The sequence below is a fragment of the Dasypus novemcinctus genome, chromosome 24 (genome assembly GCF_030445035.2).
Source record: "Dasypus novemcinctus isolate mDasNov1 chromosome 24, mDasNov1.1.hap2, whole genome shotgun sequence".
In the NCBI taxonomy this organism is placed as follows: domain Eukaryota; kingdom Metazoa; phylum Chordata; class Mammalia; order Cingulata; family Dasypodidae; genus Dasypus; species Dasypus novemcinctus.
Window position 1 is genome coordinate 47834578 of NC_080696.1, and position 142317 is coordinate 47976894.

The following is a 142317-nucleotide window of genomic DNA, read 5'->3' on the forward strand; positions in this document are numbered from 1 at the left end:
CACACTCAGTGCTGATGTGTGCAAGGAATGCCATGCCACGCAGGGGTGTCCTCCATGTAGGGAGTGCGCCGCGTAAGGAGAGTCGCCATACACGAAAAAAGCACAGCCTCCAGGAGTGGCACGGCACACACAGAGAGCTGACGCAGCAAGATGATGCAACAAAAAGAAAGACAGATTCCCGGTGCTACTGACAAGAATCCAGGCAGACACAGAAGAACACCCACAGCAAATGGACACAGAAAGTAGACAATGGGGGGGGGGGGAGGGAAGGGGAGAGAAATAAATAAAAAGAAATCTTAAAAAAAAAAACTAATTGAGGGAGTAGCAGATGTGGCTCAAGCAATTGGGCTCCCGTCTACCATATAGGAGGTCCAGGGTTTGACTCCCAGGGCCTCCTGGTGAGGGCAAGCTGGACATGCAGTGAGCTGGCCCAGCCGGAGAGCTGGGCTGCATGGAGTGCTGGTCCCTGTGGCATGCTGGCCCATGCAGGAATGCTGGTCCTCACAGACAGCTGGAACAGCAAGATGATTCAACAAAAACAGACACAGAGGAAAGACAATAAGAGATGCAGCAGACCATGGAGCTGAGATGGCACAAGGGATTGAATGTCTTTCTCCCACTGCAGAAGGTCCCAGGATTCATTCCCAGTGCCGCCTAAAGAGAAGACAAGCAGACAAAGAAGACACACAGGGAAAGGACACAGAAATCAGACAGTGAGTGTGAAAACAAGGGGGAGAAGGGAATGAATAAATAAATCTTAAAAAACAAAAACTAATGGGGGGAAGCGGACTTGGCTCAATGGATAGAGCATCTGCCTACCACATGGGAGGTCCACGGTTCAAACTCAGGGCCTCCTTGACCCGTGTGGAGCTGGTCCACGGGCAGTGCTGATGTACACAAGGAGTGCCATGGCATGCAGGGGTGTCCCCTGTGTAGGGGAGCCCCACACTCAGGGAGTGCACCCTGTAAGGAGAGCCGCCCAGGGCGAAAGTTCAGCCTGCCCAGGAGTGGTGGCTGCACACATGGAGAGCTGACATATCAAGATGACACAACAAAGAGAGACAGATTCCCGGTGCTGCTGACAAGAATAGAAGTGGACACAGAAGAACATACAGCAAATAGACACAGAGAACAGGAGGGTGGGAGGGGAGGGGAGAGAAATAATAATAAAATAATAACAAAAATAAATCTTAAAAAAAAAAACTAATGGGGGGAGTGGATGTGGCTCAAGTAGTTGGGTGACGGCCTACCACACAGGAGGTCCCAGGTTTGGTTCCTGGTGCCTCCTAAAAAGAAGATGAGCACACAAGACAGTGAGCACAAACAATGAGGGGCAGGAAGGAGGAGATAAATAAATAAATCTTTAAAACATAAAACTAATTGGGGAATGGATATAGCTCAAGTAGTTGAGCACCTGCTTCCCATGTACAAGGTCTTGGGTTCAATCCCCAGTACCTCCTTCAAACAAAACACCAAAAAACACTAATTGGCTACCTTTGGAGGAACCCATCAATTATTTGAAAACTGGTAAATAAAGGGGAAGAATCAAACTTTTTTCCTGCTTTTCCTATGTGAAATGAACCACTGAGTAATCAAAGGATAGATTAATTTCTTATAATGTAAATATTTCGCTAATAAGTGAATAAGAAATGGTAAAAGGATATCACAAAATGTAACATGGAAGTAAAAACGTGGGTTTAAAATATTGGTGAGTCATACTCATTAAAGAAAACAGTTTGTAGATATTCATAAAGAGAAATGTTTAATAAAATAAATACTCAACATCACTTTAAATTAAATCTCTAAGAATCCATCTCATAGGGTTTAAATGTTTAAAATTAGATTATCTTAATGCTGACCTTTGCTCAGAATTTTAGTCTTAGGTTTCTTAATAGTCATATTTTACAGGAACATATGGCTTCTTATTTACTACAGAAATTGAGAACAATAACAAAAAATATTGTCTGCTACAAAAAGTTAAAACATTTTCTTATTTAATTACATGTGTAATTTCATAAGCAAACTCCAAATACATGTCACTTATGTTGCAAGAATTTGGAGATTATAGCATTTATCTTAAAGTCTGAGTCGGTTTGAGACAAATAATAAGCACCCTGCTTTTCAAATTTTTTGAAAATCACTTTTATTTATCTTCTTATTTTGAGGTGGCTTGAGTTTTTTGAAAAATATAAAATCACTAACTTTGTGGAATGGTTGCTTGGAAATCATCTGAGGTTATGACTGTGCTTTGGCCAGGCTGGAGATGAACATACATAAACTAAAGATCAAAGTACAAGGAGATTTAAGCTTATGCTACCTTCTCATAAAGAAATTTTGTTCTCAGTGGCATATAATGTCATTGATTCAAAAGGAGATTAGGGAAGTGGATTTGGCTCAACTGATAGAGTGGCCACCTACCATATGGGAGGTCCAGGGTTCAAACCCAGGGCCTCCTGACTTGTGTGGTGAGCTGGCCCACGTGCAGTGCTGATGCGTGCAAGGAGTGCTGTGCCACACAGGGGTGTCCCCCACATAGGGGAGCCCCACACACAAGGATTGTACCCCGTAAGGAGAGCCACCCCATGTGAAAAAAAGTGTAGCTTGCCCAGGAGTGGTGCCGCACACACGGAGATCTGATGCAGCAAGATGACACAACAAAAGAGACACAGATTAACGGTGCTGCTGACAAGAATACAAGTGGACACAGAACACATAGCGAATGGACATAGAAAGCAGACAATGGGGGGGGGGGGAGAAGGGGAGAAAAATAAAATAAAAAATAAATCTTTAAAAAAAAAGACTAATTCTGTCATGGTAGAATACCAAAAAACCTGAGTGTTTGCTTGACAGAGATCATGGTCTGTTTTAAAATTATTTAAATTGTATTTGGCCTATATCACTTGATCAAAGGGCAAAAGGTGGGAGGTCTTCATGTATTAGGAGTATCATCAAAAACTCTGTTTTAAATGTGCTTTGTCATTTACTTCGTTTTTGTCTTCCCTTTTTGAATATCAGGAACATAGCTTGTTTTGTTCTCTGATGAATCCCGTGTCTAGAAAAGCGTCTGACGCCTACTAAGCACTCAAAAAAACGTTTTGTTGTTGAATAAAATTAAAGAATAATTACTAATAAAATGATCTAAAGGGTCTTATTTTTATATTTAGATTGCATCTTTATAAACTACAGAAAAGATATGACCAAAAATAGTAATATTGAAATTATTATTATTTTCATCTTAAGGGGTTCTCAGCATAATAAATTGCTGTGAAAGGGATTTTCTGGTCCATTAAGTCTGAAAGATGCTGCCACATGATGATAACGGGTTAAGCAGAGGATGCTTGGAGGCCACTGAGAAGAGGCCCCATCTGGCCAAGGAGGAACGGGGAAGAGTCCTTGGAAGAGATGGCTGTTTCCAAGGCTGAGGTCTGAGGACTGGCCCGGTGGTGGTCAGAGGAGCAGTGGGAAGCTCTCCATCCTGGGGGAGCCCGTGTCCGTGAAATAATTCACTCCCTCCCGCGGGTGGGGAGTAGAGGAGGAGGCAACCCAGTAATTCCCCCTTTGTCCAAGGCTCTCGGCCAGAGAGCCGGAGGATTTACCCCAACGCCAATTCCTTCCTTCTGAGTTCTCCTCTGCAATGTCTCTCCCAGGATTATCCTCTCCTCTGGCCACAGCTCTTTTTGGCCAGAGGGGACGACTAGCCACTCCCTGGGGTGAAGCAGCTGAGCAAAGCCAGTGTCTGCCAGAGGCCAGGCTGTGCCCCCACCCCCACACCACCCCAGGCTGCCCACCATCTGGGCCCCTCCGGACACGCGGCCAGCAGGGCGGGCACAGCAGGGCAGGGGTCATGCTTTGCTCATTTGCAGGCTGCAGTGAGAGCAGCAGGAGGGGCTGCCGGGGCCCAAGGCACCCCTAGCAGCCGTGAGCTCCCTCCCGCTGCCTCCTCTGCCTCTGTGTCCTGCAGACCTCAGACGGCAGCCACAGGCCCAAGGAGGAGGGAGCTTTCTTTGCCTTGAAAGAGCCTTGGTAAAACTAGAAAGAAAAGCCAGGCGGCCATTATCCCAAGGTCAGGATAACTGTTCCCTCTAGGATGGAAGGAGGACGTTGGGATCAGGCAGTTTTCGGGGTGCAGACGATCTTCCGGTTCTTGACATGGGGATAGTTACAGAGGTGTTTGCTTTACAAACATTCATTAAACCACACATTTATATTTTACAAATCTCTCCGAATGTACATTATATTTCACAATAAAAATGGGATTAAAAACAAAATCTAGGGGCTGAATAATACAGTGAATCTAGAGGTGGGTAAGAACTGTTAATAGCACAAATACAAGAACGCCCTTCTGTGAAGTAGGATGGATGGATGTCACTATTGCAGGATGGTGGGAATATGGAGAAGTACGGGGAAAATACAATTAATGTAACCTATGGACAATCAACAGCAATACTGTAATATTCTCGCATCAATGCCAAAGATGTACTGTATTAATAATAGGGGAGGGGGGGTAAAAAAATATGCCAGGGAAACGGACTTTGGCCCAGTGGTTAGGGCGTCCATCTACCACATGGGAGGTCCGTGGTTCAAACCCCGGGCCTCCTTGACCCGTGGGGAGCTGGCCCATGCGCAGTGCTGATGCGCGCAAGGAGTGCCCTGCCATATAGGGGTGTCCCCTGCGCAGGGGAGCCCCACGCGCAAGGAGTGCGCCTGTAAGGAGAGCCACCCAGCGCGAAAGAAAGTGCAGCCTGCCCAGGAATGGCGCCACACACACTTCCCGTGCAGCTGATGACAACAGAAGCGGACAAAGAAACAAGACGCAGCAAATAGACACAGAGAACAGACAACCGGGGGAGGGGAGGGGAATTAAATAAATAAATTAAAAAAATATATATATATATATAAAATATATATGCCAAATGTACGCTATGGACCATAGATAGCGGTAGCAGTCTGATGATATTACCTCATACTCTGTAACAAATGTTCCACGACGGTGTGGCGTGTTGGTGAAGGGTTGGTGTATGGGAATTCCACACATGTGCATGATTGTTTTGTAAGTTCACAACTTCTGTAATAAAAATATATTTTAAAGAACTGAAAGGAAAAAAAGCAAAGAATACTGACCAGACTGGGAATAAAATGCCTGGTTCGGAAAAGAATTACTGCTTTACTGGGCCTCAACTAAGTGTTTTAGTGTATTTGACTCTTTTCCTTCTCAAAACAGGCCCACAGGTAGGCCTGCAATTGCTCTGTTCTACAAATGGAAATACTGAGGCACAGAGAGGCTATACAATTTAGCCAGGTCACACGGCTAGCAACCAAGCAGAGCTAGGATTCAAACTAGGGCGGGGCTGCCTCACCGGGCAAAGCCCTTACCCACCGCCCCTTCCTGCCTCCAGGGCCTGGGGAGCGCCACTCTGCGTCCCCTAGCGTCCACCTTAGGCCCATAGAGTCACAGTACTTCGCAGGGTTTTCCAATTTACTATTGACAGAGTTGAGCCCTATAGTATGTAGATTACGGACACAGACACACACGGGTTCAAGTCTAGTCTCACTATTAATTCCCGTGTTACTTTGGGCAAGTTACCTAACCTCTCTTTCCTCACCACAAAAACGAGGACAGTACTGTATGTGGAACGGTGGTTTGGCCGGATGTCCGGCACAGAGTGGGCGCACAAGAGGCTGCCCTTACGATAAAGATGCTCATCTTTCTTCAGGGGCTCCTGACACCTCGTGCGCCAGGGCTTCGTAAGTCACAAAGAGCGAGGAGGCCCAGAGGTCCCCACAGGTCCCTTCCCCGTTCGCCCTGATGAGTCTCGGGAGGGCGGGGGCCCGGAGGTGGCCTCAGGGCGCAGGAATGCGGGAGCGGCGGCCGCGGCCGCGCGGGGGGCGCCGACGCCGAGGCTTTTCCGCTCCAGCTGCGCGGGCCCGCCACGCAGCACATTCCGCGGCCACACTTGGCGCTGCCGCTCCCGCGCGGCCCCGGCCACGCTGCCCAGCCCCCGCCGCCGGCCCGAGGGCACGGCCTGGCTCCCCGCGCGGCGCAGGGACGCGGGGCGCCCCCTCGGGGTGGAGCGTTGCCCGCCACCCCAGCCCTCTGGGAAGGGCTCCCCGACCCTGGGGGGGGGGGCGCGTCCTCTCGGACACGCGCGAGGCTGAGGGCGCCCTGGCTGCGCCAGCACCCTGCTCGGAACCTCCGGGGAAGGGGTGGGGGTGCTTTGGAAATCAGCGCCTAGGAGGTCGGACTGGGATACGGTGACCCCCCCCCGCCCCCTCCCCTCCCTAGGTCTGTTCTCCCGCCGCCCCCTCGTCCGGTTCGGCCACCCGGCCTGGACACAGGCGAAAGCGCCAGGGACAGCCTCCCCGGCCCCGCAGCCCGCACGGCCTTCGCGCCCCCACCCTGCCTAGCTCTGAGCCCACCTCTCACCCCCCCACACCCCCTCTTTCGCCTCTCACCGCGCCCCGGGCGCCTCCCGGCTGGTGGGGGGCTTCCCCTTCCAGCCCGCCCCCTCCCCTCAAGTTCCTGGTTTCTGCTTAGTCATCACAGATGACTAGTGTGATGACTAAATATGGCTTGAAAATTCTTGGGCTGTAGGGCTTCTCCATAAAGTTTAGAATCCGCTTGCCAATTTCCACCCAAAACCTTGCTAAAATTTTCACTGGACTTGAATCTATAGCTCACTCTAGAGAGACGTGGCAGCACACCTCGGCACTCACCGTGATAACCGGGCGACGGGAGCCGCTGAGGGTGTGAGGACAAGACGCAGCCCTCCCCCTCCCCGAGCTCAGCTGCTCGTGGTCATCCTTTTTACTTTGTTTCATTTCGTGAGAGAACGTCTTTTGGGGGCACATTTTGCAGAGAGGAAACAAGCCGAGAGAGCTGCTGTGACTTGTGAGGTCGTACAGGGAGGAAGGGGTGGGGCTGACACCCTCACCCACATCTGTCTGTCTCCAGAATCTTCCCACCAGGAGATCACCTAGCCCAGCTGGTCTGTGTGTTTGCTTTGTGTGTGTGTGTATTTGTGTATTTGTGTTTTCATGTGCCCAGAATGGAAAAGCATGTGTATTTGAAGAGGGGAGGGGCTGCGGGTTTGAGCAGGAGTTCTGGACATCCGCGCTGGTGGAGCGGGACTTCTGTTTGTGCTGGTGTCAGGTGTCCTGCTAGGTGTGGCTGGGTGGGTGCGTCGGGGAGGGTGGCAGTGTGCATTGGGTGGGAAGTATGCTTTGGAGGGACGAGAATGGGATATTCCTGTTGGTGTGTCTGTTTTTCTGCTTGTGTAGGATTTCAATGTATTTGTCAAAGAACTCTTTTAAGTTACAAGGATTTTTAAAGTCACATGTAAACCTATTTTTTAACTGAGGTGTAACTTAAGTGCCCAAATCTTGAGTGTACAACGAAATGAATTTTTACCTCTGTGCCCCCAGATCAAAGATATAGAAGGTTTACAGCACCCCAGTAGGCTCCCCCATGCCCCCTCTCCATGCCACTGTTCTGACTTCCATCACCTTAATTAGTTTTGCCAATTCTCGAGCATCTCGCCAATTAATCACACAGTGTTTCTGTTTGGGGAGGTTAATAGCCCACACTTAACAAGCTTTACCTTGTGTCCTGAGCACTTTCCATATCTCACTGAATTTCTCATACCAGTGGGATAAGGTTGTGTCGATTTATTGTCCCTGTTTCACAGATAAGGAAGCTGAGGCACAGTTAGCCAGAGTTATCCTACTGTACAGCCACACCATCCTGCTTCCCTCTGAGTCATCTGCCAAAGAGGTACCCCTGGGCGAACTTTCTTTCCTGTGGAGTCAGCCTCTGAATCTGGAGCCTTCCCATGCCCTCGTGCCCGGGCAGGGACGGCACTGCAGCCGGAGGACGCTGTGCCGTGGACACCCACCAAGCCGCGGGGCTTGAGTCCTGCTCCCAGACCTCTTGCTGTGTGACTTGGGGCCACTTACCTCCCTTTTTGAACCCTTGTGTCCCCAACTGTTAAACAAGAATTAAACTGTCGTACATGGTTAAGGCAGTGACAGAAGGTGACACTATGTTAACTACTCCAGTACTGTGTTGTTTTTTTTAAATGACAGAAAGTAAAAGTTTTTTACGTGACAGAGTCATATAAAATAAATGTGGAACTTAGTGAGCTTTTTTTGAGGGGCCCCCGTGGAAGCCCCTCTCATGTCCCAGTCCAATCACAACCTGACTTTTATAGTATTTCTTTAGAGTTTCAATGTCCAAGTGCACATGCCTAGACGGTAATGTTTAGTCTTGTCCATTTAAAAAAATTATATCTTTTAATTCTTTACTGGCTTACCCGTCATCCTTTTTGTTTCCTTATACTTTCTCTTTGGAAGAACCCAGGCATTTGGCTTGAGTTTCCCAGAGCCTGGATCACCGCAGTTATTTTTCACATATGCCTCCCACTCCAAGCTCTTTCCCTCCTTCTGCTTGGATTTGGACTGACATGGATCTGGGTTCCAGTCCTGAGTCTGCCACTTCCTGGCTGTGTGATCTTGGACAACTCACTTAACCTCCCTGAACCTGTTTCTTCAAGAGGCAAATGAGGGGGTGATTTAGATGACCTCTAAGGGCCTTCCAGCTTTCTCAGTCTCTTCTCTCAAGCACCACAGTCTCTTCTCAAGTCTCTGGCTAAGAACCCTCGCCTGAGTTCAGGGAAGCTGCTCCCGGTGGGAAGGTATGTGCTTTGGCAGCTGGAACTGTCTGGGCCACAGTGGCTGGAATTCCATGTGTCTGGGGAGGACCTGGCTCGGGCAGCCCAGTCCCAGCCCCCAGCCCTGCACCACCACCTGGACTGGGGGTCTTGGCACTCCAAAACTGGGCTCCATCTGGAGCTTGTCGGAGGATGACAAAAGAGGCGGCCAGAGGGTTGCAAATGCTTTGACTTTTTCTTTTTCTTTAGTAACCTCTCTTGTTGTAAACCCCACCCCATTACAAAATTAATGTGATGGTTTGTTCGTTTTGTTTTGTTTTGTTTTTACTGATGGAGAATAGGACAGGTAGCCCAAGAGGAGAAAGTTAAACTCTTCCTTAACCTAGAAGTACAGAGACTCAGAGACCAAGGGAATTTTAACAATACACATGCACACACTCATGTATACATGTACAGGAACATGAGTCCATGCATACACGTACGTTCTCCACATGTAACACACACAAACACACTCATACACATACACGTGTGTACACAAGCACGCACATGTTCACACACACAAACTTACAGAGCACATGCTGGGTGCCTGGCAGTTCTGGGAGCTCCACAAATGTTGACTTGGTGAATACTCTCAATGGTGCTAGGAGGTAACCACCATCATCGCTTCTGTGTCCAGATGATGCACAAAATGGCTGAAAAACTTGCCCAAGAAAACCCAGTTAATGAGTGGAATAATGGAAATTTGTACCCAGGTTCATGGGCTTAACTAATTGTGTTACACGATGCCATGTTTTAGTGGCATCTTAGTGAATAACCTTCAAGACTTTTTTCCTCTCTGCATCTATATTTGGTTTGGTTACAAAAATGGGCTCCTGGGAAGTGGATGTGATTCAAACGATTGAGCTCCTACCTACCACATGGGAGGTTCTGGGTTCGGTTCCTAGTGCCTCCTAAAGAGGACAATCAAGACAATGAGCTGATGAGACGGGCTGGTATGGCAAGCTGATACAACAAGACGATGCAACAAGAGACACAAGGAGGAAAAACATAATGAGATACAACAGGGAGCAGAGGTGGCTCAAGAGATTAGGTGTGGGCGGCGGACTTGGCCCAGTGGTTAGGGCGTCCGTCTACCACATGGGAGGTCAGCGGTTCAAACCCCAGGCCTCCTTGACCCATGTGGAGCTGGCCCATGTGCAGTGCTGATGCACGCAAGGAGTGCTGTGCCACGCAGGGGTGTCCCCGCGAAGGGGGCCCCATGCGCCCCGTAAGGAGAGCTGCCCAGTGCCAAAGAAAGTGCAGCCTGTCCAGGAATGGTGCTGCACACACGGAGAACTGACACAATAAGATGACGTAGCAAAAAGAAACACAGATTCCTGTGCCGCAACAGAAGCGGACAAAGAAGACACAGCAAATAGACACAGAGAACAACAACCAGGTTGGGGAGGGGGAAGGGGAGATAAATAAATAAATAAATAAATCTTAAAAAAAAGAGAGAGAGAGATTAGGTGCCTCCCTCCCACGTGGAGGCTCTGGTTTCGGTTCCTGAGCACACAATGAACAAGAACACAATGTACACACAGCACAAACAACAAGGGGATGGGGAGAAATAAATAAAAATAAATAAATCTTAAGACAAATAAAAACCCAGGCTCCTTCTTTATACTGACGAGGTCCCGAGGTTGGACAGACTTGGATTTGAGTCCTGGCCCTATCATGGACTAGCTGGTTGGCTTGGCTTTGGGTTTTTTCTTTCACCTCTCTGGGTCTCGGTTTCTGTATCTGTAAAATGGAGAGCGATAAATACTTGCTTCCGAGGGTTGGCTGAGCTGGCGGGTGTAAGGCACTCAGCCCTGGACCTGGAACACAGAAGGTGTGAATAGATGGGGCCATATTAGTCATCTACTCTGAGGTCGGAGTGCTTTGTAGGGAAAATAGTCAGAAAATACTCTCTGGATGCAAAGTGGCCTTAGTATGTCAGAGTCTAGAAGGCAGAGGGGGAGCCTCTGGATCTGGGGTCTCCAGAATGGCTGGGTGTTTCCTCTGGGATCTCTGCCCTCTGGCCACATCCCTGCCCTGACCAGGACTCAGCCCCCTCTCTGCACATTCCAGGTGAAAGTGGGAGCAGCAGAGCGATGAGAGGGCGGGAGAGAGAAGCCCATAACTCGGCAGGCGGAGCTTCCCTGTCCAAGTCTGGCTTGGCTGGAAGGGGAGGGGGCTGTGGGATCGGGGACGTCAGATGCCATCAGCTCCCAGGGGATGGTTAAAAGTTGAGCGCTACCAGGCGGGCAGGGTGTCTGCAGAGGTCCCCTGCTCCTCGGCTGCCTCCTGCCGCCCACCTGGGCTGCCCGACTTGGGTACGCACCCCTGGGGAGCCCGCCGTCCGGCCTCCCCCCACCTCCCTCGGTCTCTCTTCTCTTCCCCTAACTCGATTTCTCTCTCCTTCCTCTCTGTTATTTTTTTGTCTTTGTCCTCTCTCTCTACCTCTCTTTCTGTCTCTTTCCTTCCTCTGATATTTTCTCTCTCCCATTCCTTTTCTCTGCACCTTTTTTTCTGGCTCCGTCGTCTTTCTCTCTCTTATTTTCCTTTCTCTTGCTCTCTATCTCAATCCCGAAGTTGCTACAGTTTAGGGACCAGGGGACCCTGCGGTCTGTCTTGGGGAAGGTTGGGCCCCGTCCCTCCGAGGACATCAACTGAGCCCACGCCCAGCAGGACCGCTGAAGAGGGCGCCCATGCGAGAGAGGACGGGTGTCCATCTCTTGGGCAGCTGGGTGGGGACCGTGGCTTTGACGTGGTGGCTGCCGCCTCACCCCAGGACCCGGTCTGGATTAGCCACTGTCTGGGCATTTCTTCCCTTTGCCCATTCACTCTTAAGTCCTCCGGGGCTATTGGGCACCTGGACCCGAGGTCTTTGCCAAACCCCCAGGGAGTGGCATCCTCGGGTTTGGCAGTGCTGGAGGAGAGCACTCAGGGTTTTGCGCCCTCACGCCCGCCCCTTCCAGGCAGCCGGCTCTGACTGCACAAGGCAGACGCGTGCCCCGCCGTGAGCCAGCTATGCCCCTGCTGCCCTGCACCTTGGGCCTGGCGGGCCTGCTCCTCTGGGCCGGCCAGACAGTGAATGCTTTGGTGATGCCCAATGCCACCCTGGCACTGGCCCGGCCCAAGGTCCCAGCTGTGGGGCGCCTTACCAGCCTGGGGGTGCCCAGGTACCGCCGGAAGCGCCACATCTCTGCCCAGGACATGAGTGCCATATTGGATTATCACAACCACATCAGGGCCAGCGTGTACCCACCTGCCGCCAACATGGAGTACATGGTGAGTCCTGTGCCACTCCCTCCCCAGGGCCCCTCCTTCAAGCCCCAGACCACTCACCTTGGCCTGGAACGAGGGCTTGGAACGCGGGGGCCAGGTGGCCCCCTGAGTCAGGTGCAAGGGGGCCTGGATGCGTGGAGAGGGGCAGGAATCGGGCTGCCCATCTTACAGATGAGGAAACATACGCCAGTGAGTCAGGGGCAGAGGACCAGCATCTACATGGCACCTACTGTGTGCCAGGCACTCCACATATGTCACTTCAGGTGCTCCTCTTCCTTCAAGGTGGCTGTTGTCCTCTCCATTTTCCAAAACAAGAAATGGAGACTCAGGGTTAATCTCCCCAAGGACACCCAGCTGGGATTCCAAGCCAGGTCTGTCTGAGTCTAAAGCCTGAGGTCTTAACCAACACAATTCCTGCCCAACAATCTGGGCTCCCCACTGGGGGCCTGTAGGGGGTGGGTGTCTGGAGCTTTCCATGCTATTGTCTGTGCCCCCAGGGGTTTGTCTAACACACAAGACCATCCTCTTAGGGAGCCTCTGGAGTGGCAGAGACAGGTACCTGGGCAATCAGGCTGCGGAGAACCAGCAGTCGATCACCTGGGGAGCCTGGATGTCTTCCCTCAAAGAAGGGTTCTCTCCCCAGGCCCCAGAAGCCAGACTCTGCGGTGGAGTCTGCTTGATCACAGCCCCGCCCCTAGGACTATCGTCCCAAACCAGCCTGGAGAGAGAGATAGGCTTCCAGCGCTCCCAGCTTTCTTTAGGGAGAGATTGCCAGTCCACCCTCTCTAAGACAAATATGTGCTACTGAACGGTCCCCAAATTCTTGTGCTGCTGCAGATTGTCCTTTCACTGATGCATTAGCCCCTGCTCAAAGCCAGGCCCCCGGCTAAACCTTGTGGATACTGCCCAGAACAGGGTGGACATGTTAGCTGGGGAGATAGAAAACAAACACCCATAAACTCCCCAAGGCCAGTGGTAATAAAGTGGTTGGGGGGGTGGGGATCTGAGATGGGATAGCCGGTAGTTAACAGGAGGCGAGTCATTCACTCATTCATTAACTGACTCCTTCATTTATTAACACAGGGGCCGGCACATTTACCGAGCACCAGTTGCATACATGGCACTCCCCCTGTAGGTCTTTAACCAAAGCATGTAGTGTGGAGCCAGAAAAGTCATCCTGGGAGGAGCTTGGGAGGGCGGGGGTGTGGGTTGCATGTTTAGCAGGCCCCTTCCCTCAGTCCATGCCTTCGTAGCAGGAGGGAAACATTCCTCAACTTTTCCCTGGCCAGATGTCTAGACTCCTCTTTGGGCACCCCCATTTCTTCTCCACTGGCTGGCCTCTGCCCCGCGCATGTCTGATTAAATCTCCCTTCTCCCAGCCTCGGGAAAGGCTGAGTCCTCTTTGCACATGCTCCCACCACTCTGCTCTCCCCACTGCCGCGGGCCCCTGCTGGGATGTAATGATTAATTATTTGTGTAACATCTTATTGCCTTGCACCATACCATGTCCCAAACACCTAGAAATTGTGCAGCATTTGATGAATGAATGAATAAACAAACGAATTCTCAGAGACTCCCAGGAAGTTAGAACTGGAAGGGAACTTGCTTTATAAAAAAAAAAAAAATTTTTTTAAATGCCTCTCTTTCAGCTTATAAAACCTTGGGGGCATTCATACATTGGAGAAATATATAGCTATTAAGAAGGATAAGGGAGAGCAGATGTGGCTTAAGTGGTTGAGCACTTGGGAGGTCCCAGGTTCGGTTCCTGATGCCTCCTAAACAACAACAAAAACAAACAGAAAAACAACTCAGGCGAGCCGATGAGGCTCAGTGGTTGAGTGCCAGCTTGCCATATATGAGGTCCAGGGCTCAATCCCTCTGGTACCTCAAAAAAAAAAAAAAAAAGGATAATGAAGGTATTCTCTGTGTACTGATGTGGAATATTCACCATGATAAACTGTCTTGTCACATGAAAAGAACGAGGTGCAGAATGGAATGTCTGGCCTGTTGCCATTTGTCAGAAAGTATGTATGTGTGGGGGGAAAAGTATATATGTATCTCCTAGTGTTGTAGAAGTTGAGAGAGGTTCAATTATTTGAGTATAGAAAGGCCAGGACTCAGGAATGATTTTGAATAGGAAAAATGATTTATTGACAGCCCACTGGACTCAGGAGCTTTCTGTTTCAAACCCGTTTCAAACCCGAGCCCTGAACAAGAATTTTGAGTTCCTTTTATACAGAGAGGAAGGGTTAAATTGTTCTTTGTTTCAGTGCTTAATAGGCTTGAATTTGCATATATCATCCACATCCTAGGTAAGCTTTTAGCATAGACCTTATACATTCTAGATAAGCTTTTAGCACATTTGGTTTGCATTTTCCCTGAATATTTAAAGTTTATAGAGTTTGCATTGCTGAACTGTTTCCTGGGACTGGAGTCATTGCCACAGTCACTAAGGGCAGGACTGCAGCCTCTTACCATCCCACACCCACAAGTCAGGACAGACAGCTTAGGTTATCTATGAAGAGACAAAGAGCCTCCCACCCACAGCCCACATCACTAGTAAGGTGTAGACTATGTCTGGAAGAAAATGTTAGAAAATCATAGTGATGATTGTCTTGGGGTTGAGGGGGGAAGGGCAACAGGGTGGCTGGGGGAGCAGATGTGGGAGAGAATGAGAGCTTTACTTTCTAGTTTTTCTCTTGTACATTTTATATATTAAATTTCAGTGTGTTTTCACTATTTCACTAAAAAAAAAGGCTTTTTATTGAAAAGATATAAATGATAAAATGAATACCTTTAAAAATCAATTTTTAAAAGTGAATACCTTTAAAAAAGACAATAAATGAAATAAAACCCATGAACTTGCTGTGTGACCTTGAAGTCTTGGGCCTTCTCTGAGCCTCATTTTCTACTCTGTCAAGAGGGTTTGGGGGGAAGCGGACTTGGCCCAGTGGTTAGGGCATCCGTCTACCACATGGGAGGTCCACAGTCAAACCCCGGGCCTCCTTGACTCATATGGAGCTGGCCCATGTGCAGTGCTAATGTTTGCAAGGAGTGCCGTGCCACGCAGGGGTGCCCCCTGCGTAGGGGAGCCCCACGCACAAGGAGTGCACCCCCTAAGGAGAGATGCCCAGTATGAAAGAAAGTGCAGCATGCCCAGGAATGGTGCCACACACACGGAGAGCTGACACAACAAGATGACGCAACAAAAAGAAACACAGATTCCCATGTGGCTGACAACAACAGAAGCGGACAAAGAAGAACACGCAGCAAATAAACACAGAAAACAGACAACTGGGGTGGGGGGGGGGTAGGGGGGGAAGGGGAAAGAAATAAAAAAACAAATCTTAAAAAAAAAAAGAGGGTTTGGGGAAGCAGATGAGGCTCAACAGATAGAGTGTCTGCCTACCATATAGGAGGTCCAAGGGTTCCACACCCAAGGCCTCCTGGCTCTTGTGGTGAGCTGGCCCACGTGCAGTGCTGCTGCATGCAAGGAGTCTGGCCCACACAGGGATGCCCCCAGGTCAGTGTGCCCCATGTGCAAGGAGTGGCCCCTGCTCAAGGAGAGCTGCCCCATGTGAACCCGCAGCCCGCCCAGGAGTGGTGCCATACACATGGAGAGCTGATGCAGCAGGATGATGTTACAAAGAGATGCAGATACCTAGTGCCACGTGATAAGAATACAAACGGACACAGAAGAACACACAGCAAATGGACACAGAGAGCAGACAAAGGGGGTGGGGGAAGGGAAATAAATATATCTAAAAAAAAAAAATAGGGTTTGTTATGGGGTCCCAGTGGTATTGGGCAAATGTGTGTCCTGGGGCATGTGAGAAGCTGCTGTGGCAGCCACAGTGGTTCGCCCCAGAGAATTGAATGGCCTTTCTTTCCCCAGGTCTGGGATGAGTGGCTGGCCATGTCTGCTGAGGCCTGGGCCACCCAGTGCATCTGGGCCCACGGACCCCCACAGCTGATGAGATACATGGGCCAGAACCTCTCCATCCATTCTGGCCGGTGAGTGACCCTCTGCCCCTCCTTCCCTCAGCCATTCAACAAACATGTGTACCAGGCATTGCACTTGGCACTGGGATACAGAGGTGAACAAGACAGATAAGGAACCTGCCTGCGTGGAGCATACATTCTAGTTAGGGGAGACAAGTGCTCAGCAGGCAAGCAAGTAAGTATACTCAGATGGCTCCAGAGAGTGAGGAGCTATTGATTGGAAGACACATAAGCAAGGTATGGACTTGGAGGGTCCTGGGGATCAGAGTTGGGGGGTGGGCGCTGTTCAATGGGTGCATCAGGCCCAAGGGGGCCCTGCCAAAGTCTGGGAATGGTAAGACCCTTCCTCCCAACATGACCTTCTTGCTACCATTCTAAGTCGAGATGAAATCTGGGGACTTGAGCTCCAACCTTGTGGCCTTGGGAAGTTATTTCCTCTTTCTGAACTGTGGTGTCCTCATGTACTAAATGAAGGGGTTGGGAAGCGGACTTGGCCCAGTGGTTAGGGCGTCCGCCTACCACATGGGAGGTCCGCGGTTCAAACCCTGGGCCTCCTTGACCCGTGTGGAGCTGGCCCATGCGCAGTGCTGATGCACGCAAGGAGTGCTGTGCTTCGCAGGAGTGTCCCCCGTGTAGGGGAGCCCCACGCACAAGGAGTGCGCTCCGTAAGGAGAGCCACCCAGCGTGAAAAAAGTGCAGCCTGCCCAGGAGTGGCGCTGCACACATGGAGAGCTGACACAACAAGATGACGTAGCAAAAAGAAACACAGATTCCTGGTGCCACTGCTAAGGATAAAAACGGTTACAGAAGAACACACAGAGAGCAGACAACTTGGTGGGGGGGTGGGTTTAAATAAATAAATAAATCTTTAAAAAAAAATAAAATAAATGAAGGGGCTGGCCAGGCTTGGTTCTTTCCAGACTTGTGGATTTCATAGGCCAAGAGAATTTTTAAAAGACACTTACTGGACTGCCACAAGATTGCTGTGTATTTATTTTGCAAAATTAGGATATTAGAGAAACAACAACTCTTCCCTTTCCACCATCCTGCCATAGACCCACAAAAGTGAAAAGGACACAGTCTCAGAATCAACGCCTTTAAATTGAACTCGGTGGAGACTCTGGGCCCTGTCTGCTTTTTTCATGTTTTTGGCTGGCCGGGGCCAGTGCTGGCCTTTGGGAGCTGTGAATGGTCCCTGAGGGTCCTCCAAGCAGACAGGGACGAGTGAGTCTTTCCTGGCTCTCTTTCCCACCCACCCCCATCCGCACCCTGCCAATTAACTCTTCTTGCCAGACTTCATCCTTATCCCATGGCCTTCACTGGAAAGGTTCGCAGTGAAATGAAAACCGTGTCAAGGGTGAAGAGGTGCTGTTGTAAATTCTTTTTTTTTTTAAAGATTTATTTTTTATTATTTCTCACCTCCCCCCCCCATTGTCTGGTCCTTGTGTCCATTCACTGTGTGCTCTTCTGTGTCCACTTGCATTCTTGTCAGTAGCACTGGGAATCTGTGTCTCTTTTTTGTTGTGTCATCTTGCTGCATCAACTCTCTGTGTGCGCAATGCCACTCCTGGGGAGGCTGTGCTTTTTTCACGCCGGGCAGCTCTCCTTGCAGGGGCACACTCCTTGCGCATGGGGCTCCCCTATGCGGGGGACACCCCTGTGTGGCAGGGCACTCCTTGCGCGCATCAGCACTGCATACAAGCCAGCTCACCACATGGGTCAGGAGGCCCCGGGGTGTGAACCATGGCCCTCCCATATGGTAGGTGGATGCTCTATCAGTTGAGCCAAATCTGCTTCGAGTATAAATTCTGAGTGTAAATTCCTGCAGATTTGTTTTTCCTTAGTTGTCCTTTTCTCTTATGTGTGTCTCTCTGTTCCCTGACATGTGAATAACACAAAGTCCTTGAGTCCCACCAGATGGCCTTTCAGCCGCAAAGAAGTTTCTCAGGTCGAGACAACACACGTGCCTGCCTTCTCCCCATCTCACATCTCAGAGGCTTAGAAGATGTCCAGAGATCTTTCCCCCAATCTGAAGTGCCTGCCTTGTGCCTGGCCCTTTGCATGACAATGGCAACTATGTTTTATTGACCACTTACTATGTGCCAGGTCCTGGCAAGCATTTTACATGGATGATCTCAAATGTTCTTCTGAACATACTTATGAGGCAGGTCCGACTGTCATTATTCTCATTCTATCAAGAAACTGAGAGAAGGAGGCAAAGTGACTCACCCAAGGCTACCAGGCAAGTTGGTAGCAGAGCATCTTTTCCATCCTTCCACCCAGCTTCTATCTTCTCTGCCTCCCCAGGTACCGCTCAGTGGTGGAACTCGTGAAGCCTTGGTCGGAGGAGAAGCAGTATTACTCGTTTCCGGCCCCGAGGGACTGTAACCCCCACTGCCCCCGGCACTGCAGTGGCCCTGTCTGCTCCCACTATACCCAGGTACTCATTTACCAGGGCTAAGGGCTGACAGGAGAGCAAACCCTGTGCCTTAGAAGAAAAAGAAGGTGGTGGAACAGAAATCAGACTCCCTTTTACATTCCTGGAAGGTTGTGTGTAGTTTGAGCTGAGGTGAACTGGATCCTGTTTTGAGCATCTGGACCATATTTTCTGACCCCAAAATGGAGATGTGTGGGCTGACAAGTGCAAGAGTGCTTTTTAATTCCATAGGTTCGGACATTTTCTAGGATTTTCTGTTTTCAAACTCTTCCGCTATCTAAAAAAGCCAAAATAAGATTACAACTGTTGTAGTATAATTTTGAGTGCTGATATCGACTATGTGTATGACTATTATATACCCAAAAATAAAATGCAATATAATGTTCTAAGTAACAGGACAGAAGCTTCCAAATGTATGACAAATAGCTTCTTTCAGTCCTGTCAGTGATTCTGAGATGTCAAAAATCTAAATTTGGGGTCCTCTGTGAAGTGTTAAGTCTGAACCAACTGTCCTTCCTGAATTACATGAGCCATTACTACCTCGTTTTACAACTGAACAAACTGAGGCACAGAGAGGTTAAGGAACTTGGTCAAAGTCATACATCCAGTGATATTTTGTTTTGACTCCAAAGTTTCTATTTTAACTTCCAACACAATGATTTTCAAACTGCGTGTTGAGATCCATTAGTGTCATGAAATCAATTTTCTGCTTAGTCACTAGGAAAGGAAGAAAGGGAGAGAAGAAGGGAGAGAGGGAAAGAGAGAGAAGAAAGAAAATGAATAGAAGTATTTAGGTTAGAGTACATCACAAATGATAAAATTAAATTTTGTTTCATTAAAGTTTTTTTCCAATTTTGTGTGATATATGCACACACAGTGTGTAACAATATAAAATGTCTTCCCGATTGTTGTTTGCAATAAAAAAAAGTTAGAGAGCCGTTCTATTACAATATAAATGCCTCCACCCTCTTACCTTGGGGCAGGAAAACGGCCTCTCCCAGTAAGACCACACCCAGTGAACCCAGGAACCCCCAGCCCCAAAGCCCCGGAGCCCCACTGAGTCCTTCGCATGCCTTCCCCACTTCTTTGCCCTTCCTCAGATGGTGTGGGCATCTTCCAATCGGCTGGGCTGTGCCATCCACACCTGTGGCAGCATCAGCGTCTGGGGCAGCACCTGGCATGGGGCAGTGTACCTGGTCTGCAACTACGCCATCAAGTAAGTGCCACCAAAGGCAGCCCTCCTGGCAGGGGCTTGGGTCCTGAGGTGGATTCAAAGCAAAGAAAGGCACACTTACCCATCGTAAGTAATTGCTTTCCATAGAATTCCCCACTGTGTTTCAGAGACACCCCTCCTTCCTCCGTTCTAAGCAGACTCTCAATACCGCACCACCTGTTAGTTTTAGGGAGTCAGTAACCCAAATTCTTTATCCAAGTTTCAGGGAGACGGAGGACTGTGGCAGATGGAAGGGCAGTCTCCCTGACGACATCAAGAGTGGGGAGTGTGGTGGCAGTCGGCCAGCCACGTGTGTGTGCACATATTGCACTACTGAATTAGACCTACTTCTTAAAAGAGTAGTGCCAAGTTCCTTCAAGCTAACTGCAAGAAATAGAGCAACTGAGAACGCTTGCCCCCTGCAGGCAGGCAGATCCCCAAGAGGAGAAAGGAAGGAGGGGGCAGACCCGGTTCAGCTCCTTCTATCCGACTCTCCAACCAGGAAACTGCGAGGTGGGAGAGAGGCCGCAAGTGCATCACATATACAAATCCCTTGGAAACATGACAAAAGGGGAATAGAAGTTCCTATCCGATGTACTGTGTGCAAACTTGCAAGTGTTACTGACTATAAATTCTAGGTAAATGTGATATTCAGAATTTCAAAATTATATAATAACCACCCTTTACTCTCACATAGCCCTTGATCACATCTAAAGTACTTTCATTTTATTACTTCACTGCAGAAATGACAGACAGAAGGAAGGAACGAGGAAAGGTAGGGACGCTGGGAAAATATCGTCCCTTTTTACAGATTAAGAAATTGAAGTTCAGAAGTTAGGTAATTTACTAAACGTTACACAGCCAATAAGTATCAGAGCTGTTTCAAACCCAAGTCTTTTGACTCTAAGCCCCATGCTTGTCTACTATACTATCCTGATATTCTCGAAGTCATTGGTTCACAGTAGCCTGAACGCACTAGGGTATTTGTTATTAGTTAGATGGTGGCATCTATTGACCAAGTGTCCTATTGCAGCCCAGCTTTCTCAACACAGAAGAATACAAACCAAATTGCACACAACCAACTTAAAGGACTGTTCAAATTTGTTTATTGATATTTTAAATTTTTGAAGCATTGAGTACTAAAAATATCATTGTTAAGATCTTAAGACTCTGGAGTCAAGACTGCCTGAGTTCTAATCTGGGATTTAAATTAACTTCTCTATGCCTATTTTGTTTCTTCATCAACAAAATGGGAATAAAATAGTACCTGCTCATGGGGTTGTTGAGAGAGTCAAGTGAGATAAGCCAGGTGGTGCCTCAGGCTCACAGTAAGCACAGAATCCACCTTGGTTCTTACTGTTGTGACCTGACCTGAGTTTGAATCTCTACCACGTGCATGCCAAGAAGCCTGGAGAAGTCATGTGATCTCTACAAGCCTCAGTTCACTAAACAGTTCATTATTCCTGGCTCACACAGTAGATTAAAATATTATAATTTGGCTGTGTGATGCCTTGCTAAATAAATGCACATGCTAAATAAATGTTGGCTGTGATTATAACTAGGTTATAAACTCTTTAAGCGTGGGAAATAGGTCTTATTCATCTCAGTATCCTTTTTTTAAGCAGTATCCCCTCAAGTGACTAAATTAAACAAAAAAGAGCTACTTTGATTCCATCACCCAAATGCCTCCATTTGAGAAGACTCAAGCTTCTGGGAAGACCCTTTGAAAACTGTTAACCCATAGCATCTGGCACAGGTCCTGACGCCCAATAGACACTGCGGAAGGTTTGCTGAATGAATGAATGAATGAATGAATGAATGAATGAATGAATGAATCAATCCATTATGAAACCAGAAGGGCTTACATTTACAAGTACTTTGACTGACTTTGCTCAGTCATTCAACAAACCTTTCGGAGGAGAAAAAAAAAATTCTTTCACTTCCCACAAGGAGTATCCATTTAAGGTGTGAAAAAATAAAGCATTGGGATTTGCAAAGGTATCTGGCACTGCTAGCCAGTGGTGAGATTACTAGTCAGTCATGAGAAAGACCTGAGAGGATGGCTTAAAATTTCAGACGGGAACGAGGGGCTGGGATGGAGAAGCTAGCTGTGGGACGTGAGCTGTGTAAGCTGCCTCCACACACTGCTAGGCTCCTCTGGAATGCCTGATTCTCTAAGCCAGGGGCCAGCAGACTACAGCCTCAGGCCCAATCGGGGCCCCTGCCTGTTTTTGTGAATAAAATTTTGCACTACAGCAGCAGAATTGAATAGTTACAACAGACTCTGGGCTGCAAAGCCTGAAATATTTACTCGCTGGCCCTTTACAGAGAAAATTGGCTGCCCTCTGCATGGGCAATGGGGAGTCACTAAACATCCTTGAGCAGGAGAGGTATGTGGTGAAGTCTTTGGGGGGAACTAATTCAGCCACAGGTAGGATGGATGTGGGATAAGGCCCTTCAAGGAGTGGACAGCTGCGGCCAGGACCCCCTGAGATTCGATTCTGCTCGCCACCTAATGATTCTAGCTCTCACCTGCACAGCCCTCTTGTAAGTTAAAGGGTTTTGTCATAAGTCATTTCACATAATTTTCACAGACACCGTTTCCTTTATTTATTTTATTCAGAGGATAAAAGCAAGTCTCAAAGAAATGTGGTGGGGGAAGGGGGGGGGGGCCGCGAGGAAAAGAAATGCCCTGGGAGGGAGGGGTCTGCTCTTGGTTCGCCAGAGGAAGATATCGCAGTTCAGTTCGCAGAAGTGACTTGTCCAAGGACACGGCGCCAGTCGCTGGCAGAAGCTGAGGACACCAGCCTGAGTGGAGGTGGCTCGCCTCTCTTCTGTCCCCTCATCCTGGCTTCCTGGGACCTTTTCTCTTCCAGGGGCAACTGGATCGGGGAGGCGCCGTACAGGATGGGGCGACCGTGTTCTGCCTGCCCCCCCAGTTACCAAGGCAGCTGCAACAACAACCTGTGCTTCTCTGGGCTCCAAGCCAACAGGCTCCGGGGGATCTGATTTTTCCCGGGGCTCTGGCGGGCCTCCACCTGGCCCTGACCCTCCCCTCCGCAAAGGCAGGGTCAGGGATTGTTTTTTAAGAAGGATATGAGTTTTCATAACCAAGGAAATTTTACTGGAATAGTTTCTATTTGCTTTTAAGCATTGTATGAACAATATATGTTAATTTTCCCATTCAAGAATTGAACAGTCTCGCTTTGGAATAACTTTTTGCTCAATGAAAACAAAATGATGTGCGTGACACTCGCCCCGCCCATCTGAATTGTCCCTCCTAGATTCCATTTCCTAAATGTCCAGCATGTGCCGGAAGAAAACGACCTCCCTGGCCTTTCCCCAGCGCCGTCTCTTCTTCCTCTGCTTCCGGAAAGCAACCTGCATCTTCAGTTGTCCTCATTCCCAGAATGCTGGGGCTGGGTGGCATAGGGTGGGGCCCCTCAGTGTCGTGATGCTCAGGCTTAAACCCCCAAACCCTGTGCCCACCCAATAGAAGGCATTTATGGAACAGTCTTTAGCCTGAAAGCCACTTTCGTTAATCCAGTACCAGCCCCCGCTTTGGGGCCGCCTTTCAGGAGCTGGGGCTCCCTCCTTGAGTTGGGCACATTTCAGCTGCAGACCTTTTCAAAATCTTGAAATGAATTTGGGGACCCTCTCTGCCCCTTACATGTTACTGGAACCACCACAGACTCCAGGCTCCCCCTTTTATGGATGGACACTCCAAGGCGCAGCGAAGGGGTGAGACTCGCTCTGGGAGGGAGCCCCTGGGAGCTCAGGCCGACGTTCCCCCCCAGCCCTCAGGACTGAGGCTGTCTCCGCCTGTCCCTGGCTCCCGGGGCCTCTTCTCCTCGCCTCCCTCTTCACCCGCTGCTCTGCTCTACCTCCTGCTCTCTGTCTCCGTCACTGGTTCTTTGGCTCCCTCAGTTTCTGCTATAAAATCTCTTTCTCCTTCCTCTAGGCCATTTCCCCTTTCCCCACCCCGCCTCACCCCACCCTGAGATCGTAGCACACAGAGTCCTTTTGTCTCCTGAGATAGTAAAACCTCCTCCCTCAGACCTTGCCCTCCAGCCGGGCCCCCTCCCTGCCTGGCCCGACCGAGCGGTCCTTCAAAGACCTGGGATGGGACCCCAACAGCCTTCGCCCAGAGGCCCCGAGGCTGTCCTGCCGGGGGCGACTTCGCGCGTCTCTCGGCTGTTCCCAGCCAGGCTGTGGCCCCAGTGTCACCCCCCCTGCAGGAAAGGCCTGTGAGATCAGATGCCGTGGCTCTTCCTGGTCTCTCCCCTCCCAGCCCCCAGGAGAGCCAAAAAGGAGGAGAGGGAAAGGAGTCGGGGAGACGGGGTGTGCGTGAGTCTGTCATGATTCCATTGTGAGCGAATGAATGAGGCTCAGGCAGGGCCCATTTCCAAACAGCAGCCGTGAGTGCAGCGGGGGAAACTGGGACACTGCTGGGACTTCGTTATTCTCAGACTGTAGCCGTCTTACTTTTTGGAGGCGTGGGTTTTAGGGTGAGTTATTAGCATGTCCTTTCATTTATAAAACCGTGGTAATAGTAAATATTAGCTTTGGAGATATTATTAATGCCCTTATATTGGGAAAAATAAAAGGCCTGTCAACCCTATGGCAATTTTCTAAAATGCTTTGGAAACGTAAATCGTACATGATCCACTGGGTTAAAGACATTCATAAGGTCACATAGCTGATAGGGAGCAGAACAGGGGGTTTGAATTCAGTTTCATCTGACTCCAGAGCATGTACCATTTCGACTGGCCCACGTTGTTTTCCTGAGTCCTGAGTTCTGGGATAACAGGCATTTGTGGAGGATGCCAGCCCCTGCCATTCTTAATCTCCTTGAATTATCACAGCTGTCTTAAGTGACAGGTGCTGCTCTTGTCCCCATTTTACAGGTGTAGAAACTGAGGCTCAAGAGTGTTTATTGGGAGCAGGTGTGGCTCAAGCAGTTGCGTGGCCATGGGAAGTCCTAGGTTCAGATTCTGGTGCCTCCTGATAAAATAAAAACAAACAACAAGCAGAACAAACAAGAAAACCAACTCAGGGAAGACAAGGTGGCTTAGTGGTTGAGCACTGGCCTCCCACATACAAGAGCCTGGATTCAATCTCCAGCCCCTGGTACCTCCAAAAAAAAAAAAAAAAAAAAGAGGGTTTACTCAAGGTCGAATAGCAAGTAGGTGAAGGAAACTGGATTTGAATCATTCTGACTCAGAAACCCAATGATTTAGCCCCTTCACTCTCCTGCCTGGCAGCTAAGAAGAGAGAAACTCGAGAAATAGTCAAAGGTAGAGACATTAAAGCAAAAAGTGCTATCAAAGGGTGGGAATCTCAGATCCTGCTTTCCAGAAGAGTGCAGGCCAACAGAGAAATGAGCAAGGTATGCCTTGGATGCTGCAGATCTGGGGGATGAGGACTTGGGGAAGAAGATTTACCTGGTGTCCTGGCTTGTTATGCTGCTATTCCAACTAATGGGGAGCTTTTGCTACAGGAAGTTGGTTTCTTTCCCTTCTTTGGCAACAGTAACAATTGAACCTCTGTAGCATTCTCTACTTTTCCAAGGCTTTCATTTCCATATCTCATTTGATTACCCATTTGCTCATTCATTCAGCAACCAAGAGGGTTATTATCATAGATTCTGGAGCCAAACTGCCTGGGTAAGCCCTCATGGCTGTGAGTCCTTGAGGAAGTTACTGTACACTCTCTGTGCCTCAGTCTCCCCTTCTGTCAATGGGATACTAATAGTACCTACATCATGAGGTCATAGACACGATGAAGCCACTTAGAAGAGTGTCAGGCAGGTACATGATAAATGCTGTGACAGTGTAAACTCTGAGCACAGTGGTCATTAACATAAATCAGGGTGGGCAAACTATGGCCTGTGAGCTCAACCTGACCAGCCACCTGCTTTGGTAAATGGAGTTTTACTGGGACACAGCCACATTCACTCACTCATGTATTGTCTATGACTGCTTTCGCGTTTCCACGGCAGGGCTGAGTAGTTGAGGCAGAGGCTGTATGGCTCCTAAAGCCTAAAATATTTCTATATGGCCCTTTATACAACAACTTTGCTGACCCTTGAGATATACAACATTCCCGCTTTCCTGGAGCTTTATAATTCAATTGGGCATCCAGGCATTTAAACAGAAGGTGAGCACACATACTTTATGTTTTGCATTTTTTTAAGATTTATTTTTTATATATTCCCCCCCCCCCAATTGTCTGCTCTCTGTGTCCATTTGCTGTGTGTTCTTCTGTGACTGTTTCTATCCTTATCAGTGGCACCAGGAATCTGTGTCTCCTTTTGTTGCATCATTTTGTTGTGTCAGCTCTCCATGTGTGCAGCGCCATTCCTGGGCAGGCTGCACTTTCTTTCGTGCTTGGTGGCTCTCCTTCTGGGCGCACTCCTTGTGGGGCTCCCCTACACGGGGGACACCCCTGCGTGGCAGGGCACTCCTTGCATGCATCAGCACTGTGCATGGGCCAGCTGCACACAGGTCAAGGAGGCCTGGGGCTTGAACCACGGACCCCCCGTGTGGTAGACAGACGCCCTATCCACTGGGCTAAGTCCACTTCCCACACATACTTTATTGTAACTGAAGCAGATGTCACCTGGGAGCCGAGCAGGGGTTTGCAAGGGCGCCCCCCAGGACGAGTGGTCAGGTGGGTCTTGCATAGGGAGGTTTTTGATAAAGAGGTCACAGTGGAAAAGGCTCCCAGGAAGTCTTGGCAGTGGGGGTGGAGACCTGGAGGAGAGAGCACATGATAATATTAGGACTAAAAGAAGACCTACTGGGTATGAAGGAAAGGGAGTGAGATGACCCTGGGGAGGGAGGCAAGGGCCAAAGTCTTGTGAGCTATGCTGAGCAGTTGGGACTTTCTTGAGGACAATGGGGAGGCACATCAAGGTTCTGCTACTGGAATGACATGTTCAAGTTTGCATTTGAAAAGATCATCCTAAATGGAACAGATTCCATGAAGGCCGGGGTGGATGCCGGGAGGCATAGGCTGTTTCAGTAATCCAGGTGAGGATTGAGGATGGCTTGAGCCAAGATGGATGCATTTTTGAGATGTTAGGAAGTAGAATTCACCGGCACTTGGCAATGGTCTGGGTGTGGACATGAAGGAGATGGTGCAGTGAAGGATGCCTTCCAGGTTGTAGGGACAGAGTGGATGGGTCGGGGGTGCCATTTTACCAAGATAGGGAGTATAGGGGAAGGAGCTTTGCAGGGAGCAAAGAGCAGGCATGCAATTAGGGCATGTTATCAGCTGTCTGTGAAGCATGCAAGTGGAGGGATGTAGGAGACAGCTGCATATAGGAATCAGGACTCCAGAGGAGAATTTTAGGTTGGAGCTTCACATTTGAGAGTCGCAGGCATATGGCTATCCATTGAAGACATGGTAATGAATGAGATTATGGGACAAGAGACCATGGGGGGGGCGGGAATTAAATCCAGAACTAAGCAAGAAGTGGAAGCAAGAAATGACAAGAGACAGAGAACCAAACGGTCAAATGGGAAGAAAACCAGGAGACTGTAGTAGCTGGATGCTAAGGGAAGAGGGTGTTTAAAGGGAGGGGAATCAACTGTCAAATGCCACCAAAGGTCTAGGAAAATGGACCTCAAATGTTTCGGCACAGAAGTCAGTCTTACCTGCCGATGAAGACTCAGTGTTGTATGTGTGTGGGGGTGGGGACACAGCAGAAGCCAGACTGGAGGGTTTGTGGTGTAAGTGGGAGATGGAAAAATTGAGAGAGCTAGTGTTTACAACTATTTGAAAACGTTCAGCTACAAGAGGGAAGAAAGAGGTATAGGATCTGAGTTGAGGAAGACTTCTGAAGGATTTTTTAAAAAAAACAAAAGCAATATTATAGCATGCTTAATTTTTTTTATTAGAGAAGTTGTGAGTTTAAAGAAAAAATCATGCAAAAGATTCAGGTTACCCTTATACCACCCTATTATTACCGTCTTTCATTAGAATGGTACATCTGTTACAACTGATGAAAGCACATTTTTATAATTGTACTATTAAGCATGTTTAACTGTTTTTTATTGATAGCATTTTGTGTCTAGAAATCTGTCCTACAGATATACTCCCACATGTGGGTCAAATGTGTATACAAAGATATTGTTTGTGGTGTGGCAAAAATATTGTAGTAGAAACAACCTAAAGGTCCAGCAATAGAAAACTGGTAATAACACTGATGTTACGGTCATACAGTGGAATACTATGTAGCCACCCAAAAGAAGGACGTAGTCCTGCTGATACGGAGGCAGCCTTAGATATTGGGGGGGTGGGGGTGGGGTGCAAATTGCAGGAGAGTGTGCTTAATCTGTTCCCATGTATTTATACACATTTATGCTTATTTGTGTGTGTATGTAAGTATAATTTCTGGAAATATAGCACTTGCTTCCCAAGTATGAGATTCCAGTTTCAATCCTGGTACCTCCTAAAAAATAAAATAAAATAAAATGGGAGAGGGGGATAATATTTCATTAATATGGTTTTGCACAATTTTTGTTTTTAACATATAAATGCAGTACTTTTTCATTTATGAAACTGCCTTCTAGTAAATACAAGCAAAAGGGAAGAGCAGAGCCACTGGAATGGTTAAAGCTGAGAGGACTGAGAACAAGAAGGGCTGATGAGGCCGTGGAGCTGAAGGGCCTCTCTTGTACCGCTGCTGGTGGGAACATCGAAGGGCCCGGCTGCTTTGGAAAACAGTTCGACACTGTCTTAGTTTGCCAGGGCTGTAGTAGCAGAGTACCACGGAGGTGGGGGCTTAAACAAAGGAACTTATTCTCTCCCAGTTCTGGAGGCTAAAAGTCCAAAATCAACACGTCGGCAGGGCCATGCTTCCCCTTTAGAGGGAGAATCCATCCCATGCCTCTCTCCTACCTCCTGTGGGTGGCCCGCAATGTCCGTGGTGTTCCTTGACTTGAGGCAGCAGAACTTAATCCCTGCCTCCGTCACATCCCCCCCTCACTGTGTTGTCCAGTCACATCCCCCCTTCACTGTGTTGTCCAGTCACATCCCCCCTTAACTGTGTTGTCCAGGTTTCCTCTCCTGCGAGAACATATGGCTGACCACCCTCATTCCCGGTGACTTCATCTTAACTATTAACGTCTTCAAAGACTATTTACAAATAAATGAAAAATAAATCTTTAAAAAAGATAAAAGACTATTTACAAATAAGCTCACATTCATGGGACCAGGAATTAGGACTTGAACACGTCTTTCTAGGGAACACAATTCAGTCCCTAACAGGCAGTTTCTTATAAATCAAATAGCCAACTACCATATCAATCAGCAATCCCACTCCTGTAAAGTTAACCGAAGGAAAGGAAAGCATATGCCCACACAAAGATTTGTAGTGACCATTACGACAGCCCCAAACTGGAGCCAGCCTGAATGACCATCATCAGGTGAGTGGACAAACAATTTGTGCATATTCACACGATGGAATACACTTGGCAATAAGAAAAGAACGACTGGTAGTAAGGATAGGGCTGAATCTCATAAACGCCAGGCTAAGCAAAAGAAGCCAGACACAGAAGAGTAAACGCTGTATGGCTCCATTTCTATGAAGTTCTAGAAAAGGCAAATCTATTGTGACGGGAAGCAGAGCGGTAGTTGCCTAGGATGGGGGGCAGGGGGAGGGTATTGACTCCAAAGGGATATAATGGAATGTCCAGGGGTGAGGAAGTGTTCTGGATCTTGAGTAAAGTGGTAGTTCCATGGATGTATATATGTTTGAAACACTCATCAGCTGTACCCCTAAAGGGGACATGGCTATTGTACGTAAATTACATCTCCATAAAGTTGGCTTTAAAAGTCTAAAAAGGGAGAGGTGGAATATTTAGAAGAAATGGCCCATGGCCATGTGAGGCTCCTGGGCAGGGGGAGCAGATGGGGTGCAGACCCAGGAAGCTCTCGATGGAAGGAGGTGAGAACGTGTTGACGCAGGCGTATTTTTTTGAGGTACCGGGGAGTTGGGGGAGGTCGAGGTTTAAGGCTTCTCTTTTCTCTGTAAGAAGGTACAGTCTCGTCCTGCTGAGGGTAGGGGTGCTAAAGGTTTGAGGAGAGAAAAGATTTGAATTAGATGCAGAGAATAAGAGAAGAAGAAGAAGAGAGACACAGGGTAGACATCCTGGGCATTTTTGAGGTACCCATGAAGTTGGCAATCACATGAATTTATGGTGGTGCCCAATGGTTACTCGGAGTGATTTTTTTCCTCTGGCAGTGTCTGGCTGCCTGAGTGTAGGTATGAAGAAAACAACATTCTTAGTTCATCCAGACTTGGGGTTTTGTAAGGTGGTTACAAGGAAAGAAACTGTGAAAGAGGCAGGAGAGGGTCTAAAATAATGGACTAAATGCTTCAAACGGAGAGGAAGGAAAAGGAAGACAAGAAGATGCTGACAGGAAGGGAGAACATAGAAGGGCCAAAAAACTGGAAACAGTCCCAGTGTTTCCAATAGGGACCAGCTGTCCCATGAGATGGTTGAACAAACGTGCTAGAAAAAAAGACTGTTATCAGAGAGGAATGTTTAAATTAGCTATTTTAGAGGTAGAGCAACCTGTGAGATACTTGTTACTATGGGGAAACGAAATAATTTACCAAAAACCGTATAGCAAGAAAATGATGGAGCTGGGTGTTGCTGATTCTGGGTCCCAGTTTTGTGCTATCCTTTTCATCAGAAGTCAGTCTAGGGGAGCCGGTGTAGCTCAGTGGTTGAGCAACAGCTTCCCACAAATGAGGTCCCAGGTTCAATCCCCAGCCCCCAGTACTTAAAAAAAAAAAAAGTCAGTAATGAACCCGATGAAGACCTTGATTTCAGAATCCCAAAGCAGTTGTTGGGGCTGCTCCAGAAAAGTCAGACAGCAAGGTATCTAAGAAAGCAAGAGGGCTAAAACCCAGGCAGCTCCTGCCGAGATCAGAGTGCAGGCTCCAGCAGCAGCAGTTTACTTTGAAGTTCCAAAAGGGAAGATGCCCAGAGGAGGGGGCAGGCAGAACGCCTCTGGCCATAGGCCTGGGGTCAGACTGTTTCTCCATCCTCCATCCCTCCACCTCAGCTCATCATAATATCTTTGAATGGTGATCTGATTGACTCCCCGACTTCTCCATTAGTCCACAAGGCTGCAGGTGGGACTTCTATTTTGCTCATTGCTGCATCGCTGGAGTCTAGCACAAGTCCTGGCGTATAGTAGGTGCTCAATAAGTATGCCTTAGACTGGGAATCTGCGGGCTGTGACTCTTAACTCCTCTGCATTCCAGCTCTGAGACTCCCGGCAAGCCCCTTCTCTCAGAGCCCATTTCCTCATTGGTTCCATTGGGATTATCATCCCAAACCCTCAGGGTTTCATTTAAATACACCAGTGCCTGGGAGCAACTCCCGGCCCCCTCCCCCTCCCAGCGCCCGCAGGCTTAAAACACACAGTTCCAGCTCTCGGGCTGTTCTCCTCCACCCCTGCCGGAGCTTTCCCTCGGCTCCCGCATCATGCCACACCCATTGTTTGGAGCCATAAAACCCCAAACCCAGCCCAGCTTGGACTCTCACCTCGGCCCCTCCTGGTCAGACCCCTCCCTCCTGTGAGGGGGCTGGTGTCCCCCATATCTGGCTCTAGGTTGCCCCCAAACCCAGAATGCAGGACAAGGGCCCGAGGGGACCTCGGGTCTGGCCAGGTTGCTGTTGACATGGCGACAGCGACAGTCCCCCCTGCAGGTTCCCTAAGTGACTGGTTACTCTTTAACATATCCACCCACCTTGGGCGATTAGAAGAATCAATAAGATAACCGCGGTGGCAGCTGGCGGTGCTCACTGCCTTCCTGGTGGCCCGGCTCCCTGGTCCCGCTGCTGCTGTGGAGGCGGCCCGGCTCCCCCATGCCCCCACGTCTCCGGCTGAGTGGGCTCAGCCATGGTCAGTGTGAACGCGCCCCTCGGGGCTCCCGTGGAGGGTCCCTATGGTGAGTGGGGCCAGCGGGGGGTGGTGGGGGCGGGGGGTGGGTTGGGTAGGACTGCCACCAGGTTTGGGAGGCCACAGGATTCTTGGCCCCCTGTCCCCAACTGGGCCCAAAGACCACTCAAGGCTCCTCTAGGATGGCAGGACACCCAGAGAGGCCTGGGGCTCGCCTTCAGGGCGTGGGAAGGGCTGGGAGGGACAGCAGGAGCCCCGGGCTCGGCCTCCTGAGCCTGCGGGTGGAGAGGCGGGCTTTCCTGGGAGTGGCTCCCAGGTGACTTTCCAAAATTCCAGAGGGCGGGAAGCTCGGTTCATCTTCCCACTTTGCTGCGCCGGCAAAGTGAGGCCCAGAGCGCGTCTTACTAGGCCTGGATCCTGTAGCCGGCTCGGCCCAGGCCAGGATATGGGGCCCAAGGCCCCCGAATCCCAGGGGAGAGGCTGCTCGGGGATAATTCACCCGGGAAGAGGTATGCAGCAACGCCGGGGTGTTGGAAACCGAGATGGGGCCGGGGCTGGGTGTGTGACGCCCGCAGGCGGGGCGGGGTGGAGGGGTGAAGCGGTGAAGCGCTGGGCTCTGCCTCTTGGGGTGACCCCAAACTGGAAGAAACCCAGATGCCCGCACTGGAGGGCTAGGTAGATAAGTCACGGGGCGTGTTTTTGATGGAAAGCTGCGCCGGCGTCAGAAAAAAAAATACAGATGGGAAGAACAGTGCCGTGCAGAGCACCCGAAAACGGATATAGGTGTGTGCGTGCACATGCGCGTTTGCATTTGTGTAGAAGGACGCAGAGAAACTGGGGACGGTTTTGTTTCTGAGGAGGGAGAGGCACGAGAATGTTGGTGCGTTTTCCTTTTTTTGTTTCCCCTTCTGCGCTTTCGGGATTTTTGACGACTATGTGCATTTTAGAAACTGATTTACACCACTCGTGCACAGGAGTTGGCCTCCGCAGGCTGGTCGAGGTCGGTTCTAGTTCTGCGGCTTGAGGCAATTTACTCAACATTTCTGTGCCTCAGTTCCCTTCTCTCTGAGGTGGAGAATGCTGGGGTGGTTCTGAGGACTGGAGGAGAACGAGGGTGTGAAGCCCAGCCCGGCGCTCTGTAAATCTCACCTAATATCATCATCATTGCCCTGGGGCAGTGGCCGGTGAGGGACAGAGTCAGAGCCTTGTCTCCCGGCCTTGAGCCCAGGGGCCCTGCCTCCTCCCTTCGATCTACTCTCGATCTACTCTCAAGCGCCGGTACGAGGTGCAGGGCAAACAGCAGAGGCAGGAACCAGGGAGCCTGGGACACCCGGCTCTCACACCAGCTGAGTGGGCTTGGGCAAGTCACTTTCCCTCGCTGAACCTACTTCCTCATCTGTAAATGGGAGATAACAAGGGGCCCCACTATCCAACTGAAAATGTCTTTGCCAAATGTGCCTGGGGGCAAGATCACCCTAGTTGAGATCCTCCGTATATAAGGAAGTAGGACTGAGTGCTGGGTTTTGTCTGCCACAGATGAGTATACTGACTCCGTAGTATTAGCTGTGGGAGCCAGGATTTAACTCAGAGCCAAATGCGGGGCTGCCCAGAGCAGCTGAGAATAGGATGCTGTGGAGTGCATGTCTGTGTGCTATCCTGACTCTGGTCTTCAGTGTTTCCTTACCCTTGCTTTCCTCTCAGCAAGTTTCTTTTAATTAATTAGTTTGGCCATTTTGTAATTTGTCATTTTTGGAAGTACCTCAATCTCCTTGAGGGCAAGGTCTGTATTTGATTCTTCTCCTTATACTGTAGGCTACCACAGTGCCTGGCCTTATTGAATGGATGTCTGGTGAGTGGACAGGTAGATGGGTGGATGAATGGATGGATGGGTGGGTGAGTAAATGGATGGATAGATAGAATGGATGGGACAAATGGATGCATGAGTAACTGGAAATGGGTGGATGGACTAATGAGTAGTTGTAGTAGGTGTGATGGTTGGATAGATGGAAGGGTGGATGAATGGATAAGTGGATGGGTGGAGGGATAAGTAGATGGATGGAGTATGTGGGTGGATGTGATAAGTTACTTAAAGGTAACTAGATAGATGGGTGGTGGGTGGGTAGATGGATGGATGGATGGATATGATCGGTGGGTAGGTTAAAAGATAAATGGGTGGTTGGAGTGATGGAAGGATGAGATGGGTTGGGTTGAGGTGAGTTAGAATAGAGGTACCTGCAAGTGCTCGGGACAGGATAAGTAAGGAAACAAGGGGTGACTTGGTCACTGGCCTACCATCTTCTATTAGGACAAGCTATCAGTTTCTAAATGCCAGATGGGTCTGATTTTCCCCAAGTATATTGGCCTAGTCCCTTTGACCAACAGCATCAGTCTCCGGCCAGATGAGGTGCTCTTTGCAGAGGCAGTTTGGTTAAGTGGGCTCTCTTAGGTACAGCAGTGCGATAGTGGGTGCTTTTCTTCAACTCTCTGTTCCTCAATTTCTCCATCCATGAAGTGGAAGAGGTATCATATGCTGTAAAGTGCTGCATCCCCATGAAGGGTTGGTGGACTCAAAGTTAGATAGGACCCCAGATGCTGGATGTCTATGAGGCAGTGTCCAATATCAGACTATGACTGGTCCCATGCTTCATCCCCAAAATATAGTGTCTCCCCTCACCTTTTCCCCTTCTCCCCTCCTGTATCACCTTTCCATTCCCTTGTTCCCCACCCCTATTCCAATTCAATCTTGAGACCCTATTGTTAATGGCTCACAAACCTGGGTGCACATAAGAAGCTTTCTTAAACCCACATACTCAGTAATGAATCAGAATCTCCTGGCGTGAGTTCTAAGAATCTTTTTTTTTTTTTTTAAACTTCCTCATTGACTTTGGGTATTCAGGTCTGCCTGCATTTGGAGGCCATCACCTTGCTTTATCCCTTTTTGTTTTCTTATTTCTCCCCCTCCCCCCTTCTGTCTGCCCTCTGGGTCCATTCACTGTGTGTTCTTCTGTGTCTGTTCTATTCTGGCTCCTGGAACCCATCCTGGGACCTTCCAGAGTGGGAGAGAGGCGACCATTCCCTTGTTCTACCTCCACTCCCTAGTTCATTGAGTCTCATATTGTCTCTTCTCTTTGTCTCTTTTCTGTTGCATCATCTTGCTGTGTCAGCTCTCCATGTGGGCGGCACCGCTCCTGGCCGGGTTGCACTCCTTGCGAGGAGGGGGGGAAGGCATTTCTTGTGCGGCAGGAGTACCCCTGCGCAGGGCGACACTTCTTACGCACAGCAGCACTCTGCATGGGCCAGCTTGCTACACGGGCCAGGAGGCCCTAGGTATCGAACCCTCGCCCTCCTATATGATAGGCAGAAGTTCTATCAGGTGAGCCACATTCGCTTCTCTGTCCCAATTTATAAAAGGAAGAAATGGATACCCACAGTGAATCCTGCCTCCTCCAGATCAGGGGTTCTTTGCCAGGGGTCCATGAGCTTGAACTGAAATTCAAAAAAAACGTTATTCTTGTAGGGACGTGTTGATGCAGGTGATATATTTATTAAATAATACCCAGTATAGTGTGAACTTAGTCAAGGGCCCATGGCTTTCACCTGACTGGCAAAGGAACACAAAAGGTTAAGAACTCCTGCTCCAGATGCTTCTGCATTCATTAATTTGTTGTTCATTTGCTCACTTCTTCAACAAACATCCACGGGGGAGTTAGGATGTACAAGGGGGACACAGTAGAATAAACCTGGGCTTCAGATCTTGGAGCGCACCCAGGCTGGTGGGGTAGACAAAGGCTAGCAGGACTCCAAGCAATGTGACAAGTGCCATGAATGGTGCTGACAGAACCCTGTGGGAACACAAAGGGCAAAAAGAAAGCACAGGGGAGGATGACTTCCCGGAGGAAAGAACTGAGGGCTAAGCTGTGCTCTGAAGGGTCGGCCCGGAGAAGAGAGGGAAGGGGGAAGAATGTTCCAGGCTGAGAGGCCTAGAGCCTGGTCTCCTGCTGCTCTGATTTTGCTTATTTTGGACTGTATTTAAGTCCATCGTATATTGAAAGTATCTTGGGAGTTTTCTGATTGCTTCATGGATGGTTTATCTTGTTCTTAAAAAGATGAGATGCTTAAGTGCAGGCGCCGTGCCTTTTTTCCCCCGACTCACGCTCACCTCTGGAATGAGGCTGGGCCAGCGAGGAGGAAAGAAACCAGGATGCTGGTTACTCTGTTTTCTCCTTTTCTTCCTTGCACTAGCCCATCAAGGTGGAAAGTATTATCCCCTTATTAGAAACAGGAAAATTGAGCTTCAGAGTGGTTACATAAGTTTCTCTGCATCACACAGCAAACAAGTAATTAAAATCTGGTCTGTCGGACACCAAATCTTCATTGTTTCAGCGATGCTTGTTCCCCCTCATGCTAGCATCTGCGGGGCTGAATGACAGAGTGGAGAGCAGCTCAGCCCCTGCTCTAGCTCTTCATGCCCTAGCTCTGTGACCTTGGGCAAATTACTTTGCTTGCTTCATCTATAAAATGGGTGTGATGACAGGAGCAGCTACTTTATGGGGTTATTGTGAGAATTAAGTGAGGTAAATATCGATAACGTGCTGAGAGCATCTGGCACATGGCAAGTATTATGTTGATTTTAACTATCGTCATTATTAAACCTGCAGGGTAAGCACCCACGTGTGCAAGGGACGGAGTGCTTACTGCAGTCTAGCATGTTGCTGGCTGCTGTAGGACAAATGGGAATGAATAAGAGTTGTGTAACTTGTTCTAGGGTGCAGCTGGCTGGCCAGAGTCAGGAGAAAGCTTACCCCTAGCCTGGAGAAGCCCTTTGATGCCTGAGGTCTGTTCTGGGGGACCCAGTTCATGGGTCCGGGCCTGTGTGACTCATTCTCCGAGGAGGAGCAAATGGGAGGCACAGAGATGGAGGGAACAGAACTGCCCTGGTCAGACTCCTGGGAGATGCCTCTGGCCCTGAGTACCCATTTGTGACCCCAATTGAGTCCTTCTGCTGGGTCTCTGCCTCCTTTTCTGAGAATAGGTGCGTGTGCCTGGCTCAGAAGTTGTCCCACAATATTCACAATATTCCTAGGAGCCTCAGAGGTCAGGAGAGGTGCCTCAGGATTCATTTCAAGGGCAATGAGGGGCGTTCAAAGGGACCAGGCTCTTAGCCTCCTCCCACCCCACAACCTCTGGTTCAATCAGAGAAGCTCTACTTGGACCTTTTAATAAAACATTTAATGAAGAGTCTCTATGGTTCAAAAATATTTGGAAAACCAGAGGACTAGATCAGTGTGCTTCAAACTATAATCTTGACCCACTGGTGGGTCACACAGTCAATTTACTGGGTTGCATTAGCTAAGGCATTACTAGCTGATGTAACAAACAAACCCCAAATGCAAGTTAGAAATGATCTCCCTCACGCAGTCATCCTAGGACCCCGGCTCCTTCTACTGTGGCTCTGTCATCTTTAACACATGGCTTCCATGGTTGACGTGCTCTTCAGCATCAAGCTGGTGGGAAGGAGGAGATACACCTGCTTCTCAAACACCCTGGCCGAGAAGTGATAGTTATCACTCCTACTTCCATTCCATTGGTGAGAACCAGTCATGTGACCCTGACCAAACGCAGAGGAGTCTGGGACATGTGGTCTCTAGCCTGGCAGCTGTTTTCCAGGAAGAGCGCTACACTAAGGGGGAGCATGAATCTGCCGGCTCACAATTGGTCATCTCGGCCATAAAGCCATCACCACCACCACCCACACACATTTTTCAAATGTTCAGAATGGCAGTTTTCAAGGTAACATAAGAAACTCAGTCTTTATGTTCTTTTTTCAATTTGAGCACAGAGGCAGAAGTCAAATACGTGTAACAATATGAATATACAATTTCTAAGATCAAATGTTTCCACAAAAATGTGGATGGATGGATAGAAAGCAATAAAGCAAGTGTGACAGCATGTTCCCGACTGGTGAATCTAGGTCAGGGGTTCTCAACCTTTTCTGTTTCACGGACCCCTTTGCCAGTCAGGTGAAATGAACTACTGTAATTTATTTATTGCATACATTCATACGTGAAGGAAATGCTAGATTTCAGTTGGAGGTCAGAGAGAATAAAGATAATCACGTTGATTTTTTTCAATTCAAGCTCACAGACCCCGAACCCCTGATCTAGGTGAAGGATATACTATTGTTCACTGCACTCTTTTTTCGCCCTTTAGTAGGTTTGAAAATTTTCAAAGTAAAATGTTGGGGGAAATGTAATCATTAAAACCTCCTAGAGTAAGATAAGAAACAAACTAGAATAAGATTTATCTTAAGCTTGAAGGACTCTGAAATGTAACTTGAATACAGAGGTTGGTAAGCTTTTTCTATAAAGGGCCAGAGAATGCATATTTTAGGCTTTGCAGGTCAGGTGGGCTCTGTGGCAACTCCTCAGCTCTGTCATTCTAGGGCATGAAAGCAGCCACAGATAATAATGAAATGAATGACTATGGCTATGTTCCAATAAAACTTTATTTATAAAACCGACAGTGGGCCACACTTTACCTGGGGATTGTAGTTTGCTAACCTTTGCTTTTTTTTTTTTTTTAAGATTTAAAAAAAATTTCTCTCCCTTTCCCCCCACCCCCCCAGTTGTCTACTTTCTGTGTCCATTCGCTGTGTGTTCTTCTGTAACCGCTTCTATCCTTATCAGCGGCACCGGGAATCTGTGTCTCTTTTTGTTGCGTCATCTTGTTGTGTCAGCTCTCCGTGTGTGTGGCGCCATTCCTGGGCAGGCTGCACTTTCTTTCGCGCTGGGCGGCTCTCCTTACGGGGTGCACTCCTTGCGCGTGGGGCTCCTCTACGTGGGGACATCCCTGCGTGGCAGGGCACTCCTTGCGCGCATAGCACTGCGCGTGGGCCAGCTCCACACGGGTCAAGGAGGCCCAGGGCTTGAATCGCGGACCTCCCATGTGGTAGACGGACGCCCCAACCACTGGGCCAAGTCTGCTTCCCAACCTTTGCTTTAATATGTTGAATATTATTTTGTAAAAAATCCCTTGAAGCACATAATTGTGTGTGTGTGTTTGAGTAGATATATTATCCTTACTGCACAAATCAACAGTCTTCATTAGAGATTATGGATGAGTAGTGACCAAGCTGTTAGGGACTCCAATCTACTAATGGACAAGACTCTATATAGCTTTTTGAAAAAAAATTTCTCTCCTTCTCTCCCCCCTCCCCCCATTGTCTATGCTCTGTGTCCATTCGCTGTGTGTTCTTCTGCATCCGCTTGCATTATCCAGAGGAACTGGGAACCTGCGTCTCTTCGGGCTGTGCTTTTTTTTTTCATGCAGGGTGGGTCTCCTTGCGGGGTGCACTCCTTGCTTGAGAGGCACCCCTACACAGGGGCACCCCTGTGTGGCACGGCACTCCTTGTGTACGGCAGCACTGCGCGTGGGCCAGCTCACCACACGGGCCAGGAGGCCCTGGGGATTGAACCCCGGACCCCCATTCCATATGGGAGACGGACACTCGATCAGTTGAGCCACGTCTGCTTCCCTATATAGCTTTTTCTTTTTAATGTGCTGGATGAAATAACTGCAGCACATTTGCTGTTCACATAATCAGCTGGTTTCCTTTGTTTTCACTACTTGCCTGTTCTTTAAATAAAAATGTGCTATTTAAAAAATATATTTTTTATTGAAGTATAACGTTCATAAATGTATAGCTCAATGAAACATCACAAAGATGCCCATATTTTAAAGAAAAAGAAGGAAAATAGACTAGAAGACATCAGAGTGCACCTGTGTAGGAAGAGCACATTTCCCTTATCTGTGTTTATGGGTGTGTGTTTGAGATTGTGATAATAATAAAATAGGTGCTTTTTGCATATCAACTCCTAATCTTCACAATGACCCTGGAAATAGAAGCTATTGTTATCATCCCCATTTTACGGAAGGGAACAGGAAATGGGTAATAGGCAGATGGTAAAAATCTTGAAGAAGACAAATGTCTGGAGTTTGGGAAACAGACACTTGAACTTGCATCGGAAGGCCCAGATCTGAGTCCCAGCCAATTCATTTTCTAGCTTGGGTTTACTTAAGTAATCATATACCACGGGCCAGTCACAGTTGTCAGTACCGTGTAAAAATTAACTCCTTTAATTCTCAGGACTGCCCTTTGAAGTAGGTACTGTTATCATACCCATTTCTCAGAAAAGGGAATAAGAGCTCCGAGAAGTTAAGTAACTTACCCAAAACCACACAGCCCCCAGGTGACAGAACCAGCCTTCAAAACCAAGCAGTTGCCTTAGTAATGACAATACTAGCTGATGTAACAAACAAACCTAAGATGTAAGGTAGAATTTTATCTCCTTTGCAGTCATCCGGGGACCCTGGTTCCTTCCATCTTGGCTGGAAGATGTTTGTTTTTTTAACTGCCGCATCTCACTGTGCTTCTTTATCATTCCTGGCAATGTTTCTTCCTCTGAAAGTGGGATTAATACAGCTAGGTGTGCTTATCCCTCAGAATAGTTCTGCACAAGGGGATGGATGGGAGAGTCTTCTGCAAACTGCCAGTAGTTTTATTGGGAGTAATGTTAACATATTTTAATTATGTAATATCGTGATTTTGGCATATATTAGTATTATTATAGCCATACTTCCCTTGTTAAATCTAAAACAGAAAAATCAAGAAGTAGTAGTGTAAGCATGATGTTTAGAAAGATGGAGGAGAAAACCAGAAAAAAAAGCTAGAAGAGTTGAAAATAGTTGCTATGGAATCAGGATCAAGGAAGTGTGAGTGGGCAACTACTGTTATTTGACTTTTCACCTGTGTACATGTACAGCTTTGATCTTAAAATTAAATTTAAAAAGAAAAAAGAATAATTAAATACTGTTTTAAGCACCATCAAATGAACCTGAACACATGTTCAAGAATCTTGGGAGAGAGTTCTGGAGGGATAAAAATTAGAGTTAGGAGAGAAATTTTAGGGTACAATTATGTTTAAAATCTCTGCTAAAAACTCTCCCATGGCTTTGGATCATACTTCAAACTCACACTTTGCCCCCTGACCTCCAAGGCCCTGCAGGATTGGGTGATCATCGAAGCCGCTCTCCCTTTAGCTCGCTCCGCTTCTGCCATGCTGGCTTCCGTCATGCCAGGCATGCCTGTGCCAGGACCACCCTTTCCCCACGTCTGCCCATCGCTGATTTCATCCCATAGCTTGGCTCTTAGCTCAGTGGGACACGGCAATCTAAGTCTACCCCACCTCTCCCCCCATCACTGCCTATCCCATCATCCTTCACGGCTCTTAGCACCACTTGAAATTACGTGTTTGTTAATCTGTTTAGCATCTGCGTCTCCCACTGTTAAAGTAAGTTCTTTTAAAGCAGGGATCATGACTGTCTGGCGCCCTGCTGTATCCCCGGGGTGTAGAATAGTGCTTGGCACACAGTAGGCGCTCCATAAATACTTGTGGAATGAGCAAATACAGATGGGCAGGGCTGAGCCAGTGGCGTGGGGAGGAAGCTGCAGCCTCCTGCCCGGGGCCTGCCCTGGGTAAACAGGCCGCCTCCTGCTCAGACAGCCACTGTTTGACAACTGTCTGCCGTGGGGCCGGCCAGGCCTGGGCCGCCGCGCTGCTAAGCCCCAGGATTCCCCGGGGCCAGCCGCTGAGGCAGCCGCACCTGCGGGAGAGCTTGGGAAGGAGCAGGTCAAAAAGTTATCCAAACAGGTGTGAGGAAGGGAGGAGAAGGTGGTTGGCCCTGCCCTGGCCAGAGCCCGGGAAGCGGGAGGGAGGCCCCGGCACACCCAGGGGACAGCTCGGCTGGCAGGGCTTGGCTTCCTGGACCCCAGCACCGGGGCAGGGAGACACTAACTGCTCTGACCCTGACTACCTACCTGCTGAGGGACCTCGGCGTCTCGGGGCCTCAGTTTCGCCACTTGTAAATCGAGGGGCTGTAGGCAGACCAATGGTTTTTAAATTTTTTAAAAAGGGGGGTGGGTGGGGAGCAGTGTTATTCTTTCTTCAAACAAAATCTTACCCGGAAAGCAGTCCACAGGAGCAATATAATCTGAGGCGCCAGGGTCGAAGCCCGAGTGGAGGTGCTCCCCGGCAGCCCCTTGCCCTTGGTATCTGAGCGTCGTCATCCACGGGAGGTAGAAGGGTGTGTAGCAAGAGCCGAGTTGGGCAGTTTAGCCTTGAGAACAGTCTTGTCCTCTAATGTAGAACCGGTTCAAGCCCGGGGGTGTGATCTTAGCAATTTACTTCACGGTTTTGAGCCGTAGTTCCCCCACCCTCTGTAAACCTGGCGCTATAAACAGTGCTTCCTTCCTGGTATCATAGTTAGGTGTTTAGCACAGAACCTGACACCTAGTAAACTCAATATAATGGTTAAATATCAATTTGGTTAGTTACTCCAGTCGTAAATATGCCCTGGAATGGGAACCTGAAGACCCAGTTCTTTATCTTTGCTGTGAGTTGGGAAATTTTTTAACCACTCTGAACCTCAGTTTTCTCTTCTGTAAAACATGGTCAAGGGTTTAGAGGAGATCAGAGATTGAAATCCAGCCTGTCAATTAAAAAAAATTTTTTTTTAATAAATTAGAACCAAGAGCTAACCTTTAAAAATCATGACTTTGAGCTTTTTAAAAAAAAAGATTTATTTTTTTAATTTTATTTCTCTCCCCTTACCCCCAGTCTGCTCTCTGTGTGCATTTGCTGTGTGTTTTTCTGTGTCCGCCTGTATTCTTGTCAGGCAGCACCCGGAATCTGTGTCTCTTTTTTGTTGCGTCATCTTGCTGCATGAGCTCTCCGTGTGTGCGGCGCCACTCCTGAGCAGGCTGCACTTTTTTCGCGCTGGGTGGCTCTCCTTATGGGGCGTATTCCTTGTGCATGGGGCTCCCCTACACAGGGAACACTCCTGCGTGTAACAGCACTCCTTGAGAGCATCAGCACTGTGTGTGGGCCAGCTCATCACATGGATCAGGAGGCCCTGGGTTTGAACCTTGGACCTCCCATATGGTAGGCGAATGCCCTATCCATTGGGTCAAATCTTCATCCCTCGAGTTTATTTTTTAAAAATTGGAAACTGTAGCAATACCAAGTTCCTATGCTCATAAGGCAATCAGCAGTCCACTGGAGCTAATTTGGACTGGGTATACATTCTGTTTGCCACAGTCCCCACCATTCCTTAGTGTCCCTACACTGAAAACATTTTAGTGAATGAACTGTGTTGTTTTTCTTACAGGAAAGTATGAAATTTGCTTATGCCACTCTGCTCCATATATTTCTGTCACCTACCTGGGCATTGATGGCACTTGAGTTTGGGAGCCTGATTGCTACAGCAATCTATTTCATAGACCTACTTTTTTCCTTAAACGTAGCTACTAGAACATTTAAAATTGCATGTGGCTCACATTCTTTTTCTATTGGACAGGGTGCTCCAGTCCCCCAGCTTCTATAGCAGGGACCAGGTTTGCTGCTAATTCACTCTGCCCCCATGTTCCCTTTGTGCACAGACCAGCCCTGGCCAAACCTCCTGGCTTTCTCCCTCCCTGGCTGGGTCCTCTCCCTGCGCCACTGGATTGGCTCTGCTGCTGCCACACTTGAGCCTGGTAACCTGTCTTCTGGAATTCTCCACTTGGGAAATCTCACCTCCAGCCCCCACCTGGCAGCCATTGTGTCGTCTTTATCAGACAGTCACATAAAACAATAGTCAATTTGAGGCTTAATTACACACCTATTCTTCAGTCTCTGCCTGTCAAATTTACTCCAAATCCTGTGATTTGGGGGGAAGGGGTGGAGTGGGAGTGGGAGGAGGCATAGACCTTGCTCTTCACAGTCTGCCCTGAAGGCGCTGTTTTCAGAGGGGCCAAAGTCCACAGCAACTGTCAGGAGATGGGGAGCATCCTGAAGGATGTGTATGGGGGGGGCGGGAATGAATCCTGGTTTGGGATGAAGACCCCTTTCTAATTGGAAGGCCTTCCATGGTAGTGGCTAAGAACTCAGAGCCAGAGTCAGGAAGACTTGGGTTAGAGTCGCAACCTGGAGTGCCTTGCATATAGTAACGACCCTATAAATTCTAATTAGCTATTATCAAACTTTTTGTAAAAGAGCCCAAAGTAGCATTTGGAGAAAAGTTAATTCTCTTTATTTGCTTCTCTGCATCTTTGTAATTCTCTGCCAAGAACCTGCTTTGATTAAGTAATAAAAAGATCCTCGAGGGAAGAGGAATAAAATTAAGTGAAAAAGTCCTGGTGTGGGCCCTAATAGGGGGATTTAGAGCTGGAAGCAGGTAAGAGATCTGATGCAAACTTTGCACACCCATTTACTAACTTACACTGAGGGCCTGAGAGGTAAGTCGTATAGCACGTTAGTGGCGTAGCCAAAACCAGAATGACAGGCTGTGAGAATTGGAAGGGACCTTTGAGATGAGGTCAGCCTCTCTTCCCCAAAATGGGTTTTATAGGAAGATGTTCAAAAGATTTCAGGTTAAAGCTGCACAAATTTTATGACCAAAGATCTTCTTAAGAGCCCTTAATACACTACAGTGGCTTAGGAACTCCGAGAGAGCCCTACAGTATGCAGGCCCCAAATTATTTAATCACAGAGCCCTTTGAAGACATTAAAGCCTACTAAAGCTCTCTTTGCCCCCAAAGAATCTGAGAAATACTATTATGTTTTAGTTATATTCCTATATATTTTTAACAATAGTTTTGTCGATATTTTGAATGGTATCTTTTTAAAAAATTACATTACTGAATTCTCTGTTGTCAATACAGAGGAAGGCAGTGAATGTTTAAGAAAAATTTATTAGGTCCGATTTTATTTTTCTTCCTGTAAGAGAAAATCTTACTGGAAAATTTATGTAAATGATATAGTACATGTATCCTCCACCAATTTCCTTTTATCCACTCAGCATAACACTGGATCTTTTCATGCTATACAAGTAGCTCTAGAGTATTCCTTTAAAATGGCATATATGAATATCACAACTAGATTTTTTCTTAAAAAGATTTATTTATTCCTCTCCCCTTCCCCGCCCCCCCTTGTCTGCTGTCTGTGTCCATTCGCTGTGTGGTCCTCTGTGTCCGTTTGCATTCTTGTCAGCAGCATCAGGAATCTGAGTCTCTTTTTTTGTTGCATCATCTTGCTGTATCAGCTCTCCATGTGTGCGGCACCACTCCTGGGCAGGCTGCATTTTTTCGTGCAGGGTGGCTCTCCTTACAGGGCCCACTCCTTGCACGTGGGGCTCCCCTATGGGGGGGACACCCCTGTATGGCACGGCGCTCCTTGCAGGCATCAGCACTGCGCATGGGCCAGCTCCACACACAGGTCAGGAGGCCGGGGGTTTGAACCCTGGACCTCCCATGTGGTCGGCGGATGTTCTATCAGTTGAGCCAAATCCGCTTCCCTCAACCAGATGTAATCTATTTTCTGGCAATTGAGTTTGTTTCCCAGTTTGTTGCTATTTCCAACAATGCTCTGAAGAACATTTGTATACTTGTGCATGAGCATTTCTCCTACTCTCATATAGAGTAGTGGGATTTCTGGACCTTGGAGAATGTTAATCTGCCACTTCTATGAGACATCAGCAAGCCACTTTTTCTCCTATTAGTAGCCCTCATTTTATCAGTAGTACTCTTCCTAGGAGTTTCAGAGTTTTCACAACCTCACCAGCACTTAGTTTTATAAGATAATGAATGTCCAATGATACTTCATTGTTTTCATTTGCATCTTATGACTAGAGAGGGAGACGCTCTTTTCATGCTTATTTGTCATTTGGGTCCCTGCCTCTGTGCTTGTTCATAGCCTTTGCTATTGTATTATTTACCATTTTTATAAATTTGTAGGAATTATTCTCAATATTAATCCTTTTTCAGTTATATTAATGGAAAATGTTTTTGATTGGTCTATAACTTGTCTTTTCATCCTCTGTAGAGTTTTGTTGTACAGAAGCTTATAATTTTAATACAGTAAAATTATAAGTGAGGTTGTTAAACTTACTATCTCTTCCTTTATGGTTTCTGCTTTTCATATCTCATCTATGAAATCTTTCAGTGCTCCGATGTCATAAAGATATTATTGTCAATATTTTCTTTAGGGTTTAAAGTTTTATTTTTCATATTTAGGTTTTTATTCCATAAAAATGGATTTTTTGTGTATGGTGTGAGGTAGGGTGCCATTTTATTTTTCTCCATTTTGATAACCAACTGGCCCAGGGCAATTTATTGAAGAGGACATCGTTTCTCCTCTGATAAGCAATGCCATCTCTTTTGTTTCTCATTTTCAAATATATGTAGATCTGTTTCTTGGCTCTCTATACTATTCCACTTACCCATTTGTATATCCATGAACATCATACTGACCAATCACTATAACTCAGCACTGACCAGTAGAAACACAATGGGAGTCACATACACAATTTTACATTTTCTAGTAGCCCATGTTAAAAACAAAGAAGGTGAGTAAATCTATTATATCAAAATAAAATGTTTCATTTTAGCAAAGCTAAAAAAGAGAACCAGGTGAGATTAATTTTAACAATTATATTTTGTTTAACCTAATATATCTAAAACATCGTTTCAACATGTAAACAGTGTTTTTTAAAAATAAGAAAGTTTTCATTCTTTTCATACCAGGTCAAAATGTGGTGTGTAATTTACTCTTACAGCACATATCAATTTGATCTAGCTACATTTCACATGCCCAGTAGCCACATGTGGCTACATGTGGCCAGTGGCTGCCATTTTGAACAGAGCTTCTACAGCTTTATATATTGTAAATCATGTCCCCCCACATTCTTGTTTTCAAAAATCATCTTTGCTATTCTATGCCTTTGTTCAGGCACATATATTTCAGGATGAGGTTGAAAAAGGCAGTATAAGATTAGAGGCCCCAGGCGTATTTGTCTCCTCCACTGGATTGTAGTAATAGCAACTAGCATATTTTGAATGCTTGCAATTTGTCAAGCACTGTGCTAATTTATGAAGAATTGCCATCTCTATATAACGAATCTTTCTGCTATCATCATGATACATCCCTACATTTACATAGATCTTCTTTTATGTTTCTCAAGAAAATTTGATAATTTTATCCGTAAGGGTTTTTTTCTTAGATTAGTTCCTAGGTAATTTATAATCGTTATTGCTATTATAAATAGTTATTTAATTGCACCTTTTCATTTGTGGATTTTAGTGTGTATGTACCAATTGATTTTAATATTTTGAAAACATTTCCAGTAACCTTTCAATTTCTCTTATTAGATCTAAAATCTATGCATAGATATTTTTGGATTATCCATATATAGCTCATCATATTGTTAGTAAAAAATTATAGTTTTGTTTCTTTCTTGTATTTTTTTTTTTTTCTTTTTCATCATAACTGCATTGTTACAGTCTCCAGTAAAATATCGAACAGAAGTAATAATGGGTATGTTGGGTAGGATCGAATTTGTGCATGAGTAACAGAGACACAAATTAACAGTGCCTTAAACAAGATGGAAAATACTTCTCACTTTTGTAAAATCCCAGGGTAGTGTGGCAGCTCTGCCCCCCAAAAGTCCTCAGGAACCCCTCAGGAACCCTGGCTCCTTCTATTTTTTTTTTTTCATTCATTTAAAAATATATATTACATTCAAAAAATATGAGGTCCCCATTCACCCCCACCGCCCCCACCCCACCACTCCCCCCACAGCAACACTCTCCCCCATCATCATGACACATCCATTGCATTTGGTGAGTACATCTCTGGGCATCGATGCACCCCATGGCCAGTGGTCCACACCATAGCCCACACTCTCCCACGTTCCATCCAATGGGCCCTGGGAGGACATACAATGTCCTGGCTCCTTCTAGCTCCTGCTTTCCCTTCCCCTGGAGGTCTTCATCCTCATGGCCTGAGGTGACCACCAGAGCTCCAGCCACGCATCTGTACTCCAGGCAGAAGAATGGAGGAAGGGAAAGAAGAAAGGAGGTATAGCAGTTTGATATAATTGATAAATTCCAAAAAGAAATGTTGGCTTATGCTTGTAATCTAATCTGTACCTGGGCATGATTGAGTTATGATTAGGGTGTTGAGTCCCCATCCACTAAGAGGTGGGGACTTACAGATAAAAGGCCTGGCAAAGGGCAAAGAACAGACTGGGGGCCTTTAATGTTGGAGTTTTGGATGTTGGAGTTTGATGCTGAAGACTTAAACTGGAGCCCTGGGAAGACAGCATGCAGAGGAAAGAGAAGCCAGCCCCAGGAAGGAAGGAACCTTGAAGCCAGAGTAAAGCAAGCCCCAGGAACGTAGGAACCCAGGAAGCCTGAACCCTCACAGATGTCAGCAGCCATCTTGCTCCAAATAGACTTTGGTGAGGGAAGTAACTTAGGCTTTGTGGCCTGGTATCTGTAAGCTCCTACCCCAAATAAATACTTTTTATAACGCCCAGCAGATTTCTGATATTTTGCATCAGCACCCCTTTGGCTGACTAATACAGGAGGGTAACATCATGTTCTGGTGTCTTTTAAGACAAGCTCCTGGGAACTGCCACACTAACTTTCTGATTATGTTTCATTGGTCACAAAGTATTCACATAGACATACCTAGCTTCAAGGAAGGCTTAAGATAAATCTTTTGGGAGGGCAGCCATGTGCCCAACTGAAAATAATATAAAATAATATAGAATAACTCACAGCCTCTGCCACAGTGTTTGTCCTTGAACTATTTCTGACTTTAAAGGGACATTTTGCCTCTTTAAGTATGATGTCTACTGTAGGTTTTTGGCACATAATTTTTATTGGGTTTTTGAAAGTTTCTTCCAAGTAAGCTAGGGATTTTGTTTGTTTTTTTAATCACAATGTTGAATCGTCTCAATAGCTTTTTGTCCATCTACTTTTTTTCCTTTAGCCTGCTATTTTATTAATAGATTTGCTCATGTTAAATTGTCCTTGCATTCCTGGAATAAGCCTAACTTGGTCATGATGCCCTATGTCTATTTTATACATTGCTGGATTTGGTTTTGACAGTATTTCATTTAAGAGTTTTGCACCTGGGAGATGCTGTTTTGCTATAACTGCCACCCATTGCTGGAATCCTCTCACCATCATCTCTGACAGATGGTCATCTAGCTTGGGCTTGATATTCCCACAGTTGTCCATGCTTGGCCCTTCAAGGGCAGAATGCAGAGACTCTCTTAGCTTCTTTGACCAGAGTCACTATTGCCTCATTAGTGGCATATATGACTGGGCCAGGGGTACAGGCAGCCGCCGCCAAGTAAAACCCCCTAGAACTTTGTCATGACAGCTGCCCTAAGGCAGCTTTCCACCAGCCACACTTTCCAGTTGGCTTATTTTTAACCAATATGGAGGATTTTTCATTCATGTCCCTTGGGTTCAACATTACTCCAGACTCATTTGGATCTTGATCCTGCCATTGTTATATAAGTGACACCTCTAGAGGTCTAACGACGTGCCAGGCAGGGTTCTAAGCCCTTCACATTCATGAGCACAAATAACCCCCACAACGACCCGATGACATATATCATCATCCCTATTTTACAAATGAGAACACAGTCACAGAGCAGTTAAGTCGCTGGCCCAAGGTCACATAGCTTCCTTTGAAGCAATAACCACAGGACAACAGAGGACAGAGACTCTGTCTCTACACTTGCTGCCACAACGGCTGTGGCACTGGCTCTTAAAGCGTCTACCCACATGTGCCACATGATGCTTCTGCTCACACGTCAAAGGCCAAGTCACATGGTCACAACTAACCTCAGAGGAAGCCAGGAAGTGTAATCCTACCCTATGTCTGAAAGGAAGCAAGAAAGTATAATCCTTCCCTGTGGATTACTTGAGATCGGCCCACAGATAGACTATGGATAAAGGAGCCTGAAAGATGGGTCTGGAAACCTGGTCTCCCCTGGCTTCTCTTTCGTTGTTGTTTTCTGTTTGTTTTGTTGTGTTGTGTTTAGGAGGCACCAGGAACTGAACCCGGGACCTTCCATGTGGGAATCAGGTGTTCAACTGCCTGAGCCAATATCTGCTCCCTAGCAGCTGCTCTTTTTTTAAAAAATTTATTTCTCTCCCCTTCCCTACACCCCCACCCCCATGAGTTGTCTACTCTCTGTGTCCATTCACTGTGTGTTCTTACTGTGTTCGCTTGTATTCTTGTCAGCAGCACCAGGAATCTGTGTCTCTTTTAGTTGCATCATCCTGCTGCGTCAGTTCTCTGTGTGTGAGGCGCCACTCCTGGGCAGGCTGCACTTTTTTCGCGCTGGGTGGCTCTCCTTACAGGGTGCACTCCTTGCGCGTGGGGCTCCCCTACGCGGGGGACACCCCTGCGTGGCACGGCACTCCTTGTGTGCATCAGCACTGCACGTGGGCCAGCTCCACACGGGTCAGTCGGCCCGGGGTTTGAACTGTGGACCTCCCATGTTGTAGGCAGGTGTTCTGTCCGTTGAGCCAAATCCGCTTCCCCCTGGATTCTCTTTTGACTTCTCTCTCTGTGGCCTTCCCTATAAGTAATAGGAATAAGACCTGTCCTGATTCAGTTGGACCACACTTTAACTGCTGTAACTTCATCAGAAGTTCCTACTTGCAGTGGGTTCATACCACCAGAAATGGATTTAAGACTAAGAACATGTTTTTTCTGGGGTACATAGCTCCAAGCCACCACATCTCCTGGTCAGCAACTCAGGATTCTGTTGGGTTGTGGGTGCTATTATTTTGTAAGTGCTCTCACATGAACTTTGTGGTCAGACGTTTTTATTCCCTGATGGTAGCTGGGTTTGGCTGAGCTAGGATTTGGTTCTGTCACTACTTGGACAGGACATCCAGGAAAGGGCAGCTAGAAAGGAGAGGAAGTAAGGGTGGGGGGGTCCAAGTGGGCAGAGAGCCTCACACAGTCCTTGGTCATCGAGAGTTTTCAAAGTGGGGTTTGAGGACTTCCTGCATCAGAAACACGTGGGAGCACATTAATCACGTGCTGCCAGGGCCTAGCGTTGACCCTGGCATCTTGAGGTGGGATCCCAGGAATCTGAATTTTTAATAATAACCCTACATGGTTCTTATGGATACTGAAATTTGAGAAGGACTGAATTATAAGGAGAAAGTTTTTCTATAAGACTGGAGGCCTAACTCTTCTGGTTCTCAATCCGAGGCAATGTTGACCTCCAGGGGACTTGGCAATACCAGAGATGCTGCTAAGGATCGTACAATGCATAGAACAGCCCCTCACAACAAAGAATGGTCCAGGCCCAAATGTCAATAGTGCTGAGGCCAAGAACGCTGGTTAGCAAGTAAGAGTCGGAAGCCTTCTAAATGTGGAGCCCATATGATTTTTAATCTTCTCTATTTGCTTTCCAAATCTTTTGCTATAAGCATGCACTGCTTTTCATTGATTGCTATGCACCAAGCACTTCACATATCAGTTTCTCCTCAAAAACCTTCATAGTCATCAATCTAATAAATAAATATCTGTTAAACACCTATTTTTTCCTTTTTTTAACTTTTTTTTTGTACATTTCATAATTGAAAATATAAACAATTAAAAAAGAAAAAACAGTTGAATAAAAACATACATTTCTCAATTAAATGTACTGGATACATATACTTTTTTTTGAATCATACGGTATGTTACACTATATAACTAGTTCACAGTAACGCAATCATACAGTATTTGTCCTTTTGTGTCTGGCTTGCTTTGCTCAATATAATGTCCTCCAGGTTTATCCATGTTGTCATATGCTTTACGACTTCATTTCTTCTTACAGCTGCATAATATTCCCTCATGTGAATACACCACAGATGGTTTATCCATTCATTGGTTGATGGACACCTGGGTTGTTTCCAGCTTTTGGCAATCATGAATAATGCTGCTATGAACATTGGTGTGCAGATGTCTGTTTGTGTTACTACTCTCCGTTTTCCTGGGTATGTACCCAGTATTGGTATTTCAGGATCACGTGGCTAGTCTATATTGAACTTCTTTAGGAGCTGCCAAACAGTCCTCCACAGTGGCTGTAGCATTCTGCATTCCCACCCACAGTGAATAAGAGTTCCTGTCTCTCCACATCCTCTCCAACACTTGTAGTTCTCTGTCTTTTTAATAGTGGCCATTCTGATAGATGTGAAATGTTATCTCATTGTAGTTTTGATTTGCATTTCCGTAATCATTAGTAAGTTGAGCATTTTTTCATGTGTTTTTTTTTTTTTTTTTTTCCATTTGTATTTCTTCTTTGGACAAATATCTATTCAAGTCTTTGCCCATTTTTTAATTGGGTCGTTTGCCTTTTTATTGTTCAGTTGTAACATCTCTATATATCCTGGATATTAAATCCTTATCCGATATGTGATTTCCAAACATTTTCTCCCATTGAGTTGGCTGCTTTTTCACCCTTTTTACAAAGTCCTGTGAGGTGCAAAAGTGTTTAACTTTGAAGAAGTCCATTTATCTATTTTTTCTTTTGTTGCACATGTTTTGGGTGTAAAGTCCAAGATACCACCACTTACTACAAGGTCTTGAAGATGTTTCCCTGCATTTTATTCTAGTAGTTTTATGGACCTTGCTTTTATAGTTAGGTCTTTGATCCATTTTGAGTTGATTCTTTTATAGGGAGTGAAATAGGGGCTCTCTTTCATTCTTTTGATTATAGATATCCAGTTGTCCCAGCACCATTTGTTGAAAAGACTGTTTTGTCCCATTAACATGGGCTTGGTAGTTTTGTCAAAAATAAGTTGACCATCTAGGTGAGGGTTTATTTCTGGGCTCTCAATATATTCCACTGATTGAGGTGTCTATCTTTATGCCAGTACCATGTGGTTTTGACCACTGTAGCTTTATAATATGTTTCAAGGTCAGGCAGTGAAATTTCTCCCATGAAGCTCTGCTTTTTTAGAATGCTTTTGGCTATTCAGCTGCACTTTCCCTTCCAAATGAATTTGGTAATTGCTTTTTCTAATTCTGTAAAGTAAGTTGTTGGAATTTTGATTGGTATTGCATTGAATCTATAAATTAGTTTGGGTAAGATGGACATATTCATAATATTTATTTCAATCCATGAACACGGAATGTCTTTCCATTTGTTTAGGTCTTTTAAAATTTCTTTTAGCATGTTTTGTAGTTTTCTTCATATAGGTCCTGTACTTCTTTGGTTAAATTAAGTCCTAGGTATTTGAGTCTTTCTGTTGCTATTGAAAATGGAATTTCCCTTGATTTCCTCCTCAGATTGTTCAGTACCAGTGAACAAAAACATTACTGATTTTTGCACATTGATCTTGTATCCTGTGACTTTGCTGTCGTGGATACTTTAGGATTTTCTAAATACAGGATCATAAGAAAAAAATTACAGGATCATGTCATCCGCAAACAGTGACTTCCTTTTTTCCTATTTGAATATTAAGCACCTATTATGCATTTAATTTTAAACTGTTCTAGGTGTGGGGTATATCTATGTGTAACTTCAGATTGTGATAAATGTTAAGAGACTAAAGGGGTGGGGCATGCGGAGAACCTACATAAAGTAGAGGAACCCTCCTGGAGAAGGTGACAATTAAGCCGGATGTCAAGGACCTTTCTTTGCCAGGCAAGCAAAGAATTGAGGAACCATTTTCCCGGAAGAGGGGGAAAGATATGCATGGGCCCTGAGACAGGGAAGAAAAACTACAGAAAGGCCACTGTGGCTGCAGCCACTTGGGATAAGGGTGACTGGGATGAAATGAGGGTGAAGGGGTGGGGGTATAGATGCAGGGCCCTGTAGGGCCTTCAGCGCCAAGGCAGGAGTTCTGGATTTTATGAGTTTTATGCCAAGTGCGTAGGAAGCCATGAAAGGTTTCAAAACGGGAGGCACCTGACCCAGTTTATGTTTGTCCTGGCTCCTGGAGAGAGGGAGGAGTGGGACCGGGCAGGGTTGGGGTGGGGGCAGAAGAGAAAGGAAGAGTTTTTTTAAACAAGAGATAATGGCCTGGACAAGGCTGGCAGTGGTAGAGACAGAAAAAGGAGGAAAATTCAAGCTACCTATTGGCTGTAGCCAAGACTAGATTTGCTGTTTGATTGAGGGAGCCCCAAAGATAATAACTCCCAGGTTTTTGGCCGAAATAACTAGGATGAGGGTGGGATGATAGAATATATCAAATAATGTTGATATTATTAGGATTCTCTCTTGACAACCGAGGAAGGGTAAGTGAACTGCCCTGTAAGTGGAGTCCAAATTCATTTTTTTCCCATTCTCCTGACCCACATACTGATTTTTATAATCAGGGGGGAAGCCACAGTAAATATTAAGATTTGTCAGTGCTCCTGAACGCAAACATGGACTTTCACGTGAAGCTACCTGCATCTTTCGGCAGGTAGCTGGAAACAGAAATCCGGTTCTGTTTCAGAAAATTGCGAAATTAGTTTCGCAGAGGGTGACACGGAAGCGCGGAGCCCGCCTCGGGGAGCAGGTGTTTCAATCTTGCGTTCTGATTGGTGCAGTGGCCCATGTGCTGGCGTGTGATTGGAGGGAGGTTAGCCTGCCCCCGCGTGCTGTGATTGGTGAGCGTGCCGGGGCGTCCGTCAGGTCCCGTGATGGGGGTGGGGATTGTCGTGCCGCCTCCGCCGTGCTTGGGGAGCCCCGTGCGGTTGCTTAAAGGTTGCTGAGCGCCAGGTCCGGCCTCGGCCACTGGGAGGAGCTCGAGAAGCGCCGACGCGACCTGTGGGGCCGGTGGGTTCCGGAAGCCTTCCTGCTCGAAAGCCTCCCTCCTCGGCTGCCCGGCAGCCCCGGGGCAACGGCGGGAGAGGGCGCAGGGGCTCCTGCCCCGCCAGGCGGCCACGCTCCTCTGCACAAGCCCCCTCGACCTCTTCCGCTGGCTCCGGGCCCCGCGGAGAACATTGGCCATCCCGAGGGGTGGGGCTGCGGGTTCGCGAGGGTTCGCGAAGGTTTGCGAAGGCCCCCGTCTAGGTTACAAAATTATGGAGCCTGTCAAGTGCGACTCAGCGCTCCCCAATCCTCCATCCCCACCTCGTCTGCACCCTCTGCCCGCTTCTGAGTCCCTTTCCCAACGACCCTCCACTGTGCCTTTAAGGTCCTCAAAGAACTTTTCTGAGATAGCCCCTCCTTGCAGCTTAGATTGTCCCAGCCAGGTAAGGGCAGCCGCAAAGACGGTCCCCTGCCCACACCCAGGAGCTAGCCCATCCCGCTGTTGCATTGTCTTCACTGCACTTGACCGTTACTTGAAATTCACTTCGTGTTTTTAATTTTCTTTACTTGCTTACTGTTTTTAAAATGTAAGCTCTCGGAGGGAGTAAAGTTGCCCGCACGCAGTACAGGATGTCCTCTCAATTAACTTGGAATTTCAGATAAACAGATTTTTTATTATAAAAATATAGTCCATGTAATATTTGGGACATACGTATTCTAAAACGTTATTTGTTGTTTATCTGAGATGCATGTTTAAGTGGGTATTCTGCATTTTTATTTGCTAGAACTGTAGCCCCTTGAGGGAGGGACCTTGCCCAGTGCATTGGCTGCTGTATTTCCAGCCCCTAAGGCAGTGCACACAGAAGGTGCTGACTGAATGCTGGATGATTGGGTGGTTGAATTCCATCATTCTTCCATTCATTTATTCATCCAACCCATTCATAGTAAGTATCAGCCAGGTCCTGGGAATACAATGGGAAATAGGACACAGTCCAGTGGAGGAGACAGGCCATAACCACCTGATTAAACTATGATGATGTAAAGCAGTGGGGGCTGTGGAAACACAGGAACAGCCCCCAGCCCTGCCTGAGCTAGGGAGGACTTCCCAAAGGAGGATGACTAAGATGGGCTCTGAAGGTTGAAGACCCAAGGGAGGTGACATGGCAGCTGTCCTTGGCAGGAGGCTTGGCTTGTGCAAAGGCCAGAGATAAGAGAGGCTATGGGGTTCTGAAAGCTGCAGGTGGTTGGGGAGGGCAGGAGTGCGGGCGGGTGGGGCAATCGGAAAGAGGTGGCTAATTCCTCAAATGGGTCCTGGACAGGCCTGGAGTTTCCATGGAGACCGCCTCCCACCATCCCTGAAATCTCGCTGTGACCAGTATTAAGAGATTAGCTCTGCCTGGCAGGGTCCTGGGTGCCAGGGTAGCGATGGAAGCTCTCTTGAGGATGAAGTCTTTGCCTGCTGAGGGAGATCCCATAACTCCAAGAGGAGGATGTCAGGCTGGGGCCAGGACTTCCCCCAGGACACCCCCAGGTGTGGTCCTGACTCCACAACCACCTGGAAAGGACTGGGTGGTGGGGGAGAGACGTGGAACCAAAGGGAGCAGCCCAGATTTTGGAGCAATGTGAAGACCCTGTACTCCCAACCCCCAACCCAGGAAGACCCAGAGCTCCCACGGGTGGATGACATTCTGGATAAAGAAAGGACCCAGGTTCTTCAACAAGGTGAGGGGAGCCCCAAGGAACCTTTCCGGGGTGCTCCAACTTTCCTGAAAGTCTACCTAATGGCTGGCTCTCTGATCTCCTTCATTTTGCATTTGGGGAAACTGAGGCACAGGGAGGGTCAGCGATTTGCCCAAAGTCAGTGAGTTGGTGAACTGAAGCAGTCGGGAAGTCAGAAGGACTCACAAGTCTACCTGGGCAGAAAACATTTGGTTCAAGCCTCACTGCTGTCTCTGCCTGCGTTTCCAAACCTTCCTCCCTGACCTCCAGCAGTGGGAGCCCCTCAAACTCCTGGTCACCCGGGCCTGTCCCAGGGGCCATGCTTCCCTCCCTGCCTCTCCTGCTGGCCTCCCCTTCCACTCATAGCTGGGGGCCTGGTCACTGTCCTGACCTCCCCGTCCAGGGGCCAACCCCTTGCTGGTCACCCACTAGATGACTTTGGATGTTTTTGTTCTACTCTTCAACCCCTCTGTGACTGGGGGGGCGCGTGGACAGTCTGGGCACCTGATAACCGCCCCCCCCCCCACTCACCCCCTGCCCCAGGCAGGCCAAGCCTGCACTAGTGAGATTTAGACCAGGCCCCAGAGCTGCCTGCAAGGCCACGTGGGGGCGAAGGACAAACGCTGGCGGAGTGAGGCAGAGGCGGTTCAGACCGGTTGATGCAGCCTGCTGAGCAAATGACCTTCTCTCCCTGAGCCTCAGTTTCCTCACCCGTGAAGGGGGACAATCACAGTCCCTTTCTTTCTCTGAGCTCTGTCTCAACTGTTATGGAAAACTCTGCAGGCTATGATGTTAATTGAACAAAGCAAGATGCGGGAGATAACCACGTAAGCCCTTAGGTGCTGCTTGTCCATCTGAAGAAACCTTGGAAAATGCAACAGGAAGAGAAGTGGTTATCTGTGGGGGAGGGGCCAGCGTGTGCTCAGGGGTGAACATAGTACTGATTCAAAAATAAAACATGTTTAACAAATTAGATGAAATATCAAATAATAATAATCACGTGTACATCCGTAAGATGACAGCTGTGTAGCCAAGACTTGAGATCTGTGTACTAGGAGTTGATACCAAGGAACAGAGAAAGCCTGTGTCCAAGTTACCGAATCCTTGGCCTGGAAGGGCCCTTTATTTTAAGCCAATCTCATTTGCCAATAAGAGCAGCAGTCCTGGGTCCCAAGAATCAAGAGGTCTCTCTGTGCAGACACCCTGCCAAGCCCAGGCTGAACCTTGTCTCATGGAATCATGGGCATTCTGACTATGAGGAGGCAATTGTCATTCCCCTTTCACAGATGGGGAAACTGGGGCCTGCTGGCACTGGCGCTGGCAAGTTACAATAAGTTACAGAACTGGCCTGCACATCAGGGCCCTTCCAGCTCCAAATTTCAAGCCCTGCTACAGGGGGTCTCCATCTTGGCTGTACGTCAGAATCACCCGGGAGCTTTAAAAAGTACTGATACCCAACATCCAGCCCTTCACCCCGAGATTGGATCACTGGTCTACGAGGGGCCCTGAGCATCAGTATTTTTACAAGGTCACCGGGTGATTCAAATTCAGCTCCAAGGTTGACTTTGTTTTATGCTTAACACCTTCTCATAAGGGGAGGTCAAGGCTAGGGAGGAAAATGGCTTAGCTCAAGGTCACATGGTGGCTAGACCAGAGCGGGGACTTGGCTCCAGCAGCTCACGCAGAGTCTATGTGCAGGTAAGACACAGGGACTCCTTGGTGTCACACAAGGCTCCGTGGGCCCTTGGCTTGTCAGATGGGATCAGGGCTGGTTTTCCATCCCATTCGGCTGGGTGGCCAGGGAACCTTTGTGCAGTGAGTAACTTGTACAACTATATGCAGTGATCCTCGCCTGAGTCTCACCTACCTCCAGGCGGTTTCCTGGGGCCCCTTAGAACAACGGCCCTGGCATGTGAGTTCATCCCTTACCCTCAGACCAGGGCCTGGGCCGGGCGGAGGCTCCCCATCATCCTGCAGGCCCCGTGGGGGCTGGGCAGGCCATGTCTGACTCCCAAGGTCACCCCTGCAGATAAAGCCAGGAACACAAACAGGAGGGCAGCAGCAGCAGCGGCCTCAGCCCAGCAGGCGCTGGCTGGTGGGAGCCCCCCCCCACAGGGAGGCCCCGCCCGCACAGATCCAAGTCCTCTTGGCTTCCTTCCTGATCATTCTCCAGACCATACCCTCTACCCTACCCCCCGAGCCTTGTGGCATCTCCCATCATTCCCTGCTTTCTGACCAGAACAACTTGCACGCTCTTCCTGCCATCACCCACCACATTCTCCACCTCTGGACGCTCCCTCTCCCCAGAATGCCACCACCTCCTGGAAGTCCTCCCTGACTGCTCCAGTCCAGAGAGAGGTCTTCCTCCTGCTAACTCCCTCCTCCAACCCTCATAGTCCGTGCTGTCCATCAGGCCCAGCTACGCCCTGGGATGGGGCTTATTTCATAACCGGGCTGGCCAGCTTTCACTGAGCACTGTTCTAGGCCCCAGAAAGGCAGGGTAGGCTGGTGGTTAGGAGCATGGACTCGAGCCAGCCTACAGGGCTTGAGTCCCAGCCCTTGTTTCTTATAAGCTGGGTGAGCTTGGGCACACAAGTCCACCTCTCTGTGCCTCAGTTCGTTGATTGGTTAAATGGTGATGGACACTTCCCTTCCCCTCCAGGGTTGGTGTGCCGGTGAATGGATACCACCGTAAAGCCCCTGAAGCAGCTTTAAAACGCCGGCCCTGGTTTTCATTGCACATAATCCATCCCGTTTCATCCTCGTGTCAACCCTGCCAGTTAGGTATTGCTGTTATCCCCAGTTGATCGGCGGGGAAGCTGAGGCTCAGAGAGGCCGAGAGAGTGGGGGCAGAGCCGGGGGCAGGCCTGAGGGTCCTGTGCCTTTCTCTGTGGCCTGAGATGGGTTATAACGTGGAGCTTTAGGATCACGGCTCGTGGCTGGCGGTTCCAGGCCCTGGTGCCACCTCATCCCCCCCAGGGGCCCCCGGGCTCAGGGCCAGGTGGGGCCCCCTGACTTGGGCCTCCTGGGAGCTCTCAGCACCTCTCTGTTTCCAGCCTGTCCTGGGAGGGAGTGGAGCGCTGCGGGGAGGGGCATTTTCAGAGCCGTCTTGTTCCCTGGTGTCCTTCAGCGCACATGGCTGTGTCCCAGAGAGAGCCCTTGTCTTCCCCATCCTGGCTGGACACCCACGATGCTGGGGGTGACTCTGACTTCGGGTCATTTTTCCTGCCCCCTCCCCCCCTTTCTGGCCTCCATCTCCCCATCTGGCCAATGAGGCGGTGAGGCTGGCTCCACTTTTCAAGTGAAATATTGAGGAAAATTGCCATCTACACACCCGCGGGAAGCAGGGTGTGATTGGAGAAGGGAAGGGCCACGCACCCTTGGCTTTCGGGAACCTCAAGGCCCAGCTCGAAAATGCCCACCCAGAGCCGCCTGAAGGCCCTCCGACTAGACGCTGCAGGATTCTAGACCCAGGCTCCCCGCTCCCGTTTCGCATCGCTGTTTGGGAAGTTCTTCCCCCAGCTACCGTTATCTCTCTTTGGTAACAGAGCAAATTTGCTCAGGGCCCAGAGCAGGGCCAGCAAGCAGGCTGTTGACTGTTGAGCAAAACCTACCCCGTGGAGAGCGGCAGAGGCAGCTGCTGGATGTGCGTGGGGAGGCCAGCGGCCTCTTGCATAACCCAGCAGGCCTCCTGCCCACCCGGGCCTTTTCAGGGTTAGGGGTGAGGCAAACCGCAAACTCATGCCCAGTTAATTTTTTAAGGCAAAATCAACAGGCTGAGCAATGATTAGCAGGCAGGTAAGTTCGTCTTAATCGTGCTGAGGAAGGAGAAGAAGGAGGTCTGCAGGGGCCCGGGGATGGGCCCAGTTATCAGTTAACCACACGAATGTTGTTTCCTTCCAAACCCACTGGCCTGCGGCTCCAAGCCCCCTCATCTTCCTCTTGCAAACAGCGCCCTGGCAACCCAGAGGCCTTCAGTCAGGCAGCAAGAGAATGGTCTGCACCCACGGTCCGCGGGAGGTGCTGCTGGGACCCACAAGGGCAGAGATGAAGCCGAGTAGTCAACTCGGAGCTTGTTGGCTCCCAATTAAGACGAGGCTCATTTGGCACCTCTGCGTGACCTTGAACAAGTCCCTTCCACTCTCCGGGGCTCACTGGGGGCCCAGGTCTACAGCTGAACCTGTCGCCCGCAGTCATGTCTCCGTCCATTCTGTGGGTGGGCTGCCTGAGACAAAACCCCCCCCAGTCTCGAAGTTCTGCGAGGCTATGATCTGATTAAGCCACAGTGGCCCGTACCAGGGTGCAGAGGGTGCCATGAGCAGTGTCGAGGAGGACACCAGATGCCCAGGAACGGGGGTGTAGGGGGCCTACCTGGTGTCTGCCATTGGTAGCAGCAAGCATCAGATCCCGGCTGGCGGATGGGAGGTGGTGGTCCCTGTCGGAGGGCTTTGGCCTGGTAGACCCAGTTGGCCCAGGACCCTACCCCGGGGCCTTGGGAGCTGCTGAAGGAAGCACAAGGCCAGGCCTGCCTCGGACCAGGTGGCAGCCTGGACTGGAGTTTGGTCAGTGGTTGGGGACCTATATTGTGAGATAGTTAGGACTTTGTCCACAAACTGGAATTTGAGATTTCAAAGGGGCGAAAGCTGAAGGGCCCTACCCCACAGTGGAGATGGCTCTTGGCTTCTTTCCCCCACGACTTTTGTTCTTTGTCTTGATAAGTCAGGGTTGTCCCTGCACCACCCAGGTAGTGGTGGAGGGGAGGCGGGGAAGCGGAGGGAGAGCAGAGTGGTGAGCGCCAAGGGGTGGCCAGTGTCTGGAGGGTGCCCCTGAACGTGCCACGTACCCTGGGGCGGGGCCCTTTGTGTCTCAGGTCCCTGAACTCCCCGCAGTGAAATGCTCCAGAATGCTGGGGCCCCCACGGGCATCCCAGGGAGGTGGCACTTAGAGGGGTGAAGCCCTCAACTCTGGGGTCAGACTCGAGTTCAAATGCCAGCGCCTCTGGTTACCATCTGTGGGAACTCGGGCAAGTCACTGAGCTTCAGTTTTGTCATCAGTGAAGGAGGGGTGACAACATAGTCTCTACTCTTTTGAGCAGAGAAATTGGGAAGAGTAGATGGGCCTAGTATAGAATTTTCTCTCTCTAAACATTAGCCATTATTACAATGTTTTTAAAATGACGGGACCACTGTCCACCCCAGAGGCTTGAGCTCCCTGCCCTCAGCTCTTTCTCCAGGACCTGTGGCTGCCCAGGGCAGACCCACCAAAATCCCTCCTTCTCTTCCTAAGAGCCCTGTTTCTCCATCGGGACATGAAGGAGCTGGGCCTCTGGGTGAGCTCTGAGGCCCCTGTCATCCTCCAGGGTGCTGTCCTTTGCATTGGGTGGGGCCCAGGAGCCCCAGAGGGGCAGATATAGAGCAGCTGCAGAACCGGTGCCGTCGAGGCCAGTGTTTGTTTGTGGCTGGGAGGTCGCCCAAGCAGGGGTCCTGATTTCCAACAGCACACGTGGCTAGGGGTCAAAGAGCCAACAGCCAAGGGCAGTAATCACAGCTGCTGTGCCGTATGACCACACGCGCACCATCCCTGCTGAGAAGGTAGCAAGCCCTTTTTCTGACTATTACTAAGGCTGAGAGAGGTCCAGTCTGAGGCCACGGAGCTTGGAGAGTTGGCAGAGCCTGGATTTTGAGCCAAGTCTGTCTTACTTCAAGGCCTTGCATTATGCCTCTAAGGGGGGGAGAGGGGGGTGGTGGCGGGGAAGGAGGAGGGTTAAGATACCTTAGAGTATCTTCTCATTTCATCCTGATGACAAACTACAAGTTAGGCCCATTTTACAGAAAGAGAAACAGGGACTTTGAAATGCCATCTTGCCCGAGGTCCCAGAATCAGTAGATCTTATATGTGGCAGGTCTTTATATACAGTATGTGTATCTAGAAGATATTGTTTGAGATTGGCTAAGGTTGGGGTACACCAAGGATGTAATAGATTATACAACTTGGGGTTCGTGAGTGCCAGGATTTATTTCTGGGGTAGCTGGTAATGTAGGTGGGGTGAGCCAGGTAAGAAAGGGGCTTCTGGAATGCATCTCAGGGACAATGGGTCACGCATGCTGTGGTTTGTGGGTTTCGTAGCCTGTTGGGTGCAGATGGTGCACCTAGTAGTTCTTGTATGTAATGGATCACATATGTGGCATGGCCTGGTTGACCCTCGTTGGTCATAGACCTTATTTAATTGAGTCTAAGATGTCACTGATGGAAAGCTGCATTGTTTCAGTACCAATTAAGCTCTGATGTGCTAATGATCACATCCCATTTTCAGAAATGTGCAAAAATGTGACTTGAAATTGCCAAGATGCCATCCGCGTGGGTCACGTGCTGTGCATGGTGTGGGAATGGCTGTGTGTGCCCTTACAGGTGCCAGGCAGACCGCGGACCCCTGGTCTATGCTATTGGAGGCCCCTCCCAGAGCTGCTCCCCCTTCTCCCTGGAGTTGAGGCCTTGAGTGTCCGCCTTCCCTTCCCTCCCAGCTCAGTGCTGCACCCAAGACTGCTGGGGCCCAGGTTAGATGGCCGGGGATTGGGGGAGGCGGGAGGAGCCCACCAGGTCTTCTCACCTGGCCCCCCTTATCTAATCTCAAAGTGGTAGTGGTGGGGGGAAACTTCTACCTCTCTTCCTTGGGATCTTCTCTCCTTGACCAACAAACAAACAGTTGGACCAAGTCGTCTCCCCATTTAACAGATGGGAAAGTTGAGACCCTGAGAAGAGAGGTGATATAAACAAAGTCATCTGAACAATGACAGAGCTACTTCCTAAACCTGGGTCTCCTGACTCGCAATCCTGCCTCTCTTCTCCTCCAGAACAACTACTATACCCCTCTCCACGCCACCTACCCTTCCACACACCAGGAACAGGATTTGGGATGATCTCGGGTCCCCCAGAGGAGAGAATACAGCTACATAGGGCAGGGAGGGGGCCACCAGTTAGTGGGGAAATAGGAAGAGGCTGCCTCATCACGCCAGCACACACCCCTCTCCACTGATCTGCCCACTCATCGAGTCACCCACCCCCTTACTCATTATTCGCTCTCTTCCTAAATCATTCATTCATTCACTCATTCATTCACTCACACCCTCGTTCGCTCCCTCACTGATTCACTCACTCTCGTGGACAGGTGGCCCTGAGTTCTCTTTGACTGGCCCTTCCCAGCTACAGGCCCGTCTCTTCTGCCCTTGCTCTCTCCCTTCCACACCGTGACTTTACCTCCCCAGCTAGATTGGGAGCCCTGGAAGTTCTGTGGAGAAGGCGCTGAGGGCTGGAGGCTGTGAGAAGAAAAGGAGGGAGCTGTGAGCTCGCGGGCGCAGGGCCCACTGCCTAATTCGGAGGCCCAGTCCACAACAAAAACGCGGGGCCGCTCGTTCAAAAATCATTAAGCATTTCAAGGCGGTGACAGCAGAGCATTAAACAAGCGTGGGGACCCCTGGGTGACCACACAGCTGCGTGCCACGCCCGGGAAGCTTGCCTGAAGGGAGATGGATGGAGGCTGACGGGGGACCAAAAAGGGATGCAGAGAGGAAGGGGAGGGGGAGGAGGAGGGGGAGGGGCGGTCACTAGGCACCCCTGCTGCTCTCCTTGGGCCTTCTCATTTCACACTCAAGCCACCCTTGGAGGTTGATGGTGCACTTTACAGAGGAGTAAACTGAGGCTCAGAGAGGGAATCATTCACCCAAACTCACAGGATCAGTAGGTGGTCGGCGCCTGAAGGCAAACCCAGGTCTGTGAGTCTGCAAGCCCTGTCTCCTCCTGCCCTGGAGGGGTGGGGGCAAAGGCAACGGGAGGAAGGGACAGGAAAGCAGAGGTGGTGTCTGCCGGCTAGGAGCAGCTGGGGGCCAGGAGCAGCTGGGAGCAGGGGCTGGCAGCAGCCATCCTGGGGTCATGGCGAGCAGGGGAGGAGGAGTCCCAAGACCCCCGTCTGTTCTGGCCCCTCTAGGAAGCCCCGAGAAGAAGAGGGAGGTGGGAAACTGGAAGGGAATGAGAAGGGCTCCCAGACCAAGGAGCCGAGTGGAATTTAGGTTTCTGACTTCATGGGCCATGAGGCCCCTTTATCTCTGCAAAGGCAATGATTTGGGAAGTTATTGAACTGGGGTGTCTTGGAGGTGGGCTGTTTGCATCTGAGTGTCAGTTAGAGTGCCCGATTTTGGGGTGACACCGACTTGGAGGGTGGCCGAGTTCGGGGTCGGTTACTGGACCCTAGCTGAGCATTGGTGAGTGAGGGTCCTCACAGATGTGATCGGTGTCAGTCAGAAACCAACAAACGGCCAAATCCCTGCGGCCCCGCCCAGCCTGTCCACCAGTGGGGGACCTGATTAACCATTAACACCACCCCTCCCCGCCACGGCCTCCACCCCTGCGCCGAGGCCAGGCCCAGACTCCCGGCGGATCCTCCCAGAGGACGGTTTGGAACGCAGGAAGGCAGAGAAGGGCCCCTGGGAGCAGGCAGTGGGGGGCGGCGGGTGGGGGCCGGGGCTCGGCCCAGAGCCGTCGGGGTGGGCATCCTGGGCAGGGCGCGTGGCCGAGGAGGGGCGGCAGGGGAGAATGCGCCTCTCCAAAACGCTCGTCGACATGGACATGGCCGACTACAGCGCCGCGCTGGACCCAGCCTACACCACCCTGGAGTTCGAGAACGTGCAGGTGTTGACGATGGGCCATGGTAGGTGGGGGCAGGTGTGCCCAGGTACGGGGCGGGTCATTGGCACTTCGGGGAAGAGCAGGATAGAAAACAGTAGTGTGGCCCTTTAGAGCCAGCACAGGGCTTGCCACGGTGCGCTAATGTGCCCGGGTACCGTACCCAGAGGCATTCTGGGCGAGGAAAGGCTTGCGGAGGCAAATATCCAGCACAGGCAGACCCCGAGTGTTCTTGCCAGGCGCTTCCTGTCCTGATGCCTCAAAGCTGTTCCTGGTCGCCGTGTCACTGGGAGTGCGGCGTGATGGCGCGCCCCCTCTTGGTGTGCAGCTCCGGTAACTCAGCCCCACGCGGCCCCTCCTTGAACCCTTTGGGCCTGGCTCCAGGGAGATGGAAAGGGGTGTCCTGTCCCTCGAGATGGTGGATGGAGGCATAACTGCATTTCAGGGTGTCTCTGGGGCTCTCCCGGGGTGAACGCCCCGCTTAGAGGAAACGGAGTTCTCAAGGGAAGTTTCGCTAACTCCGAAGCCAACTCAGCAAGTGTATTGTGTGTGTGTCAGTGAGGGCAATTGTGGCCCTCCTCTTGGCGTGCACACGAATATCCGTGTCAATGTGTGTGTGTGTGTACTGTGCCCGCAATGTCCATTTGCATATTTGTGTTCATTTATGCGCGCGTGTGTGTCCCGCGTTCGTTCCATTTGCATGTGTACGTTGAGTAGCCCTGCGTGTGTTCTCTAGGAGGGGTCTGTGTTTGTCTCGTGTGTGTGCCAGTGCCTGCGTGTGTGCGTGCGTGTGTCTGGACGCTGTACACGTGCTGTGGCTGTGGGGCAGTGACTGTTTGGGGCCATGTGTGTGTGCCTGTGCTTTCTGGATGGCTGTCCTGCCTGGGCTTTTTGCCGAGTGTGTGTCTGCACCTGCTCCAGTGTGTGCGCAGCCCCTGGGCTGGGGTGAGCCCTCTCTGGTGTACACAGTGATGCAGGCACAACGTGCGGGTTTGTGATGTGGCCCTTCCCGTCAGCAACAGGACCGTTTGTCTTGGAGCAGGTCTACACCTCCTCTCCCACCTCCCTGCACGCACACCCGAAGGGGGTGGCCCGTCCTCCAAGAGAGAGGAGGCCTGGGAGCCACGATGCTCCTGAGGGGAAGGGCCCCCAGTCCTGGGCCCGCCTCACAGGAGCGAGGTGTCCGTTGAGCCCCCCTGCCAGCCGCCTTCCTTCCAGGGCTTGCAGCCGCACCACTGGGGCCAGGCTGGGGCCAGGCTGCGGCCTCAGCCGAGGTCTGTACAGCCGTGGTTGGCACAGCTAGAAAGAGGAGGCAGCGGCCGGGCAGCGCCAGCAGCACAGCCCACCATCAGGTTCTCTAGGCTGCTTGCTCGCCCCTGCTGCCCACTCACCGGGGGAAGGTGACCCGGGCACACCAGTGCCCCTCTTCTGGGCTTGTGTCTTCTACAGAACGGGCGTGATCACCCCAGGCCGGTTTCAGGGGTGTCTGGGTATCGCACAAGGGGCCGAGGGGAGAACATGCTGGAAATGGTAAACAAGGAGGCTGTTCCTAGGCAGGCAGTAGTAACCCCATGGCCACAGCGACAGTATATGCTGTCACTTCCTGGCCACCGCCCAGGTCCCCATTCCCTGAGGCCCCATCCCCTGTCAGAGCCTGTGCCTCCAGCTCCCAGGAATCATGTGCTCCTAAGGCAGAGGCCAAGCCCTGGCCCTCGGCTTGGGGGACCCAGAGGCAGGACAGCCTCCATCTCTGGAGCCAGGAAGAGCTGGGTTCAAATTCTAGCATGGACACTTCCTTCCTTGATGAACTCAGCAGCCCACTTTGCCTCCGTGAGCCTCAGTTTCCTCAATGTAAAGGGGGATATATAATAGTGTTGCCTCCCGGGGCTGACTGGAGGATTAAACAAGATAAGGCACCTGGGAGCTTAGCCCCGGGAGCTGGCCCCTGTCCCCACGTGGGTGGTCTCAGGAAGTCTGAGCATCTGTAAGAAGGGTCTGCAAGCCCCCTGGAGTTTGAGGTGGTCCAGGGATTGGGATTATGGGAGGTCCTCTTGTATCCTGGGCTGGTGGCTCACAGGCTCCAAGGGTATCTCCCCCACCCCTGCCCCCAACTCAGAAGCAATGGCAGCGGGGGGGCTTCCTTATCAGAGGCCCCAGCAGACACCCCAACCTGTGCAGCGCTGGACACAGCCGTCCAGCAGACCAGGGCTCTAAGTGGGCTCTGCCACTTAGCGGCGGAGCCATGACCTGGGCGAGCCTCTTGCCCCCTCGGAGCTTCTGTGTCCTTACCTGGCCAGTCGGCTGACCCCGGATGAGCTGGCCCATCCTGTCCAGGATGTGGGAGCTCGGTCCCCACAACCTCCACCTGAAGGGCTGGGACTTCTGGGGTCAGCCCTCCCTGGGGGCTGGGGGAGGGGAGAGGGAGGGGGAAAGGGCACCAACGTGGCTTAACAATTACCCCCATCTCCAGGAATAATTCACCAAGTGGTGGGGGGCGGTGGGTGCGCTCTCCAGGGCACACTCGGGCGTCAGGAGATGTTCAGCCAGGCAGCGGCAGCAAGGAGATGCGGTGGTGTGCAGTTTGCATGTGGAGGCTGGAAGTCAGCTGCCCTGAGAATTTTCTTCTGCAGAAGAGTTTTTATTGAACAAACAGGGAGATAGTGCTCATGATGTGCCAAGTACTTGACACGTCTTACTTCACCGCATCCTCCTGGCAGCCCTGGGGGGCTATAGTGCTCTCTGTTTTACAAGTGGAAAAACCAAGGCCTGGGAGAAGGTCAGTAACTCAGCCAGCAGCACACAGCCAAGAAGCAGGGGACCTGGAGCTCGGGGCACTTAACACCAACCCGCCCCTCTGCAGTTCTTAACAGAGGTTCCCTGGGGTAGCCAAGGACTGATGGGTTCAGGATTTCTCTGAAAAGAGTTTCTGTGTGTGATATGCACGTGCTCATAGTTTTCTGGGGAGATGGTCCACAGCATTTGTCACATTCTCCAAGGTGTGGAAGATTTCCTTTTAAAAATGAGGTTCAGCTGGTGACTCTAGATATTTTTTAATGGAAAACTACCAGACCAGTCGAGCTGCTCCCTTCACTTAGGGAAACTGAGGCACAAAGGAAGGTGAAGCAAAGAAAAGGAGCTAGGCCAAGGTCAAGTGAGTGGTAGCGTCAGCCACAGTGCCCAGGAAAGGACTCCTGGGACCCAGTCTAAGATCTCTGTTGCCACTCTGCTCTTAGCCCCCCTCCTCACATTTATATGCCTGCTATGGCTTTTGCCTTGGGGACAGGTGGTATTCGAGCTTTCCCCACATCCTTGCCAGGTTCCTCCCAGGAGGGCAGTTGTGCATGTCCTCCCTATTCCCTGGAGGAGTCTGTGGGGTCCCTGGGCACCACGGTGAGCTCTGCCCAGCCCAGGTTACTCGGAGAAAAGTGAGGGACAGGACCTGGTTCTGGGGAGAAGCCCTCCCACAGATCTCTCTTCCCAGGCACTCTGGAGTTTGTCCACGTCCTCTGCCCGAGGAGGTGGCCAGGTTGTCACTCCTCCTAGAGAATGCTGGAGCTTGTGGCCTCCACGGGGAGAAGCATGTCCTCACACACAGCTCTGCGAAGTCAGCGTCACAGCCACCCCCTGTGTGTAGATGCAGAAGTGAGGTTCCGCAGGACTGAGGGATTGCCCAAGGTCATTGAGGGAGGAAGTGATGGAAAGGGGATAGAACCCAGGTCTGGCTGGTGTCAAAGCCCTGGGAAGGTCCCTGAATCTAAGCCATCGAGACAGCAGGGCCTCCTGGAGGTGGCTCTCTGCCCCTCCTGAGACCTTGCTCCCTTCTCTTCTCGCACAGACACGTCCCCGTCAGAAGGTGCCAACCTCAATGCGCCCAACAGCCTGGGTGTCAGCGCCCTGTGTGCTATCTGTGGGGACCGGGCCACGGGGAAGCACTACGGGGCCTCGAGCTGCGACGGCTGCAAGGGCTTCTTCCGGAGGAGCGTGAGGAAGAACCACATGTACTCCTGCAGGTGAGGAGCCCCCCACCGGGCCTCCAGGTCTGAGCCGGCCAACAAGTCTTCTCCCATGCTAGCTCCCAAAGGCATCTGCTCTTCAAGACCTTTGAGGCTGCTCTGGTTTCTTAGGTCTTGAGGACTCAGGTTGGAACGTCCATTCTGGGAAGTCCATTCACTGATGATAAGGTTACTGGCTGCCCTTTATTGAGCACTGACTCCCTTGCCAGGCGCCCTCCTGAGTCTTTGCCTGCACGCCTGTGTTTAACCATCCTTGCCAGCCCATTGAGCAAACGAGGACCCGTGAGGCTTAGGATCGAGCCTCCTTCAAAGCCTCAGAGGGCGGTGCACTTCCCACCTGGTGCTTCTCCCGAGGCCTTGGAGATACCACCTTCATAGCCATCCCTAATAACAATCCTAAAATAAGAGCAGTGGCCAAGTATGAGCACTTGCCAGATGCAGATACCATGCCCAACTCTTGACATGTATCGTCTTATTTTCACTGGCCAGCACCTCTCTGGGGTTTTATTCCTGCTTTATAGGTGGGGAGGCTGTGGCTTCGAGAGGGCTCACCGAGCTTGAACCAATGGCAGAGCCAGGGTTGACACTCAGGGCCCTACCCATGACAGCCGGGCTGCACGGCCTCTACCCAGGCCCACCATGGGCTCTAGGCTCTCACAGGATGGGATGGTCATGGCAGCATCCTGGTACTCAAGAGGCTAGAGTTCTCAACTCAGCTCTGCCACTGATGGGCTGGGTGGCTCAGGGCCACATGTTACCTCTCTGAGCCTCAGTTTCCCTCTTCTAAGCATGCCAGGGCTGGACTCTTCAAGAATCCATAGGGCCTTTCCAGCTCCTGGTCAGTTAGCATGGGAATGCCTGGGATGGAGGGTTAGCGCAAGGAGGCTGGCGGTCAACCAGATGGTGAGGGTCTTACCCCCTTCTTGGGAGGAGGCAGGTTGTCCCTTCGCCATCCAACCATCCAAAGCCCTCCCCAGATTTAGCCGACAGTGCGTGGTGGACAAAGACAAGAGGAACCAGTGCCGCTACTGCAGGCTCAAGAAGTGTTTCCGGGCTGGCATGAAGAAGGAAGGTGAGCCTTGGCCCCCCACCCCTGCTACCCCACCCATCCCCACAGCTTCCCAAGAGTCATTTACAACAGCAGCCACTGACTTTATGACTCAGGCTCCCGGGTGACTGGCTTAAGAAGAGAAAGCACTTGCTAATGCCTGAGAGGAGGGAGGGCCTAGAAATCTGACCATAGGGAGCGGCTGGGCTTGGTCTTGAGAAAGATTTGAAAAGATAAGCTCGTACTCTCAGCTACTCAGCTTCCCAGCAACCACCTCTCATGGCTGCCTTCACCACCCTAAGGCAGCCAAGATGGGTGTTTTTTCTTAATATAATATTTCAAACATTAGGAAAAGTGTAGAGAATGATGGAACAAACAGTCGGGGACCCACCATCTTAATATAATATTTCAAACATTAGGAAAAGTGTAGAGAATGATGGAACAAACAGTCGGGGACCCACTACCCAGACTTAGCAAATGGCAACAGCAGGGAGCTCCAGTCCCGAGGTGTCTATCCCAGGGACACATTGTCCTAATTCCATTAATCCTCCACCTTGGGTATCAGGTGAGCTCTGAAGTTTTCACATCCTAGGAAATGGGAACAAGGGGTTGTCCTGGGTGGAGGAGGATGGGAAGACAAGAGTGTAGCATTTATTGAGGTGTTGCCAGGCCTCCTGCTCTCAGCAGCAACCAATCCCTCCGTCAGGCGTTTTCCAGGTTTGATAGCTCGTTTCATTCTCATGACAATTATGCATGGCTGGCACTATTATTATCCTCCCCTTCTGATGGATGATGGAAATGAAGTCCAGAAGGGTTAAGCAACTTTCCCAAGGCCTACAGCTGGTCAATGGATGATCAGAGGTTTGAACCCAGTGTTTTGAGACTCAAGTTCAGTGTTGTTTGGATAACACCCCCCAACTCTCCTGCTTGATGCCCTCCAGACCCAGATATATTGGAAATTGTTTTCTGCCCAAGCTTCGAAGCTCAACGCAACTTGAATTCATTTTCAGGTCTCCTCATTTCTTTTCTTCCCTGACCTCACCTTTCCTAGACCAGCCCCAGATCTTCACTTCTGCCCACAGCTGTGCCACACCAGCCAACCCCTTGGTTGAGTCCTAGACAAGCACAGCACACCCCACCGTGCCCCAGAAGCAGGAACCTGGGACCCCAGCTTGTCCTGGGCCAACTGAAAAGGAGGGGAAGCTCGGCTCTGTTCTCTGCCTCTGAGCCCGTTTTCTCTGCTCCCTCTGCCAGAAATAATACCTTTGTGTCCCATCCCCGCAGGGTCTTAGTTTGAGCTCATGAGCCCTGTTGGAAAGTCTGGGCCTGCTGACCCCAGTGAAGGAGAGGGTGGTCTCCAACGCTCCCCCACCCCTGCACTAAACACGATGATCCTACCATCCAGACCTCAGTCTTTCCCAAGTGGAGGATTTCAAGCTACAAAATGCCCCTTCTCGCCCCTGTTCCATTTTCAGAGAGGTTGAGCCCCTTTCACCAACTCTCACCTCCAACTTGAGAATACTTTGTGGAATGAGAAATGTTCTGAACAGGAACCTCATGCCATCTAAACAACCAGAACCAAGAAACGGATAGGGAGCTAGCAGCCTAAGAGCCTGTCAGTCATGGCTCTAAAAGATGGGCTCTCTTATCCCAATGGGCTAAGATTTTAGGATTCTGTGGTTGTCCAGAGGAATTATCCAGAGTGTATCTGTGTTTGAGAGACTGACTCTTTCATGTTGAAATGTCAGGCCTTGTGACAGGCAGGTGACAGAGGGGTTGACTGCTTCCTGTCACAGCTGAGCTGAGCAGATGGTTGCCTACCTGTGTGAACTGGTCCCGTGAGGTCAGTCTTCATATGCCTCTTGTTAAATGAACAGAGTCATTTCCACATGTGTAACATGGGGGACGTTCCCACCCCTTCTGGACTCCAGATTTCCAGTCTATAAAATGAGGATTTGGACTGATGTTCCCTCTTAGCTCTATGCATCTAGCTACATGCTTATCAGTATACATGCCCAAGGGCATACCTCCCTTGTTCCTTGGTCCTCTCATCGAGCTGCCACTGAGCCAGCAGTTCCCATATCTGGGTAGGTGCACACTCCAGGACCTGTGGCCTTAGCTTGGCCTTGGAAATAGCCATTTGTTTCTTGGCCCAGGGAGGTGACGTTGTGCCAAGAGGTTAGGAGTAAAGTTGGCCAATAGAGAGTGGGTATGGGCTGGTAAACGTTGGTGACACATGCATTCACTTGGCTGCTTTGAGAGTGGGCCATGGTTGCAAAGGGTTAGTTGCCACTGTGGTTAAGTTCTGGGAAGTAAGGTTATTGCTGGCTCTACCTAAGCCTTATAGTCCTTCTTCTATGCCGGAACATTCTCCAAGCTAAGAGAAATTCTCAATGGAAGTTCACTGATCAGGAGAGTTTGGACAAGTTTTCATTTCTCTACTTAGCTGGCCTTAGACAGGTTCAGGTACTAAAGCTGAACGAAGTCCTTGAGGATAGGAGAAAGTGTGAGCTGCAAATGTAGGATTTATAGACCAGATGGGTCCATAAGAAGTTCTCAAATCCACCCTCTCCTACTTTGCAGGTGGGAAAGCTGATGTCAGACGGGTGGTGTGATACGTCAAGGGTGGAGTTGGGGCAAGGACTCAGGTTCCCCAGAGCAGAGCAGACACCGAGCTCCCTGGATTGAAACTTGGAGAGACTGGCTTAGGAGGCATCTTCTCTGGCCTAGCTTCCTGAAACTTCTGTCAGCCACAGAAAGGGGTTCCTCATCTCCCAGGCCTGTAAATCTTGGCCAGAAGATTATTCCATGGTGGTTTCCTGGAGGGACTAAGACTCTGGGGAGAAACCTGGGGTTCAGTTGGCCAAACAGCAGGCTGAGACTTTTTCCCACAACCAGGGGCCAGGGAGACAGATACCTGCCTGGGGCTCAGCTGTCAGGCCCAGGGAAATGGCCGGGTTCCTGGCATCTGAAGCCCAGCCCTGGAAGCAGGACCAGGGATGTCAGAGGTGCAGGCTGGTGACGAGCCAGGGGCCCTGCTCGGAAGCCCCGACCCAGCCCCCCACCGGCCCCCACACAGGGGCTCTCTGGGAAGAAGGCTCATCCTCCTCTCCGCCTCTGCCCCGGTCGGTTAATATTCAATAGAAGTTACATTAGGTCCCCGACCCTGCTAATACTGAGCAAACATTTGGAAAACATCATTCCGTGACTGAGCTCGCGCCGGGCGCTGATAAGGCTGGCCTAACCTTGAGGAGCCTATCCGCAGTTGCTGACAGCAGCCCTTTTAGGCCGCCCGCCTCCGCTTGGCGCCCCAGTGGGTGCGGGTGGCCTGGCAGGCTGGGCCGCCGCGGGTGGGGCTGGGAGCTGTAACGGGGGCTGGCAGCCTCCGGGGCGCTGGGGCAGGGGTGGCCGGCGGGGGCTCGGGGGAGGAGATTTTCTTACCTTGGGGTCTCTAGTCTACCCCACTGACTCCCGGGCTCTGCTTGGACGAGCTGAGCTTCGTTCTCAGCAACAACCCCACGATATGGGAAACCAAGGGAAAGCTGAGCAGTTGGATGGTCGATGCTCCCTCGAGGAATAGGCTGCTGGTAAGAGTTGGAGCTTGTCTCATCCAGTGCCTTCTGTCATTCCTGCTGTAAATCATTATTGAGCACCTACTGTGTGCTAGGCCCTGCTCTAGTTGTTGGACCCACAGCAGTGAAAGAGAGACAGATAGTAAGGAAATTGAAACATAAGTATTCAGGAGTGCCAAAAAGAACAACAGAGCAGGGCTGGAGGCAGAGCGTGGGGGAGGGACGCCATCTTAGGTTGGACAGGGAGGCTGTCTCTGAGGAGGGACGCCATCTTAGGATGGACAGGGAGGCTGTCTCTGAGGAGGGACGCCATCTTAGGTTGGACAGGGAGGCTGTCTCTGAGGAGGGACGCCATCTTAGGATGGACAGGGAGGCTGTCTTGGGGGAGGCGACATGTGGGGGAACATGAGTGAAGTGGAGAAGCTAAGCCGAGGGGGAAAGAGAATTCAGGGCGAGTGACCCGCAGCTACAAAGGCCCCGAGGCGGGTGTCATGTCGCTGAGGAAGAGCAGGGAGGCGGGAGCCAGGAAAGGGGCCCAGGAGCAAGCGGGTCAGGGTCGCGTGGAAAAGGGGGTCAGAGAGGAAGCTGGTCAGGGTCGCGTGGAGACTTGCAGGCTGTGCTGAGAAGGGCAACTTTCCTCTGGGAGAGATGGGGGGGGCACGTCCCAGCAACACTTTAACAGGATCGCTCTGTCTTCTGAGGGGAGGAGCAAGGAGCCCAGTGAGCAGGGCCTGTGCTGACCCCAGGGCGAGGGTTTGGGGCCCGGCCCAGGGTGAGAGCAGTGGAGGCATCGAGAGGAGCAGCCATTTTGTAGGGAACCCTGACGGCACTGCTGGTGGCTCCAATGTGGGATAGAGAGAGAGGAGTCCAGGAAGATTCCCAAGGTTTGGCTCGAGGACTGGAAGACTAAACTTGCCAGTTCCTGAGAAAGAAAATATTGCAGAGCAACAGGTGTGGGAGGGAAAGGTGAGAGGGTTCAAGGTGGGGAAACTGAGGCTCAAAGAGAGGCTCTAATTCCCACAAGCCCACGCTGAGTGAGTGGTAAATTCCAGATAGGAACCCAGGGCCCCTGCCGCCTCCTTTTCCCTCATTCGGGTTCAGCAAAGCCTCGTGGCACAGGGCGGCCTCCTGGAGCATCCATCTTACATCCCAGGCCAGGCCTAGCTCAGATGGGGTAGATCCTGGTGGACAGAGGCCCTGGACCCCCAAATTCCTGGGAGAGCGCCAGGGGCAGGGCAGGAGGGAGACAGAGCTTTGCCAGCTCTGAGCTTGGTCGGGAGCAGGCGCAGCCCCTGCTGATGGAGGGAGCCTTCAGGGCAGGTGGGGCCCCCAGATGCCCTTGCCCTCCCACCAGTGTTCAGGACCCCACGGCCCACCCCCGGTCACCCAGAGCCAGCCACTTTGCTGATTTTATACCCCTTTCATCTGGGAAGAAAGGGAGGGACCCTTTTCTAACACAGAGCTTGAAAGCATAATCTAGTTGGATCCCCGTTTCAGGGTCCAGGACCATCTTATGCCCTCTGCCAAGTCATCATTGACTTGCCTGCCTCTGGTGATGGGTGGATCACCCTGGCACCTGCCCCAGGGTGTGTGAGTGCAGTTCTGGCCTTTGGAAAGTTCTTCCACAAGCTGAGTTAGACCCCATCTCCCTTCATTCCCACCTGCTCATCAGGGCTGTAGCCTCTGGATGCCCCACACCGACCCCCAACTCCTAGTGTCTTTCCTTTGTTCCTGGACAGCTCTGCATTGTCTCTTTTTGGGTTGAATGCTCTCCCCTAGCACCTCCCATCAGTCACAGACAGCCTCTCCCCACCCTACCTGGTGCCCACCCTCTTTTTTTTTTCAAGGTACCAGGTCAGGGATTGAACCTGAAGACCTTGTATGTGGGAAGCTGGCACTCAACCACTGAGCCACATTGGCTCTCCTGAGTTGGCTTTTTTGTTTGTTTGTTTGCTTTTATTTCTCCCCCCTCCCTCCATTGTCTGCTCTCTGTGTCCATTTCCTGTGTGTTCTTTTTTGTCTGCTTGTCTTCTCATTAGGCAGCTCTGGGAACCGATCCTGACCTTCAGTGGGAGAGAGGCAATCATTCTATTGCGTCACTTCAGCTCCCTGGTCTGCTGGATCTCTTATTGTTTCTCCTCTGTGTCTCTTTTTGTTGTGTCATCTTGCTGTGCTGGCTGTCCGCGTGGGCCAGCACTCCTGCGTGGGCCAGTGCTCCTGCATGGGCCAGTTTGCCACATGGGTCAGCTTGCCTTTACCAGGAGGCCCTGGGTGTCGAACCCTGGACCTCCTATATAGTAGACGGGAGCCCAATTGCTTGAGTCACATCTATTTCCCTTTGTTTGTTTTGCTTGTTGTTGTTTTTTGTTTGTTTTGTTTTTAGGAGGCACTGGGAACCGAACCCGGGACCTCCCGTGTGGGAAATGGGTGCTCAACTGCTCGAGCCACATCTGCTCCCCCCACCCTCTTTCTTGACCTCTCCCTCTGCCTCCACACAGCCGTCCAAAATGAGCGGGACCGGATCAGCACTCGCAGGTCCAGCTATGAAGACAGCAGTCTGCCTTCCATCAGTGCGCTCCTGCAAGCTGAGGTCCTGTCCCAGCAGGTACCGAACTAGCCGCCCACCTCCCAGGCCCCCCCACACCAGACAGGGGCCTCCACCCCGTCCCCCGCCCCAGCCAGGCCCTGGAGCATCAGACAGAAGGGCCCTTGAATAGCACAGGAGGGAAGGGAAACTCTCTGGGTCCAGGGACAGGGCACCCACCAGTGTCACCCACCAGGGTTCCATGGGGTCCCAAGGAGCTGGCAAGGGTTGGGGGCACAGGCAGCAGGTGAAGGCCCAGGGGGAGCCCTCCCCAGCATTCTCCTTGTCTCCCCAGATGACTTCCCCCATTTCCGGGATCAACGGCGACATCCGGGCCAAGAAGATCGCCAGCATCGCAGATGTGTGCGAGTCCATGAAGGAGCAGCTGCTGGTGCTCGTGGAGTGGGCCAAGTACATTCCAGCTTTCTGTGAGCTCCCCCTAGATGACCAGGTGAGGGAAACGGGGGCGCTGGGCAGCCAGGGTCCTGCTGGCCCACCTGGGTTGGAACGTTGTTGGACTGGTTTGATTTCGTTTAACGAAAACTGCAAAGTGATTGCATGTGCCTGGATGTGTTTGCATCACTTTAGAAAGATGGACTTGTCTAATCCCTCCAAAAGCCCTCTGAAGTAGATACTCTTATTTTTCCCATCTTGTAGATGAGGAAGCTGGGGCACAGAGAGGTGAAGCCACTAGTGCAAGGTCAGCACAGATGAGATGAAATCCAGGCAGACAAGCCCCAAAGTCCAGGCTCCAGCCACTGCACCTTGCAATTCTCTTGGAGGCTGTGGAGGTGGGGTACTATCAGGGGCTCAGAGTCAGGGGTCAGGGGATTTGGCCTTGAGCCTTGGCTCTAAGGCTGGTTCCTTCTTGATCTTGGATGAATTACTTCCTCTCTGGGCCTTAGTTTTCTTATCTGTAAAGTGGGAATGAAAATATCCCCATGGGAGTGTTGTTGGGAGGACAGAGGGCATTACTATTTAAAAGGTATACAAGTCATGACATGGTGCACCCACACAGTGCCTGCACCCACGCTGGTCTCCCTAGAGATCAGTTTCTCACTTGCATCCCACCAAGATGGCTTACCTCAGCATTTTAGTTCCCAAAGTACAAAAACCAAAGTTGTCCCAGGGAAACAGGTGGGAGGCAGGGGCACAGCTCCAAGGACAGATGGGTTTGTGAGATTCTGTAGATGGTTGTACCTGCACATAGCACCCCTAGACTGCTGAGACTTCTGAGAGATTTTCCCTGTCCGGAAAAGGGTTGCTGGACTGGGTTGCCTCTCCTGCTCTGAAGAAGTTTCAAGGGCACCAACGGACAGGCGATGCAGGAACCAGCTCCAGGAGCTTTTGTTTATGTATTTTGTACATTTGTACAAGAGACTTACAACGTATGTCAGGATATTAAAGGATCTGAGAAGCCCTGCTGCCAAAGCAGCTGTTGAGCTTTGTGGAAACCAGGACTTCCCAAATTCCTTTGACCCCCAGACTCTGCCGGAACACCTATTACTATCCCATGGTGGGGCACGTTGTAGAAACGCTTATCTGGCTGGTCCTCAGCCTCACGCAGGGGAGCTGGACAGTGGCCCCTTCCATGGATCCCCCCCTCCTTTAGCAGTGGTGACAGGACAGGCATCTCCGCCAGGCTGCCCCTGCCCTCGCCCTGCTCCTCATGCTCTGGCCCTGCTCCCCTCTGCTGGAGAGTCTACATTAATGTTTAATCACCCCTGTTCCTTCCCAGGGCCTTAGCAGGGCAACAAGCTACCCCCAAGCTGAGCAATTGTTAACCTCGATTTCCCACCCAAACCTCCCTGGCTGAGGCTCAGAGCATTCTCGGAGAGCAGTGATGGGTGGCCAATAACGTGGGAAAATCATTAACCCCCACCCCCACCCACCTGGCTACCCCCCAGAACAGCCACCATGTTGGGGGCGGAATCTGGGACCAGCGTTTCCAGCTGCTCATTCATGGGGTATAAGGAGCCCATCTGGGTGGGGCACATCTGGGCGAACTGGGGACATTGTCCTTCAAAGGACACCCAGAATCTGTTGACTGTGCTCCAGGAACCAGTGTCCGAGTTTGTCTGTTGGAGATCAATCCATATAAACCTGGAAGGTTGGGTACAATGGAAGAAGAGAACTGAGGTCCAGAGAGGGGGAGCCATTTACCCAAGGTCAAGAGTAAGCTAGCCACAGAGCTGCTGGGATTCCAGTCTAGGTCCACTACCCTCCAGGTTGAGAACCGCTGGGATAAGTGGCAAAAGCCCTTAGCACAGTGCCTCATGTGTGGGAGGGGTGGGAAGTCCCCTTTGCCTGCCTTTGTGCTGTTCATGGAAAGCACATGAACTCTGCCCAAGGCTGCTTGCCATTTCTCCCCACCCCTCCTTTTTTGGTCATCCTTACAAGGCTCTAACCTTGGGGAATAAAAGAGATAAAGATAGGTGGCTGCCCAGAAGGGGCAGATCTAGAGAAGATGGCAGAAGTTCTTCATTTATTCATTTACCCCTGCTTCCATTCATCATTCATTCATTCAAGCAAACATTTCTTATTACTATGTGCCAGGTGTTCAAACCTCCGAAAAATTTCACCTCCTGAGAGAGAGGCTCTCTCCAACCTCCTTTTCTAATGCAGCCCTTCCTGCCTGATTGCACTCTCCCAGGATGGATACTTTCCTGCTTTCCTTCTCTCCTCCGTCCCCTTCTTCCCTTTCCCTCTCCTCCCCTCCCCTCTTTTCTTTTCCTTTTCCTAGTGTCTAAAAAGTACCTGGCACTTAGTAGGAACTTAACAGCTGATGACTGAAAGAATGAGCAATTAAATGAATTAATAAACAAAACAATAGTTTGGCCTGCTAAAGAACCTCTGATATTCCTAACCCAGGCTTGCAGATAAGATCCCCAAAGCAACCAGCCTGCTGGTATTTTCACCAGCCCACCCTTTGGTCCTCATGAAAGCAGTAAAGTGGAAATAGAGCAGATGGTTCTGAAAGAGCAGGTAATGTCCTGTGAGCTGGCTGGGCACCTATGCCAGACTTCATAGGTTGCCTTGTCCTCCTTGCAGACAAGGGCTCTTGTCAAGCTGATCCCTGCCAAAGGGCCAGTGCTCAGCTCTTGGCTTTGGACAGGGCCAGCCCTGAGAATCAACATCCACATCCAAATTCTTGTAACGCTCTCTCAGAATCCTAGAACCTTACACTGTCAAGTGGGCAGATGCCTTGGAAATCTTCCAGACCAGTGATTTCCCAAACACAATCACACATAGAATCAGCTGGGGAACTTAAATGTTAAATGCAGATTTCTGGGCCCTGCCCCACATACACAGAGTCAGAATGCCTGCAGAAAGGGCCTAAGAATTTGTGTTTTTCTAAAGTACCCTTCATAATTCTCTGTAGTTCGTGCATGGGTAGGAATTTGGGACCCACAGTTTTAGATCTTTCTGGGGTCAAAGACCTGTTTGAGAACCTGATGAAAACCTTTGAGCTTCTACTCAAAAACGTACACATGGAAGGCTGCTTCCAGTTTCACCAGGCACACAGGTGAGGTCTGGAGAGGAGTAGCAGCTTGCCCGAGGACATGTTGTTTCCCCTTCCAGGTTTCTCAGGCTTCGCTGGATCTCTTCCAGGTCCCTGGTTATCAGTTATGGGAGAAAGGCAGCAGTTTTATAGTGTGGGCAGGTAAAGATAAGAGGGAGCGTTGAACTGACCTGCCTGGGGTCCTAGAGTCGCCGGCAGCCGTGTTCCCAGGGGTGTTCCCAGAGGCCATTGCTTCTCTCCTCCAGGTGGCCCTGCTCAGAGCCCATGCGGGCGAGCACCTGCTGCTCGGCGCCACCAAGAGATCCATGGTGTTCAAGGACGTGCTGCTCCTAGGTAAGGGGTCCACCTGCCCCGGCCAGCGTCCTACAGAGGGCATGGTCAGTGCAGCCCACACCGGGCCCGGGGGGTTTCCATGATGGCAGGCCGGGATGGGGAGACCGATCAAGGCCGGCTCAGTCACCCCAGAGAATTGAAAGCAGGGACTCAGACACCTGTACCCATGTTTATAGCAGCTTTGCTCACAATAGCCACAAGGTAGAAACAACCCAAGTGTCCATCGACAGATGAATGGATAAACAGGTATGGCTTATCCATACAATAGAATATTATTCAGCCACTAAAAGAATGTCATTCTGAAACATGCTACGACATGGATGAACCTTGGAAACATGCTGAGTGAAATAAGTCAGACACAAAAGGACAAATATATGATTCCACTTGTACGAAGTATCTAGAATAAGCAAATTCCCAGAGACAGAAAGAAAATTAGAGGCTACCTAGGTTTAGGGGGGAGAGGAAATGGGAAAATTGCTGCTTAAAGGGTAAAGAATCTCTATTTTAGATGATGAAAAAGTTTCAATAGTGGAAGGTGGTGATGTGTAAAAGTAATAAATGCCACTGAATTGTACATATAAAAATGATTAAAATGGCAAAGGAAATATGAGTGCAAGGAATTAAAATTTCCCAGCGCTAAAGGTCTGGCACAATTAGGGTTATCCCTGGATTTACCTGTTTTCCCATGAGCTTTCTAGAGTAGGAGCAAGAGGAGAGCCACGCGTCAGGAATGGCACAAACTCCCGCCCACGTCACCTGTGCTTCCTCCATGTTTACTTATGATTTTTAAATGCTTCTGTGGTGCACACTATGTGCCAGGTACTGTTCTAAGTACTGTACAAACGTTAACTCCTTTTGTACAAGCCTGTGAGGCAAGCTCTATTATTTATCCCTATATGCCAGATGAGACAACCGAGGCACAGAGAAGTTAGGGGACCTCCAAATATACCCAGCTTTCTGTGGAAGAGCCAGGATCCAACAGGGCGGTCTGGCTTCAGAATCTGGGCATTTAACTTTAATGCTTTGGTGCCTCCCAACTGGCCCTGAATATCAGTCGGTCTTGTGACTTGTGACTTGAGTTGGGGAACGAGGCCAGGGTGATGCAAAAGGAGTCCTAGAAAGCCAGGCTTCAGCCCCAGCCGGTGACCTCAGACAGCTCACCCCCCTGAGTCTGGGCCTCCGCTTCCTCATCTGTGAAATGGACACAATGATACTTGCGGTACTCCCACGGCTACAGCACGTGGGGAGGGAGGGGCAGACCCGAGGGTGGCCGTCTCCCCTTCACGCTTCCAACCCTCCCAGGCAACGACTACATCGTCCCCCGGCACTGCCCGGAACTGGCGGAGATGAACCGGGTGTCCATGCGCATCCTCGACGAGCTGGTGCTGCCCTTCCAGGAACTGCAGATCGACGAGAACGAGTACGCCTGCCTCAAAGCCATCATCTTCTTCGACCCAGGTACGCCCGCACCTCGCACCCAGCCCCTGGCGCTCCAGATGCCGCAGGCTGTTCTTACGGGTCACGTGCCCTGAGTCCACAACCTCATTTCGTTATTACAGCACCCGGGAGAGATGGATTGCGTTAGATCCATCTAATGGATAAAAGGATGAGGAAAATCACGGCGCAAAGGGATGAAGTGATGCCACAGGGCAAGCTGACTCCAAAGGCCTGTTTGTTTCTTTCCCTCCCTCCTTCCCTCCTTTTCCTTTCCTCTGCCTTCCACTCACTCCCTTCCTCCCAGCTTCCTTCTTTTGTTCTTTCCTTCCATCTTTCCTTCTATTCTTAATTTTAAAAATCAAAATAATGTGTGCACATGCCGGAAAATGCACGTAGCTCCCTATCCTGTCCCAGCCTGGAGGCCCCTCCCCAGGGGAGCCACTTCTAGCTCTCTTAACATTTCTTCTGGCATTTCCCTCTACAGCTCTAAACAAAATGCCAAGCCTTCTATTTTTTGACACCCATTTTCAGTAGAATTTTTCCTCTGATTGTTGAAGGCTCTCCCCTACCACCACTCCCATCCCCCTCATATATATACATATGTAAATTTCTTAGGCGGTACTGGGGCTCGAACCCGGGACCTCGTACATGGGATGCAGGCACTCAGCCACTGAGCTACATCCGCTCTCCTCTCAATATAGTTTTATTGTTACATTGCTGTCTCTGGGAAACTCCAGCTTTGTGTTTTTGCCTTTATTTCTTGTCCTGCCGTGTCTCCTAAGGCGTCACCTTGCAGGATGAAGAAGACGCACCCCCTACCCTTCAGCTCTTGACTCTTCTCTCCCTGTTCCATCGACTGACTTTGGTCAGCTTCATTTTTGCAGAACATCTTGTAGTTACGTCTTTGTGCAAAGCCTGATTTCATTCAGCCCAGGAGACTCGCTTCCTCCCATCCCTCCCCGTGTGCTGGAGGGGTCCTCCTGTGAAGGGGGAAGGGAGACTCTTCTCAGGCGGCAGAAGCAGTGTGTGCTGAGGTCCAGATGCTGGGCTCGGCAACCGGCTGTGTGACCTGGGGCAAGTCCTTTCCTTGCTCAGTGCCTCAGTTTCCCTAGGTATAAAACGAGGTGGTTGCTAGGTGCCCTCTTGTGTGTGTCGCTGAAGTCTTGCCCTCCCACCTCACATCTCCCCTGAGTTCTGCACCTTAGGAAATGTGACAGAAACCTTGTTCTGCCTGAGACCAGGGAGCCCCGCTCTGGGCTCGTGTACCCTGGCTTTTGAGGACCCTGAATTCCCATCCCAGTGCTACTGAAGACTCGCAATGTGACCTTGGCCCATGAGGCCCCCACGTGGTTGGGCCCCATGTATTGGGGAGACGCTCCTCGTTGGGAGGCCTGGGTCCTGACTCACAGATGCTGCCTCTGAGCCCCACTGCCCGCTCCCTGTCATTGCAGATGCCAAGGGGCTGAGTGACCCGGGCAAGATCAAGCGCCTGCGTTCCCAGGTGCAGGTGAGCCTGGAGGACTACATCAACGACCGCCAGTACGACTCGCGCGGCCGCTTTGGCGAACTGCTGCTGCTGCTGCCCACGCTGCAGAGCATCACCTGGCAGATGATTGAGCAGATCCAGTTCATCAAGCTTTTCGGCATGGCCAAGATCGACAACCTGCTGCAGGAGATGCTGTTGGGAGGTCTGTGCTGGCTCCGGGCAGGACTGGGAGGGTAGGGGGGGAACGTCTGTCTCCAGGAGACAAGCCTCGCACAGGCCTGGGCTCACCTCCTAATTCCTTCACTATAGGGCCTTGGGTAAGTCACTTAACCTGCCAGTGTTTCCTCATCTGGGAAGGCACTGGGGCCTCACACGTGCCAGTCACAGTGCTAAGTGCTGGAGATTCAGCCGAAGGCACGGTCTTGGCCCTTTTGGAGAGAGAGAGTGTGTGTGTGTGTGCATGTATGTGTGTGTGTGTATCAGGGCTGATGGGAACACACAGTAAGTTTATAATAAGCTGACTACAGATTTCGAAACAGGTAGATAATATAATAGAAGGTAACTGAAAAGGGACCTTTTTAGGTGGCTGTTCAGGGAGACCTCTCTGAAGTGGTGACTTTTGTGGTAAGACCTAATGGATGAAAGAAAATAAAGCATTTAAAAGCCAAAAGATGGACATTTCAGGCAGAAATAATTAGAGCAAAGGCCCTGGGGTAGGAGACGTTTGTGTTTTCAAGAAAGGAGGAGGAGGCCGTGAGATGGGGGAAGCTGCATGAGATGAAGATAGAGACTGGGCAGAAACTGAATCAAAAACATATGGCCTTGTAGCCATGGCCAGAAATTTGTATTTTATTCTTATTGCAACTATTAAAAATCAGACTGACTGTTGGATGAAGAATGAATTCCAGGGGCAAGAGAGCAAGCAGGAGACTACTTATGATGTCACTGTCGCTGATTAGGTAAAGGACACTAGCGGCTTGGACTGAAGGATGACTAGGCAAGTGGAGAAGTATAGATAGATTTGCGGATCTACTTTGGAGGAAGAACACACAGGAATTTCTGATTGATCTGACATGGGAGTGAGGGGAAGGGGAAGGGAACAAGGCTGGTGCCTAGATTTTGCTTTAAGTAACAGGAATGAGGGTGGAAGGAGTTGTTGACTGAGATAGGGAAGACAGAAAATCCTGCTTTGGGCTGGGTTTGGTGGTGGTGGTGAGCGGGCGAACCCAGAGACCCATTTTGGATTTTAGTTAAACTTGAGATATCCCAGATGAATTATCAAGGGAACAGATGTATGAGGTGGCTGCTCTAAATTAGCCCAAAGTTCAGCCGAAAGTGAAAAGCAGCTCTGAGGCACCCCAGCATTTAGGAGTCAGAAGAGGAGGTACCATCACAGCAGAAAGAAAGACTAGCCAAAGGGATAGGGAGAGAAGACAGGAAAATGTGGTGCTCCAGAATAAAGCGAAAAGCGTGGTGTAAGGAGCATGGGTATTACTGGTGTTAGATGGGGGTGGGGGGAGGGATCCATTGGATTTTGCAACATGGAGGCTCTTGATGCGTGTATTTAGAGCAGTGTGTGAGGGCTGTGGAAATGGAAACCAGATTGGAGGGTGTTACAGAGAGAGTGAGTGGGAAAGTGTAGAAGTGGAGACGGAAAGTGTAGACCACACTTGGGATATGTTTCACTATGAAGGGGACTTAGGGAGTTGAGGATGATTGTAAGTGAATGATAACAATGAGGGATCATGGACTCTAGCCTGGACTAAAAGTGAAATAAGGGTGTGGTGATAGTGAAAGTGGGGGTCAGTAAACTGACATACCTGAATAAGGTTGAAGAACTTTTAGGTTGAGTGAGTTGGAAGGGTGGGTGACAGGACCTAAATAAGAACGCTTGAACTCAAGATTTAGGAGGTGCTGGGCAGGGGTTCTTAACTTTGACCCTGTTGACATTTGGGGCTGGATAAGTCTTTGTTGGGGGGCTTTTCCATGCATTGTAGGATATTCAGTAAGTAGAGCCCTGTCCTCTACTTACCAGATGCCAGTAGCAACCCCCAGTTGTGACCACCAAAAATGTCTTCAGACATTACCAAATGTCCCCTATATGGGGGCAAAATCACCCCTGCTTGAGACCAGTAGCTTAGGGTGGGGCCATGGGAGCAGATGGCACAGGTGAAGCAGAGGAAAAGATACATTTGGTCAGGTGAGAAGAATAAAGAGCAAGTGAGCTGGTTGACAAGTGAATCTTCCTTATGCATCTTGAAGTTGTTAGAGAGATGAGAGAGGAGAGATGAAGAAGAAAACACTGAGTCCAAGACTGGCAGTGGGGTGAAGGGAAGGGGTAAAGATGACCAAGGAGAGCTCACAGATGTATCATCAAATGGTGTGAGCATCAAAGGAGTTGGAGGAGAAACGACTTGGATATGTCCTTAGAGATGTGGAGAGCCTCACCTCTACCTCACCTTCTAATCTTCCTTCCTTCACCTGATGTTTATTGACCTTCATTCAACCACTGGGGGAGCCTCGTGGTGAACAAGATGCACAAGGACCCTGCCCTCTTAGAACTTAGATTCCAGGGAAAGAAGGTGGACATAAGATAAATTATCACCTAAATAATAAATGTATAATCATAATGATTATCAATGCTCTGATAGATGAGGATGGGGTTTGATGAGAGGATAATTTGGATTGGGGATGAGGCAGAACTTCTCTCAGGAAGTCGCATCTGATCCCTTCACTGGGAGAGAAATGGACAGACTAGAAGACATTTTACAAGGAATGAGTAATTGGGTTTGCTAATGATTGGGTGTAGGGATGAGTCACGGATGGAGCCTGGCTTTCTGGACTGAGCATCTGAACAATCTTGTCACTGCTCAGTGCCACCCTCATATGTCTTCCCTATAGCAATAGGAATGCCAGGAATGAGACCCCATTGTCCTTGGTTCCTTCTGGGCCCATAATTCTGATATGTTGGAGCCCCACCTACTTCCCCATTCTCATCAAAGCTTCATTGAGCACCTGGGTGATGGGTGGGCTGGTGTTGGGAAGCCATTTGAATGAGAGTGAGTAGGAAGTGGTCAGGACACAGTCCCTGGCCTCAGTCTCAGGGATGGGTGTGACTCAGCAAGGTGGTTAGTGCTTCCCTGGACACCAGTGAGGGAGGGTCCTCCTAAAGGTTCCCAACAATCTCACCTGTATTCCAACAACCTTGGTGGTTGGAAAGTGAACTGAAACCTGAGCCCTGTGGGACCACATATGTGGGAACCCAGCATATGTGCTCAGGATTTTACAGGTTTCAAAGCACTTTCCCATATGGCAGAAGATCTTTACCAAGGTCTGTTAACATTTGGGGTCAGATGGTTCTTTGTTTTTAGGGGGCTGTCTTGTGTATTATAGGATGTTTAACAGCACCACCACCCCTAGTCTCTACCAACTGAGTGCCAGTAGCATCACCCCCACCCCTAACACCATAACTGTAATAACCAATTTTGCCCACCAAACATTGCCAATTGCCCTCTGGTGAGCAAAATTGCCCCCAGTTGAAAACCACTGTCAGTGGTAACTCAATTAATTCTCACTTGACCCTGTAAATATTATTATGAATCAGTTGTCACTAGACCAGGATCAGGAGCTTGTGCTCTATTGCCAGATAAACTTAGGCAAAATCATCTCTCTGTGCCCTCTTACCTCCTCTGTAAACTGGGACAATAATGGTACCCACTTTATAGGGTTGTTGTGAGCATTAAGTTTCTTAAAACATGAAAATCTCTGAAACAGTGGCTGGCATATTATAGGTGCTCAGTCATCTTTGGCAATCACTGGGATGTGTACTTTAGAAGTCTCTGCCAGCCCTACAATGCCATTATTATCAACACCATTGTCATAGTAGTGAACATGGCCTATTACCAAACCATACCCTGTATGGTATTATCACTCACACGTTTTTGAGCAATTAATGAATTTCCAGACATTTTGCTAGGTCCTGAAGGAGAGGAGAAAACTATACCTGAAGTTGTATTGCCCATAGACAGAGGGAGTAATTGGCCCCAAAGCTAAGTTATGGATAAATTCTTTGCGAATTCAGAGGAAGGAGAGTGGGGAGAATCAGAAGAGGCTTCTTAAGGAGGAGGTACCTCAGCTGGTTGGGATTTGGACTTGTGGACATGGGGTTAGGGAAGGCATCTCTAATGAAAGCAATGGCATGAGCAGGATATAGAGATAGGGAAGTACAGGGAACACATAGGTGCTATGAGTAGGTCAGTTTGGCTGGAGCAGAGGTATGGGAGATGAGGCTAAAAGGAGAGCTGAGACCAAATGGTTAAAAGCCTAGCACATCAAGGAGCTTCAAGAGTCATGGATTAAAGTAAATATTACTATGCTATCAATATGCTATTAATATTTAAGTAACCTCAGACCTCCTTATATGCTTCTTTTTTCTTTCAGATCACTTTTGCTTTCTTGGTTTGATAGATTCTCTCAATAGCCTAATGAAACCCATGTACAGGAGTGGTAATCCCCAGTTTACTAACCCAGAAATAGGTACCAAATAGGCAGTGTTGGACAGGCAGGTCAATTGGCCTGTCCATTTGCCTTCATGGCCTCCATGAAGGAGATGGTTCTTCAAGACCTGTGGTCCTTACCTAGATTCTCCATCCTGACTGAGCCCCTCTCCATCTGCAGGGTCCTCCAGTGATGCACCCCATGCCCATCACCCCCTGCACCCTCACCTGATGCAGGAACACATGGGCACCAACGTTATTGTCGCCAACACGATGCCTGCTCACCTCAGCAACGGACAGATGTGTGAGTGGCCCCGTCCCAGGGGGCAGGCAGGTGGGCAACCTTGCTCTACCCAGCAAGGGGTGAGGATGGGGCCTGAGAGAGGAGACAGGAGAAGGTTGGGTCTAGAAGGTGGGAACTGGGATACAGCCATCCTCTGTGTTCTAGGCTAGCGAATGAGGGGTGGGATTGTCCATTGGGGTGATTGACAGCCTTTACTGAATGAAGTTGTACTGGGGTGAAACAATCCATTAGTTGATGATATCCATTGGGTGAGAAATCCATTAGGTGATATTGTCCATTAGGTAAGATTCTTCTTTGAATAAAGCTGCCCAATTGGGTTCAGCTATCCATTAAACTGTTGGGTAAAGCTATCCATTGGGCGGGGATTTCTACCAAGTTATACTGTCTACTGAGGTGAAATTTCAAGGAGTGGGTTTGTCATTGGGTAAAGTACTTCAAAAAGTAAGATAATCATTGAGGTGTGGTCCATCAAAATGAGATTCATTTCACTGAGATTATTCTTTGGGAAAATTGTTCACTGGATGAAACTAAAATTGGGGTGAGGTTGGTCATTGACGTAAAATTGGCCAATTGAGTCTAAGTTACTCTGAGCCTGTGATGGGGGTAGAGCCAATTAGTTCTGTAACTAATCTGAATATCAAAGAAATGGTATTTTATGGGCCAGTTAGCCAGATCCTTGGGTCTCATCAACTGCTCCTTGGGTCTCATCAACTGCTGCTGCTTCTCCCAAGAAAGGGTATCCCTGTCACAGGTCCTACTGTCCTTGGAGAGAGTTGGACTAAGGCCCTGGGTTGGGGGAAGCAACCCAAGTCTCCACCTCAGGTGGTGGAGGAGATGGGGCTTGATAGGACCTGGGGAAAACACTCAGACCACAGAATCTGTCCCAGCCACAGCTTCTGGACCTCATGGAACTTAGACATTATGATCTGCACCTCACGGTTTTGAGATATAAGCTACCTTAGCAATGATCTCGTTTCTTTCATTGTACAGAAGAGGAAACTATGTCACAGAAAGGGGAGAAGAACTTCCTTAGGGATCTTCATTTACTCCCCAAAAGGCTGGAATTCTGAGCAACCCCTGTCTGTCTCTTTGTCTCCCCAGCCACCCCTGAGACTCCACAGCCCTCCCCACCAGGTGGCTCTGGCTCTGAGCCCTACAAGCTCCTGCCGGGAACCATCTCTACAATCATCAAGCCCCCCTCCGCCATCCCCCAGCCGACCATCACCAAGCAGGAAGTCATCTAGCAAGGCTCCCGGGGTCGGGGGCTCTGCTAGCTCCCCCCAGCCCCTTCAGAGAGTGCCTGGTCATCATGTGATCACAGCAAAGGAGGCGTGACAACGGGGTCAGTCCCAGAGCAGTAATGGAAAGGGCAAAGGGCCCAAGGACTTGGGCTGAGGGCCACACCCCACTGGCTACTACCCCTGCTCTGGATGATGGGGCTTCGACTCGGGAAAGCCCAGCTGGGACATCCTCTGTTGCCTTGGACAGTGTATCTCATACTGAAGCTACTGCCTTCATCTTCATCCATATCTACCCCCAACTTCTTCACCCCCAAAAGACTGCTGTCTGGAGACCACGTGGAACCTGGCTTGGGCAGAGCTCCCTTCTCCCTAGACTCGACTAGGACTGGTTGTAGTGTCTGGACACAGAGCCCTTTGAGGCTGGCTTGGGTCCTGGCACTTTCCTCTTCCCAGTTTTGTTGCCCCAACCTCAAACGCTCCTCTCCACTGTCACCTTTCTTGGCCATCCTGTTTTCCCTGAAGCCACCTCTCTGGAGGCTGAGGAAGACTCCAAAACAATTCCTCCAGTCATTCGGGGAACATTTTTGAAGTGCTGACTAGGCACAGTGTAGGAGCCTGTTAAGGAGGCTGCATTTCCTCCCCTCACCCACCTTCACTTCCATTCTGCAGGGACTTGGGTGGGTTTGGGGAGTGATGGACCCTCTAGGCTCTCAACAATGAGAGAATAATCCAAGGTCAACACCCTCATCAGGAACTTGGAGGGAGAGAGGGCTCGGTGGTCAGAGGAAGCATCCAAAAAGAAGTAGACAGTGTCCTCGGCCTCTAAGGAAGGATGGCATCGTGGCTGGTGGAGCAGGTGAGACAGGACATTCCAATTGAGGGCAAACAGCCTGGACAAAGGCCAGGAGGTCAGAAGAATGACCATGAAGAGGACAGGCTGTCTGGAGCAGAGAACATGCTGGAGAGCATGGAGGCTTGGAACGCAAGACTAAGGCATTTGGACTTGGTTTCCTAGGCCACGGGTGGCTGGGGAGGGAAGCGCAATGAGCTGGGCTTTCAGAGGCGAGTAGAGCAGGTCGACGGGGGAAGGTTGGGAGGCAGGAAGGAGGTGGGATGGGAGCCATGATGTAATCCAGGTGGGAGTGCTGAGGCTATAATTTGGGGCTGGAGAGAAGGGATGGAGCAATCGTCCCCAGGGCCTGCCTGGAGCTCGTCCTCACTGCCAGGCAAGGTCTTTGGCATTTGACAGGCCTCATCTCACTAATCCTTGGAATCACTCAGGTCGTTACAAAAGATGAAATTGAGTTCCAAGAGGGTAATTGATTTTTTCTGAAACTCACATAGCTAGTAAGTGACAGAGTCAGGACTTGAACCCAGGTCTGCCTGGATCAGAATGGGAACTCTTAACCCCACTGGCTGAACATTGTCTCCAAAAGGGCCCCTTTGGCCTCACTTGTGATCATGTTGAGAGATTTTCTGCCACCTTCTCCATCCTCAGAAGCCAAAGCCTCCACCCCCTCCTAGGACTAAGATTGACCTGAGGCTGCGTCCAAATACATTTAGGGTCCAGAATCCTGTTTGCTGTTAAATATTAGGAAGAATTCATGACTCCTGTGTCCCTTTTCTCTAGTCAATTCCCAATTTAGGGGAGAGGTGGCAGGCAATGGCTTCTGGGAGATGGACCAATCTGGCCCGGCAGCCTGGGAGTGGAACAGAGGGGATGGATGGGAGTGGAGGAGGGGTAAGAAGTCCTGGGTTTGAGATCTACCCTGGGGAGTAGTAGTCAAAGAGCTTTCTGAAAACACTAAACTCCAGGATGTAGCAGCCAGTATCTCACCAAGCAGAATCTTGGTGACTTTGGGAAAATTCTGGAAAATGCCATTGGGAATAAAGAAATATGGATCCTGGATTAGGTAGGCGAGTGACCCGTTAGACTGGCTACCAATACCTCACCCAGGTTTGAGCCTTCTGACTGGAGGGGACAGTGGCTTTCACCATTCCACCCAGCCAGCTCCAAACCTGGGGGAGATGGCTCCCTGTTCAGGGCTCTCAAGCCTCCCCCAGCCACCCCTCACCCCAATGCTCCAGAGATTCCAGCCAGAGGGACTCAGACTGGTCTGGGACAAGGCCAGGAAGCTGAAATCATTCTGGTCATTGTGGCCATTTCTGGCCTGTGTTCCTCCACCTCAAAATATTGCTCTGTCATAGGCAAAGTTGAGACAAGACTTTCCCATGGGAAGGAGTGGGTAACAATCTTCTGGGCCTGGGGGTGAGTCCTCTGCCCCAAATATCCCCTTTCTACCTTGCAGACTAAAAAGCAGTAGGGGGAGGATAAGCAGGGGCCTAGAATTCCTCCACCGAGACACCCTTCTCCAGGCAGCACTCAGCTCCCAGAATCCACGTGGCTCTCCCAGGAGTGCATAGAGGAGAGGGTCAGAAATGGCAGCGCCTCGATTTCTTGCGATGACAAAGCCAAATATTTTGCCTAATTGATCTGTGATTCGCCCGATTGGGACCAATTGTGAAATTCACCTAAAGCAGTTCCGGAAGTGGGGTGGGTCCCATCAGCCCGAGCTGCATCTTCCTGCGCATGTGAACCTTGCCAGGTCCTGTGTGGGCCCTGCAGCCCTCATCACTGCCACCCAAAGGGGCAAATAAGCCAAAAACAAACCAAAAAAAGCATTTCTTACTCTTTCATGTTTTAACAAAAGTTTATAAAACAAAATAAATGGCACATATGTTTTCTATGTCCTTGGATGGGTGTCTTTCCTTCCTTTCAGGTGTTATAAAGAAGACGGAGAATAGTCGTATGATCTTTCACAGGGTACAAAATGCTCTCGTATCCATTACTGTTTTCTAATCCTCACATCAAGAGGTAAGCAGGTTAGGCATTCTTAGCGAGAAGATGGCACCGAGGCTCAGGGGAAGTGATTTTCCTGGAGAGGCAGAGGTAGGACTCGAACGCTGCTCTCTTGACTCCCAGTACTAAACATGAGAGCCAGTGAAAGTTGGTCTTCTCTCCTGAAGAGGGGAGGGGTGGAGAGGAGGTGATGAAAGGACCTAGGAGAACAGCAAAAGGGTTCAGGGGCCTGTCACCTACCAGGTCCCGATGGAGCCCTGTCCTGCGTCACCTCCAGGGACTGGACCAGCCCTGTGTAGGAGACCTGGGAGTGCATGGGGACAGTTCATAAAAGCAGCTGTGATTTTTAAAAAGAAGTATAAAAGCACTTGAGAAATGGCAACTGGGCTTGGTCCTTTCCCCTCCTGATCTAGGTGGGTGGCTTTGTGACTTGGCCACCAGAGACACAGCCTCACACTCATTCGGTGGCGTGCTGAAGCCAGCTGGCAAAAGCCCATTGTTAGCTTTTCTTCCCAACTCCTGGGTTGGTGACGTCACTTTGATAGCCTGAAATTTTCCACAGTGGGAGCATTTACACCCCAAAACTGACAAATGCTACAAATCAAGGTCTTTCCTTTGGAGAGCCAGTTATTAAACAGCCACCAGCAGACCACAGCACTGGATGGGACCTCAGTGGTTGGACTGTGGGTCTCCTGGGGTGGAGACGTTCAGGAAATGAGGGTGGAGAGGGTGGCTCTTTCAGTGCTTGCCAAAGGAAGGGGACAAAATTTCTGGTCTGGGAGTCATTGTCTTAGTGATTGATGCAACCTTGGGCAGTTATAAGAACTGAACCTCTCCAAGCCTCATTTGGAAAATGAGAATGAGCTTTCCCTACAGGAGCAGATTGAGGAAGATTAGACTGGATGAGATAATATTAGCTGTAAGAGGCACTGCAGATGTGAAGTGTACAAATTACCCACCACTGTTCCAGTACCCACCAGGGGCTCAGTGAATATGAGCCCTTCATCCAACTCCTCCCAGTGAGAGGCTAACAAGTTCTCCAGCCTCAGGAGCACCCATCAGCTGCCTGCCTGGTCCTTAGGGCCACTCCTGCCTTCCCCTGTCCCTTGCCTCAATTCAGCAGCACCAGCAGGAAATGTTTTCCATAATGCTGCAGTAGAGGTCTTGTCCATGCTGCTGCCAGGATGGACATAGGGGGTGGGGGTCAGAGGAGGCTATTTCAGCCCTAGAGTGTGCTTAATAAATCCCTATCAAAACCATAAATTCTGGGCTGCCATAAATTCCTCTGGCCTTGGCTCCTCCACCTCATCAGCCCTTTGCCCCAGTTAATCTCAGATCTCAGTGTGGGTAGCCAGTGTCAAGTTTGGTTTCCATTTCCGTCGCAAAACAACATGAGCCCATGCTTCTCCCACCAACCCATGTGGCCTGATTCAGAATTAGGAATTCTATCTGATAAGATCTCCTCCTCTTGGCCTCCCTACAAAGGTTATTTCCCCAGCCATGCTACTAGAAGCTTCTTATCCCATCATCCCAAATGGAGTCCCATTATTCAAATAATGGGGACCAGAAATGGACCAGACTCTAGGCTGCTTGAAGATCCAAAGGACAGTCCATGCAGTGTGAATGACCTGCCACCCCAAGTTGGTGGGATTGCCCTACTTTCTTGTTTGTAGAACCCAGATCACCTTTGATCTGTATTTCCCAAGTTGGTGTGTCATGTGTAAATTCCAAGACGTGACCCAGGAGACCTGAATCACAGGATTGCAAGGAGCCATTTGATAATGGTGGAGCTAAAAACCAAGTCATGATGCCGAGGACATTTTTTTGAGCTCTTCCTCCTTGCCAAGCATTACTGGACATAATTTAACCTTCCACAGCAGCCCTCTGAATGGCTATTTTTTTTTTCTTTTTTTACTTCTTTTTTTTTTTTTAAAGTTACATTAAAAATATATGAGGTCCCCATATACCCCCCACCCCCCTGAACGACTATTTTTGTTCTATTTTTACAAATGAGGAGACTGAGGCTAAGAAGGAGGAAGGGACTTGCCCAAAGTCCATAGCTGCTGTGACAGCTGAGATTCAAACAGTCATTGTCTGAGATTGAGGAGGACAGGGAGGCCTTAGTCACGTGGTGCACACAGAAATCAACAGTGGAAAGTTCATATTTTGACGAATGACAGTGGGCAAAGCCCTGCAACCCAGGCACCCTGGGGTTATGAAGCCCCTTCCTGGAGCTTACACCTTTCCCATGTGAAGGCAAAAAATAATAATCAGTTGAATATTAAAAGCCAAAGGAGTGGGGGGGGGCAGCTGGCAAGATGGTAGTGTAAGGGAGGGAGGGAGGGATTTCTACAGTCTAGGAAAGAGGGTGGTATGTGTCTTGCAGGAGAAGGATAAAGAGGCCATGGTGAGGCAGAGAGAAGGCAGAAGTGCATTCAAAGCTGAAGAGGGAAGGAGGGAAAGTGGGAGGAAAGGCAGGAAGCAAGGCCTGTTGATGGGAGGGAGACTGCGGTCAGCGTTTCCCAGCCTCTGGTTGTTGCACTCACCACCTTGATCTTCTCCATACCTGAACACACTCTACCTTCTGTTAACCTCTTTCTTTAAATCAACTCATAATCAATCTCTAAACATTAGGCCACTGGCTAAATAGGAAGCCAGTATCTCTTGCCATAAATAGGAGGCAACTGCAAAATTAAAGTGCAAATAAAACAGTATTCATAAGTGGGATGCTGTGAGAATGCTGTGGCCTTGGCTAAGGTGCAGTTATCATCTGGGAAAAGGGCACAAAGAATGATGATCCCGAGAACAACCGTGTGTACTTGAGATTAAGAACTCAGAATTCCCTTAACTCCTGTGTCTCAGAGCAGGAGGGAAAGGAGGTGGGAGGAGCAATCATCGCCAGAGTTGATAAGGAGAATGTATTAAGTATGTCAGCAAAAAGATATAAAAGGACAGTTTAATAAAGGATAAATTGCCTCATTTCTTTGGAGATGATGGTCCCCTGAGGCCTGTTGTGTCTTTGTGTTTTTCTTTTCACTTCCGCATTCATACAGGTTCCTGCAACAGGATGCCAGATACAATTGCCCAGGAAAAGTTCTGCTCTTTCTTGTCAATTTCTTTAAAAGAGAAATTGACAAGTATTAGAGAGATATTAGAGATATGTACTCATCCAATGGAGATTTTCTTCTTAAAGTTTTTAGAAGAAAATTAGGATCTGTAAGTAGACACTTCATAACCTAAAATCAGCCAGTCCATCACAAAAAGTCCTCAGCCCACTCCTGGGAAGCACGCTCTGGGGGTGGCACATGCAGAAGTGGTGAGAGCCGTGGACACTGGGCAGAAGAGTTTGGGATTTCTTCTGCAGAAAAAGGAAGCCACTGGAGGTTTGAGAGCAGGAGAAGTTTATGGCAAGATGGGTAATTTTAAAAAAAGCAGTCAGCGGTGGACTTGGCCCAGTGGTTAGAGCGTCCATCTACCACATGGGAGGTCTGTGGTTCAAATCCCGGGCCTCCTTGACCCGTGTGGAGCTGGCCAACGTGCAGTGCTGATGCACGCAAGGAGTGCCCTGCCACGCAGGGGTGTCCCCCGCATAGGGGAGCCCCACGCGCAAGGAGTGCGCGCCGTAAGGAGAGCTGCCCAGCGCAAAAGACAGTGCAGCCTGCCCAGGAATGGTGCCACACACACGGAGAGCTGACACAGCAAGATGACACAACAACAACAAAAAGAAACACAGATTCCTGTGCCGCTGACAACAACAGAAGTGGACAAAGAAGACGCAGTAAATAGACACAGAGAACAGACAACCGGGGTGGGGGGAAAGGGGAGAGAAATAAATAAATGTTAAAAAAAAAAAAAGGCAGTAGGGTTGCTTTGTAGCAGAAGGGTTAGAGGAGCCGATACCAGAAGAAGGGAGACCAGCAAAGATGCTGCAAAGATGCCGTGAACTGGTCCAGGAGAGCAGTAGTGAGGTCTGCACCCAGATAGCAACGGCAGAGATATAGAGGAAGGAATCGATCCAAAAGACAGATGGGCCTCCCTCCCTCCCTCCCTTCCTTCCTTCCTTCATCACTTATTCATTACTCATTCAACATTTCATGAGTGCCTACTGTGTGCTTTGTGTTTTTCTGGGCAACAGGGCAGAGAGGTGAGCAAGATAGATAAAGTCCCTGATTTCATGACATTTACCTTCTAGAAGGAATAAACAAACAAAGTTCAAGTGAACAAAGAAGGTAATTCCAGCTGTTTCAAGGCCACGCTGAACCCACTGAGTAGACGCTATGAGCAAAGCTCACCTGCCCAAGTTGGAAAAAATCCACAGACAAGAAGTTATCATTGAAATTAAATGGCAGACACATCCAAGGAATATTGTGGGATTTGATCCTTTTATAGATCTTGTGATGGATGAACATGTGGAGATGGCAACTTGTGGGCAACAGAACAATATTGGAATGGTGGTAACAAGAGGAAATGGTCTCATCATGTTAGAAGCCTTGGTGAAAGTATAAATAACGGCAGTAAGGTGTTGGTGGAGGGTGATGTATGGGAATTCTGCACAGTCATCAGTTGCTTCCACGTCGTCCCTCTCCAAAGGACCTATTTTAATGTGATGTAAAAATCAGGTCGTGTACTTTCTTCCTATGACAATTTTTGTTAAATAAACTTTTGTGATAGTTTTTTTTTTTTAAAGGTTATTAGTTACAATGCTTTAAAAATAAAGCAAGACAAAGTGAAGTTTCAAAAAAGACCTGAATAGACATTTTTCTAAAAAAGAAATACAAGGGGCAAAAAAAAAAAAACATGAAAAAAAAAGTTCAACTCCACTGGCTATTAGGGAAATGCAAATCAAAGCTACTTTGAGATATCAATTCACACCTACTAGAATGGCCACTATTTATAAAAACTGAAAAATACAGGCGTTGGAGAGGATGTAGCTCAGAGTCTACACCATTGTACATTTCCACATAGTCTCTGAGGAAGAAAGTTTGGAGATTCCTCCAAATATAAAACTGCCATATGATCCTGCAATCCCTCTACTAAGAATATATCCATATATGCTGCCTACAAGAGACACATCTTAGACCCAGAGACTCATGGAGGTTGAAAGTGAATGGCTGGAAAACAATCATACAAGCAAACAACAACCAAAAAAAAGCAGGATTAGCTATATTAATATCAGACAAAATAGACTTTAAATGCGAAACAATTGTGAGAGACAAAGAAGGATACTATATTTTAGTGAAAGGGACAATCTGTCAAGAAGATCGAACAATCATAAATATTTATGCTCCTAACAAGGGCGCCTCTAAATATGTGAGGCAAACGCTGGAAAAACTAAGTGAAAGAATAGATGCATCTACAATTATAGTGGGGGATTTTAATACACCACTATCAACTCTGGACAGAACATCTCAAAAGAGAATCACTAAAGAAACAAAACATTTGAATAGTATATTAGAAGAGCTGGATCTAATAGACATATATAGATCATTACACCCAAACACAGCAGGATATACATTTTTCTCAAGCGCACATGGAACATTCTCCAAGATTGACCATATGCTAGGCCACAAAGAAAGGCTTAATGAATTCAGAAAGATCAAAATCATACAAAACAACATCTCTGACCACAGTGGAGTCAAGCTGGAAATTTGCAAGGGACAGAGACCCAGACTTCACACGACAATTTGGAAATTAAACAGCACACTCTTAGAAAAACAGTGGGTCAAAGAGGAAATCTCAAAAGAAATCAATGACTGCCTTGAAACAAATGATAATGATAACACAACATACCAAAATTTATGGGATGCAGCAAAAGCGGTACTGAGAGGGAAATTTATAGCCATAAATTCATATATCAAAAAAGAAGAAAGAGCAAAAATTGGAGAACTAACTGCACTTTTGACGGAATTAGAAAAACAACAACAAAGTAACCCAACAGGAAGAAGAAGGAAGGAAATAACAAAGATAAGAGCAGAACTAAATCAAATAGAAAATAAGAAAGCACTTGAAAAAATAAACAAGACCAAGAGCTGGTTTTTTGAGAAGATCAACAAAATTGACAAACCTTTAGCGAGACTAACAAAGAAAAAAAAGAGAAAAGATGCAAATACACAAAATAAGAAATGAGAAAGGTGATATCACCACTGACCCCACAGAAATAAAGACTATCATAAGAGGATACTTTGAAAAACTATATTCCAACAAAAATGACAATTTAGAGGAAATGGACAAATTCCTAGAAACACATAAGCAGCCCATACTAACGAAAGAAGAAATTGATGATCTTAACAAACCAATCACAAGCAAAGAGATAGAATCAGTCATTAAAAATCTCCCAACTAAGAAGAGCCCAGGGCCAGACGGCTTCACAGGTGAATTCTACAAAACATTCCGGAAAGAACTAACACCAATCCTGTTGAAACTATTCCAAAAAATCGAAACAGAAGGAACACTGCCTAATTCCTTCTATGATGCCAACATTACCCTAGTACCAAAGCCAAACAAAGACACCACAAGAAAGGAAAATTACAGACCAATTTCTCTAATGAACCTAGACACAAAAATACTTAACAAAATACTTGCTAATCGTATTCAACAACACATTAAACGAATTATACACCATGACCAAGTGGGATTTATTCCAGGTATGCAAGGATGGTTCAACATAAGAAAATCAATCAATGTAATACACCATATAAACAGATTGAGAGAAAAAAATCACATGATTATATCTATAGATGCAGAAAAGGCATTTGACAAAATACAGCACCCCTTCCTGATAAAAACACTCCAAAAGATCGGAATACAAGGAAACTTTTTGAACATGATAAAGAGTATATATGAAAAACCTAAAGCCAACATTGTTTACAATGGCGAAATCCTGAAATCCTTCCCTCTAAACTCAGGAACAAGACAAGGATGCCCATTGTCTCCGCTCCTATTTAACATTGTCTTGGAAGTACTTGCTCGAGCACTGAGACAAGAACCAGATATAAAAGGCATTCAAATTGGAAGGGAAGAAGTCAAAATTTCATTATTTGCAGATGACATGATCCTATATATAGAAAACCCTGAGAGATCTACAACAAAGCTCCTAGAACTCATAAATGAGTTTAGCAAAGTCGCAGGTTATAAGATCAATGTGCAAAAATCAGTAGCATTTCTGTACACCAATAATGAGCAAGATCAGGAGGAAATCAAGAAACAAATACCATTCACAATAGTAAATAAAAAAATCAAATACTTAGGAATAAATTTAACTAAAGAGGTAAAAAACTTATACATCGAGAACTATACAAGATTGTTCAAGGAAATCAAAGAAGACCTAAATAAATGGAAGAATATTCCCTGTTCATGGATAGGAAGACTGAATATTATTAAGATGTCTATCCTACCAAAACTGATCTACACATTCAATGCAATCCCAATAAAAATCAACACAGCCTTCTTTAAGGAACTAGAAAAACTAACTATGAAATTTATTTGGAATAGAAAGAGGCCCCGAATAGCCAAAGACATATTGAAAAAGAAAAACGAAATAGGAGGAATCACACTTCCTGACTTCAAAACATACTACAAAGCTACAGTAGTGAAAACAGCATGGTACTGGCATAAGGAGAGACACACAGACCAATGGAATCGAATTGAAAGTTCAGATATAGAGCCTCATGTATATAGCCATATAATATTCGATAAAGCCACCAAACCCTCTCAACTGGGAGAGAATGGCCTATTCAACAAATGGTGCCTGGAGAACTGGATAGCCATATGTAGAAGAATGAAAGAGGATTACCATCTCACACCTTATACAAAGATCAACTCAAGATGGATCAAAGACCTAAATATAAGAGCCAAGACCATAAAGATCTTGGAAAGCAGTGTAGGGAAACATCTACAGGACCTTGTAATAGGAAATGGCTTCATGAATATCACACCAAAAGCACGAGCAGCAAAAGAACAAATAGATAAATGGGACTACCTCAAAATTAAAGCCTTCTGCACCTCAAAGGAGTTTGTCAAGAAAGTAAAAAGGGAACCCACACAATGGGAGAAAATATTTGGCAACCAGATATCTGATAAGAGACTTATAACTTGCATATATAAAGAACTCATATATCTTGAAAACAAAAAGATAAACAACCCATTTTAAAAATGGGAAAAAGACTTAAACAGACACTTCTCCAAAGAAGAAATACAAATGGCTAAAAAGCACATGAAAAAATGCTCCAAATCTCTAGCTATCAGGGAAATGCAAATCAAAACTACAATGAGATACCATCTTACTCCCATAAGATTGGCAGCCATGAAAAAAACAGTAGAATACAAATGCTGGAGAGGATGTGAAGGAAGTGGGAATGCTGGTGGGAATGCAGAAGGATCCAACCATTCTGGAGGACAGTTTGGCGGTTTCTCAAAAAATTATCCATAGATTTGCCATATGACCCAGCAATACCACTGCTGGGTATATACCCATCAGATCTGAAAACAAGGACACAAACCGATATATGTACACCAATGTTCATAGCAGCATTGTTCACTATCGCCAAAAGTTGGAATCAATCCAAATGTCCATCAACAGATGAGTGGATCAATAAAATGTGGTATATACACACAATGGAATACTACTCAGCTGTAAGAACCAATACACTACAATCGCACGTGATAACATGGATGAACCTTGAGAATCTTATGTTGAGTGAAGCAACCCAGGCATTGAAGGACAAATACTATATGACCTCAATGATATGAAATAAGTTAACTGCCTCAGAGAGCTAGAGTCTGGAAAAGTGGCTTACTGGAAATCGGGGGGTGGAGGAAGGATGTGAGTTAATGTCTGCAGGGGTGGAATCTGTGATGAGCTGGCGGTAAGTATGAGCACAAAGAAGAGACAAAATGGGGGCAAGGGGTTACCTTCGGGTGGGGTTTTCTGGGTTTGAGGGGGGCTGGGGATGGGAAGAGGGGTAATATGGTCCAAGAAATAGGTGGGAGGGAGGGGCAACATACAAACATGGGAGAGTGTCAGAAGTTCATTGAGAACTAAATGTTGAGTAAAACGTATCAAAGTATAAGTAGGAGGGTTACCTGGTTAGGACGCTTAGGGGGTATGGTCTGATGCGGCACGGACTCCGGAGGGAATGGCTGAAGGCTCATTTTGCCAAGGTGGGTTCTACCATTGGGTGGGGTGGACCCATATCCTGGGGAAGACTAATGCCGTCGAATAGAGAGAGCTGTATCTCTCGTGAGAAAGGATGGCTCCCAGGGCATTAGATTGGCAGGCGTTGTGGGCCCTAAGGGGAGGGGAAAATGGATGTGCAATGGATGGAACAAAGGTAAATAAGGGGGCAAAAGAGGAGTTATGTGAGAGTACACGAGGATGAATATAAAACAGCTAATATTACACCAAAAACATATAGGGGATGACAGACTAATAATGAAATCCATAAGACAAAACATAGGATAACTAAAAAATTTAGAAAACTGTACAACCTAAAGTATGGACCACATAGTAAGCACAAATGTCACCTTGTTTGAAAACTATAGTTTCGGAATCTGTACATCAGTTTCAGGAAATATGATATGAATAAGTTAAAAGATTATTGCTGTGGAAGGGAAAAGGTTTTATGGTGGATCTGGGGAAATACTGTATATTGTATATATGAATTTCGGTGATCTAAGACTCTTCTGAAGCTGACATTATGTTGGGATTCACTTTACGGGAAGTTTTGGATCACAGAGTGGTTCAACAATGGCAGTGGAGGAATACTGATATGGGATGTTATTGACAGGATATATATGGTTGACAGGGAGTTATACAGGGCATATGCCCAGGGTATATGGTAATGTCTATATATACTCATAGTGGAAACAATTAAAAACAACAGCTGGGGGGGTACTGGGTTCCTGGCCGGGGGGGTCACTGTTGTGGGCCCTGGGAGAGCAGCGGCAATCCTCCAGGTGCGACGACAAGAACCAGGAAGGAAGGAGGGCCCAACAGTGGGCTCTTGATACTAATGGCTACACTTTTGAGCCTATACACCTGCAATAAGAACAAGGCCTAGAGTAGCATTGTGCCTGGGGGTTTCCTCCTGACAGCATTCATGTTACTCAAATGTGGCCACTCTCACAGCCAAACTCAGCGTGTAGATGCGATGCATTCCCCCCAGCGTGGGACACGACACCCGGGGATGAGCCTCCCTGGCACCGAGGGATCACTACCACATACCAGCTGAAGAAGCAACTAGAAAATGACCTTGAATTAAAGATTCAATGCGGAACAGCAGACTATACCTGTCTACATATAATAACATGACTTCGGGAAGCGGTTTGACCTAATGTAAGGGGGAAATGGAAAGGAGAAATGAGATTATAAGGCTGTGAGTCTCTAAAAAAGAGTTTGGAGGTTGTCAGAAGGAATACCCCTATGTACAACTGAACAGAGTCTAAGAGACAGATAAGGTAGATACAACCCCAGGTATTGGTTCTTTTGAGGGATAAAGAGACCCACGGGTTCTATGGTCATGGCAGAAGGGGTTCACTGCCATGACAGATGGCCCTTCTTTGGAGCTGGTGTTTCTGTGTGATGGAATTGGACTCAGAGGGGATCTCTTTTCACAAGACTTGCATGCTACTTTATTGGAATTGTAGTTGGTGCTGGCTTTAAGATATATTTAGGGGATTTGAATCTCTGGACTGATAATATGACACCCAGGCCCAGAGCCTCAACAGACTTCAGCTCCTATACTTTGATTTATTGGACTTACTCCACTCAGCTAACATGGAGTTGAAGAAGGTCAACCACCACAACTGGAGCCTAGAGTGTCTACAACTAGAAGCGGGAGGAGTGCATCCAGTACCCATGTGGAATCTAAGCCCTCACCTGACATAGGTGTGCAATGGACACAACCAATCCAATGTCCACAGAGAAAATGTGGAATGGGTGTGGGAATGGTAGCCATGGGGGCTGCTGGGTTTGGGGAATGGGAGGAAGAGATGAGATGTGGAGGTGTTTTTGGGACATGGAGTTGTCCTGGATAGTGCTTCACGGACAATTACCGGACACTGTAGATCCCCCTAGGGCCCACTGGATGGAACGTGAGAGAGTCTGGGCTATGATGTGGACCATTGACTATGGGGTGCAGTGATGCTCAGAGATGAACTTACCAGGTGCAATGGATGTGTCATGATGATGGGAGAGAGTGTTGCTGTGGGGGGAGTGGGGGGAATGGGGGGTGGGGGCGGTAGGGTTGAGTGGGACCTCATTTTTTAAAAATGTAATTAAAAAAAAATATATATATATATATCCAGAAGAACTGAAAGCAGTAACAAACAGACATTTCTACATGATGTTTATAGTGGCATTATTCACAATTGCCAAAAGGTGGAAACAACTTTTGGCAATTGTGTCCATCACAATGAATGATGGACACAACCGATAAATGGATAAATAAAAAGTGGTATATACATACAATGGAATTATATGCTGCTATAAGAAGAAATGAAATCGGGACACATACGACAATGTGGATGAAACTTGAGGACATTATGCTCATTGAAATAAGCCAGACACAAAAGGAAAAATATTGTATGGTCTCACTAATATTAACTAAATACAAAGAATAAATACTTGGAGTTAAAACCTACAGTATCAGTTACTAGGAAATAGGATGAGGGCTAAAAGGAGGTACTGATGCTTAATGTATATAGAATTTTTATTCAGCTTGACTATAGAAGTGTGGAAATAGATAGAGTTGATGGTAACACATTATAGTGAGTATAACTAGCACAGCTGGTTTATAAATGGGATTGTGGCTGAAAGAGGTAGTCTAGGAACTAAATGTCAATTGAAAGAAAGCTAGAGAATAATCTAGGGACTGACTAACAGTGAACCTGGAGGTGGATGAGGATAGTGGATAATAGTACAAATACAAGAATGTTCTTCTATGAACTGGAACAAATGTACATCACTATTACAAGGTGGTAAGAATATGGTGATGCATGGGGAAAATACAAATGAGGTAACTTATGGACTACAGTTAACAGCAATATTGTAATATTTTTGGTTCAGTGTCAAAGAAGGCACTATGTCAATGCTAAGGGTCAATAATAGGGGGATATTTTTCTTTTGGGTTAAGGAAATGTTTAAAGGTTTGCTGAACCTGTGATGACTGCACAACTCTGTGATGAACATGAGAGCCACTGAGTGTACACTCTGGGGAGAATGTACACGGCACGGGACTGTAGAACACAGTGAACCATGAGGTGGAAGATGGAGTGTGGTGAACAGTACAACTATCAGAGTTCTCTCATGAACTGTAACAAATGTACAATACCAGTAATGGTAATTAATAGGGGGTGTATAGAAAAAAATATACCAAATGTAAGCTATGGACCATAGTTAGTGATCAGAGTCTGAAGATGTTTTTTCATCATCTGTAACAAATGTTCCACAACATGTAAGGTTGGTGAAGGGGTGATGTATGGGAATTCTGCACATCATGCATATTGTTTTGTAAACTCACAACTTGTCTTTTATATATATATATATATATATATATATATATATATTTTTTTTTTTAAGGAACTGGGCTCTTTTTGGCAAATGAGATTGAAAGCACAATAGGGATGCAATGCAAGGGAGATTCTCTGTTGCTGGCTTTGCAGGTGGGGAGACCAAATGGAAAGGAATGTGGGGGTTCTCTTGGTGCTGAGAGGGTCAGCTGGATGACAAGCAGCAAGGAAATGGTGACATAGCCGTACCCTGTCGGCAACTGAATTCTGCCAACAACCTGGAAATAGATCTTCCGCCAGAGTCTTTAGATAAGAACGAAGCACCCCTGACACCTTGATTTCAGCTGCCTTAGCGCCTGGAAGAAGCCGGTCACACTATTATGCCCAGACTTCTGACCTACAGAATTGTGAGATTACAGACAGGTGTCTTTTTAAGTCCTCAAGTTCGTAGTGATTTGTTATGCAGCAACAGCAAACTCATCCTGGTGGTGGTGGTGAGACGGGTGATCAGGTTGGGATGCTTCGGAGGTGGCACCTGAAGGCCTTTCGAATGGCTTGGATGCATGAAGGAAAGAGGAGGAATAACTGTGGGGTCGACAGTACCATTTGTTGAAATGGGGGGGACTGGAGGAGCTGTGCGTTTGGGTCAGAAAACAAAGAGTTCCATTGGGAATGACAATTAAACGTCTAAGGAGGCAATGGAACACACAAGTCCAGAGCTTAGGGGGAAGTCAGGGTTGGAGATAAAAAATCCAAGCCATAAGCAGAGATGTGGTTAAGAGCCCAATGGAAATACCACTCAAGGAGCAAACTACTGACAATGCAACATGACTCTCAATGCATAATTCAGAGTGAAACGAGGGAGGCCCCAAAGGCTACAAGCTGTACAATTCCAGTGAGATGATGAACTTGAAAAGGACAGAACGATAGTGACAGAAAGCAGGTCTGTGGTTGCCGTGGATGGGACTGGGATGAGGGTGTTGAGTACAAAGGGGCCCAGGGGAGGGGGGTTTGGGGGACGGAAAGGTTCCGTATCTTGACTGTGGTGGTAGTTACATTATTATATACATTTGTCAAAACTTGCAAAACTGTGTGTTAAAAAGGGTGAATTTTAGTGCATGGAAATTATACCTTAGTTTTGTTTTAAGTATGGGGGGAGGGGCAGGCGCCAGATAGTCACTTGAGCTCATTTTAGAGGGAGTGTAGATAGTGAGGAGATGCAGGTGAGGACCTAACCAGGTCACGTCACCACAGAGGCTGGAGAGAGGGAAAGGGGACAGCAAAGGAAAAGTAAGGGGAAGCAGATGTGGCTCAAGCGATAGGGCTTCCGCCTACCATATGGGGGGACCCAGGTTCGATCCCTGGGGTCTCCTGGTGAAAAAGAAGAAGAGAAAGCGTGCCTGCAAGGCAAGCCAGTGCCCACATGGTAAGCCGAGTGCCCGCGCATGTGCCTGCATGGTGAGCTGAGTGCCCGCATGAGTGCCTGCGTGGCGAGCCGAGTGCCTGCGTGGTGAGCCGAGGGCCCTGTGGTGGGCCAGTGCCCCCGCGGCAAGCCGAGTGCCCACACAGTGAGTCAGTGCCCGCGCAAGTGAGTCATGCAGCAAGATGATGACGCAACAAAAAGAGACGAAGGGGAGAGTCAAGGTGAAGTGCAGCAGAGACCAGGAACTGAAGTGTGCAACTGATGGGAAACCTCTCTCCACATCAGAGGTCCCCAGGATTGAATCCTGGTGAATCCTACAGCAGAAAAAATGAGAAGACAAAAAAGAGAAACATGCAGAAGATCACACAGACATCAAAAACAGCAGGGCTGGGGAAGGGAGAAGGGAAGGGGAGCGGGGAAAATAAATCTTTAAAAAAAAAAGCAAAAGAAAAGTAATCCTGATGTAGACAGCGAGGAAAAGGGATTCAAGCCATGTTTGCTGAGGGCCTACTATGTGCTGTGTCGTGGCCTCAGCAATGTTGTGAGGTCAGTTGAATTAGCTGTCCTTGCTTTACAGATGCAGGCAGGCGCCTTTTCCCAGGATCTCCGGAGAGCATAAGAGCGGCCAAGTGAGAAAATCCAGGCTGGGGTGCCTCGCGCAAGCTTGCCTGTTGAATGAATGAATGAATGAACAAACGAATGCCATCGCCCTCCAGGTGCTGAGTTTCCGCCAACAGGTTCAAGCTGAGGATATGAGAACGTGGTATTTTTAGAGAAGTTGGGGCCATAAAACTTGTTCCATTTCCTGCCTTGTGCAACTCCCAGCCCTTCCCCCCCAGCTCTGAAATTGCTCCCCGGCCTTGGGAAGCGCTCTCCAGTCTTATCTCAGGGGGAGAATGAAACCGTAAAAGCCTTTATGGCTTTGAGATCACGTCTGGCAGGGGCAGCGATTGTTGCCATAAACCTGAGCTGGCCCTGCGCGGGCGAGGGCGATGCCCGGCCGAGGGGAGATAGGGGACCGTTGAGCAATGGCTGGGGAGCGGCCGCCGCTAAGCCGGGCACTTGGGGGCCGGTGGCCAGGGCCCACCACAGACTTGCCTCATTTCATGCTTGCCCGAGCATGACAGCGATTATCACTGTATTTTGAAAATTCTACGAGGCACCTTTTTAATGAGATCACAATATCTCTGAAATTAGGGTATGTTTTCAGATCGATGGTATCTTCCAATTGCCGTTGGTACGTGGTCAGATCAGGTGGTTTCCTGACAAGTTGGATTTGCTCCTTATTTTCGGTGGCCTGACCGGACAACGGTACCCCCCTTGCATTTCATCATAAACCATTTAAGAACCGTTTGGGACAGGAACATGAGTCCTGGTGATTCTTGAAAACCTCCCACTGACATTTTCTGGTAAAAGCTGGAACCCAGGTTCAAAACCTGCAGAATTGGAGTAGGTGGCTTGGAAGAAAAATCCCAGAGGCAGTGGTGGAGCATTCTCTTAAGAAATGCTGAATTGTCAAAACTGTTAATGGTCTGGAGGACAATATTGTGTGAAAAAATAAGGACCCTAAAGATTCTGAATGGAAAGATGGTTTAGACCAGCTGAATGCTGACTGTGAAGAAGTTTTAGGAACTCCTTAACTGATTTATTTCAGTTATATTTTCCTTTATATATGCACAAGAGTGATACATAAATGAAAAAAAAACTGCATCTAAATAATTTTCAGAGTTCAATAAATATAAAATTAAAATTCTGAGAAGAAAGCACTATGTAATAATTTAATTGGCAGTGGTTTTTTTTTTTCTTAGTGGTACATAAAACACGAGTACCTCTTGCAATCGAAGCATCTTGGGTTTTGTTTTCCCCCTTTCAGAGACCGAGGAACCTGAGCGCACAGAGGGCAGAGGAGAAATAGTTGGTGCAATTAGAGTTCTCTGACAACTCATTCGAATATGCCCATCTGGACATGGACCAGACCCCAGGTCCTCTAAGGAATCTCCCTCTAAGGAATCTCCCTCCAGCCAGACAACCACAGGTCTGCCATCCCAAGGGGCTCTGGGAGGCAGTGAGCTGCCCAGTTGTTTAAATCAAGCAGGGGAGGGGTTGCAGGAAGCCTTCTGCCCAATGGATCAGCCACCCCTGTTTCCACCCAAGCCAGTGACCCCAGTCTGGCCAAGTCCACCCCAACCTGCACCTTCTCATGCCCTTTGGGCTCCTCCAGGGACTGTGGGGGTATGCTCCCAGAACAACCCCACCTATAATCACCTGGTCTTGGACTAAGGAGACTAGATTCTCACCTCATTTTACAGATGAGGAAACTGAGGCTCAGGGAGGTTGCCTGACTTGCTCAAGGTCATAGGTTGGGTCCGTGGCAGGGCAGGGTCTGAAATCCAGGGCTCAAAATCCAGGGCTCTTTCCAATGCACACGTTTCCTAGATCCAGAAGGGGTAGGCAGAGAAAGGAGAGCAAGGGACTCAGGCTAGGTCACAGGAAAGGACTTCCTGGAAAGAAGGATTGCCAAGTCCTCCACACATAGTCAAGGGAGAGTGCGAAAGGTCTTTACCTGGGGCCTGCTGCGACCAAGTTCTGGGACAGCTGTGCTCAGGGAGGTGGGATTGGCACAGCATGCTCGGAGAATGGGGTCAAACTACACTTGGAGTGTCTCCCTTCCCATCAGATCCTACCTCCCTTTGCTAGCACCATCAAATGACTTCCCGTCCTTCTTTTTTTTTTTTTTTAAGATTTACTTTATTTATTTATTCCTGCCCCCACCCCCCCTTGTTGTTTGCGCTGTCTGCTCTCTGTGTCTGCTCATCTTCTTCTTTTTTTTTTTAAAGATTTATTTGTTTATTTAATTTCCCCCCCTCCCCTGGTTGTCTGTTCTTGATGTCTATTTGCTGCGTCTTGTTTCTTTGTCCGCTTCTGTTGTCGTCAGCGGCACGGGAAGTGTGGGCGGCGCCATTCCTGGGCAGGCTGCACTTTCTTTTCACGCTGGGCTTTCCTCATGGGCGCACTCCTTGCGCGTGGGACTCCCCCACGCGGGGGACACCCTTGCGTGGCAAGGCACTCCTTGCGCGCATCAGCACTGCGCATGGCCAGCTCCACACGGGTCAAGGAGGCCCGGGGTTTGAACCGCGGACCTCCCATATGGTAGACGGACGCCCTAACCACTGGGCCAAAGTCCGTTTCCCTCATCTTCTTTTTAAGAGGTACTGGGAACCTAACCCTGGACCCCCCATGTGGAAGGGAGGCACCCAATCACTCGAGCCACATCCACTCCCTGCTTGTTGTGTCTCTCATTGTGTCTCCTTGTTGTGTCTCGTCATTGTGTCATCTTGTTGTGTCAGCTTGGTGTGCCAGCCTCTCGTGTCAGCCCACTGCCTTTCTTGTCTTCCTTAGGAGACATTGGGAACCAAACCCGGGACCTCCCATGTGGTAGGCAGGTGCCCAGCTTCTTGAGTTACATCTACTTCCCTTCCCATCCTTCTTAGAACAAAATTCAAACTCCTCACCAGGGCCCCCAGGCCCTGAATAGTCCGGCTGCTCGTCAGTTTCCAAATGTCTCCTTCTACTCTTCCCCTTGGTCTTTCCTTTCCAGTCCCCTTGGCCTTCTTCATCCTCAGCACACTGAAGTTCTTCCCATTTCACAGTCTTGTTTTGCCCTGATGCTGGCTTTGTCTGGTGCACTCTTTCCCAGCTCTTCCTGCGGCTGCCTCCTAAGCATTTGGTTCTCTGCTCAAATGTCCCCTCTTGGAGAGGCTATCCCCGACCAACCCAGCTAAATAGCTGAGGCTTTGCAGGCCTTCCAGGCTCTGTTGCAACTATTTAAATCTGCCGTTACCGTGCAATAGCCCTGGTAAGCAAGACACAGGTGGCTCCGGAGAAGCCAACAGCCGGGTCGTAAGGACACTTGAGCAACCCTGCAGCGAGATCCACGTGGAGAGGCTGAGACCTTCCTCTGCCTGCCAGCTGGGTGAACGCGCCAAATTGGAGGGGGATCCTCCAGCCGCAGTCAAGCCTTCAGCTGCCGGCAGCCCCAGCCACATCCTCGTGAGAGACCCTGAGCCAAAACCATTCGGCTGAGCCTGAATCCCTGGCCCACAGACTGAGATAACACAGATGTGGTATTCTGAGTAGCTATGTTTTGGAGTAGTTTGTATATGTAGCCATAGATAGCTGGTGCAGTTGCCTGGCACAGAGTAGGTGCTCAATAAATATTGAAGAATAAATAAATTAAGCGCACAAGAAACATTATTAAAGGACACATTATAAAAATACATATTGGCAGGACACAAATATAGTATCACATTTGTATAAATAATTGTAAAACTATAAATTAAAGAGTAGAGAAAGGCACACTTGAGGCTCCCCCAATCCCCGAACAGCCTTGGACAAGATGCCTGGACAAGAATTCTAAGCTTCTGGGATTCTCCATTTTCAGTGGTTCTGATACTGCCAAAGTCTAGGCTTCTGTTTCATCAGATCCACAATTCTAAGATTTTCGATTCTGTGATCTACCATTTTATGATGCATTTATCACCACGGGTCTTTGTTCAGCAACTCCTTTTTGTGGGACACAGTGCTGGGAGCAGAGAAAAGATGACCCCCGTTTCTGCCCTCCTGTGGCTTGGGGGCTGATGGGGAGACAGGCCAGCCCCCTGGGACATTCTCACCAGCGAGCTCTGTAATGCAGGTACACCCAGGAGCTCGGGGAGGATGCGGCACCGACCCAGGCTCATTTGGAGGGGTGTGAGTAGAGAGGACTTCCCAGAGGAGGCGGTGTCTGTGTTGAGAGAGGAAAGAGCATCTCAACCAGAGGAGGGGGCACTGGTGCGGACTGCGTTCCGAGCTGAGGTACCAGCAGGTGCAAAGGTCCAGGGGTGAGAGAAATGCGCACATGGCACATCTGGGGAGTGAAACCCAGGTCAGAAGGAGTTGGTGTAGAGTTGGGGGTGGGAAATGAGATGAGAGGGGCGGGGTGGAGGAGGCAAGGCTGTGTGACCAGATGACAGGGGACCAGTAAACCATGTCAAGGAGTTTGACCTTTATCCTGAGGGCAAAGGGAAGCCAGTGAAGGGTTTTAAGGGGGGGAGTGACCGGGCCAGCCTAGTGTTTTGAAAAGATGCCTCTGGATGCCGTGTGGCAGGAGATCTGGAAGGGAGAGAGACCAGAGAGGAGGCCAGAGCCAGACTCCAGGTGAGAGAAGAAGAGGCCTGAAAGGATGGGAGACGAGCTGAGACGTTTCATCCGCGGTGTGGTGAACGCATGGAGGGGGCGGGGCCGGGAGCAGAGAGGCAGCCTGTGAGCCCAGGACTCCTGGATTTCAGGATTCTAAGATGCTTGACGTTCCTTACCTCTTCAACACAAAAGGCCCGCTGATGTCACCACGCATTTATGAGCCCATCCCCACCCGCAACACTGCCCCTCATCCCACCTTTCCTAGCCTCAGTTTCCATGTTTGCAAAGCGGGGATAAGCAGCACCTTCCCTGCAAAGCGGCCTTGGGGATGAGAGCAGATGCACAGTCAGCATCCGCTCAGGGAGGCAGTCAGCTAGCCACGTTGGCCCTAGGAGCTCAACACACAGCCATGGTCAGGAAAGAACTGGGTCCTGAGAAAACGAGGAGGTTAGAGTAGGGAGAGCAGAGGAGGTAAGGAAGGGTTCTGTTTTTGTCTGGTCCTGGTTTGCTCTGGCTTCTGGAATTCTCTTCAGGCATCTGGGGCCTCAGATTTTGCTTCCAAGCCCTGGCAAGGTCTCAAGTAGGTTGTGGGGCTCCCTGTAGCTGCAGCAAACCCTCCCCCAAGGGCTACAGCACCAGCTGGGGCTAGTCAGGGAGTGTCTGAGCCTGGCCACGTCCTACCCAGTTGGTGGGACCCAACCTCCCAACTCAGCTCCCCGTCTAGTGTCTCGGGCCAGGCTCTAGCATTCCCTTCTTAGGCACCTGTTCTGGCCACTAAGACAAGAGCTGGTCTTTGGAGACAGAAACCACCGTCTCCAAGGAGACAGCATGTGGTCTCCAGAGCCACCCCAAGGTTTCGTGGGCGCCTCTGTTTTGTCATGTTTCTTGCCTAAAGTCTTTGGTGGGAGAGTTGGACTTACAGTCCAAGGCCAGAGCTCTTGGCTCATTTCTTTGCACACAGTAGGGAGTCAATAAATACCAGTGTAATTAAATCAAATCAGTTTAAGCAACTCACATCATGCATTTGAATCGGCTCTTCCTGGAAGGCTATAAAAGAGATGGGAAAGAAAGTTGGCCTCCGGGGAAGAGAGCAGAGTGCCTGGGGTTGGGGCGTGGGGGGCTGGGAGGAAGACCTGCTTTCCCATTTTATGCCCTTTTGTACCTTTTGGATTCATTTTTTTCACCAAGAATACGTGGAACCGAGATGATCAAACAAACAACCACAATTAAATAAACAATAAAGCAAGCCAGGCCCTGTTGTAACTCTGTGCCTTTGTACCCGCTGTTCCTTAGTGGAAATAATCTTTCCTGGGTTTTTCCATCTCTCACGCATCCTCCAACCCTCCAATGGCCTGTGCCCGCCTCCCTGAGATGGTTTTTCCCCGTTTGCCCACCCCCTGCACGAGCGCACCCCCCATTCCCCACCTGTCTGCCCTGCTCAGGGCCCCAGAAGGCCCCACGGATTAAGAACCCGGTCATCCAGCCTTCTGACTCCTGTTAGATTCAGTCGAAGGAAGGAATCAGCAGAAATGAAAGGGTGGGTGAGGGAGAAGCGGGGGCTCACACCACCCAGCCCTTCCTGTTTTGTCTTGATTTGGGCAGGGGCTGCTCCTGTCGTGGCCTCACCGCCTGTCCCGGCCTGGCTCGGCTCCAGCTGTCTCCGGGTCCAGCAGCACTGCCGTCCCTCACCCCTTCAGGCCGGGGAGTGCTAACAGCTCCCCACTGCCGCCAGCCCCTGGGTGCCAACCCCCTCGCGGTGGGTTCCCTTCAGCTGCCCACAGCTCTGTAAAGATAGACATAGTCCCTTCAATAAACTCACCTCGGTTTAGCCAGTGGTTCTCCACTGGGGGCACCCCCCCCCGGGGACATTTGACAATGAGGACGTTGTTGGTTGTTACGATTTTGGGTGTTACAGGCATCTCGTGGGTAGAGGCCAAGGATGCGGCTAAACATGCTTCCAGGCACGGGACGGCCCACAGCAGAAAACCACCCGGCCCGTATATCAGCATCTTCTAGATTAGAGATTGAGAAACCCTCGTTTAACCCTTCGAGGTGCCAGCTGTGCCCGCCTGGACCCTGACAGTTGGTGGCTGGGGGCTCTGGGCTCCCGCTGCCCTCTCTGCGCTGTGCCGTGAGCTCCTCGAGACACACCTGCTGTAGCCCTCCTCTTAGTGACATAGAGATGGAAACACCCAGTCTTTGCCCTCAGCCCCTTGCAGCCCAGCGGGGGAGGCCCTAGTGAGCTGGGTTCCTCGCCAGGCTCGCGCCTTGAGGGCAGGCTCTTTGTGCCATTCACGTCATAGCCCGGGGAGTAGAGAGCAGCAGACATTTGCCAACTGAACCAAAAAATCCTTCAGGCTGCAGAAGCCGGGGGGCTGGACTTAGCGGTAGATAGACCCCAGGAAATCTGCGTGTTTCCCTGTGGCAGAGATTCAAAGAAAAACTCACTCAGGCAAGTGTTTACAGAATGAACAGTGAGTGGATGAGAGTCCCAGGGATATGGGGGGGGGGGTGGATCAGACAAAAAGCAAGAACCAACTTCTCACCTCTAAAACGGGTATAATAGTAGAACCCACGGCCTGAAATGATTGTGAGGATACAGTTAATGGGAAGCGCCTAGTATGTTACTTAGCCCAGGGTTAGGACAAAACAAACAGGCTCAACCAGCTCTGTCGAGGAAGTGATGAGAAGCACTGAGGCGGGGGCCACTTGTGGGAAAATAATTACCTGTGCCTTATTGTAAATGTTACACCTGTTCTCTTTTAGATGTTGCGGTTGTTCCTTATTGTGGATGATGCTGCAGTTCTGATAGCAAACTGCTGCTCGGTAGTTTCCCAATAAATACGAGGTGGAAACTAGGGTCGGGGTTCTCAGTTTCAGAAGCTGTGAGTCCCCTGGTCCCACCTTTATTTCCTCTCTTGTGTCTTTCTCTCTGTCCTTTATTTTGTAAAGTTCTGCGATGCCTTCCCTTCGAGGCAACCTATCACTGAGCTGATCTCAGCACCACTAGCATGGGGCTGCTTTGCTCCCCTTAGCCTCAGTTGCCCAATCTGTAAAATCTTCTCCATATGAGATTAGTGCTTTGCAAAACTATCTCCTAAGAGATGCTTTAGGAGCTCCACAACTTGTTCAAATATTTGCAAAATGAAACTTCATATTTTATTTAATAAAGTTAAACGGCCAGTCTAAATTTACAGTAAGAAATAGAAACTGTCAGGCAGGCCTAGGGTGACCAACTCATCCTGGTTTGCCAGGATATTCCCAACTTTAGCTCTAAAAGTCCTGTGTCCCCAAATCCCCTGAGTCCCAGGGAAACTGGGATGGTTGATCACCCTAGCAGGTCAGATGCTCAGCCTGCCCATAATAATTTTAAAAAATAATAACTAGCTAACATAATTGAACACTTATTATGTGCCAGGCACTGTTCCAATGACTTTGCAAGTATCCACTCATTTAATCTTCCTAGGAATACATTGAGGTAAACATTATCAATAATAGCCTTAGTACAGTAGCACAGAGAGGTTCTCTAATTGCCTGAGCTCACACAGCTCTTGAGTTGCAGAGCCAGGATTTACTTTCTCTGTACATTTAAATATATTTTTAACACATTTTTAAATGGTAATAATGGGAGTAATAAATTATTTGAACACTCGATGTACATTACAAAGTTTATGTAATGTACAGCTCATGTTCCAATGTGGGCTGCCAGGTCAACCCAACGTGTCGATTCTCAGAAGAAAGCATTTCTGGCCACCTCTGCTGAATGAAAGCTGGAGTGCATAACAGGTGTGTGCAGGGCCAGGTAGACAGCGTCGATGAGCGAGATGGCTCTGGTCACGGTGTAACAGGGAGTGGTGGGAATGACGGCAAAATGGAAATGGACTGCGGGCACTGAGAAGGGGCAGCCACGACTCGGCTCCAGCTGGCGTGAGGAGATGCAGGCCCTGCGACGGCAGATCCCCAAGAGAAGCCAGGTATCAGCTTCAACAGCAGCAGAGCCGATGAAAACAAAACGGAAACTAAGTGGATGGCACGAAACTCATCTGTGGGCCAAACCCAGTCCCTAGGCCCACTGAGTTGAATGTGTTCCCGTGATCAGGCACGCGGTTAAAAAGACCATCACCACGCGAGATGGTGCTGTGTTCACACAGTGGAACACTCTACGGCAATGAGAAAGAAGACAGGCCGGATCTCAGAAACCCAAACCAGATACCGAATAACCTCAGCGTCATCCCATCTATAGAAAGTGCAGCAACAAGGCAAGCCTGAACGTGGTGCCTGAAGTCAGGCTGGCCGGTGGCCGGTGCCCGGGACGGGGAGGGGGAGGGCCTGGAGAGATTGGCAGGGGCTCGAGGAGGGCCTCTTTGGACCACCTTCTGTTCCTGGATGCCGGGGATGCTGCGGCATTTCTCGTCGTGATGATTCACTTAAGTGTTGTATGTTTCTCAAATGTATATTATGTCCAAAGTATACATAAAGGAAAGCAGATTTGGCTCAACAGATTGGGCGTCCGCCTACCACATGGGAGGTCCAGGGTTCAAACCCAGGGCCTCCTGACCCATGTGATGAGCTGGCCCATGCGCAGCGCTGATGCGCGCAAGGAGTGCCCTGCCACGCAGGGGTGTCCCCCGCGTGGGGGAGCCCCACACGCAAGGAGTGCGCCCCCCCCCCCCCCGTAAGGAGAGCCGCCCTATGCGAAAAAAGCAAAGCCTGCCCAGGAATGGTGCTGCGTACACGGAGAGCTGACGCAGCAAGATGACGCAACAAAAAGAGACACAGATTCCCGGTGCATGACAAGAATACAAGCGGACACAGAAAAACACAGCAAATGGGCACAGAGAGCAGACAACTGGGGGGCAGGGGGTGGGGGGAAGGGGAGAGAAATAAATAAAAAATTAAATCTTTAAAAAAAGAAAGTATACTTAAAAGTTTTCAGAGCACACGTACACACAAACCGTTACCATTTGGAAATATTTCTCTGGATGAAGCAGAATTGCTCAGATATAAAGGAAACCAAATGCTGACAGGCCAGCTTCCCTGCAGGACATGTCAGACGCCACTTTGTTGGATAAATGAAAAGAACACAACCGTCAGGTAGCCCCGATTCGAACTTTTGGTATTTAATGAAACAGCTTTGTTTTCCTTGATGATTGTTTTTTATGATAATATCTGCGCAAAGGCTCGTGTCTGTTTGGCTCCTCTCTTTTACCCGGGGCCTCAGGCACTTGGAGTTATACGTAACTTAGTTTGGGCTTTCAGGGGAAAAGGGGGCTGCAATTCAGAGAAGATGAAAATCTTAAGGTGGAACCCAGTTCTGAAATTCTGCCATTCAGAAGCAGCTCCAAGTGGCAGAGGTGGATCTGGGGGTGACTCACGAGGCAGGGATGGATGGGAAGGGAGTGCCCATGGGGGGCAGGGAGGAGGCTGCTGCAGTCACTTCTCAAAGGGCGTGTCCCCCTCAGCAAAGGGCCTTTTCATCCTATAGTCCAGGGGGTCTTAGCCTTTTTTGTTCCATGGACCCCTTTGCCAGTCAGGTAAAAACCATGGACCCCTTATAAGTCCTCACGATACTGTGTGTTATTTAATAAATATTGGGAAGCGGACTTGGCCCAGTGGTTAGGGCGTTCATCTACCACATGGGAGGTCCGTGGTTCAAACCCCGGGCCTCCTTGACCCATGTGGAGCTGGCCCATGCACAGTGCTGATGTGCGCAAGGAGTGCCGTGCCACACAGGGGTGTCCCCCATGTAGGGGAGCCCCACACACAAGGAGTGCGCTCCGTAAAGAGAGCCACCCAGCGCAAAAGAAAGTGCAGCCTGCCCAAGAATGGCACCGCACACATGGAGAGCTGACACAGCAAGATGACGCAACAAAAAAAGAAACACAGATTCCCATGCCGCTGACAACAACAGAAGCGGACAAAGAACACACAGCAAATAGACACAGAGAACAGACAACTGGCTCTGGAGGGGGGGAGAGGGGAGAGAAATAAAAAAAAAAAAGAATGTGCTAATAAAAATAAATAAATAAATAAAAATAAATATATCACACCTGCACCAACACGTCCCCGCATGAATACTGTTTTTTTGAATTTCAGTTCAAAGTCATGGACCCCTGGTTAAGAACCCCTGCTCTAGTCTCCTCTTCAGTAAACATTTCCCGAGGGCCCACTCCACGCTCTGGCGGTGGATGTTAATCCAACAATCACAGAGAGGGAACTTGGGACAGTGGTGATGTGTCACGAGAGCACGGGAGAGGGCCCCGGAGCTGGTTGCCTCTTCAGTGGTCTACCTGCCCCACTCCTGCCCTTAAAATCCATACTCCCCAGAGTGATTCTATAAAACACAAGTGAGAGGTCACTCAGTCCCATCCCACCCACCAGTGGCCCCAAAGTCACACCCTGTTGCTATGTCACATAACATCCAAATTCCTTCCCAAGCCGCTGCCAGGGCCAGCCCTGCTCGTTCCCCTGGGCCAGCCTCAGACCTTTGTTCCTGCCAGTTCTTTCTGTTTGGAAGGCTCTTCTCCCGCATCTGCAAACGGCTATACTCCTCTTGCGACTCAGAAGTCACCTATCCACAAGAAACTGGGAACAACGGGACCTCTTGAGAGGAGGACTGCAAAGCTGGGACAAGGAGGAAAGCAGAGAGAAGCACTTTTGATTGTGTGGCATTGTGCATGGCTTGATTTTGCGCCTTGTGCATGTTCAAATAAATTATTAAAACCAAAGCATCTCCTCTGAGAGGCCTTTCTGGAAAGCACCCACCCCATTACTCTCTATTCCAGTGCCATAATCTTCCCTGGTGACATAGTTATGACAGTCTGTCGTTGCCTTGTTTTTTCACTTCTATAGTTCATGTCCATCTCCCCTTCCTGAGGGCAGGGGTATCACCTGTCTTGGCCACCACCTAGCCCGGGCCTGGTACACACTAGGTGCTCAGTGACTATTTGTTGCATAAGTGAAGAAAGAGATGGGGAGGAAAGGAAGGATGTCTGAGTTGAAACCTGAAGATGATAGAGAGTTAACCAGGCTAAGATGGGCATGCGGGAGAGTGTGGGCTTAGCACCAAGCAGAAGGAATAGAATGTGCAAAAGCAGGAGGGTGATTCCAGCTGTGAGGACCTGAAACAAGACCGATGGGACTCGAGGTGAGAGAGTCAGGGTGGGAGGCAGGCAAGATGTGTAGCCTATTACACCCATTTTACAGATCCGGAATCCAAGGCTCAGAGAGGACAAGCCACTTGCCCAAAGTCACCCAGAAGGTCAAAGTCTGAGGTTAGAATCCAGGTTTCAGCATAAGATTAAATAGGAACTCACAGTTATGGGGTTAGTCACATATACTAACTTGGAAGGTAGATATTTTTACTTCCTCATTTGACCAATGAAGAAACTGAGGCATAGAGAGTTCAAGTATTCTGCCCAGGGTCACACAGCTAGGAAGTAGCCAACTCTAAGGTCTTTTTCTGGCTCCCAGTAGCGATTCCCCACCTCCCAGCCGGTCCACAGCCTCCAACCTCACACCAGGTCCCAGCTAAGACCCTTTTGGAGTCTGTGAACTCAAACTCTGACCCTTTCTGGAGCTCTGGGCAAAGTCAGGAAATTCTCTGAAAACCTTCAGGGCCTGGGTTCCCTGATTCTAAACCGAAAGAGAAAAACCGGCCCTGCTTACAAGGTTGCTGTGAGAAAAGGTGATAAAAAATAAGTACAGGACTAGGACGTGATAAAAATAATTGTAGGGCTCCTGGCAAACAGCCTGAGCTGCAGAGATACTGACTAATGATAGCAGGAATTTATGACCCGCAGGGCCCAGCCTTTTCTAGGCTGGACTGATAGGACTTGGGGTCACGAGTGGGGTCACAGGCAGAACACTCCCAGCAGCCCCTTCTTGGGGGGCTGGTGGGAAGCAGCACCCCTGGGTGAGGCCCGCACCTCTGTCCTGAACAGCCTGAGCAGCGGCTGCCAGGGCACTCAGAAGGCCCCTCTCCCCCCCACCCCCCAAGCCTGTGGGCCGCCTTCCTCATTCATCCTGTTGGGTCGGTATCTCTGGCTGCCTGCCTCTCTAAAAGCCTGTAAACTTTACAGTGACTTGATTTATTCTTTAATTCCCAGGGCCCCGAGGGAAGGCAGGGAGTAGATTGGGGTGGAGGGGGTGGGGGTCATCCAGACAGATGGTGAATGCATTCTTCCCACATTAGTGTCCTGCTGTGAGCCAGGGGCCTTGGCTGGGAGGGTGGTGACAGGGACACCAGTGACTCATCCAGGGTCCCAGAGGGCCCTGGGGTGGGGAGAAGCCAGGGCTGGACCCTGAGTCCCCAGTTCCCACTCGCAGGACAGTGGTCTCACCATCCCAAAAAAGACGGGAAGTGGCTTGTCCCTTTGGCTAAGGATTCTAGCCCTCCCCGCAGATTCCTAGCCAATTCCTGAAGATCCAAAGCCACCTTAGACCTGAGCATTGCTGGTTTAAGAAAATGGAGCCTACTTATAAATGTTCAGATAATGCAGCGAAGGACAACGGAGAAAGCTCAAAACACGTACACGGCCCTTAGCAGAGCTAAGCTGTCCAGATGACAGCCTCTGAGGCCAAAGTTGTCTGGTTTCACGTGCCAGCTCCGCTACAGACTAGCTGTGTGACCTTGAGAGTCTTAACTCTTCTCTGCCTTAGTTTCTCTACCTGCACAATTGGCTAATGGTAGCACCAGCCACACCGAGCTCTCAGGAGCATCATCCACGTCAAATACATGTCGAGCGCGGAGGGCATCTCCCAACACGAACACCTGCGTCTTTCGAGGTGGCTCAGTGTGTCCTCAGACGTGGCTCCTCACATACCCACAGCACACACAGGGCTGCTGCACACGTTGCTTCTATCTGGAACAGCGGTGCACGTGGAGTTCCATGCTAATTGCTTTTCAGATAATATTTCATTAACGAGAAGTACAGATTAAGCACCCAGCAGGCAAACAGAAACGTCAGCTCTCCTAGAATTTAGGTTTCATAACATTGTCTTACAGTGTCGTAACATTGACAAAGGCTTACGACAGTGCCTGGCCCATAGCAGATGCCCAAACTATTTGTCAAATGAATGAATGAATGAGTCTGTTTTAGCCAATACCAATGACAAAAGGGCTCTTTTCATTTACTATCTAGGTGACCCTGAACTTCACGCCTCTGAACTTCAATTTCTTGCTAGGTCTGGTGGGTACAATGGCACTGGCAATATTTACCAAAAAATGCTGTGCCGAGCCCTGTTCTAAGTGGCTTATATGTCACATCTCATTTAAGCATTGCAATACCATTTGAGGTACTATTATTAACTCATATGAGGGCTGAACTAGCTGAGGCCCAGAGGGATTAGGTAACTGGGCTAGGGTCTCACAGGGAGTGACAGGTAGAACTAGGAGGCAACCAGCCAGGCCTCTGACACCAGAGCACCTGCTTACCTCTACTCTATCCTGCCTTTCTAGAAATAACCCACCCTTGTCCATCCACAGTAGAAGAAATATAGTGTGCCAAAATTTGTACAATGGAATAATGGAATACTGCACAGCAATGAAAAGGAGCAAACTATCGAAACACACAGCTACAGGGAAGCATATCACAGGCAACTGCATTGAAGGAAGTCAGGGCAGAAGATGACTAAGGCTACCAGATAAAATACGAGAGTCCCAGTTAAACCAGGATTTCAGATAAACAATGAATAATTTTTTTTTTTAGTCTAAGTACGTACCAGGGGAAATTAAAATTTAACTGGGCATTCTGTGTATTGATTTGCTACCCTTGGCAACCCTCAAGATTGCATATGTATGACTGCATTCATAAGAAGTCGAAGGTCAAGCAAAACTAATATATGATGATACTGTAAGGACAGAGGTTGCCTTGGTTGGGGGTGGGATGGTAGTGACGAGAAAGGAGATTTTAAAAGTTATCTTGATCTGGATTGGTGTTACCTGTGTGTGTGTACCCTTGTAATAATTCATCAATCTGTACACTTAAGACTTGTACATTTTTTAAGATCTATGATCATAACTCAGTTTAAAAATAAATACTAAAATAGACTTTAAAGAGCAATACACCCTATCTAGAGAACTTTTAGCAATAGCATCTCACCGATGGAGTGGCTGGGATGATAAAATGAGATGAAGTTTGTTTTAGAAGCTCTTAGTAAGAACTCATCCTTAAATGTAATTGCAGCATTCATATTATTATTATTTATCACTCCTTCTTGTGTTTTACTTTAGAGCAAACTGAGTGGAGCACCCTCAACTGTCTACTTCTTGTCATAGCACCTTAGTTACTGCCGAGAGCAGTCTTTATCCAAGCTAGGAGTCTCCATGCCAAAGGGCAATGGTGCTCAGTTTCTCTTGCTCCAAGACCACATAAGAAAGTACCAAAATCCACATCAGCCCCATGGGTCCCAAGTCCAACCCAAGCCCTGCTCAGAACAGCCCCCTGAAGTGTGTCAGAGTGAAGGCGGAAGGGACACAGGAGGACCTCCCCTCTGTGCTCTGTGCCAAGTACAATCGCCAGTATTATCTTCTTTCCCGGGGCCTCTCAGAATATTTGAAAGTAGCATTGGACAGGTTAGAAAATGCACTTGCATTAATAAGAACCACGCCTAGCTTTCAGGGAATGTTTCCTGTCCATTTTTTCCATTTAATCCTTAAAATGACCTGTGAGGTATATATATATATATACCTGTGAGGTATATATGTATAATTTTTTTTTCCCACCCAGATTTATTAGATCAATGCACATAGCAGCCGCTCTCGGCCTCTCCACTCTCTTCCGGGTTTGGGGAAATTTCAGTTTCTTGCTTCCCAGGGCTTTCTCTCTAGGCATATATTGTTTTGTAGCCTACCTTTTCCCTCAGCAGTAGGCTTTGGGCATCTTTCCATGTCAATAAATATAGCTGGGTCGGTAAGTACTTGATTCAAAGGCTGAGAAACAAACAGTCAGCAGCCACTGCCCAGGTGAAGATCAATAATCGTTAACATTTATTGAGTGCTTTATTACACACCAGGCCCTATGCTAATTGTTTAACGTGACTATCTCTCATTTGATCCCTGAGGCAATCTGGAGGTAGCGTCTATTATCATTCAGATGAGAAATCTGAAGCTCAAAGAAGCCAAGGTCAGACAGCTTGGGTCAATGGCAGAGCTGGCATTCAAACTCAGGGCTCTGGGTCCTCCACTGGCATATTTGGAGGATGATACAGAGGACACAGTTTGTTTGCCCATTCACCTGCAGATGGACATGCCCCCTCTCCCAATTTTTAGCCATTTTAAATAAAGCAGCTATGAACGCTCACGTACACGTCTATGTGTGTACAAGGTCTTTCATTACCCTTGGGTAAATATTGAGGAGTACGATTGCTGGGTCATATAAATGACGTTTAACTTTTTAAGAAGCTGTTTTTCAAAGTAGAGGTATCGTTTTACATTCGCACTAGCACTGTACGAGAATTCCAGCTGTTAGGACCAGTCTTGTCAATTTCAGCGTTGTAGATGCACTAGGCTTTTGACCTATGAACCCCATGGACTATTTCTTAGACTTTCTGAGCCTCGGTCCTCTCATGTATCAAATGGAGATAATCATATCAACCTCGGAAGGTAGTGAAGACGCCGTCAGCTGGCACACGGGAGGCACACGGCCTGGGGACTAGCACGTAGTACAAGTTCCACAAAAGTTAGCTATTTTATTATCATCAAACCCCAGCAGCCCCAGTGGCTGGTGACTTGCCCCAGGACACAGCATCCTCAGCTGGACAGCATTGTCAAGAGCTTCTTTCTTTGCATTTGGCAGTGCTGTTAGATCGGCGTAGGAATCAGAGCACCGTGTACTGTGCCAGGCACTATGCTAAGTGCTTCCATCCATTTAATGCTTGCAAAGCCCTGGGAGGTGAGTAGTTTCCCTCCATTTTACAGTAAGATGAGAAAACTGAGACTTAGAGAGGTCTATGCCCCAGGTCACATGGTGCTTAAGTGATGGTACTGGGATCTGAACCCAGGCCAGGCTGATCTGGGGTCCAGAAGTCTCGCTAATGGAGCACCTGGCTCAGGGCTAGCGAAATGCTGCAGTCATAAGAGCCCTTCTGAGACCCAGGGCTGCCTTCAGTCCGGTTCCCTAGAAGCAGAGCCTGAGGCAGGGATTGGGTTCACGTGATTTATTAGGGGAGGGTCCTGTCAGGGACGGGGGACACGGCAGGATAGGAAGGGACCCAAGCAAAGGCATGGTCTCAGGTAAAGTTGAGCGGGAAGTCTGGCCTCCAGCCCCGGTACCGGTCAGTCCCTGGCTCCCAGCTGCCCTGTGGGTGGGGGAATAATCTGGATGAGGGGCTCCTGTCAGCAAGGGCAGTTCTCTGGAGAGGGGCCCCGTGGTACACGACCAGCAGCCGGCAGGGGAATGCGTACTCTGTGGAGGGGTGGGTTTGCCAGCCCCACATGGGGCACCTCAGCCGGGCACCAGCAGCCTCCAAACAGGGGCTCGGGGTGCTGCCAGAGGCACCTCCCTGTCTTTCCTCCCCCGTGAACAGGGGTCTGGGGCACTCTGGAACATTCACTTCCCAGGCTTGTTTTGGCACATTCTCATTGGCACTGAGACTAGCATGCCGGACAAGCCCCACCAGGGATGCAATCAAAACATACATTTATTTTTGACTCCCAGTGTCTTTTTTAAACTTTATTCAGTGGAGAAACAGTCCCTCCCCCCCCCCCGCCCCCACACTGAGCGGAAACTTATTCCTATTACTTTGCTGCTCACTCTTCTGGCGTCACTTTATTTTTTTTATTTTTTTATTTTTTTATTATTGTTTGTATTCTTAATGAGCTTTTTGCATTTTATCTTCTAACCGTTGTTGTAGCCATAAAGGAAAGCTCTTAAATTTTGCTTGTTTTTGTTACCAGGAATCTTACTAGACTCTCTTATTAGTTTTTCTTTTTTTTTCTTTTTTGTCTTTATTCATCTTTCAATATCACATCCAAAAAATATGAGGTCCCCATACACCCCCCACCCCCCCCACACCATCCCTCCCCCCATAGCAACAATCCCATCCATCATCATGAGACATCCACTGCACCTGGTGAATACATCTCCGAGCACCGCTGCACCTCATGGTCAATGGTCCACATCATAGCCCACACTCTCCCACGTTCCACCCAGTGTGCCCTGGGAGGACACACAATGTCCGGCAACTGTCCCCACAGCACCACCCAGGACAACTCCAAGTCCCGAAAACGCCTCCACATCACATCTCTTCCTCCCATTCCCCACCCCCAGCAGCCACCATGGCCACTTTCTCCACACCAATGCCACATTTTCTTTGATTACTGATCACAATAGTTCATGAATAGAATATCAGTAAGTCCACTCTAATCCATATTCTATTCCTCCATCCTGTGGACCTTGGAATGGTTGTGTCCACTCCACATCTATATCAAGAGGGGGCTTAGATTCCACATGGATGCTGGATGCAATCCTCCTGCTTTCAGTTGTAGGCACTCCCGGCTCCCTGGTGTGGTGGTTGACCTTCTTCAACTCCATGTCAGCTGAGGGGGGTAAGTCCAATAAACCAGAGTGTAGGAGCTGAAGTCTGTTGAGGCTCAGGGTCTGGCCATCACATGGTCAGTCCAGAGATTCAGGCCCCCCAGGTATATATCAAACCTGGGGTCACTTTAGATCTTAAGTACAATCAATTCAGAAATTAGAATGTGAGACATTTTGATTTGGGCTTAAACACTCTCCCCTCTCCCACCTTAGGCCTGCTTCCGGCTGGCAGCCCACGGTGGGAAAGCAGGTAGGGTGGGCTCCTTTTCTATTTTTTCTCTCCCATTGGCAGCTTGCTTGCAAGACCCCCGCTCCCACAGGGAGGGGTCAGGGGGCCGGGGTGGAGATGGTGAGGGACAGGGAGGGTCTTACTTGAGCTTTCAGGGTCCTCGGTGGCTTCAAGCTTGCTGGCCTCAGCAGACATTTAAAGTTGCCTTTCTCCATCATGGGACACCATCGCTGGCCCCGCGGGGATGGCCATCTGCAATTCCTTTGACTTTGCGGATCCCTCCCTTCCTGGGTCCTCTTGCAACTCCTTCCTCTCTGCCCCTTCCAGGGAGGCCCCAAGTCGACCCCTTGTGGGCACTCTGGGTGCCTGGGAAAACACCTGCCGCCTTTGCCCTGAAACCTGGGAGCATGACGCCCTCCACCCCTCTCTGGCTCTGCCACCGGCGCCAGGCAGCCTGTTTCTCTCAGCCTCCAGACACCCCTGCCCACGTCACAGGCAGGGTCCCCCTTCACCCCGCTCCCCCCTCCCTGCCTTCCCTCCTTTAGCCATTATAGAACTGTGAGTGAATAGGGATAAGACACACAGGGGTTTTGTGTGGTCACCGCCAAGTTCAAGCAGTTCTGGGATTTGGCCTGTGTTCTTGAAAGCCGATCGCTGGTTGTCACAGCAGAGCTTTCCGGCCAAGCAACACTGTGCATATCACGAACCTCCTGAACCTCGGTGTCTTTGTGTGCCTGCTGGGGATGAAGGGGCTGCCTGGGGGCGGCTGCGAGGCCAAGTCGCTCCGCGCCTCTGCAGAGCCCTGCCAGATCCGACCCTCTGGGATTCCACGACCCCATCATGCAGCGAGGCCTTACAAGCCATCTGGCCTCTGCGTCTCAGTATTCTCATCTGTCAAATGGTCCTAAGAGCTCGGACGCATCGCGTCTCTGTGAGGTTAGTTGAGTGAACCCATGTAAAGTGCTCAGCACAGCATTTGGTAAGAACATGGGTGGTGCTGGGTTTGCTAAGACAAGGAGGGTGAGCCGGGCAGGCTCTTAGGCTGGTACTGGTGGGGCAGGGGGTGGAATCTTCTCCCACCCACCCCAGCTCCCCAGCCATTCCAGGCCCTGTTTGGAAAGGCTTCACTCGGCCCAGCTGGATTCCAGGGCCCCTGGGAACGGAAAGGACATGCTGTACCTCCAAGCAGCCATGCTGACTCAGGTTAGAAAATCAATGTGTGACCAGAAAAACACAGCTGGGTTTTCGCCTCTTCTGGGAAATCCACAGCGCCAGCCCAGGGGCATGGCTCTATCCCTGCGCCCAGGAAGGTGGCTGGCCCTGACCTGATTCCGAGGCTTGCGAGCAAAACACTGCCCCACAAAGAAAGAGGAGTCTCTGGCTCCTTGGGGCACACCAGACCCGCGGTCACATGGCTCTGCTTCACCCTCCCTGGTGCTTACTGAGCCCCCAACTTCTTCAGCCCTGGTCTGGACACTTCTCAAGCCTGGCCAGGCTCTGGCAGCTGGTTGGGCAACCCCTGACCTCAGACTGGGTCGAGCCCATCAGGGGAATGTTTTGTTCTTTAGAACATTTTGTTCTTTAAAATTCCATGGGCCAAAGAGCGCCAGCCCTCCCCATTCCCCACCCAAACCCCTTCTCTGCCATTGACCTACTGTGTAATTTGGGGCACACACTTTCACTTCTCTTGTTCCAGGTTTCCTACCTGTGAAGTGCAGACTAACCAGTACCTCTACCTTCCAGGGTTGTTCTGAGGATCAGGTAACAAGCATCAAGGGATGGACCCACTGGCAGACAGTCAAGAAGAGGGAGTTAGTATTGCAAACAGGGGAGCTAGACACCCGGTAAGAAACAGTATGGTGTATACACTACAGCAAGTCAGAGTATAGACCTGGGAGCCAGGCTGCCTGGGTTCAAACCTAGGCTTCTCTGCCAGCCTCTGTGTGGCCGCAGATAAGGTATTTAACCTCTCTGAGTCTCAGTTTCCTTCTCTGTAAAATGGGAATGATAATGATAGGGCTGTGGAGGGGATTAAGTTAGATCAGATGCACTGAGAACAGTGCTCGACACATAGTGATCACTTAATAAGCATTAACTCTTTTTAATTAGTCACACCAGTTGGTAATGCTAGGTAACAGCACAGAAATCACACAGGTTAGACTTTTGATGGGATTAACAGGGATCTCATATTTAGTGAGCATCTACTATGTACCTAGTGCTACCAGGAGCCATGCACAAGTACACACACACACGTGTGTGTGCAGATTGAGGCAGCTACTTCTGGATTAAAAAAAAACACAAACCTTTATGTTATAAAAAAAATCAGATACAGAAAACCACACAAATTAAATTTGTAGCTCAGTGAGTTCTTTTAAGGCAAACACTCTTGTAACCACCATCCAGATCAAGAGATAGAACTTTGTCAACTAGCCCTGAAGCCCCTCCATGAGCCTCATCCCCATCATCATTCCTTCCCACAAAAGTACAACAAAACTGGCCTTCATAGTAGTTCTTTTCCTGCATTCATTATGTTGTAATCACCCAAATGTGCATCCCTAGACACTATAGTCTAGTCTTCCCAGTTTTTAAAAAGACTTGACGTCTTTTGGGCCTCTTTAATCTATAGGTTCTCCCTCCATCTCTTTCTTTTCCTTATCCATTATCTGTTGAAGAACTTAGGCTGCGACTTGTAGAATTTCTCAAAGCCTGGCTTTTGTTGATCGTATCCTCACACCAAAACCCCGCATGGCCCTGTAATTTCTGGATTTCTTGCAAATTAGCTGCTAGATCAGACCCAGTTTCCATTCCTTTGGCATGATTATAGGTGATGGTAGGTTATTGTATCAAGAAGCACCTAAATGGCTGGAGTTGGCTCTTTTTTGATGTTAGCTGCTGCTGTGTACAATGCTAGGTATATTCATTCATTGCAGGTTGCAAAATGGCAATATTGAATAATATCATTTGGTTTTCATGTATTGGGGGTAATAGTTCTATAAGAAGATGCCTTTCCAAATCTACTTTTTGATTACCCAGAGCACCATTTACATAGAAAAGGTGGAATAAATATTTGATTCTTGGAAGCAGACTTGGCCCAGTGGTTAGGGCGTCCGTCTACCACATGGGAGGTCCGCGGTTCAAACCCCGGGCCTCCTTGACCCGTGTGGAGCTGGCCCACACGCAGTGCTGATGCATGCAAGGAGTGCCCTGCCATGCAGGGTTGTCCCTGCCTGGGGCAGCCCCACACGCAAGGAGTGCACGCCCAGCACGAAAGAAAGTGCAGCCTGCCCAGGAATGGCGCCACACACACGGAGAGCTGACACAAGATGATGCAACAAAAAGAAACACAGATTCCTGTGCTGCTGACAACAACAGAAGTGGACAAAGAAGAACACGCAGCAAATAGACACAGAGAACAGACAACGGGGGTGGGGGGAGAGGGGAGAGAAATAAATAAATAAATCTTTAAAATATATATATTTGATTCTTCCCTTTGTTTACCTAGTTCTCAACATAACTCACAGGCCACACTCAGGTGACCAATTATTGGTTTTGCTTAATATCATTTTGAGCTCAGGGATTTAAGCATATTTGATTATTTCAAACAATTGCAATTATTATCTTCTTTGCAGCTCAATTTGTCCCATCTTCTGGTTGGCTTCTGAGTCTTTCCATTGTGACTGCAGCAGCTTTTGACAGCTTCCCTGGGCACATCTTGTATATTTCCTGTTTCAGTTCTGGTATCAGCCATTTCTCCAAGAACTCTCCTTAGTTTTTATATGGAAAATGGTATTTCAAGACTATAATCTGGGTGTTAGCTATGCTCAGTGCTACTGGGGTGGTCATTGTTTCTAGGCCTTGGACAGAACTAGAACATTATATACATACATACATCTTTACCTACTATGCAAAGCATCTCGAGTTCAGAATATTTCCAATTCAAATGCAGCATTTACAGGGGTTTTACTTACCTGCTTCTGTTTACATCTGTAGCTCCCTTATTCCATACTATAAATCTTTGTTTTCAAGGACATAAGAAAGGATAAAATTGGAAGATTCTATATTTACTGATTTGCTTTATCCCACTTTACATATAAAACAGTCCCATTATAATAGTAAAACTACCACTACCAATTTTGAGTATTGAAAATAGATATAAAATGCTTTGCTTATAGATTTATTTATTTACTTCCCCCTCCCCCCCCCCCCCCCCGTTGTCTGCTCTCTTGTGTCCATTTACTGTATGTTCTTCTGTGTCCACTTGCATTCTTGGTGGAACCGGGATCAGTGTCTCTCTTTTTGTTGTGTCATCTTGCTGCATCAGCTCTCCATGTGTGTGGCACCACTCCTGGGCAGGCTGTGCTTTTCTCGTGTGGAGCAGCTCTCCTTGTGGGGGGCACTCCTTGCGCGTGGAACAACCTTACATGGGGGCATCCCTGCACAGCCTGGCACTCCTTGCGTGCAGCAACACTGCGCGTGGGCCAGCTCACCACACAATCAGGAGGCCCTGGGTTTGAACCCTGGACCTCTTATATGGTAGGCGGACACTCTATCTGTTGAGCCACATCCGCTTCCCTGCTCTTTGTCTTTTAACCCTCAATTTAGTCTTAGTTCTATAAGTAAATACAATCAAGTGCTTACCACCAGACCTTACATCAGTGTCTCTCTAGTCTTTATGTTGGTCTGAAGCTCGTTTCTGATAGATTCCTCAGGATGGACTCATGAAAACATTCCCTGTGTTCTTGCAAGTAGATAATAGTTACTTTCAGAAGGTCAGTTTGACTGGATATAAAATCCTTGGTACATATTTTCTTTCTTTGAGTCTCTTGAATATATTATCCCATTGTCTTCTGGAATAAAGCATTGCTGTTGAAAGTCTGAAGATAATTCCATTGTAATTCCCTTCTAAGTCAGGAGCTCTTTTTGCTTAAATGATCAAGATGCCTAAAAGATTTTATCTTTCCCTTTGTTTCTTTGCTTTTTAGGAAGTACCAGAGATTGAACCCAGGACCTTATACATGGGAAGCAGGGACTCAAACACTTGAGCTACATCCACTCCCTTTCTTTCTCTTTAGAGACCAGTAATTTTACTAGAATGTGTGCAGTATTTTTTTTAAGATTTATTTTATTTATTCACTCCACCCCCACCCCCCACCCCCAGTTGTTTGCGGTTGTTGTCTGCTCTCTGTATCTGCTTATATTCTCTTTTGGGGGCACCAGGAATGGAACCTGGGACCTCCCATGTGGGAGACAGGCACTCAATCATTTGAGCCATCTCAGCTCCCTGGCTTGTTGTGTCTCACATTGTCTTTCCTCTTTATGTCTCCTTGTGTCATCTGGCTGTGTCAGCTTGCTGCACCTGCCTGTCATGCCAGCTTGCATTCTCCAGGAGGTACTGGGGACTGAACCCAGGATATCCCATGTGGTAGGCAGGAGCTCAGTCACTTGAGCCACATCCACTTCCTGAATGTGTGTTTTTAAAATATTTATTTATTTATTTATTTATTCCCGCCCCCCCCCCCTTTTGTGGCTTGTTCCATTCTTTGCTGTCTCTTCTCTGTGTTCATTCGCTGTGGTTTTTTATTCTTCCATATCTGCTTGTCTCCCTTTTGTTGCATCATCAGTCTGTGCCAGCTCTCTGTGGTGCATGGGCCAGCTTTTGCCTTCACAAGGAGGCCCTGGGATGCGAACCCAGAGCCTGCCATATGGTAGGCAGGAGTCCAACTGATTGAGCCACAGCTGCTTCCCCGGAATGTGTTTTTTAACAAATCAAATTTATTGATACATATCAATAAAGCATAAATCCATCCAAAGTGTACAATCAGTGGTATCTGGTATAATCACATAGGTGTGCATTCATCACTCCAACCATTTTTAGAGCATTTTCATTATTCCAGTAATAATAATAATACTGAAAAATAAAAACAAGTCAAACAAACAAAACTCATGACCTCTCAATCTCTCTATGCTTCCCCTGACATACATAGCTGCTACTGTTTCCTTCTCTCTATTTATTTTGTAGAAACAGTGTTATATATGCAATATCATCATATTTATATTTTACGAGTGGTTTCACTGTTATATAGTCCCATGTTACATTTTTTTTAGCTTTCCTTCTAGTTATAGACATGTCCTTAGACATTCCCTTTCAACCACTGTCATATCCATATAACAGCTCTGCTAGTCACAGACACCATTGTGCTCTCACCTTTTCCATTCATTTCCAAAGATTTACAAACAACCTTTTAACCAATTCTTCACAGATTAACCATCAGCTTTCCATTCTCTACTTTCATTCTATTTTCTAGTGACCTATATTCTAATCATTAATTCCATGAGTTTACATGATATATTTAATTCATAGTAAGGCAATCATATAGTATTTGTCCTTTTTTTTTTTTTTAAAGATTTATTATTTATTTATTTAATTCCCCTCCCCTCCCCCGGTTGTCTGTTTTCTGTGTCTATTTGCTGCGTCTTGTTTCTTTGTCCGCTTCTGTTGTCAGTGGCACAGGAAGTGTGGGCGGCGCCATTCCTGGGCAGGCTGCTCCCTCCTTCGCGCTGGGCCGCTCTCCCTATGGGTGCACTCCTTGCGCGTGGGGCTCCCCTACGCGGGGGACACCCCTGTGTAGCAGGGCACTCCCTGCGGGCATCAGCACTGCACATGGGCCAGCTCCACACGGGTCAAGGAAGCCCGGGGCTTGAACCGCGGACCTCCCATGTGGTAGACGGACGCCCTAACCACTGGGCCAAAGTCCGTTTCCCAGTATTTGTCCTTTTGTGTCTGGCTTGCTCACTCAACATAATGTCCTCCAGGTTCATCCATGTTGACATATGCTTCATGACTTCATTTCTTCTTACAGCTGCATAATATTCCATCATGTGTATACACCACTGTGTATTTATCCATTCATCAGTTGATGCACACGTGGGTTGTTTCCAACTTTTGGCAATCATGAATAATGCCTCTATGTACATAAGTGTGCAGATGTCTATTTGTGTCACTTCTCTCAGTTCTTCTGGATATATACCTAGTAATGGTATTGCTGGATCACTTGGCAAGTCTATATTCAACTTCCTTAAGAACTGCCAAACAGTCCTTCACGGTGGCTGTACCATTCTACACTTCCACCAACAGTGAATAAATGTTCCTATCTCTCCACATCTTCTCCAACACTTGTAGTTTTCTGAACTTTTCTTTTCTTTTTTTTAATATGACACAATTTTTATTGCAAAGTCGCCATTTTTGTGAGGATGCAGAGTTTGATCTCAAAAACAATGTTCCATTTAAGGCTTTTTTATACAGAAATTGCCATCATGACTGATATTCAAAATATCTTTAGTGTTGCAAGACTCACATGGTAAACATAAACTCCTACACTTATTCAGTAGTGTTTGCTCAATGGAAAACAAAAAGGCATTAACAACAGCTATTTCTTTTAAGAAAATATGCAAGTAACAGGAATGAACACTGAGGTACTAGGATTAAAGTTGATGACACAATTAGAGCAACTTAATTGGCATTCCTTTTTTGGGTGGGGGGATTAACTCATTATAAAAAGTGCTTTCAATGCATAGTGTTTTATCTGTGCTGCCATGTCACAAAAATAGGCTTGCCAAGGCAGGTGAGGTGTATGACTGCTCAGAGCCTCACAGAACTGCAATCAAGTACAACTATAAATAATACTGAAAAAAGTTTACCATCAATCAGTAGTTAATACTTTCAAACCATTCAATTAGTGTATCCTTCGCAATATTCTAAACTATTCACATTGACATTCACATTCATTGCAGGGCTTACTGAAAGGGAGGCATACAACCACTTGTTTTGGCTAAAGTATTTTGGGAAGGCATTCCGTGGGTTTTACATAGAAGTAACAGTATTAAACTATCTGGCCATCACTGAGAAACTACTTAAATAAACAGTATCTCCTTCATTCATTGTGTTGGAAGGGCCCAGTGGGAAGGTAGAGAAAAAAAAACAAAAACGAAAAACTAATACTATTCCAATCGACTGACCTGGAGAAATGGAAGCTCCTTAAGATCCAGATGGCACCTGTCATTTTATAAGGGCTTTCCTTCAAGGGAAACTACTACATTGCCTTCCAATTTCTCTCCAAGTGTTGAGCGGTCCTTAATATCATCCAAGCCATTTACCTGTCATTCGTGTTTAGTACCTGTAAATTTCTTTTTAATGGCATCTTTAGAGCTAGCATAAATCATCTTGCTTTTTAAAGGTGCATTCTCAGGAGCCTTTCATATCATTAAAAACTTTGATGACTTCCTCATTCACTGTAACTCCAGAAGCCATCGTACCAGGTGCTGTGGGTGCAACGGCGACTGGGGTTCCGGCCCCGTGGCACTGGGGAAGAGAAAGAGGAGGGACAGCCGGGCAGCGGCGAGTGCGGGGCACGCCAGGAGTGGCAGCCTGAGAGGTGGCAGCAGGTCGGCCGGCCACAGGCCTTTCTGACCTTTTCATAGTGGCTGTTCCAATAGTGTGAAATGATATCTCACACCTATTTCGATGTGCATTTCCCTAATTGCTAGTGATGTTGAAAATTTTGTCTTGTATTTTTCACTGTTTATATTTCTTCTTTGGGCAATTGTCTATTCAGGTCTCTTGCCCATTTTAAATTGGGTAGTTTGTCTTTTTATTGTTGAGTTGTATGATCTCTTATATATCATAGATATGAAACCTTTATCAGATATGTGATTGCCATATATTTTTTCCCATTGAGTTGGCTGCTTTTTACCCTTTTGACAGAGTCCTTTGAAGTGTAAAAGTATTTAATTTTGAAGAGGTCCATTCATCTATTTTTTTCTTTTGTTGCTTGTGTTTTGAGTATAAGGTTTAAGAAACTACTGCCTACCACAAGATCTTGAAAATGTTTTCCTATATTTTCTTCTAGGAGTTTTATGTCGTTTTTATAGTTAGGTCATTGATCCATTTTGAGTTAATTTTGTATAAGACATGAGAGAGGGGTCCTCTTTCTTTTGGATAAATGGCTATCCCGTTCTCTCAGTGCCATTTGTTAAATAGACTGTTCTGGCCCAGCTGGGTGGGCATAACAACCTTGTCAAAAAATCACTTGAGTAGTCTGTAGATGTGAGGGTCTAATCAAGTTTATTGGAAAGGTAAGGGGCCCCAAATACCAAAATATGTCTTTAAAAAGAAGAATGAAGTTGGAGGCCTCTCACTTCCTGATTTTAAAGCATGTTACTTGCTACAGTAGTAAAAACAGCATGGTACTGCCATAAAGACAGACACTTTGACCAATGGAAAAAAACTGAGAACTTAGAATATGGTTTATTTGTTTTGTTTTTTTTTTAAAGATTTATTTATTTATTTTTTATTTTATTTAATTCCCCTCCCCTCCCCCGGTTGTCTGTTTTCTGTGTCTCTTTGCTGTGTCTTGTTTCCTTGTCCGCTTCTGTTGTTGTCAGCGGCACGGGAAGTGTGGGTGGCGTCATTCCTCGGCAGGCTGCTCCCTCCTTCGCGCTGGGCGGCTCTCCTTACGGGTGCACTCCTTGCGCGTGGGGCTCCCCTACGCGGGGGACACCCCTTTGTGGCACGGCACTCCTTGCGCGCATCAGCACTGCGCATGGCCAGCTCCACACGGGTCAAGGAGGCCCGGGGCTTGAACCGCGGACATCCTATATGGCAGACGGACGCCCTAACCACTGGGCCAAAGTCCGTTTCCTGGTTTATTTGTTTTTAAAGATTTGTTTTATTTATTTATTTCTCCCCACCCCCTTGTCATTTGCACTTGCTTGTGCTGTGTCTTTAGGAGGCATCAGGAACTGAGCCCGGGACCTCCAATGGAGGAGGGAGATGCCTAATTGCTTGAGCCACCTCTGTTCCATGCTTTGTTATGGCTTTCATATTTTTTCTTCTTGTGTCTCTTGTTGCATCATCTTGTTGCAGCAGCTTCCTGCACCTGCCCATTGCACCAGCTCGCTGTCTTGCTCATTTTCTTTAGGAGGCACCGGGAACCTCTGCTCCCTGCTTTGTGTCTCTCATTATTATGTTTTTTCTTCTTATGGCTCTTGTTGCGTCATCTTGTTGTGCAGCTTGCTGCACCTGCCTGCCACGCCTGCTAGCTGGCTTCTTCAGGAGGCACTAGGAATTGAACCATGGTCTTCCCATGTGGAAGGCGGGAGTTCAGTCGCCTGAGTCACATCTGCTTCCCATAATATGTTTTGATATTGATCATTCTGGGTCAGTATCCTCAGGTGCATGATGTAGTTCCTTGTTTTGTTTTGTTTTTTCCTTTAGTGACTCATGTTATTCGTATGTGGATTTTCATTACCTATCTTCCATATTTTCACTTTCAAATCCTTTTATTTCCTCATTTCATTCTTTATTTTCAAAACGTCCTCCTTTTTGCCTTCTATTTCTCTCAAAGAACTATGTGTTGATTTTATTCTTCCCTTTGCTCTTGTTTTTATTTAGTTTAGTTTTTATTTCTAAGATAATTTTTAGAATTTCTAGTTATGTCATGAGTTCTGTCATTTATTTCTGATTTTTTCAAGTTCTGATTTACATTTTTCTTTTGTGACTTATACCATTAAAAATATTTTTATTTTGAAATACATTCAAACTTACAGAACTGTTACAAAAAATAATAAAAATTCCATACCCCTAATCCTGAAATACCCAGAACCACCAATTTTAACATTTTGCCATGCTTGTCTTTCCTTCCTTCCTTCCTTCCTCCTACCTACCCATCTGTCTGTCTGCCTGTCTACTTATCGGTCCAATTTATGAACACTTGTGTGTAGGTTGTATATATCATGTTCCTTGAACACTTAATACTGCCATGCACATTTCCTAAAAACAAGGATATTCAATTATGTAACCACCTTAAGTATAGTTATCTAGTTCAGGGAATTTAACATTGATAAAAAGCTTACAATCTATATTTCAGTTTTTCATATGTCCCTAAACTGTCCCTTTGAACCTTTTCTTTTCCCTTGTTAGATACTGTCTAGGGTCATGTATTGCATTTAATTGTCGTTGTCCCTTTAGTCGCTCTTTTTTTTCCTTCTTTTAATTGTGGGAACATATACAGAACATAAACTTGGCCTTCTCAACCACTCCCAAGCATACCGTCCACTGGGCTTAATCACATGCGCGGTTTTGCAGTACCCTTACCACCATCCATTACTAAAACATTCCCATTTCCCCAAACAGAAACCCTACGCCCATACGCATTGATTTCCAATTGCCCCTGGCTCCTGCCTCAGACAACATGTACTGGAATTTGTCTTTATGAGCGTGCATATTCTGATATTTTCTTTGTAGTTACCATGGGGCTTGAATTTAACATTCTAAATCTATCACAATCTTATTTGCTTTGATACCAACTTAACATCAATGGTATATACAAACTATGTTCCTATATTCTGTCATACTGTTAATGTCTTTTAGCTTGTTTTAATCATTTAAGCCAGGAGCTCTTAACCTTTTTTGTTCCATGGACCCCTTTGCCAGTCAGGTGAAACCACAGACCCCTTACTAAGGCCACACTCTACTGTGTATTATTTAATAAATACATCACAACTGCACCAACATGTTCCCACAAGAACAATGTTTTTTTGAATTTCAATTCAAGCTCAGAGACCTGTGGCTGAGAACCCCTGATTTAAAACATGTTTTTCTAGTGAGCTTTCCTTGTCTGTAGGGATATTATTCTTCACTATGTCCTTTTTTTTTTTTCTTACAGTAATTTTGTAGTCCCAGGATTTGACCTTGATACTTTTCCATTGCCTATTTTTATGTGAGTTTAGTTTTTTTGAGCATGTAGGAGACTTAGTTAAAATAGCTTTTCCATATTCACAGAGCTCTCCCTTCTGTTTCTGTACATTCTTAAAAAACAACATGGACTTGCTTGCTAAGATTTCCTGGCTCTGTTACCCTCCCCTACTTTTAGCTGGCCCTTCTCTTTCCTTTATGTCTGCTATCCCTATATTGCTCAATTTTGATTCCCTTCCCAGTAGTTTCTTCTCAGCCTAGGCCTGTCCTGGAAGGAAGATTCAGTGGACATTTCAAGAATACAAAAGAAAAAATCAAGGCCAAAAAAAAAAAAAAATAGAATTCATAGGCAGGGAGCAGATGTAGCTCAGTGGTTGAGCGCCCGCTTTCCATTTATAAGATCCTGGGTTCAATGTCCAGTACCTCCTTAAAAAAAATCATAGGAGCTAAACTCTTTTGGCACTTTAGGCCTCATGGCAGATGCTTTGCATACACCCACTTATTGGAATGGGTAAACACTTCCCAGTTTCAACTGTTGTTCTCACCAGCTTTCCTGTGAATATATGTCACAATTTGGGAGTTCTCCAGGTCTCAGATCTGGAGACTTGCTTCCCTTTTATTTCTCCTGTACAGAAAGGCCAAAGGCACACCAGCCTTCTGGCTGTTGTTGATTTTTGGGTGGGTTTACATAGCTATCTTGTCATCTAGTCTTGGTGTAAATATGTTTGTGGAATTTTGTTTTGTTTCTTATGTGGGGATTTGGGAAGATCTCAGATCTATGCTTGGGATCACCGCCTCCATCTTCACAGAATTCCTTAAATGTTATCATTTTACAAATGAGGAAACTGAGCCCCAGGGAAGTGATTTGCCCAAGATCACACAGCTAGTGACAGAGAAGACATATATATGACAGTGCCTGCTTTGTGCCTGGTATAAGAAGAAGCTTAATGTAGACTTCCTTCCTCTTTCCCTCTCTCCTTCCACCTGCTGGTGTCCCTTTGGGATTCTGTTATTGACAATTAATTTAGATTCTCCATGCAAAGAGCTTATCACACTTCCAGCAAAAATGTATTTACTAAATGATAACTATTAGTAAAGAAATTACAGATGAAGCAACTGGAGATTAGCAAGTTTTAAATAATTTCTCCATGGTCACAGAGCTGGTTTATAACACAGAGAGCATTTAAACTCAGATCTGACTAAGATAGGAGCCAACTTTCTCCTATGCATGTGGTTCTGGACTGGTGATAGTTTGGTCCCCAAATACCCAGAGGATATTTGGCCATGTTTGGAGACATTTTGGTTGCCACCACTGTGTGGGGGGGGATGGGGGTGGGGTACGCTCTACTATTGTTTAGTGGGTTGAGGCTGGGGATACTACTAAATATCTACTAGGGAAGCGGACTTTGGCCCAGTGGTTAGGGCGTCCGTCTACCACATGGAAGGTCCGCGGTTCAAACCCCAGACCTCCTTGACCCGTGTGGAGCTGGCCCATGTGCAGCGCTGATGTGCTCAAGGAGTGCGGTGCCACACAGGGGTGTCCCCTGCGTAGGGGAGCCCCACGTGCAAGGAGTGCGCCCCGTAAGGAGAGCTGCCCAGCGTGAAGGAAAGCGCAGTCTGCCCAGGAATGGTGCTGCACACACATGGAGAGCTGACACAGCAAGATGATGCAGCAAAAAAAGAAACACAGATTCCCATGCTGCTGACAACAACAGAAGCGGATAAAGAAGAAGACGCAGCAAATAGACACAGAGAACAGACAACCGGGGTGGGGATGCGGCGGGGAAGGGGAGAGAAATAAATAAATCTTTAAAATAAATAAATAAATATCTACTGAATACCCTACAAGGTATAGGAAGGATAACCCCTCCACCCCCAACAAAGCATCGTCTAGCCCAAAATGTTAAAAGTGCCAAGGTTGAGACTCCACACTTTATACCATGGTGTCATCCTAAACAGGTCTTGTCCCAGAATCAATACTAAAGCTGGTGCTAGAAGATTGTTTGAACTCAGAGTCACAGGCCCTGAAACAACAGAGGCCATTCAGGCCGTTCTGGCCTCACCCAGCGCATACCCAGTGCCTACATTTCTTAATTCAAAAACTGGATGGAGCTAGGTGGGCAGGATGTATGCAACCTTCCAAACCAAGATGCAGAGCACGCTGGCGAGTGGAAATAATCACTAGCAATCAACAGAACTTCCTGATCCAGTGTACCAGAACTCTCCACTTGCCATTCCATCAAATCCTTTCAAGGACCCCTAAGCCAGGAGTACCATCCCCACTGTACACATGAGAAAATGGGTCTTTCCAAGGATTGTTCAGTCTCTTCCCTCTGAAGAAAAGGAGAAAGGAGAGGAAAGGCCAAGCCAGGAGACAAAGTAGAGCCCAGCTCAACCACTGAGTCATCATGTGAACTTGGGAAAGTTTTTCCCTTCTCTGGGCCTGTTTCTCAATCTGTAGAGACAAAAAGGCAGGTCTTCATAAAATGGAGTAAAACTTGGGGCTGTGGTGTCATACAGACTTAGCTTCAAATCCAGCTGTTTCACTGAGTATCTTGAGCCCTTAGGAAGTTACTTTCCCTTTCTGGTCTCAGTGTCCTCATCTGTAGATGAGACAATCCTAGCCTGTTCTAAGGCTTAACTGAGATCATGCAAGTAAACTAGCCTAGCATATGGGAAAAATGGAAACTATTATTGCTGTTGTCATTTATCTGAGAAACTTCCAATCCTGAGTCAACTCGGTTCCCTAAAATGCAACACTAGGAGGAACCCAAACCAATGGCCCTCAATTGCAGGATGGCGCAGGGGCATCTGGAACATCTCTGAATTTCCTCCCAGCCCTTCCGAACTCGAGATAAATTCTAGACCTGTGATCCTCTCCTCCTGCTGGCAGCATCTGGGATTGCAACCTGGGCTCTGGGTCCAGCTTGAGGAGGGGCATTTATCCCAATGCTTAGAACCGTGTGGTTTGGACAAGATCACCCCTTGCCCCTAGCTATAAGAGCTTTCATTTATTAAACACCTCCTGTTTGCCTGACATGGGGCAAGGTGTTTCCTTTTATGAGCTCATTTACTCCATTTAATCAGTTTTTTGACCATGGGGAACTAGAGGTTTTAGGAATTTGAGTGACTTGGCCAAGGTCATATGGCTGGGATTAGGGTTGCCAAATTACGGTAGGCTGAATAATGTCCTTTCCCAAAATGTCCTCATCCTAGTCCCTGAAACTTGTGAATATGTTGCCTTACATGGTAAAAGGAAAGTTGCCGGTGTGATTAAATTCAGAATTTTGAGATGGAAAAATTACAGTAGATTATCCAGGTGGCCCAGAGTAATCATGAGTTTTATAAGAGGGAAGCAAGGAAAGCAGCCTCAGTAATGGGAGATGTGACAACAGAAGCAAAGGAGCGATTTGAGGAAGAGGCATGAGCCAAGGAATGCAGGTGGCTTTAAGAAGTTGAAAAAGGCAAGGAAACATATTTTTCACTGAAGGCCCCAGAGGGAACACAGCTCTGCCAATATGTTAAGTTTAGACTTCCAACCTCCAGAACTGTAAGGGAATATATCTGTGTTGTTTTAAGTCACTAAATTTGTGGTAATTTGTTATAGGACACAAATACACAGATTTAGTAAAAAAAAACCCAAAAAACCCAACCAAACAAAAAAATGCCATAGAGTACTCTGTTAAATTTACATTTCCAATAAACACCAAAGTTTTAGTATAAATATGCCCCATACTTACACATACACACAAAGGTTTGTTTTAAATTCAAGTTTAACTGAGTGCCCTGTAATTTTATCTGGCAGTACTAGGAGTGGAAGAAGCCAGAGCAAAAGTCTGGACCCATGACCCCCAGGCCAGGCTTCCCACAGTGCCCCCCTTGACCCCCAGCATCCAGTAGAAGCTGGAATGTTCTTGTGGCCCTAGTGGGTGAGTCCCCAGCCCTATCCTGCTCCCCTTTCCCAGTTACTTCTCTTGCCCCTGGAATACTGAAAGGAAGGGACTGTCTAAGGTCATCTCTTTTTTTAAAAGATTTATTTATTTATTTAATTTCCCCCCCTCCCCTGGGGGTCTGTTCTTGGTGTCTGTTTGCTGCATCTTGTTTCTTTGTCCGTTTCTGTTGTCGTCAGCGGCACGGGAAGTGTGGGCGGTGCCATTCCTGGGCAGGCTGCACTTTCTTTTCACGCTGGGCAGCTCTCCTCACGGGCGCACTCCTTGCGTGTGGGGCTCCCCCACGCGGGGACACCCTTGCGTGGCACGGCACTCCTTGCGCGCATCAGCGCTGCTCATGGCCAGCTCCACACGGGTCAAGGAGGCCCGGGGTTTGAACCGCGGACCTCCCATATGGTAGACGGACGCCCTAACCACTGGGCCAAAGTCCGTTTCCCTAAGGTCATCTCTTGACTACTCCACTGGGCTGAGTCCTGGACCACCAGCACTTCTCTCAAGAAAGGATGAGTGTTTTGACTCTGCCTGAAAGAGGGATCCAGGAGATTTGTCCCAAAAGTTGCAGTTGCACAAAATATATGTTGGGGAGGGGGGAAGAAGGGGGATTTTAATGGACTTGGTGTGGGGACTGGTCAAACCTTTCTCAAGTAATCACTGTTTGGAGGGAACTTCATGAACTCCAAAGTAGGAAACGTAATTATTTGGGGGAAGGGGTATTTTATTTTAAAAGACGCTTTAGATTACATAAATGTTACATTGAAAATATAGGGGGATTCCCATATATCCCACCCTTTCCCCCAAGAAACAATATAACTATTATTATTTTAAAGATTTATTTATTTATTTCTCTCCCCTCCCCCCCAGTTGTTTGCTCTCTATGTCCATTCGGTGTGTGCTCTTCTGTGACGGCTTCTATCCTTATCAGCGGGACTGGGATTCTGTGTTTCTTTTTGTTGCATCATCTTGTTGTGTCAGCTCTCCGTGTGGGTGGCCCCACTCCTGGGCAGGCTGCACTTCCTTTTGCGCTGGGCGGCTCTCCTTACGGGGCGCACTCCTTGTGCGCGTGGGGCTCCCCTACGTGGGAGACACCCCTTCGTGGCACAGCACTCCTTGCGCGCATCAGCACTGCGCAGGGGCCACCACACGGGTCAAGGAGGCCCGGGGTTTGAACCGCAGACCTCCCATGTGGTAGGTGGACGCCCTATCCATTGGGCCAAGTCCGTTTCCCTAATTATTATTTTTTTAATGTGACCTGTGGCCATGCCACGGTACAGGATTTTTATTGTCTTTGTTTGCTTGTTTTTAATTTTTTTTTTAATTTTAAAAAGATACTTAGCTTACATAAATGTTACACAGAAAATATAGGGGATTCTCCCATATACCCCACTTCCCACACCTCCCACATTTCAATGTAATTATTGAACTTGATCCCTGAGCAAGACTCATTACTTATGAGGAAACTGAGGTCCAAGGAGGAAAAGGGACTTGCCCAAGATCACTTTGCTTATGACAGACAGATGTCCACTGGTTTGGAATTTACCCGTTTGAAGCAGTCAGTCCCCAGGGTAGCTGTGGTGTTCCTGGAATGCTAATCCTGAGACCCGGGTTTGAAGCTCTTCAAATCGTTTATCAGTTCCCTTTCATAAAATAGTGGCATTTCATAAATATGAGGATTTAAGGAGCTAATGGATGCAGTAGTATGTTTCCGGGAAATGGCAGCTTCTTTCCTTGCCCTCTCTGGACCTTGGATCCCCACCTATTCAACAAGGAGAACAAGCTACTCTCCCGCCCCGGCCTCCCCGCCACCTTCTCTCCCGCTCACTGCGGAAAGCCGGCCGCCAGGGGGAGACACAGGCCGGCATTGCGGCGCGATGTTGCGCATGCGCCCCCACGGGCGGGCGCCTCGCCTCTCCTGTACGTCACTTCCCGCGCGAGGGGCGGGGTCGGGTCCGGCCGGGCCGGGAGTGCGGGTCAGAGCTGTGTGCGCTGCGGGACCAGGCGCTCGCTCCCGGTGGACCCGCGCTCCGCCCCGCAGCCGGGCCGGTGAGTGCCGGCGAGCCAGCCCGCGTACCCTGGGGTTGGCGGAAAGGGGCCCCGGGGAGGGAGGGATAATTGGAATTGGGAGCCTGAGGACAGTCCCCAGGACATGGGGATACCTGGGGAAGGGGTGGCAGCCGGAAGGGGGGCCTCGGAAGGTGGTCGACGGGACGTATGGGGAGGGGGAGTCCCTGGGATCCCAGGAGAGGTTGCTT

The 142317-nt window shown here is 48.5% G+C and overlaps 3 protein-coding genes and 3 long non-coding RNA genes across 8 annotated transcripts in view; 4 read left to right on the forward strand and 2 right to left on the reverse strand.

Annotated features, from left to right (window-relative positions):
- Window positions 1-10949: 10949 nt before the first annotated feature.
- Window positions 10950-22874, forward strand: R3HDML (R3H domain containing like). Its single transcript, XM_004468931.5, has 6 exons — window positions 10950-11023; window positions 11669-11981; window positions 15874-15992; window positions 18288-18420; window positions 19518-19633; window positions 22507-22874. Exons 2-6 carry the CDS (start codon window positions 11721-11723, stop codon window positions 22637-22639), a joined length of 762 nt encoding a protein of 253 aa, XP_004468988.2. The 5' UTR covers window positions 10950-11023; window positions 11669-11720; the 3' UTR covers window positions 22640-22874.
- Window positions 22875-31429: 8555 nt separating this feature from the next.
- HNF4A (hepatocyte nuclear factor 4 alpha) lies at window positions 31430-91378 on the forward strand. 3 transcript variants are annotated; one of them, XM_004468934.5, is made up of 10 exons: window positions 31430-31604; window positions 68430-68604; window positions 69585-69679; window positions 75726-75832; window positions 76107-76262; window positions 79580-79667; window positions 80970-81125; window positions 82556-82792; window positions 87268-87420; window positions 88492-91378. In XM_004468934.5, the coding sequence occupies exons 1-10, from the start codon at window positions 31556-31558 to the stop codon at window positions 88632-88634; spliced, it is 1359 nt and encodes a 452-aa protein (XP_004468991.1). In that variant the 5' UTR covers window positions 31430-31555; the 3' UTR covers window positions 88635-91378. The 3 variants fall into 3 exon arrangements, with proteins under 3 accessions (XP_004468991.1, XP_004468989.1, XP_004468990.1); XM_004468932.3 differs by lacking the exon at window positions 31430-31604 and adding an exon at window positions 64321-64619; XM_004468933.3 differs by lacking the exon at window positions 31430-31604 and adding an exon at window positions 64321-64619 and having other exon boundaries at window positions 87268-87390.
- A 15808-nt stretch (window positions 91379-107186) lies between these two features.
- On the reverse strand, window positions 107187-112849 carry LOC131275786 (uncharacterized). The gene is made up of 3 exons (XR_009183239.2): window positions 112419-112849; window positions 107719-107853; window positions 107187-107306 (listed from the first exon to the last, which is right to left on the reverse strand). It is a non-coding gene; the product is annotated as an uncharacterized lncRNA (long non-coding RNA).
- LOC131275787 (uncharacterized) lies at window positions 110384-112760 on the forward strand. Its single transcript, XR_011647337.1, has 2 exons — window positions 110384-110617; window positions 112202-112760. It is a non-coding gene; the product is annotated as an uncharacterized lncRNA (long non-coding RNA).
- Window positions 112850-124057: 11208 nt separating the features above from the next.
- On the reverse strand, window positions 124058-125877 carry LOC139437502 (uncharacterized). Its single transcript, XR_011647338.1, has 2 exons — window positions 124510-125877; window positions 124058-124139 (listed from the first exon to the last, which is right to left on the reverse strand). It is a non-coding gene; the product is annotated as an uncharacterized lncRNA (long non-coding RNA).
- Window positions 125878-142019: 16142 nt separating this feature from the next.
- The window catches only part of TTPAL (alpha tocopherol transfer protein like), a 20524-nt gene continuing 20226 nt past the window's right edge, over window positions 142020-142317 (forward strand). Inside the window, exon 1 of the mRNA XM_004468935.5 lies at window positions 142020-142108. The gene's annotated coding sequence lies outside the window, so the exon portion shown is untranslated. The remainder of the gene's footprint in view (window positions 142109-142317) is intronic.

Bases quoted from the DNA above. Each gene is read 5' to 3' on its own strand.
- R3HDML (XM_004468931.5), top strand. From the start codon at position 11,721: ATGCCCCTGCTGCCCTGCACCTTGGGCCTGGCGGGCCTGCTCCTCTGG. The intron at 18,421-19,517 runs GTACTCATTTAC...GCCCTTCCTCAG, and splicing joins TCTGCTCCCACTATACCCAG to ATGGTGTGGGCATCTTCCAA. The intron at 19,634-22,506 runs GTAAGTGCCACC...TTTCTCTTCCAG, and splicing joins GTCTGCAACTACGCCATCAA to GGGCAACTGGATCGGGGAGG.
- HNF4A (XM_004468932.3), top strand. From the start codon at position 64,505: ATGCGCCTCTCCAAAACGCTCGTCGACATGGACATGGCCGACTACAGC. The intron at 79,668-80,969 runs GTAAGGGGTCCA...CAACCCTCCCAG, and splicing joins CAAGGACGTGCTGCTCCTAG to GCAACGACTACATCGTCCCC. The intron at 81,126-82,555 runs GTACGCCCGCAC...CTGTCATTGCAG, and splicing joins CATCATCTTCTTCGACCCAG to ATGCCAAGGGGCTGAGTGAC.